The 118,461-nt window shown below is 38.8% G+C and overlaps 2 protein-coding genes across 4 annotated transcripts; both read left to right on the top strand.

The window, feature by feature from the left end:
* The first annotated feature begins 21,238 nt into the window (after window positions 1–21,238).
* On the top strand, window positions 21,239–117,416 carry vstm2a (V-set and transmembrane domain containing 2A). The gene is made up of 5 exons (XM_032551318.1): window positions 21,239–21,888; window positions 22,792–22,958; window positions 87,525–87,575; window positions 91,187–91,523; window positions 113,293–117,416. The coding sequence occupies exons 1-5, from the start codon at window positions 21,810–21,812 to the stop codon at window positions 113,367–113,369; spliced, it is 711 nt and encodes a 236-aa protein (XP_032407209.1). The 5' UTR covers window positions 21,239–21,809; the 3' UTR covers window positions 113,370–117,416.
* On the top strand, window positions 67,465–87,345 carry LOC116711797 (protein RMD9-like, mitochondrial). 3 transcript variants are annotated; one of them, XR_004337334.1, is made up of 6 exons: window positions 67,465–67,476; window positions 69,022–69,235; window positions 69,356–69,496; window positions 69,564–69,710; window positions 70,433–70,436; window positions 87,335–87,345. XR_004337334.1 is itself a non-coding variant. In XM_032551319.1 (3 exons), the coding sequence occupies exons 1-3, from the start codon at window positions 69,219–69,221 to the stop codon at window positions 69,636–69,638; spliced, it is 258 nt and encodes an 85-aa protein (XP_032407210.1). In that variant the 5' UTR covers window positions 69,101–69,218; the 3' UTR covers window positions 69,639–69,655. The 3 variants fall into 3 exon arrangements, 1 of the variants encoding a protein (XP_032407210.1); XR_004337333.1 differs by having other exon boundaries at window positions 69,022–69,496; XM_032551319.1 differs by lacking the exons at window positions 67,465–67,476; window positions 70,433–70,436; window positions 87,335–87,345 and having other exon boundaries at window positions 69,101–69,235; window positions 69,331–69,496; window positions 69,564–69,655.
* Window positions 117,417–118,461: the final 1,045 nt, after the last annotated feature.

The following is a 118,461-nucleotide window of genomic DNA, read 5'->3' as shown; positions in this document are numbered from 1 at the left end:
CGCAGGGAATAATAGGACAACACAGAAAGATGACTGCCAGTGTTTCTCAAGGTCGGGACTCGGTCATCATAATGCACTCATTTCTTACAATGCTGCTCACGCAGAGCCCTGGCTTTAAGGACAACGCTGTCTTACACTGTTAGATTAGATATACTCTTCCTTTATGGCTGTAGACAGACAGTCACAGAGCTTCAGTTTAATAAGAGCTGTTGAATCCTTTTCTTTAGAGGTGTGACTGCAGCTCAGGGTCATTAAGGCCTGATTTCTGCTGATCCCACCAGCAGATGAAGCTCCCCGTAACAAGTAGCCTCATCCAGAAAGTTTTATGAAGTTGTAAATATTTCCCAGCTTATTTCAAAGAATAAATCCAGTACATAATTTAGACAGATTACAACTCTATATAGCTGTTGTAAAACCCTGACATACTGCATGTTAAACTGTTTAATATGACTCATTATGCCAAATTTTTAATAGTTATTGGATAATGACAGACGGAGGACAGGGAAGGCAGAAGGAGAGATAAGTGTTTCATTGTAAAAAGTTTTACAATCTTTTTTTGTATTTCCAAGTTATACTTTAAGTGCTATTTACAATGATTTCTGAAACTTATGAGAAAGGTTTTTCTCTTTTAATTTCTCTTTTATGCAACATATTTTATATTTTGCCTTATTATTGACTGATCTGAATTTCATTTTGGAGTTTTAGCCAGAGATGCACTTGTTATGTATTGAGTATTAATTTTATCATCCAAATTCAACACAGTAACAATATATTGTTTTAATGTAAAATTACATTTAAAAATATTTTTTATTTAAATATGACTTTAATGGTAATAGTCTGAGTTTATGTTGCGTTTTCTGGTCAGACTGACAATTCAACATGCGTTACACCAGCGTCACATTCACAAACACACCCCCACACACACTCACGCCTTAATACATAGATTGGTAGGTGAGGTGAGTCAAACTCATAACCCAGCCTGGTTGTTAAATCATCCCAGGGTTGGAACGATCATATTTGACCCTGTGATGAACTGGGAACCCAAACAGAGCGTACCCCACCTCTCACTTGTTGACTGTTGTGATGTGACCTTGAACAGCATTAAGCAGCCGGGTGATGCATTTCTTATTATTCAGTATGACTGCAGCCATGATCTGTTTGGTGTTCCAAAGTTTAATGATGGGAAGTTATGATGATAAATAAAAGCAGTAGTAAAGTTGAGTCCAGGTAGATCTTCTCATGTCACTCTGTGCTGTGCGAAAAAACAATAATGACATCTATTGCGATAGACAAGTGATCAATATCAATAAAAATACATCAGATAGAATTTTGTTAATGTCAAAAAACTCCTATCCAGAATCACACGGCATTCTGGGGTCTGTAGGCAGAATAAAGGCTCTAGCCAGTTAACCTCTCATAGCCAGCTTAACAAGATGGGTGCCATCTACTCACTCACTCAGTCTTTGGTCAGTTAGTTCGTCAAACTCTTGTATCCGCCCAAGTGTGTAGGAGCGGTTTTATGTTTCGCCACCATTGGCCAAAGCTGCTTAAAAATCATAAAGAAAAATATCAGTTTGGAGTGAAATGAGAAAATGAGTACAACATCTCCAGAGGAAAGTGAGGATAAAAGAGGAAAGGTCAAGTCTCTAGTTTGGCCAAATTTTGGATATTTAAAGCGAAAAAACTAATTAACAATTATCACTAAACTGATATGAGATGCTTATACTGTGATCTGTTTTTCAACCATGTCCCCCACCTCTGTGTCATACTGTGGAAATTATGAAGTCATCTACCTCAAGTAGATCTACTGGAAAACCAGCTAGATTAGCAGTAAGGGAACAACAATGACAGGATGTTTTTGTACAAAGTGGTGTGTGACGACTTACTGGCAGTGGAGATGAATAACAACAAGTGTCTACCACCCAGCCCCCCTCTAATTTCAAGTGCCTACACACTTTACAGGAAGACCAAAGGCAGATGATCAAATCAGTCAACCAGAAGAAGGTAACCGGCCCCAACAGAATACCTGTGAAAGTGCTAAAAGTGTGTTCTGATCAGCTCTAAAAAACTTTTTATCTCTCCATGATACATGCTTTCCTCCTACCATTCCTGAACTCTGACATCATAATTTTTGTACTTCAGAATAATCAGCTACTGACAGTCTTAATGTCTGCCACTCAATAGCACTCATGTTGTTCGCTATGAACTGCTTTGAGAGGCTAGTCTCACAGCACATCAAAGCCCGATTCCCCCCCACCCCCACCCCCATTAGCTTGGACACAGACCAGCTTGTTCACAGCACACCTGGTTCTCACATGTCACTGAATCCAAAAGTTGTGTACCTTGTGTTAATCAGTTAGCATTATTTGAAAGATTTGAGCACACGCACAATGAATTTGGCATTTGGTTGCTTTTAATGAGGACATCTTAAATTTAAAATACAACCAAAAGTGTTTTCTTTCTTGGCCATATGTATAAGTACATTGTTTTTTACAAAATAGAAAGACATAATTGAATTAGTGCAAATGTGAATTGTATCAATCAGATCTCTCTTGTGCAGTCTGGATTTTGCAAAATGTAAAGGTAAAAATGTAAACAGTTTGTATCCAGGATGTGTGGGTTGTGCAGAGATGTTTTCTGTCCTCTTCCTGACCTATAAAAGTCCTGGATGAAGGGAAGGTCAATTCTCATGATCCTCTACAGCCTTGTTGTACTTTGAACCCTTTCTGTCTTGTGGGTGAGGCAAAACACACAGTGATGGGCGGACAATGACAAGAAGAGTAACAACTGTATGAAAGATGTGTCTATTTGTGAGATCCATCACAGGTTCTGAAAAAAGGAAACTGGAAGTCCACAGTAGACTCAGTGTTACTTAAAACGATCAAGGGATGTTTTATGGTCCACTTCAGTACCGGCTTTCTTTGGTTTCCTGATGATTTACTAGTATACTAAACTCAAAGAAACACTGAGTACCTACATTGTTAAAAATGCAGAAAAGAAACAAACCCAACATGGTTTATTTTGTGTATCAAGCTCTTTGTCAAACATGGACTGAAGCAGCTCTAGAAGCACTATGAGTTATATTGATGAATATCTTATCCAAGGTGACCGAACAGTGGACTGAAAAGAATAATCCATAATCTTCACCAAACAAATACTATTTCAATTAAAATAATGACTTTTATGAATTCATTTTCTACATGTGATTTATCTTTACAGGGGTCCTGATGCTATGTCCAGTGGTATGTGGCCTTGAATAAAAGGTATTCCTTGGACATGATTGGCAGCACAAAACAGACAACCACATGAAATATAGGAAGCTCCTTTAATTCAATGCTAATATTTGAAGATTTGAATAAGTTTTAGGGACACCACGTATGCACAGGAAACAGGAAGGGCAAGATTCAAAACGTTGACATTATTTATCTATAGTTATCAAAACAATATGTTGGTATAATGAAAACTGAAAGAAATACACTCAACCACCTCTCCTTCGCAATGAGCATTGTATTATAACTAGAGTTGGTTTTATTTGCTTGGCTAAATGAACAACCTGAAGCAAAAAAAATAACAGAATGAAAATAAGAACAAGGATGGTTGCTGAATACACTGCAGTTAGAACTGGCTTGTGCTAACTAATTAGCAACTGAAAAGTTAATTCTAACATTAAAATTATTATACAATACTGTTTCAAACCATGGAAGATGTTGAGTAAAGTCTGATCCGGTTGTTGCAGATTTGAAGATTCTGAGGAATGCTGAGGTTTCATCTGGACCAGTATGTGGTTTGAACGACAGCTTCTGGGTTCAAAACTGACACATTTCTGACCGGTTCCTCCCTGGGTCTGCTGCCACCCGTACTGTCGGTTCTTCACATCAAGCATTAGCAGATTCAGACACTATTTTCTAAAAAGTGAAAACACTGAACAATTTTCCATTTGACTGCTTTTTGGGACCCTTTCACCATCGGCTTTATCCCACAATCACATTATGAATTCAGTTACTGTATTTCTGGGCTGCATGATATCAGAACATGGGCTATTGTTGATATGACTTGTCAGGCTAGTTTGGATGTATTGTAGAGAATCCATGTATTGAGGAAGGCATTTATATAATTAGTTAAGTATTTTGCATAATTTTAACAATAGTTTGAAATATTATTGGGCCCTAATGAAAGCAACATTTTTGTCTAATGGAATATGGCAGAATAATTGGTCTGCTCTACATAAACAGCAATAAGGAAGGGCATCAATGCCAGCTGGGATACTACTGACTTTTGATCTGAAAAGATTTAAGCTTCCTTTAATGGATCCTGCCTGGAGGGCATCTTTAACATTTCTGCCCAGGTTTTAATGGACAGCCTGCTTAGCCGGTACATCCATTCTTCCATCTGTTTATCTGCTGCTGTGATAGATGGGCTGTGGAGGAGCCCCCCCACCCCACCTCACCTACCCCAAACAGTGAAACTACAATCACTCTCCCCATCACTACTGATAACACAGCTCGCCAAAAACACAAGCTCACAATGGCAGCAGGTCTTCACAGCAAACTGGGTTAATGATGCAGGAGGACTGCCTGTCAGTCTCTGGACTCACAGAGAACACGCTTCTCACCAGTCTGCTGGCCAGAAAACGAGGGCAGAGAGGCGACTCTCAGAACACCATGAGGGGCATTACTGCTTTAATTATTATTTTAGCTTTAGCACTTTAGCCATAATACTCAAAAGAGAAGATATAGTCTCAAAACTTCAATGTATTTTATCAAAATTTTATGTAATAGATTGACTAATAGTGCATGATTGTTAGCTGAAGGAGACAGACACATTGGACACTAGGCAAAAACTGGAGACCTCATCTAGCTGCATGATAGACAGTAGTCATGGACTCCATAATTCTGGATTTTATATAAAAAAGACTTGAAAGAGGAAAATCTGTTAAAAAAAGCCATAAGAAATCTCCCCTCTTGGATTTTAAAAACATGTAGGGGACACGTAGAAGATGGGCCTGGTTAGATAAGACTTCAATATCCTCAAATTAAAACCAACCTGCATGACAGCATGCATATGCCTCATTTGATCATATGAGCATCATAATTTGGGGTGCTAAATACAGGTCAACTCTGTAAAAACACAGGTTAGAAATCTTATGTATCTATACAGTAGTAAACTGTGTGACTGTAATGGGAAAAAATGCTGAAACGTTCAAGTAGTAGAAATAGTGTTGTATCTTGAAACTTATTTTGCTGATTAAAACGTGAACAAATGAATTCACAATTTGTGATACATCAAGGAATATGATGCATAGCATTCATGTCGTATCCTGACTATACAGTATATTTTGCATGTGTAGTTGACTGAAGAGTGACCAGATTTGGTGGTTCTTGGCGCTGGTCAAAATGAGTTTCATGCTGCATTTTATTGTGATTTATTCTAAAGACTGCCTTAAGAAAAGCAAAACTGAAAGTCCAGATCTGATCTGACTGTCTGTCACAGCCAGAACCTGCAGGAGGAGGAGGATGGTTCCTAGTCTCCTGACCCAAAGCGAGTGTGTCTGGTGGACCACAGGCAGTGAATCTCTATCAGCACAGTCGCAGCATTTGCATAATGTAGCATGAGATTGTGAATGTTTACTGCTGGGTCACTCTTACATAACTTTCATAGTAGTTCTACAATTTGCTGCGCATTTATCTGTCATGGCTTTCTCTCTCATTTCCAGTTATTGCAGCTAGACTCATTACCAAACCAAACGACAAACACATCACTTCTGAGCTTGCCTCCATTCTGTGGTCTCTAATATATTTCAGTTTGATATTAGAGTCTAACTGTAGTGTTGTGGCAGCAAGATGGTTTACCTTGTGGCCCCACTGGGGGAAACAGGTCCATATTGTTGAATCAGTAATGCAAAGTTTTTCAGGCTGAGCATGTGTGGGGTGTGTTTTCCAAGCATTTACTGATTCTAAATCAGATTTACAGACACATGTCTGGCTCAATTCGATTCAAAAATACTTTATTCATCCCAAAGGGAAATTGATGTTATTGTAACTCATATCATCCAAGTATCTTTAGGGTGGTTGTGGATGGTGATTCTATGGGCAGAGGAATCTCTGGTAGCAGTCAGTCTTGCAATGAACTGAAGAGGCGTCTGACTGAATACAGAGCTGCTGTACGAGTCTTCTGACTACATTTAGCCTCTAGTTCTGTTATTTCCTTGCTTTGTCCAAATCCTGTGGTAGGACTGCAGGTAGGTCTGGATACTGGTTGTGAAGTTGAACTCAAATGTTCCCTAAAATGTTTGTTCATGATATAACATTAAATTTTCATATAGGATGTTTGGGTGGGTATTTATCGTATTGTTTATCATTTACCATAATAAATTCATCATTATAAGAATTTTGATTCATCATCATGATACATTCCAATTAATGATGTTTAAAAAATAAAAACACTATTCTCACTGTTGAGATTGTTCGTTTTACTGTTTTCTCTGCTGTTTGATCAATGAAAACATAAAAAAAAATACATTTCAAAAGATGATTTAATATAGCTTAATGTGCAATTCCATGATGCAAATCTCACTTCTGCATGTGACTGCACTGCAAAAGCACAAAATCTTACCTAGTATTTTAGTCTAGTTTATAGTGAAGATATCTTAGTTCACTTGAACTTAGACAAAAATAACTTACAAGTAACTTTTCAGCAAGATATAGGAGCTTGTTTTAAGTAATTACTTCCTTAATAATGATGAAATAGTACTAGCTCTACTGGCAGATTATTAAACAATGGAAAAATGTCCTGTTACAAGTGCAATAATATGCCAGTGTGTGTCACAGCAATTATAAGAAGTAATAAATAGTTATTATTGTCACTTGTAATCTTATTCACAAAATTACCACAACATACTGTGAGTCTGTACTGCCCACACCTACTAAGATGTGTTTTTGGATAACCTGAAAAATTCAAAGTGTGGCAGAAAAGCAGAAGCAGCATAGGACCTCTTCACCAAGGAAGGCAACCAGTTTCATCCTGCAAAGATGTTTTGTTTTTCTCTGAAGATATTTCCTTTCTAATTTGGAACATTTTGCAGAATGCCTTGTTCTTATTTACGATATTAGTACACTCGCTGCATGAATTTGTCCCTCAACAGAAACCCTCAGTGCCTTTCTCTCAGTATGCTGCCCAGCCGAAGAGCCCAATCACACAAATGTGACGATCTCTGTGGGCTAGCTTCCAGGAAATCTTCCTGTTTCCCACAACACATTGCTTCAAATTATTTCATTGAACACACACAGAGCTGAAGATTTAGGGCTTACAGCACGAGACCAACAGAAGTACTGCTGGCTTGCTGAAATCACTACGGCGAGGCAGGTAATTACGATTAACTGTGAAATTGTGTCATGATTTTCATGCTGCTATTAATTAGCTCGTCGCTTGCACTGGCTAGGAGAAACATAATACCTGACTGCGTCCCTCTAACTTTGCCGTGAAGATTATTTATCATCATGGGTTGTAATTATACCCGGGGCTCGGCGCTTTCAAATGGATTTACTGCGGAGCTGATAGCATAAATGTTTGATGAGATGTTTTCACTGATGTGTGACTAGCTTTCTGTTATTGCCAGAGAAAGGCTCACAGGTTCCTCTCATCGCCGGCTGTGTTCGCCTCAATCACGGCTGATAAGATCATGGATCCAGGAGGAGGGCTTTACGTCACGTACTGGACCTGCAAGCGCTCCTCATTTGTCAAAGGTCAGCTGTGTGAAGCAGGTTGTGAACGATTACTGCGTACAGCACTGCTTTCCGTCAAAACAGCCCCCAGGGTCATTAATGTGCCGCTGTTGGAAGAAAACAGTGCGTCTCGCCGGGGCCCAGGCTGCGTGTCAAACAAAGTCAATTTATTTCTGAAAGGCAAATGAACAAATACCATCTGTGAGTAATACAACAGTTTGAGTTTTTTTTTTCTCACACAATTTAATGGAAGAAAATTTCAACTAACAAAGGAAAAATTAAACAATGGAAGTCAAGCTGCCAAACTAATTCCAACTTTAGAGTGGATGGAAATGCTGTAAAAGTTGTAACACAGCAGAAGCAGGGAAGTCAAGCGAGAGGTACGTGAACATGTTGAACTCTTTTCACTCATTAGCCTGGTGAAAACCAGCCTGTTGTTCTACGCATCACTTCATCCAGAGGGTCTGGATACTCATCTGTCAAGAAACCATTACTTCCTCGAGGGGTGGACTTTGTTGAAGTTTTAAATTTGACCTAAATGCTAACATTTGGCTGTTACATTTGAAATGCGCCAGTTTGATGCTGTTATGCTTACTGGAAATGCAAACATATGTCGCGATATTACCTGCCACAATGTTTCTCTTCAGGATGAAGTATGTCTCCTTACCACTTACTCACAGCAGCTTTGTGTAGTGGACTTTGACTATGCTATTATTATGGATATTTGTCAGTATTCTACATAATTAGGGGTTATAGATGTGAATCCTCACATAGCAATACGCTGCTGTCATTTTTGGAATTGTTTCTTTTACACCTTGCCTTAAGTTGCTGACATAAGGGATAACTAAGGTTGCATTCACACTAGCTTTGTTTAATCTTCTTTAATGAGAAAGTCTACCTAGATAGTCCGGTTTGCTTGGGGAGGTGTGAATGTGCAATCCAACTATGATGTGGACCAAAAAAGCTAATTCTGGTGTACCAACAAACCTTGGTTTGTGTTTGGTGAAAATGAACTCTGGCGCGGTTGAAATGCATAAGCAGAGCAAAGACTACTCTAAAAGCAGAAGTGTACTACAACACAGGGCATTCTGGGTAAATACAATCAAAACAAACACAACAATCTAGAGCTGGTGGGACAAAGGAAAAATAGAAATCCTACAGCTTCTGAAATCTGATGCCACTCAATTTTTGTTTCCATTTTGTGAAGAAGGAAGGTGCTCTTAGTGTCTTCTTCAGATGTTTTCATGTTGTTTCCTGTACTGGTTCTTGGTGCAGCGCCCCTACAGTTGAGCAGGGGGACAAGGTTGCTCAAAGGGTTTGGTTCATTTGACAGAACGGAAAATGTAACCAGTGATGCAATTTTGGCCTCCAGTCAAATGAAGTCTACCAGGCGATCAGGTTGGTACCATGGTTTCCGGTGGTATATCAGCAGACATGGTAACTCCAGTATGGAGTATGATCAAACACTTCAAGCTAATTATTTAAAACTTCCCACAGAGACGCTGGGAGGAGTGGTGAGCAGTGTAGTGAGTGGTGTAAGACTGGTTGACTGTCTTTGATCTTGTTGAAACCCAAAACCACCATCAGACAGGGACATAATAGTTTTGGGGTTGCAGAACACGTCTAAAGAAATCCATGCATTTTTCATGCTCTGTTCTTCTGTCCTTTTTTTTAAACCTCAAAAAAACACATTTTCACACACAGACCTTAACGATGATGACCCACATGATCACTTAGCAGTGATGGATTTGTAGAACTGCTAGAGGTCCTATAAATCAACGCCTGGGTTTGTCTGGTACTGCTAAGCTTCAACCTTGAAGATACGTTGTTTAAATTGAAATTCTGAGTCACAAAGTTAAGACCAATCACAATTGAAGCTGCTAGAAATCAGTTAGCTCACTGGATGAAGTAGTTGGTCATCAGTTGCTCATGTTGCTGACTTTAAACATGATAAAATTGGTGATGACATAAATTATACAACACTAACGTGAAGCTTGGAGAATTCCAACTTTCTATGAGCGTAATAATATTAGAGATAAAATCACTGGAAATTTACCATAATAACTAATGTGTTCTGAATTTCCATGCCTCATATTATTATCATATTGATTACAAATTAATTCAGTGTGTCAAAGCAAACAAACAAAAAGTTAAAGTTGATTTCTTTTACTATGTCATTCTTTCATCAGATGGTCACACTAATCTTATCTTAGTATCTGGAATTCATAAATTCATGTCTATGCTGCGGATCTTACTTTTTGTTCACTTGTTGTGAAGATTACATAAAAGAGAATGAGGTTGTCTAGGTAATACTATTACTTTTAATACAGAATCAAACTAAAATAAAAAATTAATCAGGGCTGCAAAGTGGGGCAGTTGTATCACTGTTTTCATGGTGAAACATCAAAATCACCACCATATTGTTTTGATGGTGAGGTTTGAATCGTAGCCTGGCTGGTTGTTTTTGGAGTTTGCATGTCTCCCTCTTCATTCCTGGGTTCTTTCTTGGTACTCTGGCTTCCTCTCACATTCCAAAAGCAATAATATTGCTGGATGCTTTCCTGTATGTTGCCTTATGATGGAATTGCAATCGCTCCCAATCTGTATCCCACCCACTGACTGCAGAAACTTACCAACATTGTTTTTGAAATGTATCATTGTTACATACTAAAAGTTACAATGGTCATTATAGTCAAACATGTCAACTGTAATTTTATTAAACTCGTACTGTCTAGATGGTCCAGCCCCTTGTAGATTGCATCATGGGCCTACCCAGTTCTGGTCTGCATGTCCACTAAATCACATCTAGAATGAAATGTGGTTGTGAAACTGGATTTTACTGGAAAATCTGCATATTAGAGTCACACAAAGTTTCTCCTGACAGAAGGTGTTCTCATAGGAACTCTTTCTAAGCGTGACACTAAATTTAGTTAATAGCTGTGAAAAGTTGTCCATGAGGCCTTTCATCTCTCTTGAATTCCACCAACTAATGCAGGTGTCAAATCACACTCTGTCTGTTTTTTGGGTTTTTCTGTCTATGCACACAAAGGTGATGACCCAGCCCAGTCATATGTCATCCCCATCGTGGCTGAGTGCCCTTGCTTAGGCAGTTAACTTTGCCCTCTGTGAGTGTTCCCTCAGAGGGAGGGTGTTAAGAGCCATTTCATTTGCTCTTAACACCTCTCTCAATTGCTTTGATAAATGGCATTCTGTCAGCATCAAAGGTACAAAGACACCAGAGGTTTTTCTAAACCCATCACAGTGATCGTATCAAGTTGTCTCAGGAGAAATGTCACATTTTGTTGAGAGCTCGGTGATGACAGTATGACTTCTCCACAGTCGCAAAATAAAGGAACAAAATAAGCTGGGTTCAGGCTGTGTCAGCCACTGTAAGCTAATCCACAGGTTAGCGGGAGAGGGAAGTGGCAGGGGGTGTGTGTGTGTGTGGCGGTGGGGGGGGAGGGGGAGGGGTCAGTTTCTGTTCATATGTAAGTAGTTTGTTACCATCAGATAATGACCACAAAACCCCCTTAAAAAGGGGAGATAGTGAAGAATGAGAGCATTTTGGTAGAAAGCATCATCATTGTGGCAGTCACGTTAATGAACATTACTGACTGCAAAGGCAATTAATTACAGCTTGCATCATCACCCCGGAAAAAGTGTTTAATTATTTTTTGATGCACTCCGTTGCACTCAGCAAACCTCGTGGAGTGTGCTCAGGCTGACAAAATGGATGCTGGCAGCGAACCGGCCAAAATGTGGTTCCACCAGCTAATGGCTATTGTTCTGGCAGGGCAGATGGTGTTTCCATGACAGTTTAGAGGCAGCAGAGGTGACACTTCTTCAGCTCTATACAGCATCTTTATCACGGAGAACTGATAACAGATATAAACAATGACACTAAGAAAAATAATGCTCTTCCTACTTTGGCCAATCAAATTTTGCACAAATCTGACATTTGTATCTTTATGTATTTTTTGTTTTTATGTGTTTATTTTTGTCTATTGTCCTTTTTGGATGTGCTGTTCTTATTGTTATACTGCATTTTTGTCCCTTCTTCCATGACAAATCTCTTATATGGAAGACAACTTACCTCATCTCATCTCATCTCATCTCATCTTATCTTGTTTTATCTTATAACTTATGCTGAACTGTTATTTTTTTATATTATATGCACATTACAGTTGCAGTCTCAGTTACTCTAACAAACAATTGTGTGAAGTAGAAGGAAACAGAATTATGCTACAGCTTTAAGATCCTCCTCCTGACTCTGATTGGTTGATTCTGTCTGAGTGGTGTATTTCTACAGTTGGTACTGGGAGCACTGGGAGAAGTCAGAGAACCTCAATTTTTTTCAGATTATCTTCCTTATATATTATACTGTCACAATATAATGAGAGTTTTAACAAATGCGTAAAAACCAAATTTTTCATAAAAAGTTACATGCTGCAGCTTTAATCTTGATTGTTTCAACAAGAACCACATGATATTCATAAACCATGTAAAAGCAAATATCCTTGGGCAAATTGGAGCTACATTCATTCAACACAGCCTAATTTACTTGGAAATTGATAAAAAGGAAAATGACAAAGTGTCCCTGGGTTCACTTAGGGATCAACTGAAACTTCATTAAAACAGCCAGAACGTTTGTTGGAAAGTCTTTGGTAAATAAGGCGGGTCATCTGGCCTCTGGGTGTGTAACACCACAAAGTGTGGTCAGGAATCCTCAAATTTTTCTGCAGCTTCATAAACACTTTTTCATTCTGTCATTAGCACAGACATTTGATGGGCTTGTTCTCTCCTTTAATTATTGAGCAGAGAACAGAAGAGTATTAGCAGATATGCATGATTGAAGAAGGCAAGCAGGATCATCTGCTTCATGTGGAGGAGGCCACTGGCTCCGTTGATGGCATGTTTGCTCATAATGCAACAGCAGCCAGACAATTTAATTAAACACGTGGCCTCAAAGCAAGTACAGGTTTCTGTGTGATGGCGCTCAGATCTGACATCGTTTCTTGGATCTCGGTTGTGAGATGTTTTCTTCGTGGTGCGTGTAAATGACTTTCCTGGAAGACTTTTCTAGCAAAGTTAATGAACTGTTATGCAACAAACAGAAAGCTTGCTGTTTTTATTCGTTTTGCGTCTTAATTTGGGATGTAGTGATTTATGAAGCAACTGCTTCCATATATAGAAAGACAAAAAATAAAAAATGCGATCTGGCTGCAACAAACAATGTTTCAGTGTCTGTAGAGAAGGATGCTGCCTTCACTCTACTGGAAGACGAATTTTAAGTGCAAAGGTCAAATCAATACAATCAAGTGATGGATGCAGAAGAAGTTAAAAACACAGAGAAAGACAGAAGAAATATTGGCAGTGGACTAAAAGCCATGAGCATCTTCTGTGTTTCTTTTCTGCTGTGACTCTTTTGTCTGTGGGAACTGCTGGGAATCAAACACCAGTGGGGGTTTGTTCTACATGTATGTGTATTTTTATTAAAGTCGTTTCGTTCTAAGGAAAGAGGTGCAGGTGTGATCTTGTTAAAGGGTCAAATGGAAAATACTCCTCTGCCTCAGTTCTCACCTCACCAGGAAAAAATCTTATTGTAACAATAATTATTAGAAAACCTGGAACACCCACAGACTGCTTACATATCTAATTTTTGTTCAATTTTAGACAATAAAAGCAGGTGTGTTTGTTTTCTTCTTTTTTTTAACATTTTCAGCCAAGTCAAGATGAAATAATGTAACAGCAGCTTAAGAAACTAGTATGAATGCTCAGATTTAATTGTATTTGGTACATACTCAATCTGGGGATGGGTGTGTGAATTACTTAAATTTGAATGAGCTATTGTATTGTATTCAATACATTTACTTAATATGGAATATAGAAACGCATTGGTGTAAACCAGATGCATTGTGTTTAAAGGGGCGATGTTAAGTTTTTCCATTTTATAGCGCCATCACGTTACCTTCAGTTTTTATAAAAATGCTGTATGTGTATGAAGTAGCTTAAAAAATGTTGACTTTGTATATTGATGCCTTGAAATTGTCGTTTCTAACTGATCTCAGGAGAGTTGCAGTTCGTATGATGAGCCCATAGATGTGCAGTTTACTAATCTCGCTGTGGCTGCAAACTCCAAGGAGGAGCTTCATGAAAGTAGCTTTGTGAGAGCAAATGTTTAGGCACCCCTCAAAGAATGCCATGGAAGATTCAAAGATTTGTCAAATATGCATGAAAGAAACAAGGCCACACTGCAGGTATGTTTCTGATGATGGAATAATATTAGAACATGGTGCATAGTTCAAAAAAGTTTATTTTACATGATACTGTCCCTTTAAGAATGTCTTTGGGTAGTTGCTAATAACATCCAAACAAGGCCATTATTTCCCAACACACACTATTTGATCTGCCATTACATTCAAAAACACTAAAACTACCTTTTACATGTTCAGCTTTATTCAAGGTCCAACTGTCCACAAGGGGGCTCCGTCTGGGTTAGGTTCATGTTCATAATTTAAAAGACCAAACAATGTGTCTAAGAGTTGGCCATTTTATCTGGATAAAGAATTTGGTTAAATTAAACAAATTGTTGGTTAGTATTAAATTATCATTTAATGCTCATCTAACGGATAAGATTTAGTCAAGATAATATAAACAGATTTTGTTGCTATATGAGAACACCTGTTGAAAAAGGTGTGCAATCACATGAGACAGTTTGCAAACATGAATTATAATATACATGGTCTGCAGTCCGCTCTGCAGCTGCATGCTGTATTGTCTCACACAGTGCACACCTGTGCAACACACAGGAAGATAAAATGCGATGCAGCCGAACAGCAGGAAGCAGGAGGCAGGAGGAAAGTTCCAGGTCTGGCGCAAACTAATTATGTCATTGTTTGGCCGACTGCACTCCCACTACAGTTTGTTCAGAGAACCATTTGATGGCAAATACTAGCAAATAAGAGTTTAATGGTTCCTCGGGAAAGTATTTTTACACTTTTTCACATTTTCCTACGTTAGAGCCATAATGTATTTTATATGAATTTTATGTCATTGAGAAACACAAAGTTGTGTCTTATTGTAAAGTGAAAGAAAATCCCTTTTTAAATGTTGCCATGTATTCTAATTTGAATTCTAATACTAGAACATGGTTTTATTTAAAGTTTTAAGTCTTCTCCATCTTTTCACAGGTTTGCTTGCAGGATTGTCTTCCTATCTAACCAACTTCTCTGTCCCAACAACATAATTCTGCCACCACCTTGTAGAGTCAGCTTCTTTGCTGTGATAAAAAAAAATAAGCATATTGGCTTATGTCAGGGTGTACAGACATCCTTAGTCTTAAAAAGTCCAGTGTTTTAAATGTATTAAAAGAATGTATGTTGGCCTTAAATACGTTACTCACAGGTCTTAAATTTTGTTGTGGCAGGATCCTTTAATCTTATAGTAGTATTTTTTTCTGTCACACAAAAGTTTCTTTCAAATGTCATTTTATTCATTATTGGCAATTTATTGATAGGTATGGTACAAAACCATGCAAAGTAATCGCATTACCCACAAACAGCAGACTCACCCACATAAAATGAACTGAGGTAAAATGCATAACGTTTGCACAAAGTAGAAAAAAATACAACAAATAAATAATGACATGGGACCATTTGACACTAAAACGTACCATCCACAATTATGTAAGAAAAAAAAAAAAAATTAATATAAAAAAATGGGTTTGGGAAAGCAGCAACTCAGAGACAATAGTAGTAGATTTCTCATAAAAAGTTAAGTTTATAAAATTTGTTTTCTGGAACAGTAAATATTATCTTTTTTAAGTTCATTCACAACATAATATCCCTTATCCAGTGTGAGTGTGAAGGGGGAGTTGGATCTTTCCATATTAATAAGATAGCTCTTCTTGTCAATTAGTGATGAAAGTTAGAGCATTCTCTGTTTGAAACAGTCCAGCTCTGGGTCTGCTCCAGAGATGGCAGAGAAAAGGTTTGGCTCAGACTCACAGAGCAAAACTACAGGTACACAGAACACTGACTTCATGTCCCGCAAAAGTTTGGGCTGGTCAGCCATCTTCATTCTGTCACCCGACTGGTAACCACCTGCTAATATATCTTTGCTAGCTAGCTAGCTTTTGTTGTGTCTATTATGGGAAATTGCACATTTGCTCCTCTATTATAACCTGCTCTAAGAGGTCTGAGGCTCTAAGAGAGCCAAAGCTACAGGTCTTTGAATTTACTCTTGATTCATGGTACAATGTTTTATTTAAAGTTAGTCGTGATCCAGGACTCCTTTTGTTCACATGGAACATGTTTTAAAGCTAATTGTAAATTCTGTTCCAGTTTCAAAACGACTTGCTTGTTCTTTCTTCTTTCAATCCAGACATGGAGCTGGGGGCTCAGTATTGTGTACAGTAATAGCAGAAAGAAAAAGACATCCATATCAAACATACCTATGTTATACTGAATGGATAACATGTGCTGCCTAGGCTGCATTTAAGGAAAGTGGGACATGAAGTGAAGTGGCACACTTAAGCTCTAGTGCATTTATTTCTTGGAGGATAAAAATCGGGTCAACGGGATTTTTTCTGAAGGTTTATTGTGAAGATTATGTGACTCTTAAAACAGATGACTTTGAGAGGAAAATGGCACAGCATTTGTTAGTCTCAGAGCTGCCACTGAAACAGAGAGACTTTCTCTAAAGTCTGTCACATTGGAAATCACTTTCTTCCTGAAGATGATGTTCACACTGAGCTGCAGGAGTGAAGAAAAACTGCTGAAGATCTGCTCTCAGTCTCTTAACACGGGTGGAGCAGTTGTCTTGCAATCCAAAAGTTGTGGGTTTGAATCCAGCATTTTCCTGTCACAAGTCAATGTGCCTGTGAGCAAGGCACTTAATCCCAACAATGCCTACTAATCTCTGCATTGATGTGTGTGTTTGTGAATGTAGAAGTGCTATAAAGCGCTTCGAGAGGCCAAATAAATACAGTCTATTTAAACAAATTTGTTATAAAAGTGTTACTGATTAAACTTTAGCTTTAATAACATAAAGCTACATAATTTTTGAAGTTTAATCAGTAATACTTTTATAACAAATTCATGTCAGATCATGATTTCTTGGTTAATGACAAGCTGTCATAACAAAGGCATTTTGAATGATGTCAACTTTGTATTAAAAGTGTCATGATTTACCAAATGACACTTTATGACAACAGTCATAAATATTCATGAAGATTTAATCATGTTCATGACAGGTGTTATGTCATGTTTATGACGGTGTCATGACAGTCTTATTCACAACCCGTCAAATATAGTGTTACCAATATTTTTTTTTTTTTTTTATTGGTTGGAAATTTCTTTGTATTTTTTGTAAAGTGCCTCAAGATGACATTCATTTTGAATTGATGCTATATAAATTAACTGGATTGAATTGGCTTTAATGATCAAATGTAAGAAAAATGACCCACATCCCCGTCAATCATTAACTCTTTTTCTACCTTTTCCTTTGTGAAACACTCTGAATAAGCCATAGATGCCAAAAATATATTTTTTAAAAAACTTCTGCTCAAAGCAGAGCTTCTTATAAAAGATGTGATACATTTTAGAAGGATCCAGTATGTTGTTCTGACTGACGTTGTCCACTTGACGGAGAAGAAATGTAGTCAAAGCTTTGTTAAGCTTCCAGCTTCCAGCTTGTATTAAATGCAATTTATCTGAGTACTTTCCTGTTCATGGGTCATGTTGATCTCCTAACGATGAGAGAAATCTTTTGGCTTCACAGGTAATCAAATCATTTACAAAATGGCACACTGAGTAATTATGGCACAATTACTCAGTGTGCCATAAAACCCAGGGAGTTACAGATTATCCAGCCTTCTCTTGAACGCATCAGGCTGAAGACCCGAGCTAACTGCTGACCAGAACAGAGGAGGAGGAGTCCTGATTGGGCTCCAGTTCAATTAAGAGCAAATTTTAAGAGTGACAGGATTTGTGTCTGTCGCAACAAAGGGCAGAGTGTTCCCTGTCTGCCCCAGAGACTAATAACATTCCAGCAGGGTCTCTGCTGGCCTAATGACTCAGGACGAGCTGTGCCTGCCCTGTTCTTGTCGGGTCGCTGGTCAATCTCCACCCCACCCCCACCCTGCCTCCATCACAGATTGCTCCTGTCTGATGCTACAAACTAGTTTTATAACCTTTCTGACCGCAGAGGCACAGAAAAATTGGACACACCCTCGCTAATACAGAGCTTCTCTCATTTGAGAAAATTACAGCGCTTTAACTGGAGAGGGATTCAGTCCTCTGCTTTTGTCTGAATTATAAACTAGGAGAAAACAGAACGCAATGTGTTTAGCAGTTAACACATTCTCTGTTCATGTCTTTTTTAAATATGCTGTTGAGTATAAACCCAACTGGTCCTCTCAGCCAGATAATAGAATCATTTTGGAAAACATTGGCCAAACAAACTGACTCAAGGATTGTGATCAAAAATAATCACAATAAATAAGTTTGTTGTGAAATAAATTGAACAGAGGCTACTTTACTTAAAGTGTGGACTGACATCATGACATCTCATGTCCATCACATCATCTTAAAAGGATTGACAAACAGCGCATTAATTCCCTGTCTGTGAATATTTGAACCAAAATATGGTGGAATTTTCCCTTAACTGAAGATTATTATTATTTTTTGGGGGGCAGGGGGTAAAATTACTTCAAAAACTAGATGTCTTTGAAATTTTTCAACTACGGAAGTCACAATTTTTGTTGGTATTTCCTAGAAGTTCTAGAGACTATGACCAAACACAAGAAGTCAAAATGGTTGAGGCAGTTATACATGACACAGCTGCTGAATATCAGTTTGTGATCTACTCTTTATTATATCAGTTAAATCTAAAACCATTAGCAGGAGCTACACTATTAGCTAGAGTTATACTACTTGCTATAGCTAGCACCATTAGCAAGATCTAACGCCAATAGCTAGAGCTACACTATTAGCTAGAGCTAACAACATTAGCAGGAGTTCACCCCATTAGACAGAGCTAATGCCATTAGCAGAAGCTAACACCATTAGTAGAAATTAATGTCCTTAGCTAGACCTACACTATTAGCTAGAGCTAACCCCTTTAACAGAAGGTAACAACATTAGCAGGAGCTAACATCATTAGCAGGAGCTAATGCCATTAAGACTGGATTAGATTTAGATTAGATTAGATAGTATTTTAAGTTGTCTGCATCAACTACAAGTCTCATCTTATTCCATTTGTACTGTTTTACAATCACAGGCTGCATAAAATAATTTCATGAGCCAAATAAGCCATGTGCCTTGGTCTCCATGATGCTGTTTGTTTGTTAATATTTTCTAACAGATCTCTCAGAACTTCACAGATTGTGACTTTTAAGTTTTTATCTGCTTATGACTTTGAAAGTCAGATTTAATTTTGCTTCCACTTTGACAGAAAGTAAACCAGGAAGGTAGAGTATCAGACAAATGTTTTAATTCAGGCTGGTGTTCAAAAGTAAAGCATGTATGAATTGTTATGTTTAAATGTGTCACAATTTTGTACAGCCTCACATCTAGCCATTTATTCCATTCAACTCTTCATCACATTACTGATAATAGCTGCACATATCAATGTTTGCTATCCTGTCATTGCTTTACAATGTTTCAATATTTGAACCATGACTGCAGAATATTTATGGTGAACAAAACCCTCAATTTTTAAAATCTTTTCATTCACTTTAATCACTTCCAATGATTTCTGTTTGCATTAATTCACTCTGTGAATTCCCATTTATATTAATCACTTCATTTTTTTCAGGAATAGTTCATTCTTTTATTGAAGAACTTTTCTAACTTTGACACCACTGTGGGAAGGTTGCATGTTTCTTTATTGATTAAGGAGGATATTAATTTAACATGACTGGATTTAACAGCTTAGACATACAAATACAACAATTACAAAATTTACAAAAAATGGCTGAAACACTGCGATTCTAGTAAGAAATGTCTGGAATTTTATTTAATAATTAGTTTGGTTTGTGTCTTGAAATTCCACCTGGAACTTAACAATAACTGTTGTGCAAAAATAACACAATCAATATTACAATAATAGGTAAATACATACATACAGCACACTACAAATGGATCATTGATGGCAGTTGTTCTTGAGATTCAACCCTTCTGGTTTTACTGCTCATCTGTTATAATTATTGATAAGGTCACTCGGAGGCCAGAAGATGATGTCATTCATGGATCTGGTTCATACCTTCCAAATGAACCTAATAAACCCAGACACATTAATGCCACACTGTGACTTAGAAGACCTCATAACAGAAATATTACTCTCCTCTATCCTGAGCTTCACCTGCGAGTGGATGATTCAAGGCCACCTAAAGAGAGTTGGAATTTAGATATTCTGATGGAGGAAAGAACAGCTGATATTTAATTAATGAAGCACAACTTCATTTCAGTCCAATTCACTTCTGAAACACTTTATTCATCCCAAAGGGAAAATGAATGTTGTCATAACTCAGACCATCCACATGTCTTCCAAGAGTTGTTGTGGATGGTGATGCTGTGGGCTGGAAGGATCTCAAGTAGCAGTCAGTATTGCAACGAATCTGAAGAAGCTTCTAACTGAAGACTTTTGCTGTATGACAGTCTCGGGACTCCAATAAAATGCCGACAGATCCATTTCCAGACAGCAGAGATGATATTTCACAGCAACATGTCCTGGATGACATCATCAGTTGTTGGTAAACATTGCTAATCCACCTCATCTGCTTTTGCTGCTCTTCTGTAAATCTCTGCCTGGCTGTTTGGTCAGAAAGCTGGGCAGACAGATACTGGAGTAGGAGATGGGATCTTTGCTCAGTACAGTGGATGGAAGCAACAGTTTGAACTTCCTCCTTCTCTCTCTTTGGTCCTGCTCTGCATCCATGAAACCTCATTTTCAGCTGCTCTTGGATTTGGGGTCAAAGTTCAGTTTCTACTTCAGCTGTAAAGATGCAAATGAGCTGCTCCCAGTTCTAAAATCAATGCCACAGTTATGCATCACAACAGTTGTTAAAAAGTAAGAGGTAAAATTCCAGAGAGAATAATTGTGGAAATGTACATTAACACAAAAAATTAATAAAAACCAAAAAAATGTAAAAAAAAGTCAGAACTAACATAACAGAACTGCTTTGGCATCAATTTAAAAAGACGTGGTGTGCTAATAAATCGGTTTATCTTGGCAGAATGGTTTATGGTTGGTGTGGTGGATAGGGGGCCCTGATTTGGGGGGCTTCCCAGAGCCCCATTTCTGCCTGGATCGCCTCTACTCAGAATACAAAATAAACCATTCCTAACTGAAACTTTTACTACCTGTAATGGGCGTGGATTCTGTTTTGGGTTTTGAGTGGGGGTCCAGGTGGGAGACATCCCACTTCTCAAGCAGGAGTTCTGACCGGACCCCCCGAACCAGCAGTACCCGTCATGATCCACATGCTGCAGCTCACCTGCTCCCAGTCCCAACTTCACCCGCTCTGAAAAACGGGAGAAATAAACCGCCAACAACAGTTCTGGGTTGGTGGAGGGATTTTCAAAATAAAATTCTCTCATACATCTGTAGTTATTGAAGCCTCTGAAGGCGCAGCAGCTTCTGTCTGTTCATCTGTCCTCCTCCATGAATCCTAACGGTCAGTGTGTGGGAACGGGGCCGCATCCGGAGCACGTTCTCTGAGGTGGGGGAGTGTGTGTGCGCGTGTGTGGATGCCACAGTGATCCTCTAAGACTGACGTCTCTCCGGTAGCGCAGAAGAAGACCGCAGCCGGGCTCCTCCACACACTTGAGCGCAGTCAGGCAGCAGGTAGCCTCAGCCCGCAGAGTGAGGCAGGAATCCGCGGAGCAGGTGGAGGAAGCCGGAGTTTCCCAGCATGTTCACCCTGCGGAAAGCTGCGTTCAGACACGCTCCTCCAGCGACCGTTTGATACCGCTGGAGCGCAGACTGCTACTGCTGCTGCTGCTGTTGCTGCTGGTGGCTTTTCCCCCTCTCTGTCTCTCTTGATCAAACCTCTGATGTGAAGAACCGAACCTCTGCACAGCTGAAATGATGTGGACCTCTCACGATACTGTTGGATTTGTTTTCCTAGCCGGATTCTGTGTTCAGTTCGGATTCTCCTTTGAAGGTAAGACGCTGGTCGTGTCGGGGGTTTTTTCTTCTTCTTTTTTTAACGGGCTGCCTTGTGTTAAAAGTGCGCAGCGCAAAGGGGACTGCGGAAGAAACGACTGTTATTAAGTGGATGCTAATGCGTAATGGGAAGAGGGGATGAGAAATGAAGGTTGCGTCTTTTTAAATTAGTCTTTTTTTCTTCTTTTTTTTCACAACGTAAGCAACTGGTGCTTTTTCTCTCCCGCTATATGAGACACTTATGTTGTGTTTGGGGAGATGCGGAGCGTGTTTCCGCAGTTCGCTCTGCCGCTGCTGGGGAAACACGGAGCTGTTGGTTTTAAAGCTGCCCTGCTGCGTGGAGCTGTCCGCCGTGCTGAAAGCTCCACTCGGTCCCACTTTGAAACAGCTCAAAGCGGCTCAGTCTGCCCACAGCGGTGTTAGGACACACTGGGAACTAAACGGCGCTTCACGTGGACGTTTGTTTGCAGAGAGGGAATCCTGAAAATACCATAATTACATAAAAACGCAACTCATTCAGTTAGAGATTCTGAGTAAAAAAATCACCCAAAATTCAATTCAGTTTAGTTTTCCTCCTTTAATTCACTTTATTTTAGATTATTAAACGTACAGCGTATAAAAAATAAGAAAACAGCTCCACAAAAATATGGATTGGAGTCTGTGCGCAATGAAGAGTCTGAATAATTGAACCATGCTGGCTTTTTCCCATCGAAGTCTCGTCAGTATCTGAGTTGGAGGGAGGGAAGATGGGAGAAGGGGGCGGGGGTGGGGTGTCTACCTCAGTTGGCTCATGAGCCCACTATCAAGTGCTTCTTTGCACCCGCCTGAACCCCCCCTCCCCCTCTCTCCCCCATCATAACCCATTCCTCTCTTTTTTTTTTTTTTTTTTTCTGGTCCGCAGGTCGCTTTACGGATCTGCCCTCTAACATGACGGTTAAAGAGGGCCAAAACATAGAAATGGCGTGCGCCTTCCAGAGCGGAACCGCGTCTGTGTATCTGGAGATCCAGTGGTGGTTCGTGAAGGCTCCGGAGCCCACAGACAGCGAGGAGGAGGTGGACGCCCAAGAGGTACAAAGAAGCCTCTGTTTCTGCTTTGACTATCCCCTCTGCACCCCCCTACGTCCCCTCAAAAACTCCCCCCTCAAACACACATGCACACACACCCCCCCACACACACAAACACACCCCTTCCTCCAGTGGAGAGCAGTGGCTGCTGGGTTAGAAGCACACCCACTCATTAAAGGAAAACGCGCTTCATCCAAAGCGATCTGCGCGCTTTTACGCACAAGCGCCCAGAGATACCGACCTGCACCGCTCCGAGCTGCTAATGCTGTGGCTCTTATGGAGATTGAATGTGATCTGGAACTGGTAGCAGACAGTCTGGAACAGGAAGCAGAACATTATGACCAGCATGCCGCAGGTGAAGCGTTTGTCCTCAGAGTGGATGAGCTTGGCAGCGGGAAAATGCGTAAAGATGAAGATTTCAGTCACTTTAATAAAACAGAGTATGATGACTGATGACTAGGAGACGATAGTTAACAGGTGGTGACAAGGTCATGGTCCAGGCTTCTGTGGCTCAAGGCATTCATGGAGTTCCTCTTGTTGCCGATGGTTGTATCCCCTGACGACTATCAGATGTTTAAGCAGTTTGTGTTGTTGCCTTTTCCTCCAAGTTCCTCTGGTCTCAGTCCGGTTTGTAGAGCTTAAAGGAGTTGCTTCTAATATGTTGGAGGTGGTCATAATTATACGCCTGCTTTATGTTCATATAACAACGGAGGAGGAAGGAGCTGTGTACATTTTGAATGTTTGCTTTGCCGTTGTTGTTGTATGGTTGACTCCTTGTTATCCATTTTTTTCCCCCATTAGCTCAACCATTTAACTAAACAGCAAAATAAATATTCATTTTCACTTTTCATTTTTAACATTATTATTATTATTATTATTATTATTATTATTATTATTATTATTATTATTATTATTATTATTATTATTTTAAAATATATTATTTTATTTCATTGATGCTTTGTCTAGTTCTTAAATAGTGTGATTAGTCTATAAAATGTATGTATTACTTTAATTTAAATGTTTATTTTCCATGCTAACCCACATTATTTTTTTATTCTTGACTCTTTAAAACTGGGCTGTCCATGTTTCTGCCTGAACCAAACTCAAACCTGTTGGCATTAATTCAGTAAGGTCAGTTATGCAGACATATCTCATTTTTTTAGATGTACCAATTGATCAGCCAGAGATTAGAATTGGTCGAGTTTCCCTGGATTGGCTCTGGTCAAACAGTGGAAAATCTTTCAGAAACTACAATATGTTTTCTGTTTCATGTCTTATAGTCATGATGAAAAAAAAGTCTAAATCGGAATGTGCAGGTCAGACTTTAACAATAATTGAAAATCTGTATGGAGCAAAAACAGTTCAAAAATCTGCCACTGCAAGGCAACCAGACCCACCTTACTAAATGATATAATCTGCCAGTGGAACTAGTATTTTTATTTTATTTTATTTATTCATTTGTAAATTTTAAGGAATTTTTTACTTAAAACAAGTTCCTCTTGCTGAAAAGGTACTTGTCAGCCAGTTTTGTCTTATTTCAAGTGAAGATATTTTGAACTAGAAACTAGAACAAAAATCCTTGGTCAGGTTTTGTGGTTTTGCAGTGTGACGACAGAAAACATGTGATCTCAAATTTTAATTTTCTTCCCATTTTATTCCAAATTTGGTCATAAATCACCTCCCCCACGCCACACACCTTCATCAAAACAGTATTAAAAATCCCAACCCAATGCCCCTTGTTTTTTTTCAAGGGGGAAAAAAACAGGAACATTGATTAAACACAAGTTTGTGGGAATAAAAAAATGTCTTGTTCTGCATGTTAACTCCATAACAAATGGAGCCAATGAGGCCTGCTGTTGATAAATGGAGAAAATGGCTGAACTGATACGACCAAAGCATATTCCTCTACGCTGCCTCATTAAACTGCACAACTGGAAATGGTGCGCCGATGTATTGTTGCTGGTTCTGACAGCTCCCATTGCGCCCCCCCCCCCCCCCCCCAACCCCCCATCCAGAATAATGACGGGCTGCTTGGTGGCTGAGAGCGACTGTGTGTGTTTACTGCAGTCAGATGGATGAAATGAATCGCCTGCTTATTGTGAGCCAGGTAGCTGCATGTCAGGATGTGGAGGAGCTGCTGTATTATGCAGACAGCCATCAAAACAGGCCTGGTTTTATTCCCTCCCCGCCCCATTTCCTTGACAAAAGATATGTGTGTGTGTCTATGCATGCGTGCGTGTGTGAGATGTGAGGATGGCTTGGGTATCCATGTGGCTTTTAATTATTGTTCTTTTGTGGCCCGGTTCTCCGAGTGGCATCAGCTGGGCTTTGATCTTAGCTCGGTCCCGCGTGACTCTTGGACGTTGGGATGAAGTGGCCTATTCAGACACGCGTCGCATTGTTAGCCATGTTTCTTATCTGAGGGAGGCTGTTTGAAATGAGAGCGTGACTGGACGCTCCGTGTGAAAGAGGCGCTCCTTCCTGGTAGTTCGGGGGAAAACGTCTACACAAATAAAGGCTGAAAAGTTTGGAGTACTTTGGATCTTTGAAAGCATGACATGAAAAGACTCTGACAGAAGCTTTTCACATGTGAAATAAAACTGAAGTCAAGCAGATCAGTGGGTGAATGTGCTATTTTCAGCTCTGAATGACCACCACTTATCCATACTCAGACTTTTGAAATATTGTTTCTATAACAAAATCTTAAATAATTGCTGCACCCTGTGATATGCACATATATATCAGAGTTATGTTACAGTTTATTCAAACATTGTGTGGTAGAGACCAGAGGGTGAGTTCTCTGCTTTGTAAAGTCGTTCCTGCATTACATATCTGGACAGTTTTATTTCTCCACTTCCTGTTATAGTTGTAAACCTGCATATCAGTTTATTGTTCTAGGATGTATATTCATAAATTCATGCAAATGTTCAAATCTGATGTGAGTTTATTTTATTTTGTGAATTATTTGTATTTAATTGCACTTCATGTCCATTTGACAGACTGTAATCTATTGTTGAGTTATGCACCACTATGAAAATTTGGGCTGATATCGACATCCAATATGAATACTGCTCTTGTGGCCAAGAACCCACATATGCCAATTTTTACCAATATCAAATATACAGATTTCTTCATCTTGAAAAATACAACCACACCACTGACTTGTTCTCTACTTCAGTAAAACTACCCATAATCCTTTGCTGCATCACTATCACTGTCAGGACCTCCATTCAGACTGTGAGTTTGTGTCGTTGTGTTCTCCCTCTCTCTATGGGTAAACTGAGCAGACTGCAGGACAGATCAGGCAAAGTTAGGCCTTGGATTTAAATCCAAACATTTTTTTGCTGTTGTCTTTAGACTATGGCTCCTTTATTTCTGTGTTCTGACAGTCAGTTGTGTATGACAGTTAAAATCTGTGAACTCCTCTCTACGTTCTTCAAAACCAAAAGTGGAGTCCACGCTTTTCTTTTTTTTTTACCATTTGTCCAGTAATGAAGAACAGAAGCAGCTGGTTTGAAACAAAATTTAGCAGCAAGCTATAGCAGTTACTGTGTTTGATGGATCACTTTGCCTTTCACCTAATTATATAAATGCTGTTCCATGATATTCAGATGTAAAAACATCTGTTAGCATTGATCAAATGGGCAAACCAAGCCTGACGTTTTTTATATTTTTATTTAGAAAATGTTATGGGTTAACTGAATATGTAAATAAATAAAACACATATCTATAAAGTTCCAGTATTTGTTTAATGTGCATACAAACTCACAGTAGCTCCTCTCTCTAACCAACTAGCTGATAGCTACCAATCTAATTAGCTCGCTACCATTAGCGTGTGAGGAGCTGATTCTGTGGTGTTTTAGCAAAACACGACAAGCCACACAGAATCAGAGAGTCAACCTTAAAGTGTCCAGATCATTTGAAGTGAAATCCGATGAAGACATTATCTGTAATAGTTCCTTCACTTCCTGTAGACAGACGCGCTTTATCCATTAGCTTGCTGGAAAAGTAAATATGTTATCTCTGTAGTGGAAGCTAACAACATGACCTCACTCTCCTTATCTGTTCATCAAAATAAATTATAGAACCAGATTGTAATAAATGTTGAAAAAGTTGAATTATTCCTTCATTTTGCGATAATGACTAGATATTAAGTAAATATAATATTAAATATAATTATTAAGCAAAGGAAGTGAGGTGGATATCCATCAGACTACATTTTATCATCATATTAAAACAAATGAATTTTTCATGATTTGGCATTATTTCATACCAACGGTTGTGGATTAGAGTGAACTGAATTTGAATAAACTACTGTGTGTCTAAGTGGATTGCAGTTAATACATTTTGTAATTAATTGGAGCTAAATACTCTCTTTATGAGTGTGAATGACCCTCACAGGGTTTTGAACTCATCATATTTTATCTTCCACCTGGATTCTATCTAAATTTGTTTGTTTCTGGTGAGGTTGCAGACATTTGTACTGAATTCACAGAAAACACCTGGGTCAGAAAAAAAGTCTGTCACAAGTTAGCATTTGAGAATAACTGAAAAGGTTCATTGAGTAATAAACAGAATTATAAATCTATTAGTTATCACTAATGGAGTTACAGTCAGTAGTGAAACTACTGGCTTTACTGAAATGAACTGGATTGTACAGCATACATTATATGTTGTTTTGAATGTAACTTAATGAAATTACATTTTGTAATCTTTCCTTTAAGCAGAAAAAAGCAGAATTTTTTTTCATCATAACAGACATCAGTATGGGTTAGTATTTCACAAATTCCAACAATCAGAGCTCTTGAATGTTACAGTGATCAGACATGGTTTGACTAAATCGGACTGTGTGTAAATTAATATGAACTAGAATCCGGCTGTGCTGAACACACAGTACCTCAACTGGAGTTTTTTTAAATTAAAAATTACAAAACCAGCTGTGCAATTCTGGGAGATGATTTTTGTTTAATCACCAAATCAAACTGAAACACAACCAATTTAAACACATTTTAAAGTAACATATAGGAATCAACCTTGATTTTCCCTCCAGAAAACATCCACCAGTTACATGTCCTCTATACAGTATGTCGCCATATGTTTATGGCGCCATATGTCGCCATAAACATATGAAACTTATATCGGATGTGGTTGAAATAATGTGACACAGATCTGACCACATATTGAGTTTTATTTATATTCAATTGTTAGAAACTGTTAGACTGGTGGCCACCAAATGAAACCAATATCAAAACTCTTTATGCCGGGGAAGCGGCTACCGCATTTCCTGATTTTATAGAACAGGACAGTCGAGGTGTTTTGATCAGAAACTAAACCAATGCAGGGCCAGTATCATCAATACCAACACTGATACCTTTTATCTCAGTTTGATATTTCATCAAACTTTCAAACAGTTTTAATCATCTCTGCCAGGAGGAATAAAATGTATCTGTAAATGAAATGCCACCCTCTGCCTGTTGCATGAAAAAAGGCATTTTCAATATGCACATTTAACATGAACAGAAACATTAAACTAGTAACGATTCCTTTAATGATTAAAGCCCGATGGGAAGTCGTGTCTGTCCATTGCACATCTCTAGTTTGCTTCAGAACGTACTGAGAGGTGAGAAGATGAAGAAGTGCAGTTTGTTAGAGTCTCTGGGGAGAACATGTCGAGGCGTTTCTCTACAAAGCCTGTCCCGGACCTGGATTAGAACGATGGAACCCAAAACAAACATCAATATGGAACGGTGCGGCTTGGCTTTCGCTTCCAAAACAAGAGCATAAATGAATTTCCTCCTGAGATTTTCAGAGGCAAACGCACTGCCACTTTCATAATTATACACCATCCCAGACAGAAAGAGTCGCACCTCCATGACACGCTGTTGCTGCTGCCGCTGCAATTTGGCTCCACTTGTGATATTGTTGATTCAAGTCAAAAAGAGAAGCTATGCTATGTGGAGCGGAGGTGGGGTGGGGCGGGTTTAGGGGGGAGCGGAGTGCAGCTAGAGAAAATGAGCGGAGTGCTGGGAAATGCCTGGTCATCACTCTGGGAGGCATTTTAGGCTCTGCTTTCTCCCAGCTTCAGACGGCTGCAATAACATATAATAATGCGCCGTTGTTGAGTGTCATCAACAAAGGCTCAAGTGTTGCTGTCAAAGCGGACGTGGAATATCATTTTTGCACCCATATATTTGAATAGATATGAGGATGTGAGCGTTTAATGAGCAGGGGAAGCGGCTTTTCAAAGGGCTCGTAAAGCACTTGTGTCATTTCAAACAGGAGAAAACCAACACAAAGCCATCTTATTTTAGCTTTGAATACAGAGTGCGTATTTAAAACCAGCCGTCCAACGCTGACACTAATGATGTGGAGTTTGATGTGTGGTATGTCATAAAGACCTCATTTACATCTGTAAAGCGACTCCACTCCATGGTTCTCCGGTGTTGGATGACATTTATTTTTTTACCTTCACATGCTCCAGCTTGTAGCTAGGTGGCACTATAGTGAGGCAGGAAAGACCTTCCTCCCTGAGGGTTTGTTAAGGATGTAAAGAATGAGAGGTTTAATATACAGAACAGTTAAAATCACAAAGGTACAAACAAGATGATTCTAACAATTCAGAATACCTCTGAGTCATGGTTACTGTTTCAGGTTGTTATACAGGATGGAAGCTCACAAGGGTGAGACAATCCAAGTTCTGGATATCAAATAAACTAATAAACTAATGTCTGCTGTGATACTTGGTCTTTATGATAGTGTTTGTCCACTAATGTTCTCTAAAAACCTCTGAGGCCAGAAACAGAACAGCTGGATTTATACTGAAATTTTAGTTTAGCTTCTGCTAATGTGCTAATTCTTGTAATGCGTTTTCCTGACTTTAAAAATCCGCTTAGCGCATTTAGCTTCCTCTAACCTTGTTTTTTCGGAAAAATTGAAATACACTAATTAACTTTACTGTTTTGTAAACTTTCAGTAGAATATAGTTCAACATCTGTGTTGAAGCTTTGGTTATTGACTGTGAAGAATCCTTCAAGTAGTTCATCTGAATTGATGCTACGCTTTAGCATTAGCTTCCACCAAATACCGTGTTGGTGTAGTTCTTTAACGTATGTCTAACTAATGTTTATGATTAGTGCTTTAGAGTTAGCATATCTTTTTAGTTAACGATGCTCACCACTGATAATTAGATGAACTCTGAAAGAAATTGCTGGCAGTATCAGTGTAAAGAGGGAAGCTTACAGACGCATAGCTCATTGTTTTGTTTAGGAAAAACATTGAAAACTGCGCATTATTTTTATTGCATTATTTTATGTTGATCCGTCACATAAAATTCTCCAAAATACATATAAGTTTTTGTTTAATGGGTATTGTTAGGTTTTTAGATAAATGCAAATATAAATATTAAAGATTAGGCAACTTTAAGGACTGTGAGAATCTATGTCTGCTCTCGGAATGTGTGTGTTATGTGTAAGATGATTGAAGCAGCAGGAAGCAAGCCGACAGATGGCCTGGAGATAAGAGCTGACACCTAGCAGGAGAGTAGATCAAAGACTAAGGGTCAAAGTTTTATGACCTAAAGGGACACGAGAACTAAAGTTTACAACCCACAGAGGGACGGGATCTGACCCAGAGAATCTCAGGAACTGGAAATGCAGAATGGCACCATTGTTTAAGTAGTGACTTGTGACTGACTCTGTGTTGTCAGCTGTGTTTTCTGTTTGCAGCTCCTTCTATGCAAATGATTTGTAACTTAAACCACGCCTCAATGTAATAAATATGCAATTGCAAAGGAACACATTAGAAGTGGTCTGGAGACAGAGATAAGAAGATGTCCCTGGGCAGAGTTCTCCGTTCAATTGTAAGAAATTTAACTATCTCCCTGTGTTCTTATTTTTGTTCAGCGAGAATGTCAGGTTATAAATCTGACAGGTATTAATGTGATTGTAATTTGATGTGATGATGCAGAGGATCTATTGCTGATTGTTTTAGTCAACAATTCAACTTATTACACACGGTGAGACATAAGAACAGTGAGGCACACAAGTTTTTGTAACATTTCTGTGCACATAATGTAAAGTGTGACCACTTTATTAAAAAAATACACATATTGTTGAGCTGTTATTGAAGGAGCTACTGATATTATAAATGCAATCAAAGGTATAGATAAATGTAACACATCAATACCTCAGATGTCCTCTCTGCTCTGTTACCTCATGTTTATTCAACAGTACACTTCCTTCACTTTATTCATATAATACCAGTGCACAATAAAGGTCATCTATGGGCGCTTTACACTCAAAGTAAACTGTTTGAGTTCAAATTATAGACTAAGCCATTCCCAGTTATTATACATTTATTACATCTTAACTGTACTCTAGTCTATTTTATAGAAAGAGGATTCAAATCAGTGCTGCGGTTGGTAACATTGTTGCCTAGCAGCATGAAGGTCCTGGGTTCAAATCCCAGCCTGAGGTCTTTCTGCATGGAGGTTGGATGTTCTCCCTGTGCATACATGGGCTCTTTCTGGTTACTCCAACTTCTTCAAAATTCAGACAGCAAAGACATAATATTATCAAGAAATGCTCAGTATATGATGAACAATTCCCCAGCTGCCTGAGCCTAAAGCACCTTAATAAAAAAAGAACATTCAGAAAATCATAATTTCCATATATTTACTCACCAAAAACATTCTAAACCTATAGTCTTTATGTAGTGATGGTTTCAAAAAACACAATAACAAAACCCCACACTGATAACTACAGGCTCTGCCTCCAGCTTTATTTTTCTGAAAATGTAGACACCAAACGTTTCTTCTGTAGATTTACTTGACACATTTGGAACGGCCATGTTTTTAGATGGAATGGAGCTCGGCTGTAAAAGGAAGCATTTTCTCATGCATTCTAAAATGCCAAGTCTCATTTCATTATTCAAACCTCACCGTTTTCCATGATGCTTTATGTGCTCGTGTTTTGAAATGTAGATGTCACATGGGTCTAAACATGGGCAAATAGAGGAGATTTTCTGCAACGTGATCTCCTGTTTGCATCAGCCTAGTGAATGAAAAAGTAACTCACCACTTTGTTTTTCAGTTTCTGTTGTCCTGTGTCCCGAGGTAAGTAAAAATCTGCATAGCGTGGGGTGAAATTAACTGATCTTATTGACTGTGTTGCAGTGGTGCATGTTTGGTATCCACTTGGTACATGACAAGTGCAATACAATATTTAAAAAAATCTGTCATGGGCTTGTTTATTTACTGATCAATCCTAAAGATTCTGCAGTGTTAAATGTGAAACGAGGCGATATGGGAGGTGATCTTCACATGGCATCATCCCTTCCTTCACTATTAAAATGAAATTGCACAGAATGAGTATAACTTGTGTTTATCCCAATTGTTCCTCAACTTTATTTCTATATCTTTATACATCTCTTAGGTTTTTTAACATTACATATACTGTTTAACTAGGTTGTTCACACTATACAATGTTGTATGCTGCTGTGATTTACATTTTCCCTGCTAGAATGAACAAACCTAATCCAGCAGTGCCCAATCCCAGTCCTCAAGGGGACAGTGTCCAGCGTGTTTCAACTGATAACTGATTCAATTAGCTTCTCAGCATGCAATCAAGTTTTGCAGGAACATTCTAATGACCCATTAAATGATACAATTAAGGTGACCCAGGGAAATATCTCAAACATGCAGGATAGTGGGCTTTGAGGACTGACTTTGGACACTACTAGTCTAATCTAATCTAATCCAATCTAAAATAGGTATTTGTTAAGATATTCAACTGCAGATTGGAACTCTGCTCTACTCCTTTTGTGCACTGTCATCAGATATTGGCATAGAACATTTTTTTCAAAATAATACCAAACACACCACCTCTAACCCTGAAGCATTAATCATAAACATTAGTTCCGATAAAACTAAAGCACTACACAACACAGTACTTAGTGGAAGCAACGGTGTCTTCAGTCAGAAGTTTCTTTAAATGCACGCAGTCTATCTACAATAACTATTTGAAGAATCTGAATTAATATGAGTTGAAGCAACATTTAATTTTACATTGGGATCAATGCAGCATTTTTTAATTTGAATTTAACAGACACTAATACTAAAGTGCTACGCCAATATTTAGCAGAAGCTAACACCGTATTACTTAAAATGAGAAGCTTTGTCATCGCCAACCACTAGCATGTCATGGGATATGTCAGTCTTCCAAGCTGTGCTTTCTTTCAAATACTTTTGGATAAGCTCTACAAAAAATTTCTGCAAATAAGTAGATTTTTAGCAAATAATTTCAAGTCATGTTAGACACAAATGTTTGATTCTGTGAACCCAAACATAACTAGTCGAGGGTTCACTCGATTTAATTAGACTTTTAGGTTAGAAACACTAGTTAGATCCTGAAGCACATGTCTGACCTGAAGCCTTATTGTTATTTGTTAAGCTGTTAGAAACAAGTCTAACCAGCTCATTTCCCTTTTGCTTTAAACCCTTTGTGTTCTGATGAGGTGGACTTGAATCCTTTTTATCCATCTCATCAGGATGCTGCTGTGTGCAGTAAGAACAGTTTACTGGGTGAATTCCTGCCTTGCTATCCACCTACAATTCTGTTTGGCGTGGGATTATGTGTGGATTATTCTGGCCACTATCTGCAGAGGTAACCGTCTGTACCTGCTCTGATCCTCCCATGCAAGCCTCTGCAACATTTATAACTAATTTATCAGTCCTGCCTAGCCTCAGAATAAATTCATAACAGTAAAAACAGCTTAGAATCGATTGCATCTCCTCTGTGACTGGGGGAAAAAGAGGAACATCTTTGCATACGTGGGGTTTCAGAGAGGGTACACCTCGACAGTATGAATTTCAAAGGCAGATCAGGCAGAGGTTCAAATCGACAGAGACGACGCCCGAACACATAAGGGTGCAGTTTACAGATTCATGGTGCGTTTCGTTCCTCAAACACATCCAGGAGTGCATGAATGGCTGTGCTGCTCCTGGCCTGAAAGACAGATTTAGCTGACCTGGGGTATAAGACAGGGCTGCAAGAACCAGGAGAGGATTTAAAAAAAAAAAAAGAAAAATAGTTTTTCTCCAGGCCTTGCAGCTGGAGTTGAATACAAACCATTCATTTAGCCTCTTGTCTCTTTACGGCAGCTAGGCTCTCCTCAGGTTCTCCTAGCTGCTGCTGAAGTCACCAGGTCCGACCAGGCCTGGGCCCAGAGCCGGCTCTGACCAGCCGCACCATGCAGGGACACATCTGGAACATCTGTCTTGGTTGTAATGACCAGATCGTCTCCACAGGAAGCGGCTGGTTGGTGTGTGAAGGTGAAGCACTCTGTCAGATTCAGCTGCAGCCACTGGTCAGTTAGCCGTCTTCTCACTTCACTTTATGAACTTCAGTTAGACTTAATTCAACATTGTTTATTAATCCTAAAGGGAAAGGAAGAGGATGTTCAGGGTTGTTCAGAATTTTCCTTCTATTCACTGTCATCATCTCCAGAGGTTCCACAGTAACGGCAAAAGGCAAACTTCTTGAAGCACAAGAATCCCTGACTGAGGTGGAAGATGCATCATATAGATTAATAATTATTATAATAGAAGTATGAAAACATGAAGTACAGCAGAACTGGGAAGAAAAGGACTTAACTTTCTAGGATCCTTGCTTGTGTTCATTTAAAAAATCGAAATAGAAGAAAAGAAAGAAACAAGGAAGGAAAATAGTAAAAAAGTAAATTAAGATTGAAGATAGGATACATGAAAACAAGACAGGTTGGACAACTTTGAATGAAAGGACAAAAGGACACTAGATACGACGGAAAGAAAAAGTTACAAGGAAGTAAGCAAAGAAGGAATGACCCGTGTAAAGAAAGAAGAAAAGACATGAGAAGGAATTAAAAGAACATGGAGAAGGGAAAAATGAGGGAGGAAGGAAAAAACAAATGGAAGGAAGAGCAGAGTTAAGTCAGTACAGAAAATACATTTTGGGGGACACAAAGAAGGATAGGAGGGAAAGGAAATCAAAAGAATGGATAAAGAGAAGGATAGAAAGAAGAAAGGACATGATGGACAGAAGAGTAAAGAGATGACAGTAGAGAGAGATAATAATGAATAAAGTATTTTTACTGATACGTTTGTTTTTTTTTTCCTCAAACTTATGCTGAAACACAAGACAGAAATCGGTAAAGGAACCATGGAATATATAAGTCTGACATTTTTGTTGCAAACGGAAATCTGAAAGGTGTGGCTTGTTTGTAGTAATCAGAGTTTTAGTAGAACTCCCTGCAGTTGCAGCTGCAGGTCTTTTCAGGTATTTCTCCACCGGCTTTGCGGCATCCAGACACTGAAGGAGTTTGTCTGCAAAGTCAGACTCCCAGTGTGCTCCGCTGGATTCCCCACATCAAACTAACCGAGTCGTGTTTATGTTCAGGGTAAAGCGAAAGTCAAGAGTGTTCTAAAACGAGGCTTAGGTCAGGATTCCTGTGGACTGTCAGACTGACAGCTGATGGAGGCTGAGTGGATGGAGTTGGAGGAAGTTATACGTCCAACAGTTTGAGGCTGATAACTGTCTGTAAAAACTGTTAGCTTTGTCTGCTCTCCAGGCTCACACTGGTGCCAACATGCTTTTTAATAAGACATGACTGGTTGTTACTGGATGAGGAAAATATCACTACGCTTTGTGTATAAAACATAAAATGTTCTGGTTTCTCCGATTCTAAACTATTGTGTCTTATTATTCAGTATTGCACTCTAATCTGAGCTTTTATCAAGTTGTTGATAGTAGGAAATGGAATCTTTATCTGCACATACATAAAACAGAAATGTGTGCCTTCATATTCAGACAGATTCAGATTTATGGTCTTGTTTGCACGTGGTTTCATGTTTTTTTTTTTATCTATTGCTTGATCATTGTGTGAGACAACAAGAGCGATCTCAACTGAACCTCCATCTGATGCTTCATGAGTCACACCTAATGATTCGTTTTATGAACACATGAAAAGAATCAGGAATCAGTTTCTCTGCTGCGTGTTGATTTAATTTACCTTAGAGTCTGATCCTTTAGATCCTGATTCTGTTTTATTCTATTTCCAAAGACGCATCTGTGTAAACAATCAAACAACAAATGCCGACTGTGAGAGAATGAAGCTTGCTGCTTGTTCTTTGATACAGGTAATGGTTTTTAATCCAGCAGTAAATAAAGGAATTGCAGGATTATCCCCATTTCCGGATCAAAACAAACATTCATCAGATTTAACTAAGCTCAAAAGATGAACATGCTGCTATTTGATGCACTTAATGACCAATACAAACAAAAAAAATAATATTCTGATTTTTGCTTTTGTCCTGCTTATCACAAAACAAAGCTGATCAAAGAATCAGGGGATTTAATTTCCTGACCCATCAATTGTGAATGAATCTATAGACGGTAAACAAGGAGGAGCGATCAGGTCATGGTTTGGTAGACGGTCATACAGTAACAAACGGTGGGCACTTCTTTCTTTTCACATATGTTAAGTCTGTAGCATTACAATCCTTTATAAAGTGTTTATTCATTTTGATCAAAACACCACTGACAGTTAACTCCTATTCTGGAATGAAAAGGTTTAGTTCAGGTGAAATGAAGGGCTTTGCAGAACACATATAACTTATTCCAGTGAGGAAATAAAGAAGTTAATGCTTGTGAAGGTTTTTGTGGTGTTTCCTTTAGGTTCTGGTTGTGCTTTTTAAAAGCCAAGACATCATTACCATTCTAAAATGATTTTGATAATGAAAAAATCATTTTGGCAAAAAAAAACAACCAAACAAACAAAAAAATATATATTTTCTTCTAGTTGGTCACTGAAAACCCAGAAATTCTTCACATTGCAGAGTGAAACAAATCCAGCAGTTCTGGAAGCTCCTGTTTGCCATCATCTTGCATTGATTTGGTGTGGCGTGCTTTGGACTTAATTTTCTGTTGTGGTACGTCAAGCAAACCGAGGACATGCGACTGCTCCTCTGGATGCAGGTGTTGATCAACCTTCAGCTGTTCAACTCATTACACAGTTTAGTCAAATAACTAGCTTAGCTTTTGTACATCAAAGTTGAAAGAAAACAAAGTACTTGGTCATATATGTTTTTGACTTCACAGTTACATACGTTAGACTAAGTTCATACCATTTTCCATTGTCTTGGAAAATGGAGAATGTTCAGATAACAAACACATGTAAAGCTCATTCCAGTAGACAATTTCTTCTTCCACAGTGTGTGTGAGGAACATGGCTGCCTGTTCAGATGCCAGGAGTGTGACAGGAACAGATCCATCAGTCGGCTCTCCTACACCTGGGAGAAACTGTAGCCTGCTTTTAATCCAAGTTCCGAAGACTACAAACACTAATCGCTTTCTTGTGAAATGCAAAGAGAATGTGCTGTGAAATTATTATTTTTTTAGATATATTCCTATGGCTTTCCTCAAGCTTCATGCTTTTATTTTTCTCTGGGCAGAACAAAAAATTGTGATTTAAATATTTATTTTTTATCAGTTTTTATTTAAGTAGATATTTAAGCTTGGTTAAAATGTCTTTTTGTTCCAGTATAATGGGAAAATAAATGTAACTTCTATACACACTGCGTTATAGATGGTCTGTATCTGGTGGAAGACACAGAAATCAACTTGGTGGTCATAAAGAAATTTTTTCTCAGTTGAGGAGCAATAAAGATTCATAAAGGAATTTTTTTATGGAATCCACACTGGTAGAGCACAAGTAGTGCTAGGTTGTTTTCTTACCTCATAAACTCTGGCTGTGTTGTGTGACAGAAACTGGATGTAAGGGTTTTTTTCAATCACTTATTACATTATGGCACCGTAAAATCTGTTGTGTACAAACATTTCTAAAGTTTCAAGAGCTATCTCCTGAGTTATCTCATGGGTCACCGCTATATCTGCAATCTGTGCCTCTTTCCACCTCTGTTCCTCTAAAGGTGCTCTGATGTTGGGAGGCTGAGCTGCGTCCATTCCTGTACGGTGGAGCACGGAGACAGGGTGTAAGTGAAGGAGCCATGTCTTGTGCAATAAGGACATACTGAGGCTCTGGGGAAATATCCTGATTGGTTTTCTTTGTGCATACAAAACAAGACTCTCATTTAGTCCGTTCTAAGGAACCCGACAGCTCTGGGTATTGGCCAGATTTTTGAACACAGATACAGAAGAGTTAATGCTCCACTAAAGCAAGCAGTCAATTCCTCCTAAGCAACAGCAGAAAAGTAGAGTTAATAGTGGTTAGCTAGATCAGTGACTCGTTTAAAACCATACACAGCTTATGGACCCATAAGGTATTTCCAATTATCTCCCCAGTCTTTTTACCTCCCTGTTGCTTCATTGTGCTGAGTGCTTTTTGACATGACAACTGAAAGGAGATTCTACTCATGAATTAGGCTGTTCTTTGATTCCATTTATACTAGGTTTCCGTTTGTGTGTGTGTATTACAGCTCGGCTACGTGGCACACTCAACGCCTACAACTAGATCCAGTCCTGGAAGGGAAAAAATGCACCTTGGTGGATTTACAGCAACTGTTCACTAACAAACAAGAGCGACATTTAATGTCGGCATAGAGATCTGCGCTCAGTTCAAGTTCCCTAAGTTGGAAAAAGTTTATACCTCTCTGAGAAATCTTTCAGCGCACCACTGATGAGTTAGTGCTTGTACGCTTAGTTGATGCATAGGATTGCATAGCCTACACTGAAATTACAAAAAATCCTGCTCAATGCTAAATGTTGCTTAGTAAAAATGGTGACCTAAATTAAAAAAAGATGAGCTGCAGCAGCGCTGAATGCATCGACCAGGACTTACAAACGAGCAGAAACTCTCCCAGTTTTGTTTGCTTTGCAGTAGGAACCGGTTGGCACGGGATTCTGGTGATAAGAAGGTTTGAGTAAAAATACCACAGTGTAGCAATAACTACTGAGAATCACCTTTAGTTTAAGATTCACCAAAGTTCACAAGTTCTTCCGTGACTTCTGTTTTTATTAGAATATTATACAAACAATGATGAGACACATAAATAACATTTTGAGTGAAAATACCAACTAAATTTAGCAGCACCGAAGTAATTACACATCCTGTTCAAATTGTTTGTTTTTTTCTGCTGTTCTGTTTTTCCTGATGTTAGCTAGCTAATTAGCTGGCTTAGCTTATCCTGTTACAAGACTCAAGCAATTTTATTTTTTTTTTTTAAGCCATTGCAGACGATTATGTATTTTAGCCTGTTTTTGCATTTTACATGGGCAAAATATTAGAGGGAATTCTAGGTTACAACACAGCTAACAGCTAGCGTGCTACTACAGAAAAGCACAGCCGTTTTTGGCTTGTTAGCACAGAAAGTTAAAGCTTTAGCTTTCACCATGATTCAAAATTTCTGTGACTTTTTCCTTTTCTTTTAGCCTTACTTTAGACTGTAAAGTAAGGCTACACCGTATTTTAAACTGTACTACATGCCAGTCCAGTACTGTTGTGGTAAGAACACTATTTTCAACATTTTCAGGGACAATGTATTTTAAAAGCACCAAATGTCCTCCTTCCCTCTTTTTACCCTTTAAATAAATGTGTTTGCACATATAGCCTATTCATGAAAATCTGCAGTGCCAACATCCATCACAGCTGTGCTCACGCTCACTAGACATTCATAGCAGCCAATATATTTACTGACAGCTTCGCCTTAATCCACCGTATTTTTTGGGTTGTGCAATCAGCAGCTGATAATGACCAGCGATGGGACCGAAGAGGACTCACACACGCTACAGAGGGACAGGAAATTAAACCCAGATTAGGGAGGTGGTTTATTCTTGCTGTTTGATAGCGGTGACAGATTATAATACATGGGTAATGATGAAGGTGTTAGGGTTGCCTTTGATGGCAGCACTATAGAAATCAGCTTATATACCCAAACATTCCTCTGCATGATTAAGCTGTGGTTTGTATTTTACTGCTGATATGGCAGTGAGAATAACTTTGAAAATAGATCCACGGTTGGCGCCTAACATTTACATTTCTTTTCAACCTCCACCAGGACCATCTATCTTATTCTTATCATTTTTTTGTGTAATTTAAAAGACAATGATGTTTTTTTTAAAGCAGGTTTTCTATCCTACTCAAGGAAAACAAGGACTACACAATTTCACCTTGTTCTCTTAGATTTGACAATGACTCCGCTTCCATCTGAAGCATCATATTACATTTGCTCTTATCGTACACAGGGGTGGATGATTCAGTGACACAGATACATGGCCACCAACAGTACACTGTCTTTATTGCTTTTGGGGTCGGTGAGGTGGGGGGTGACTCTCATGCCTTTTTCTAACGGCAGCCACAGATAATTCAATCAGTGAAACCTCTGCTGTCACTGATCCTCCTGACCCCTCTGTTCCACTGTCACTAAAAAGGAAACTGAATCCATTTGGCGCTCCTACTGGAGTTGTCACGCAGAGAGAAATACTTTTCAAATTGAATCAGACAGTTCTTTAAGATGTCTGCACTTCAAAATAGGACATTGATGGTGAAAACGCGAGTTGCCCTGTTGTTGGAAATATTGCTAAGTCTCCATTTATTTGTTAACACAGACTGAGAGGGCATGGTTGTCTTTTCCCTAATTGCAACTTAAGTATATTTCTAATTTAATAATCTACTTTTAAAGTATTTTATACCATCAGATGTTATAATCAAAAGCTAACAGGTTTTTTTTAACCATATTCATGTCTATAAAAATTTGATTTGATAGACTTTGAATGCCAACATTTTCTGTTTATAATTTTCCTTGCTGTCTGCGAGGTTATGTGGTTTGATGTATGAATGGATACAAAAATGACAACACAGACAAACTGAACAATATATCTGCCATTCTTCAAATGCTTCAGCTGTGATTACATATTGATTCCTCCCAGGTTCTTTTATGTGTTTTTATGAGTTGAATGCTAGAAGACGTACTTGAGGGATTTTCTGAGAGGTATCCTAAAATTATGTCTATTGTGAGAGAAAAAAAACCTCCTATATCAGGTGAAGCTGTTCCCTTAATGCTTTGATAGGTCAGTAATGTGGTTTGGGTGAGGTTGGCATGTTTTATGATAGCTCTTCAGCTTTGACAGATTGCAGAATTAGATCAGAAAGAACTCAGGATGTTCTGTTATTTCAAGACAGGTTCTCCACACAGGCGGAGAAATACATTACAAATCGGTTTAGAAAGTTTGTTTCTATTACAGTTCAGACAGATTATTAACATGATGGAGGCTGATGTTAAAAAGGTGTTAAATCTTTGAACAAGCACATCTATTCACACGTCACCTGACACTGTGAGAAGATGAAATGTAAAATTCATTTAAGTCAGGTTGGGTTATTCCATTCCATCATGTATATGTGTGGACATCAAATGTCCATATTTTCATTTGCTTCTTTTAATCTTTCACCTTTTAAGCGAACTTTTACATACTTTCCACAGATGTCAACATCAGCTATTTTATTTCTTTAACAAAAGAATTCTTGGTGTTCTGTAGCACACCAATAAACAGTATCTTACTTGTTGCAGTTAACTCCTATAACCCTAACTTGAACAATCTTAGGTTGAAAACAAACATATTGATGTGGGTTCACATACTTTAAAACAATCCTCAATTTTGTCTCTTCATTTTAAAATGAGATGTTGAAAATGATTTGTACTCCCTAATAATCAATGGGAAAGTCTTGTTTGGTAGAGATGTTTGATTATGCATATTTTAGTATCAATCTGATATCAATAAATACGGGGGCCATTATCACCATTCCTGATACAGATCCCAATACAGATACTAATACAGGCACTGATTCCGATACTGATACTTTTGTGGTTTTCCCTTTGAATTATTTGGTTAAAGCCTAGGAAAGAATTTGGCCAAACTTTATAGGTATCTACAAAGTAATTACTAACTACATTATACTAACATGACACACAAAAACAACTGAAAAATAAAATAATTTGTGTGCATTTTTATTTTAAATAAAAAATTAGAATTTGATGGAAAATGTATTTAACATCTTTTCGAGGAAGAGATCGGAAACTACAAAGCAAAAATGAAATATAATTGCAAGAAGGAATCTGGAACTAAAGTATCAATCTGATTCTGATACTGATACTGACTTGGCAGCGATGTTATCAGTATTTGGGATCGATCTGCCCACCTGTATTTTTTGGCATTACAGAGGATCCTTGCCTACTCAGTATTCACATATTTTTCTGCAGATTACTTAAAATTATTTAAGGAAAATTTTCCTGTTCCATGATTTGTTCAGAGTATATATAAATACTTGAAATAAAATGCAGCTTAAACACCTGCAACACTACATTATGCTCTCCTGGCTGATGTTTCACAGCACCCGATCCAGGAGGCTAGTAGTGCCAAGAAAAATTTTCCTCCGAAAAATACCTCAGTATGTATTAATGCATACTGAGGTATTTTTAGAGTTTGAACTATTATAACGGGCAGTTATAAGCATTTCTATTGAACATAATCTAATCTTAGACAACAAAATTTTTGCTTTTTTTGTCGATAAAGCCAAATGCTGTTGATCATAAGAGATTTGTAAAAGCAATAAACATGGTGAAACATCCCTGAATACATCTTATAGGTCTTGTAAATTCAGTTTTACAAAACTAAATATAAACACTTATTCCACATATAAATATTGTGACAAACTGCTTAGGAGATTTTCTTTTAAATTACACAGTTTGAACTTCATTGCAATTTTTGTTCTTAGCTTAAATTGCTATTGATTATTTTAAGCATATCTACACCAGCATAATTCTAAAAAAGTGCATAACTGAAGTTGTGTAGTTCCCAGTAAAAAGAATTGATTTGCAAATAACGCAGCAGCTATCCTGATTTTTGAGAAAAAGCTATGGCCGTATGCTCTTAGGTTTATTCTGGAGATCACTGGTGTCTTATTACAAGAGGAGCAATCGACGAAGATTTGTTTCAGCTTACAGGCCTCATGGCCCATAATAGTCTCCCAGAGGAGTTTAGATCTAGTGTAGTGGACTTTTATTGGCCATTACAATAAATTTCTCTAAAGCCTTAGAGTCTCTTTACTCACCCACCTTCAGTTGAATAAAGATAATTATGTGCCAGCCACAGGAATTAGAATATTTTCTGTATTGATTTATATTTAGTTGAAAATGTTTGTTATAAAGGTTTTGCTCTGTTTGTATTTTGTTGACAAAATACAGACAGAGCAGCTGAAATAGAATGCTTCTATTTTAATGGCAGGAAGAGAGGCATAAAGCAGATATTAGCAGGAGATTCAATATTAAAAGAACGGTATGTAAGAATAAGCTGTTAGTAGAAACATAATAATGTTGAATCTTCATTTCTAAACTGTTTCATAACTCTAGAATGAATCTCTTCATGAAAGAAAATGAAGAAATTATTACATCTTCTCATTGAAACAATTTATTTCTTTACACTTTAATGATCCAATTCAATAAGCAGAATAAGTTGTTTGGCTTTTATAAGGAGCTCCATATTTGTGAGTGTAGCCTTGAAAATTTTTCAAAATATTCTCCTCCAATGTCCCACAATGTAAAGGATATTAATAACCAGATTTTAAAACAGTACATTTATCACCAAAAAGAATTATTACAAAGAAATAATCAACCACACACAAATGTCTTACTTACAGACTCATTCGACAAATGAGCCTGTAAGAAAAACATCATTTATTTCAGTCATTCAGTCCTCTAAGTTATATAGATTAATTCCACATAGACTGACATGTTCAAGCCTTTCTTTCTCTTAATTATGACAATTTCTGCTTACAGCTAATAAAATATTAAAATTACAGCAGGCCAATAAAAAAACAATTTTATTACAGTCATGTAGACTTAATGAGAAGTTTGTTTAAAACATAATTAAAGGTTGTTATTTTCAAAAGCTACTGTAAGTCTGAGAAGCCTCATCAGAACAGAATATTAACTCAATATTACTTTTTGTGCTGGAGGCTTGGCTGCCCAATTGGAATGTATTGACATAGTTGCTCTAAGAAAGCAATTCTACTTTTTAAAACAAGAATAAATAATCAGTTAAATTTATATATACTTCACTGTATGCACAAAACTTTAAATGTAATATTTAGTTTGTCCTTTCTGTCATCTTTGATAGTCGTTAAAGTGACAGGTGACAAGCATATCGTTCAGAGCTTCCATTGTAGGGCAGTGGAGGACTGAATGAGGATTAAATACCACAAGTCAATAGTGAAAACGTGAAGACAGTTTAAATGCATTAAACTGTCGCATTTAGTCGCATCGAAACCTACTGAATCACTAGATAAAACATCCACATTTTATTAGTGATCATGAAAATGTCTGCAGGCAAATGACATTTATGTGACCACATACTGTAGTTCTGCTGGTTGAAGCTGCCAGTTGTATCGATCCACCTGATCAGCTGCCATTTGCATCCGACTGCACATTCATGTAGTTGTCCAGGTGGTGTAGTTTTTGGAAATGATCCCAGTGAAGTGATCTGACTGAGATGGGTAGGTCATTGATACAGCTGGCAGCCTCAATCTAACAAACTCTGAGTTGCATCAGTAATGTTGTTGCTAAGAAAACAGTGTCTCTTTTCCAACTTATGCTGTTTTGAGTTGGCAACATTGACCAGCTAAACATGAACATTTGTGTATGAAAACGAGAAGTTATTAAATATCAAATATCTCCTCTTTGGATACTAGCATTGTGCAGAAACGACATACAGTGGTGTTTGCGGCAAATACCTGAAAATTGTGAATACTTTAGATCTCCTCTAATAAGGCTTATTAGTTGCTTATCTTAATAGTTTAAACACCAAAAATACCTTCATGTTATTTAATACACACAACCGTCTTATTTCTACCACAGGCGTTAGCATCCTGAATTGGCTGCTTTACAAATGTCAGCCAATAGTGTGTAAAGGACAATCGTAACTCTGTACTTAGGTATTTTAGTGTTCTGTGCTGCATTTTCATTTAGGTATTTACGCTATAATATACTTTGTGAAAAAAATCTGCACTGAATTTGAAAAAGTTGCTGTTTCCAAAGTGACCACTAGATGGCACTGTTTTTCGCGCACCATATCTTTTAGGTGATTAGGACAAATTTAAATAACACGTGCCAAACCCCGACCAAAATACTCCACCACTGTCAACTTCGTAAAATGGTTTGATAACTAATTTGTTTAAAAAAAATAAAACAGTCTGGTTACTTGCTAAATATATACATATATATATATTTTTTTTTTTATTATTATTATTTTTTTATTTTATTATTTTATTTTTTATTTTATATATATTTTATTTAAATATATATATTTATTTATTTATTTATTTTTTTACAAAATCTATTATTTACCTGTTTTGGGTTCACTTTCACTTTAAGTTCTGGATTTGTAAGAATACATCACATTGCGTGTTTCATCCAGAAAACAACTTAAATGTATGAATAAAGGTGCCTGTCAATTATGAGGCTTACGCTTGTAAAGCCTGCGGGCCGCAGGATGTGCTGTTTTTTTTTTTTTACCAAAGGAGCCCGGTGACAGCCAAGTGACAAAACGCATGTGAGGACTGTGCAACTGTACAACTTCCTCAGGCGTCATCTTCATCAGTCAGATCTACCTGTCACAAGCATTAAGCTCAACAATAGTTGTGATGCTGCAGTGTGTTGAGGAGCTGTTGAGACAAATTAGTTCAGGTGAATCTGACAAGCGTGTCTCCTGCTGTCCTAGACAGATCCACACAGTGGATCAATGGTTAAAGTCATTCCTATGTAGAACTTCTGCCGATTGTTTCTAAATTTCCAAATCAAAGGACAATTGTACATCTTCACAGCAGTCTGGATAAAATGTATTGCAAAAGTATTCTCAAATTCTGTTTTTAGAGTAGTACAACACAGTGAAAAGATTTCGACCAATCACCTCTGACCGTTGCTATGTCATGTTGGGGCCATTGCTGGCCTTTGCTGAACAATCATGGCTGATGGCCACCTTTAGCCATGGCAGCTTTGTCTGTTGGCTGTAGTCAGTCGACATCTGTGGTTATTTAGACAACACGTCATGTGGAATCAGCACCACAGACAGAAGACTGACTCTCCCTTCAGCACTGATATTTAAATCTGGCAAAAGATGAAGGTGGCAATGGATGATGGTTCCTGCTTACAATCATTATGAGTAGAGGGTGTTTAATGAATCGATACTAGTGGAGATTTGTGCTGTTTGGTTTGACTTTATCACTCCCTTACATTGTGGAAGACGTTTGGCTCAGTCTTCTTAAAAATGCCTTTTCAGTTTCCTGAGACATTTTTTTCTACATGGCTCTTAAGGTCATTTACTCGTTTATTCGCAGATTTGCGGGTTCACAGATTTTTCTGTGGACCGGAAATACAAATTACCGATTTGATAACCTGCTAAATCGTTTATTCTTTCCAAGAGTACTGTATATCTAAAATATTTGAAAAAATGCAGCTGAGGAAGCTGGAAAGTCAATGCTGGAGTTTACAAAGCAGCCAATGCAGGAGCTCCACTTAGCAGTGATTGGGTAAACCACCAAGAGTGGAAATAAGGGTGTTAAAGTGGTTTTCACTGAGTCTATCAATGCACATCAAGATGTAGTAGGTGTTTGAATTATTAAAACAGGCAATTATAAGTGTTTTATAGGGGGTCTTAAGTAGTCACAAATTTTAGCAAGTTTTCACAGCAGAGGTCCCAAACCTCCATAAAGGTATGTCCTATGAACACTGACAACTCTAGTGGCCTTTATTTAGCAGTACTTGGAAAGGAAACAGGGAGGAAAGCGAAGGGGAAGACATGCAGAAAATGGCCCCAGAACAGGAAATAAGCCCGGGACAATTACATCAAGGACAACAGCCTCTGCACACGGCGTGCGCAACCAACTGAGCCACCCAATGCTCCAAGAGCTGCTTTTGAGTGATAACAGAAACCAGATGTAGGAGGAGTGTGCATAGTCTGAAACATTTATATGACGGGGTTGTATTCATAGTTCTTTGAGACATCTCTTATGAGAATCCTCCACCAATCTGCACTCTTTGATATGGGCCTGGTTGAAATGAAACCTTCTTAAGTGAGTGCCGTCCCTGGAGCATTCTCACGTCAGCATTTTGAAGGTTACCAAACCCCTATACACACACTCTGCCCAGCTGTTATTGGGAAAGAGGCAGAGAAGACCCTGAACAGCTCACATTACATCAGATTTCAATGAAATTTACTGTAACGTGTGAGTCACGTTCTACAAATTCAAACCCCGGGCTTGGATTCGAACCCAGGGCCTTCTTACTGAAAGGCAGCAGAACTCTCAGCTGCTTTGGCCTGAAGGGATGGATGTCTCATTAATTCGCTAGATGAAGGACATCTTTACAGGCAGGAATTTAAAAAGGAATAGTCATTAGTGACACTTTTTTTGGTTTTACAGCCTTGTAATAGCTGCTTTAATAAAATTATGTTACAAAATCTGATCCCAGTGTGAAAATATTGGCATCCACTTGAAGAGGACATTGCAGACAGAACAAATGATGAAACTGTCGCATATCATCACCGGTTCATTCTTTGCTCGGCTCTCTTTGTTGTCGCCACTATTTTTCTAAACCACAGGGGATTATTTAAATCTTACTGCTGCCACAATAGTTTAACAGAGCAAAGTAGTTTTTGTCAAAATGAGCAGGCGCAGCCAAAGTCATTTTACCTCAGACACCTGAGAGAAATAAAAGTGCCTGAACACGTTAAAAAAGTGTGATTAAATGAAAATGCTGTCATGGCTGATGTACAGCTGACAGTGATGGGGAGGATTTTAGCAACAGAAAGAGTGATGACGGTGGCAGACGGGGTGACACGAAGAGGTGACACGATGAGGAATGGTAAGTAATGAAGGAAGAAGTATGAAAAATAGTAGAAAGGATTTTTGGTGGATCAAAACACCGCAGGAATCTTTGAGAAAGAAATACCAGCTGGAAATATGAAAGGCTCTGATACGCACATGCTGCAGATATTCAGAACTTGATCATGGAGAATATGTATGCATGCAACAGGAAGAGAGAGAAGTGTGGGGATGGAAATCCACTAGGCCTTTCTATATCCAGGGATAATAGAGCTGTCACAGTGTTTTGACTTAGGGCATTGATTCTGCCTTTAATTGCTTTAGGCCTCCGCTGGCTGCATAGCAGTCCAAGAATATTAAACACAATGTATTGTTGCACTCAAGCAGTTATGACACTGATTACACTCTGATATGTACTCATGTGTTGTCAGTGCCAATAATCCTTTTATCGATTAGAGCTGCCAACAAACAATTAAAGCAATTGTGTGGCAAAACAGCCCAGACAGAACGGCGAGCAGCTTTTCATTCAGCGTGGAAACAACTCTGGCCACATTAAAGGTGTGCTGCTTTCCTGCTCGGATGCTGGCCATACGTTGAGAATCCAACAACATTTTCAGAGTTGGCCCTTTGGGAAAATCACAAACAGTTGACCCAACGACTCTTTTATTTGACCAATATTTTTACTTGTATTTATTTTTGTTTTGTTTTCCTTTTCTCTACGGCCTAGAAAGTGCAAATTTTGGAAAAAGATAACCTGGTAGGAACCAGGTTCTTGTTCTACATTTTTCTTTGTCCAGAAGGTCTGGACACTCGACTACTGAGAAATGATTGCTTGCTTGAGTCGTGGACTTTGAAGTTTTAAACAGTTGGATGTGATTTTACCCAACCGCTAACATTTGGCTGTGACGTACATAATGAACCACCTTGTTAGTGCCTTCCACCAAGGAGGTTATGGGTTTGAATGGTTTGCATGTCCTATATGTGGGTTTTCTCCTTCCTCCTACAGTCCAAAAAACATGATTAGCTGAGTTTCCATTACCATAGAATTGTGCAAGTCGAAATTACACAACTGAATGAAACACAGCAATTAAAAAAAAATGTCAAGTTTTCCAATGAAAAGTTTTTGCGCTAGAATGAGGTAGTTTTTCAGCCGTATCAAAATATCTATATTTCACAAAACTGCAGTAGAAGCACTTTTTTTGCAGTGGATGCACTTTTTTCTTTACATACGAGTCACATGATGTTACTACTGGTGAAAACAGTGATAAAGACAGGAAGTAGTAGGAGGATGATAGTTTGTTTTTGACTCCACCAGATCTCTCATAGCATTGCAGTTTATTAGAAGTTGTGTGTCATTTCAATGTGTTGAATCCATAGCTCTTACGTAAAATCACCAACACAATTTCCCCATAATGCCTCTCTCAAGTAGGCGGGGCTTGTTGCTCCAATGCCTAAATAAAACGCAGAGATTTTTTCCTGATGGCTAGACGAATATATTTCATGTTACTGTTTACATCCACCATATGATGACTTGTCATACTTATCACATGAGCAAGCCTATTCACATGTGATTTTAATTTAATTTCGTATGTAATGAAAACACCTGAATTGCAAAATTGTGTTTTTTCGACATTAGCAGAACAAAGATTTGCATATATTTGTAGTGGAAACACAGCTTCTGTTAGGTATGAGTGTGTGATTGATCACTGTGTGTGTTTTTGTTGTACCCTGTAATGAACTGGCAATGTGTCCAGGGCATACCCGACCTTTAACCTGAAGACCGCTGGAGATGGACAGTGTCCCACTGGTGACCCTGAACAGGGTCCATAAGGATCTCTTTACAGTGGGGGTTGGCAGGAAAACCCTCAACGGGTGGCGCTGTGGGGCACTCCGATTAAATAACCTTGATTTTCTAAATCCACGTACATGTGTTGATTGTCTGCATTGAGATAAAATTAATGGATTTACCTAACTTTTCTGTTTACCAGGTTTGTTGATCAGTTCGACCGGGCTGATGCTTACCATTGTTCTGCAGTTGCGGTGACCCTTGTAAACCATTTTCACTGAAGGTCTCCTAATCAGATTAATAATCTGATTAACCCATATGTGTATTTTCCACATACAATTCAATAAAAAAGTAGTTCTGGTCTGAGTTACACCAGGTTTATGATGGCAGTTTGTCACTACTTAAACACTACTCAGCACAGGTGAATATAAACACAGAGAACAATTTTTTAACAAATGTTCAAAAATGGCAAAAAAAGAGAACACTTCAAAAGCCACAGTTTGCTGTTAGAGTTGTATGAGGAATGAACACAGACTCTTCCTCCTCTACCAGTTGGTGAATTTGTGCAGAATTCATCTGCATCAACACCTAAATATTTAAAATGTAAACAGCAGTAAATGCTCTGCACCTCAAGCTCAGGTACAAAGAGTAACAGAAACAATTTTGACGTCGGAAGACTCTGAAGACATCTGCCGTACAAAGGTATACCCAAAGGTTTTACAGGAATTATTTAACTGTTGACAATGACTCTCTTCCAAGCTTCAGCACCGTCACATCGTTTCCTTTTGTTCTGGGTTTGACACATTTCTTTGCAAAACATTTCCATCTCTGGGACATACTTAACTGTGCTGTAGCTGGACATTCCTGTGACGACTATAGTTGGGTATAACTGAACATTTCTAGTATTCAGCAAAATGAAATAATCCTGGTTAACCTGGCATGTTGATTGCTTTTGGCTTTTAGGCTGCAAGTCTGATCCATAGCGGATGTACCGTCCCTACTAGGGAGGGGTCAGATGCCATCTCAGCATCTCAGACACCACACAGAATTTTAAACATTAATGTAGAAAAAAATTGGTAAAGAATATGATGGTTTTGCTGTAAGAGAGTATAATTTTCTTTGTAGTAAGGGCTGGAAGCAATCATAAATCTGGAAGTTGCTGTTCACAACAGCCGCTTAGATTACAATCTATTGATCTGGGCTGCAAAATACAAAGCAATAAGGAGAACTTCCCCGCTTAATACCAGGTTTAAATGTCTTTGGAATAAATCCTTTGAGGGGAAAATTATATTGATCCCTTATCTGAGTCTGGATAAGATGGAGATCAATGTTTATCCTGCAAGATGTCAAACAGTTTAGTTTAGTAGCATTATAGCAATGTCTCCCTCTCCAAAGCTCCAGGTGCCCAGTAGGGGATAGAACCTACTGGTTTTATTTAATGATTCTTAAAGGTTATTGAATGTTCTCTTTTAATATTCTGGAACAGAGATTGGAGCATGGTGATGCATTCTGGACATTTGCTTAAAGAGTCTTGCAGATCCTCTTATTAATTGTTAACAAAAGCAATAAATGTTTAGAGTCCTTATTTCCTCTTCACATAATGTGGCCACTCTTAATTCTGGACTTTATGATGATGTTTATTTAATCTGCTGTTCCACAGTTTTGCCTGAATCCACAGTTAGACTGCATGAGTGAGTCTTTCTTAAGGCGCACTAATTAATCGGTTAATTAGACGAACCCGCTGCACAGTGGCTCCATTTGATCTTGCTTGTTTGCCCAATGTGCTGTACTGCTTAAACCTTCAATGTGTAGTAGGATAGCAGGCTACGCTAATTGTTGGCTATTTCATATTGACCTTAGCCTGGACATGATACTCATGAGCTATGATTTGATTTGAAACAAGTAATTTTGCTGAATTGTTGAGTCCCTTACAGTATTTTAAGACCTTCCTCAATGTCCACCTATCAAATTGCAAATTCATTGGACTATGAAGTTTAACATTGAACTGTTTTGGGAGTTTACAACAGGTATATAAGAGCCTGAAAATATGGAGATAATGTGACTGGAGGTCAGTTGAAGCAAGATAGAATCCCATGGTGTGAATGATGGAAAGAATCAATGTCTTAAAGTTGGATGTGTTCAGCAACCTGGAGTCAACCATCCAAGGCAATGGATAGAGTAGATGATAAAGAAGAATGAAGGCAAGATAAAGAGGTGGAAGGCTACTTTTAGGACAAGGGTTTTCATGACAGGTTCAGGTACTAGAAGTTTACCTTTAGTCTGATTATCCATTCCAAAGCAGGTAATATCAGTTTCCTGTTGAAGCCTAATGTTTCAAATGTTTTTCTGTTAATTACAGTGAAATTTGAAACTCACAAGATGATGAACTTTTACTTTGAAAAACTTTACCTTGACACCTTGAAAGATTGACAATGCTGGCAAATAACTAATTTTTTGTCTTGTCTGATTATAAAGTGGGCAGCTGCAATAATCAGATAAGGTTCAAAGTGTTCATTTTGAATAAGGAACTTCTTTGGTTGGCAACGGGTTTTCTGGATTGTCATTGCAGATCTTTATAGTGTTTCTGTTGTTGACCATGGAACAATGGAAGAAGGTAGTCTGTTCTGAAGATTCCTGTCAGTTGAAAAACATTTCATCGGTCCTGTTTGACACACACGAGTCTATAGCAAGGAGGATAAAATGTATGAAATAAAATAGAATACAGAGTGTCACACAACTTTAAATGCATTTTTAACTATATGTAATGTAGGGTCAATCAGCAGTACTGTGTAGTCTTCTATCCTGCACATACAATTGTACCTCAGATTGTGTAGCACAGAATGGCAGACGAATGCTCCAACAGTAATAAACATTTGGCTTGCACTGCTGCATCTTGGCATCCTGAGCATCAACCTCATTCCATCACTGATAGCTGCAGTGAGTTATTGCCTTCTCTGTAGCTTTTCCACAAACGGCCAGTATACAATGGAGTTCAAAAGCTGTGCATCCATTACTCCGGGTTGCAAGTAAGCAAACTAGTGAAGACGGTGTGCTACACGCAATGGTCTACAGAGGAACTTCTGGTCCTGCCAACCACATTGATTTTACTTTAGAACAATTTCAACATGCTACAACACACCGCGGTGGCCAAGGTGTTTCTATTTCTGATCTAATTGAAAAAGTGAAATCCATTGAGACTTCACCTCACAGCATTCAGTACCTAAATGATCTGCTAACATCACATACCACAGCACACCTTCAGGAGTCTGGTGGAGTCCATGTCTCGATGGAAGACATAAAACTACTAGCACCAGTTGACTAGACCTTTTAATCAGGTCAGTCACTTTAAAACTGCAGTATGTAACTTTTATTTAAAAATATATATTTATTAAAACTGTCACTATGTTGTGACAGTACGGTAAGAGATATAGATACTTGTGAAAAAAATCAAGTTCCTCTGTCTTCTCCCAGTGCTCACTAGAAAACAACCGATCAGAGCCAGGAGGCGGGTCTTAGCACTGTCAGTCACCCTCTGTGTGGTGCTGCTCATTCCTCCTACACTTCCCCCCTTGCTCTCTTCTATGCTGCTGCTAGCACAGCCTGTCATTAATGCTCAGGCTAGTTAGCATAGCCACCGATAACGGCAGATAAATGGTTTTTCTGCAACAGTAAGTTGCTGCTCTGCCATTTGTATATTCAGCAGTGAGTACGTGAGTTAAATATTTATCCAATCACTTATTTTATGCTACATATTTTTACTTGTTATCATATTTTGTAGTAATAGTTTGTGTGTGTGTATAGAATCGTTTGCCAAAAAAGTCAAAAGTTGTTGATCATAATTTAATTTGTAAAAGGATAAAACCTAAAACGGGGTGAATATTTTTATTGGTACTGTAAGTTTACATTTTTTAATGACTAATCAATTCCTTAATTATAAAACACAAGGAGGGGAAAAAGAGAGACGAAGCTGCCAAAACATCATAAAATAACTGAGTAAATATTGGGGCAATCTTTTAGAGTGCCAGGAATGATGAAGCTGCAGGGCATTTATCTGAAGTCTGGACATTCACAACATCTGCTGCCACAGCACTGCCAAGCACCGTCACAGGGTTACTTTACAAGAGAACTTCAAATGACACTAATCAGATGAAACCGACTGCACAGGGAATAACACAGGCTCAAACAGTCTTGTTGTCTAGATCCAGCTTAGCTGAGGTGTAGACATCCTTCCTGGTTTAGTGGAAGAAATATTTTCCCCTACTGCAAATTTTACAGACATTAACAGACGGAATCCATCACACGATTTAAATTAGAAATGAATAATAAAAAAAAAAGTTATTTCTATCCCAGTTAGTTTGTGTTTGGTTTGTTTTGAATAAAAGGGGGAAGGAAAAACTGATTGAATTTTCTCAGGCGGTTATTGACAAAGACCCACTTTGTCTGAGTAAATGAGGGCAATTGAGTGTGTCAATCAAAGTCAGATTGCTGACATCTCCATGACGAAGGAGACATCTGTCATGTAGAACATACTTGGTTTGATGCTGGTAATGTAGTCAAATTAGAGCCAGTCGTACTGCTGGTTGTGTTAGCTTTAACATGATTCAGCATTTTGATTTGATCTTTTATTGTAATGGTTTACAGAATGGGTCAAACAAACAGTGTGACAGGCTCATTGGGGGAAGATAGTGGTGACAATTTGCTCTCTATTCTTAATTATGAGAGAAACACAAAAGTTACAGGTGTTGTTCCTATTTTATTTCACAAACAAGAAGCAGCACAAAGCTAATAACCAGTTAGTAACCGACCATGTGAAGCTGCATTGCCTGGGCAACACAGCTCCAGGTGTAAGCCTTTGGTTCCATTTCAGACTGGTATTAAGTGGTCTCAGTGCCACCTGTTTGCTTGCCGTTGGGACTGGTTCAGAGGCTGATTTATAAGCAGATGGAATGAAATCCATGGAAAACTTGTCAGTACAGGAAGGTATGACTGATGTTATGTTCCCAGAGCCGTTAAAACAGTGAAAACAGCATTTTTAAGCTCCATGTTTCTCCTTTGTGGAGAAATGTCCAGTACACTGACTTCCTGTGCCTTTTTGTTGAGTTGTTGACTAAAGTCTGCACTATCAAAGCATGATGCTTTAGCATTGGCTGCTTGTTCTCAGTACCATCCCCTTGAGGTAATAGAAACAGTACAAAAAGGTGAATACAGTGGACTGCCACATATTCACAGTTAAGTATTTGTTAAATTACCTGTTAAATAATTTTGCTTTAGCGCTTATCTAAAATATTTGAAAGAAATGCAGTTTGAGAAGTTTAAATATTTTAGATGCAAGGCTTTCTGGCATGGTGTTTGCAAAGCAGCCAACCCAGGAGTGCCATATACTTTCCTCGGTACTGATTGGCTGTTCCCCCTAACTTGGAGAGAAGGAAGACTTTAGATATTGGCTTCTGTGGTACTGCTAAGATGGTTTACAATCTGTGTCTTAATGCATGTTAAGGTATATTTCGTGTTGAAACTAATAAAATAGTTTAGAACTTTTCTGTCTGAGAAGTTTAGAACTTTTCAGACATATTTCAGTTATTCGTGGGTCAACTGTATAATGGAAAAACCATGATATGACAAAATAGCGAAGAAGGGAAATAACCGGCAGTCTTTTAAAATCCGCTTTCCTCCACACCTAAGAAACTTATAAGAGAAAAAAACTTCACTTGATTCAGCCGCTTCTTAGCGATCCCATTGTGTAATGTAGAGTAACTAAAGAGCATATATAATTATGAATAAAAAAAGATATAATTACAGAACTCAGTCTAATGAGAACACAGTCACACCTTCACAATGGACACAGCCATTAGAACATGTCACCAATCAACATTAAGACTATTTATTAACTTTAGAGGCACATTTGCATATTTGTTTTTCAAACACGGTATTTATCTAATTATCTTTCCGTATTTGTTCAACTCTACAGTCGCAGTCCCAACAGCAATAAACAGACACTGGCTGCAGATGGGAACAATAGCATAATTATGTGAGTAATTATGTATGTGCATGAATAGTATAGCTGAATAGCAGATACAAAATTCAAACTTAGAATTAATCATAATTGTCAGGATTGCAACATTCCAATAAAAGAACAGAAATTAGAATCCTTTTAGAGACAAATAAATTTCAGCTTTCTTTGTGTGAAATTTATTACTGATGATGATGATTATTTGCTTTAATACACTGCCTGGCCAAAAAAAAAGTCGCCACCAAAAAATGATCACACTCTCTAATATTTTGTTGGACCGCCTTTAGCTTTGATTACAGCCTGCATTCGCTGTGGCATTGTTTCAATAAGCTTCTGCAGTGTCACAAGATTTATTTCCATCCAGTGTTGCATTAATCTTTCACCAAGATCTTGTATGGATGATGGGAGAGTCTGACCACTGCGCAAAGCCTTCTCCAGCACATCCCAAAGATTCTCAATGGGGTTAAGGTCTGGACTCTGTGGTGGCCAATCCATGTGTGAAAAAGATGTCTCATGCTCCCTGAACCACTCTTTCACAATGTGAGCCCGATGAATCCTGGCATTGTCATCTTGGAATATGCCCGTTCCATTTGGGAAGACAAAATCCATTGATGGAATAACCTGGTCATTCAGTATATTCAGGTAGTCAGCTGACCTCATTCTTTGGGCACACAATGTTGCTGAACCTAGACCTGACCAACTGCAGCAACCCCAGATCATAGCACTGCCCCCACAGGCTTGTATAGTAGGCACTAGGCATGATGGGTGCATCACTTCACCTGCCTCTCTTCTTACCCTGATGCGCCCATCACTCTGAAACAGGGTAAATCTGGACTCATCAGACCACATGACCCTCTTCCATTCCTCCAGAGTCCAATCTTTATGCTCCCGAGCAAACTGAAGCCTTTTTTTCTGGTTAGCCTTACTGATTAGAGGTTTTCTTACGGCTACACAGCTGTTCAATCCCAACCCCTTGAGTTCCCTTCGCATTGTGCGTGTGGAAATGCTTTTGCTTTCACAATTAAACATACTCCTGAGTTCTGCTGTTGTTTTCTTCGATTTGATTTGACCAAACGTTTAAGTAATCGCCGATCACAATCATTCAGGATTTTTTTCCGACCACATTTCTTCCTGGAAGACGATGGTTCCCCACCATCCTTCCAGTTTTTAATGATGCGTTGGACAGTTCTTAACCCAATTCTAGTAGTTTCTGCAATCTCCTTAGATGTTTTCTCTGCTTGATGCATGCCAATGATTTGACCCTTCTTAAACAGACTAACGTCTTTTCCACGACCATAGGATGTGTCTTTTGCCATGGTTGTTTAAGAAATGAGGAGTTACTCATTGCATCAGCTGGGATTAAATAACTTGTTGCCAGCTGAAAGATAATCGCCTATGCAGTACTTATCCAATAGGAGGCTTGTACCTATTTGCTTAGTTAAATCCAGGTGGCGACTTTTTTTTTGGCCACGCAGTGTATAAATTGTGTTTATTAAAAGCAGACTTCAGATTTAGAAATCTATATACCAATAAAGGTAAGCCATGCAAATTCCAAGGAAAGAGGTGTTAGAGAAACCACATTGCCGGGTTTATTTTTGTTCCCAACCTGCAAGGATTCAACCAGAGACATGTTACTTTTCTACAGAAGAGGGGAGCAGAGCCAGACGCGGAGAACCGTCAAACAACTGTCTGGGATCAACACCGCCGTCTCTCAGTCCTCAGCTGCCTTTTATTATCACAAGGAAAAATGAGGGTTGGGTTTCTTCACATAGTCACAAAGGCAGTTTCGTCAGAGATTTCTACCACAGGATGTTCTGGGACATGCTCTTTCAATGGCACAAGGCTGACCAGTTTAAATCAAGCAGTTTGATAACACAAGAAGAGTGAGTAAGCGTTACTAATCTCCAAACAAACATTGATAAAACAAGAAGAGTGTGTAGCGTTCCTAATCTCCAAGCAAACATCCAGAGAACAGTTAATAATGTACCATTAAAGACAATAGGCCAAAGAAAGAACACAAAAGAATAATAATGTCAGAATTTAAATGAACTTAGATAATAATTTTTCCAACACACATGATCATTTACAGAACTATTTTGGGAAATACGGGATAATTGTATTTAATCATTAGCTGCTAACATGATGCCTGGTTAACTGACCATGTACCGGTAATTGTTAAAATAAAACTCAAACATACTGTACGTATGCTGTGATGCTCTAGAAGATATAACACAATCACAACCAGCATTTATAAACAAAATCATTCCCTTAAAGTCTGGTCTTATACCCTGGAATTGTTGACTGACTTATACTGACTTAATCTTTGTAAATGTCCAGTTCCATTTGACATTTACTGTGAATGTCCAGTACATTGCAGCCTTGATTCTACCGTCACGATTTCACAACCATTACAGCTTTGAAATTTGAGATCAAATCCAATCAGAGCTATCAGGTCAGCCAACAGGTCAGCCACACTAAAGACTTCAACGACCAACGGACAAAAGGGACGTGAGTCGGTAACAGTGTGGTTTTGGTGGTTAAAACAGGCACCATTGCAGAATCATTTCAAGACTTTAAGGACAATATCTGGCACCTTTTGGCTTTGAGAAAGATAATAAGAGTTGACAGAGTTTAAAAGCTGCAAACCAACACTCTTCTCAGCAGCAGAACATATGTATCTTGCTATTGTCAAAGGTAATGGTACATCCATTTTGGACCAATCAGAGTTGAATGTTCATTTTTATAAAAAGCTGTTATAGTTGCTTGCAGCAACAATTCTACTCTCCACTCTTGCAGTAGAGTGGACCATGCCTGTTAGGTATTCAAGGATTCACCTATTTGCATAGTTTTCTGTGGAATGTCACTCTAACATATTGGCAGAAATTTAATCGAATTATGGATTTGTTTGTGTTTTTTGTATCTAAAATGCATATTAAAAAAAACCCTGCAGTTTGCAAAGGTAAAACATTTGGTTGCAATGCTATTAGCTGACAGTCAGTCCAGAAGCTCCAGTCATTTTGTTTGGTGCTGATTGGCTGTTCCCCAACAAAAGGAAGGCTGAAGTCATTCTGTGGTAGTGCCAAGACGTTTCCAACCATGTGTACTAATGCATTCATTTGGTGTTTGTATCACTGAGGGGGTCTTTGTTTTTCCTATAATCCCCTGCAAGTACGGGGGGACCACAGAATGTCATAACAGGCGTTTCATGCACTCATAAGTATTTTTTGGCCAGGTGCTTATTTCAGTTTTTACGAACTCTTTGACATGCTAGTGTCAGTTTTAGAGTTTTTTTTTTCCCCAAGAACAAAAATATAATAAAATAACACCATTAAAAGCTTTTTTTCCCTTTCTGATGCTGTTAATTATTTATTATTCATAATCAACATTGACCCTATGATCTTAGAGTGTGTTTAGTTGAACATATCTTCTTATCTACCAGATGTCTTATTGGGTCACCGGCTGATATCTCTGTTCATCTCTAAGGACAAGGGCCACAACTTGAAGGTTTGCTAGTGCTTTACAGTTGTTCAGTAAAATGAAAAAGAACTTTATCACTGAATGTTAAAGATTTGTGCCTCAGTACAGAGATTAGGCTAACGGTCAAGTCTACAACAACCAACCAAATGTGTCAGCTGGTCAGTTTGAATAACTCAACTTAATTTAATTAAAAATTACTTTAATTATCACAAATGAAAACTCATATCCATTCTCCATCAAACAGTCGTTGTGGGTCATGGTGGTGTGGCAAGAAGGATCTCTGATAGTCTTTTAAAGAATGACACTTGCTTCATAATTTCATGACTGTCATACATGACTGTCTTTACACACCATCATCCAGGCAGTAGAGATGACATTTCGGACCCAGTTTCTTGCCAGACAGCCGTTACTGCAACTGCTGCTTCTGTTTTTGCTGCTATTATCAAGCTTCCAGAGTTCTGGCAGCACAATCCAGAACCATGGTTCCAGCATGTGGAAGCCCAGTTTCATCTCCATGGGATAACCACAGATGAGACCAAGCCCTTCCATGTAGTTGCTGCATTGGATTCCGTTTCCACCCGCTGTCTGATGGGTCTGCTGAGGAACCCACCAACCCTAACAAATGCAGCGTGCTCAAGGAGAATCTGCTTCGGCTCTACCAACTGTCATACGTGGAGCAGGCCGATCGCTTGCTCTCTCTGAATGGCTTGGGGGATCGCAAGCCCTCTGAGCTGATGGAGAACATGCTGGCTTTACTTGGCTAAAGATGTTTCCTTCCTTTTTACCCATCTCTTTCTGCGCCAGCTTCCTCCACATGTTCGCACCGTGCTGGCCAGTTCTCCTCTGATCCGGACAGAGGATTATTGCTTCCTGGCTGAAGAAGCGGACCAGATTTTATTGGCTCCCAGGCACTACAGTTTGAATGCACTAGGTGTGACTCAAGGAGAGTCGGAACCCGTTGATCCCGTTGATGCCGTGGCTGCGGTGATAGAGCGATGGAAAGATGACGTTCTCTGCTTCTACCATCGCCGGTTCCGAGGGAAGCTGGTGCTCGCTAGCAGCTGTGTGTGCCGGCAGCTCAGACAAGCTGTTTTTCATCATGGATGAGGTCTCTGGACTGCGTTTCCTGGTGGACTCTGGTGCACAGCGGAGCGTTGTGCCAGTTTCGGCGGCGGATGTTTTGTGCAAAACCACTGCTGGAGGCAGCTAACGGCACCCCGATTCGCACTTTTGGATCGAGGTTGGTGACTGTGTGTTTCAACGGACGACAGTGTCAGTGGGATTTTGTAATAGCTTCTGTGTCTTTACCTATTTTGGGTGCAGAATTTTTGTGTGCTTTTAGGTTATTAGTACATGCTGCTAATAGCTGTTTAATAGATGCTGTGTCTTTTGATACATACCCCTGTAAACCTGGCGGTCCCGGCCATCGACCCCTCACCAACATGCTTGCCACAGGTGATGAGTATCAGCGTCTGTTAGCAGAGTTCCCATCTTTAACGGTTCTCACATTTTCTGCTACCGTGGCAAAGTATGGGGTGGAACATTGTATACCTGCGGTCGGTCCACCGCGAGTGCGCCACCAAGACACCTCTAAGTTAGCGATAGCAAAAGAGGAGTTTGCAAACATGGAGCGTCTTGGCACTGTACGGCGCTCCAAAAGTCCATGGGAATCTCCGTTGAACATGGTTCCCAAAGCAGATGGGGGTTGGCGACCCTGTGGGGATTTTTGGCGCCTTAACAATGCAACCAGTAATGACAGTTACCTAGTTCCTCACATTCAGGACTTTTCTGCCTACCTGGCTGGAGCAACCGTTTTCTCTAAGGTGGACTTGGTGCGAGGTTACCATCAGGTTCCAGTGCATCCCTTGGATGTACCCCAAAACCACAGTTATCGCTCCTTTTGGTCTTTATGAGTTTTTACGGATGCCCTTCGGTCTTAAAGGCGCAGCGGCTTATGGATTTGGTTCTGCAGGATATGCTGTTTTTGTTTGTCTATTTGGATGACATATTGGTGGCTTGTCCCTCTGTGGAAGAACACATGGTGCACCTTTGTCAGCTGTTTGTTAGACTCAGTGAACATGGCCTGATCGTGAACCCAGCTAAATGCCACTTTGGACTGCCTGCTGTTGAGTTCTTGGGACACAAAGTGTCTTCTCAAGGGGCGGTTCCACTACCTGCAAAGGTTGAAGCAGTTTCTGCTTTTCCCCGCCCTCCCTCAGTAAAGCCCCTGCAGGAGTTTTTGGGGATGGTAAACTTTTATAACTGTTTTATAACACGGGGAGCTCACCTCATGCACCCCTTGTATGAAATACTTAGAGGCAAAAAGGGGACCAGCAGATAGAGTGGACTCCCTAAAATGTGCAGGCATTTGATGATGCCTAAAAGGCCTTGGCCTCTGCTGCGCTTTGGGCCATCCATCTCCAGTGGCTCTAACAACTGATGCCCCTGATTATGCAGTTGGGGCAGTTTGTGAGCAATGTGTGGATTGTGCCTAGCAACCCCCCGCTTTATTTATCAGGAAACTCTGGGATGCTGAAAAAAAATATAGCACCTTTGATAGGGAACTGCTTGCCCTTTTTCTGGCAACACGCCAATTCCGCTTCATGTTGGAGGACAGGGACTTTACTGCTTTTCTTGACCACAAGCCTCTCACTTTTGATATGGCAAATATTTCTGAACCGTGGACGACTCAGCAACAACGGTATTTGTCTGCCATTTCAGAGTTCACCACTGACATTCAACATGTGGCTAGCAAGAATAATCTGGTGGCTGACCGGCTGTCCAGAGCAAAGGTTGCTTCTGTGCATTTAGATGTGGACTATCTCGCCATGGCCACAGACCAACTGACCGACCAGGATATTCTGGCCTTTAAAGCGACTGAATCTAGTTTGCATTTAGAGGAGGTCTCCTTTCATGAGTGTGGCTCAACCCTTCTTTGCGATGTCTCGACTGGCAAACCTTGGCCTTTGGTCCCTACTAGTTGGCGTTGGTGGATTTTTGATGCAGTTCATTCCCTTTCACACTGGGGCGTTAAAGCTTCTGCTTGTTAAACTTATTAAACTCCCTACTCATTACCGTTAGGTATTTCAATTGTTTTGTTTGTCGCTGCTGTTTAGTTTATCCTTTGTGTGTGTTTTCCTTTATGTACTTGTGATGTTGTTTCACATGTTATGTGTTTTTGTATTTGTGACATTCTGTGTGTTCAGGGAGGCCTGTGTGACGTATACAATGTACTATATATTTCACAGCCGAATGTATACTTTTATTGTGAAGGGGAGAAGGTGAGGTTAGAAAACACCAACGGTTGTATGTCATTCTACTTTTTGGGTTGGACTGGAAGACATTGAGAATAAAACAAGACTCAAATTATATTTTCGTCTTTTTCTGCTGACTTCCACACCCTCTTGTGTTCAACGGGTGCCGTTTTATGCCCTCTTGTGGCGAATTACTGTAATTGTGATTTCTCAGTTAGCCGTTCCTGTTTAACAGCCACTTTGTTGCATTTGCAGGAACCATAAGTTCACATAAGACAGTTGATGTGTGTTTTTATTGTTTTCTGCAGCTATGTGTAACATATCCAATGTTGTTATTCAAAAATGGAAGTTGCTTGTTTTATATATTTTTCTGTCCACTAAGTGGCACTGTTGTGTCTAAAATGGCCCAGTTCAACAGCCTTTAAAATAAATAAATAAAAATGCTGGGAAAAGTAAATGAGAAATAATTTTCTTACTATTTCTAAGCTCCTGAGACAAGTTATTCACATTACTAACTACTTGTTTGAGTTGGTGATGAAAAATTATTGCTTATTTCTTTATTCTTCTATTGTATAGTTATACAGTAGAATTATTATATAAGGACATCACTGTTAAGCATTGTGATGGAGCCAGAAGACAACTGATGTGTGCTTTTATTGTCTTCTGCAGGATAGCAAATAAGTGCTGAGGAAACAGTAGCCAATGTGTCGGTCTTCTGTCAGACCTGGAGTCCCTGTGGGTCCGTAACCTGTCCATTACAGTGCCACCAAAAGCTGTTCTACACAACCATTCAGAGAAAGAAATGAAAATCAAGTTAAGGCAGTTTTCCTCTACCGTTTGAACTTCTAAAACCATCTCATATTTAAAAGTTAAAGTCAGAAAGTTCTGAAAGTAATCTATGTAACAGACTGGTCATTTTTTTTATCTGACAAACTTCCACATCTGTTTACATATTCAATTTTTTTTCTTTGAAATTTATGAAAATGTTATTTGTTTTTGCCTTTTTTACCTCTAACGTTAGTTTTCTGAACATCCCCAAATTACGATTTATTCAAGCAACTGGGTCACACTTTTGAGTTGTAACCTCGTGGTTTAATGACTTGCGTATATCAAAGGGCTTCCACTATCATCTGATTTTGAAATTGTATCTTTATATATTTTGCATAAATGAGTTGGATGAACATGAAGAATTTTCTCTTCGCAGCTTTGATCACTGTTGCCACAAGGAATGTCAGGCCCTGCAAGTGCTCGACTAATTTATTTTTATGGATTTAAAGTAGATTTATGATGGTTCTGAAGAAGCTAATATTTTCTGAAGATATTTTATGGAAGAGGTGCAGTTTTGGAGACAAATTGCAGCAGTAAGAAGCTAAAGGATTTTAAGTACCTCACTTGCCTCCATTAGCGGCACACAGCCTGTGTAGCTGCCATTAACTGCTGACTCTTGGAGAATGACCAACCCGCTGGGCCAAACTATAATCTCTAGAGAGCCGCATGAGTCCAATGCTGATGAGGAGACAAACGTCCAGAAGGCGTAGTCTCTGAGGAAATCACTACGCTCAGCCCTTAGCATTGTTTTTAAGTCTTGTGAGAAAGCATAAAGTAAAACCTTAAATTTGATTAGTAGAGTGGCATCTGGATATTTTTTATTTTCAAAAATGATTTAAATTGAGTGCATTTATTCATAGGCTAAAAATGTCCATGACTTTTTTTTTCTTTACTTAATGTTTTAATACCCCTAGCAATTCACAAGCATGTCTTAAACAAAAGCTTTATTTATTTATTTATTTGAAGTTCACCAGTGTGTATTTTTGTTAATTAGTAATCTATAACTTATTTTTTGTTACGTAAGGTACAGTATGATGAAGCTTTTATTAAAAAAAGGAAAGACTAGTAAAAATGTGATTGAAGAAAGTAAAAAAGCAGTTATTCTTCAAAATTTTGAAGACCACAAAAAAAAGCGGAATCCCTAAACTTATCAACAATAATTACAATGTTTAAAACATTTAAACATTTTAAATGTTTTTGTTTTTTTTTTGTCTGTGACAAAAAAATGTTTGAACAGCATGGTCAGGGAGCTACCAGCAGAGTGGCACTGTGGTTTAGCCCAGTTTCCTTAGCAGAGAATGGAGGCTCTTTTACGCTAACCGCCAGTTTTGGAGGGATTCTCGTAAAAATACCTTTCTGTTCCAACATAACCAAAGAAAATCATGTCTAAACCCTACTGAGACTTTCACTAAACCTGTGTGTTTGGTCATATAAAACAAGGTTTGACTAGGAGCAATTCTCCAAGTGAGTGTAGCATTATACAAACCATGAATATGTGAAGAAGCACCCCATACCTGCAGTTAGGCATGGTGAAAGATCCGTGATGATGTGGGAAAGCTTTTCTTCCAAAGACCCCTACACTCCTGTAAGAGTGTAATGCATCATGTTTGTTTTGGTTGTATTTACCCAGAATGCCCAACTCTTTAGTCTGCTTCCTGCTGAACCTATTCATTTTGAGCAAGATCTACTTGGAACAGATTGTTGGGTCATTATTTCATGATAGTTTCAGAGAACCACCCAACCATCCTCAGACTGACACACCGTTAAACCAGATGAAAGTTAGAAAATAAGTTTCTGTGGTGTGAACTCATGGTCTCTACAACATGCCAGACCAACTCTGTCTGAGAATATGACAAACACTTTCATGGCTCTGCAGAGGTAAAACACTTTTCCAGATTAAATCACACAGTCCATACAAAAGATAAGAAAAGGTCATTTGAGGTCAGACTTCAGCACATTTTGAACCATGAAGATAGATAGTTTAACAGAGAAATAAACCCATCTATGCTCAGCATCACCTATCTAACACTCACAATGCAGTTTTGACTCCCTCCATAGGCAGCCTAACAGATCTTCTCACCTTGCCTGATGTGTGAGAAGTGATTTTAAAAGGTTCACAGTGTGACTGGGGACTACTGCTGAGTGTTGCACTAGACCCCAAACACAAAGAATATATATATTTGATTCATATATATACAGTATATATATATATATATATATATATATATATATATATATATATATATATATATTTCATATTAAACTGTTCATATGAGATTTATTCTCTTCTGAACAACAAAATGTGACACATCATTCACTGAAACTTCATATTTATACCTCTTGGGGATTTTGTTGTTTTCTGCTCCACCAATACATGAACACAACATTTGTGCCTTTGAAATTGACCTTAATGTATGATTATGTATCAAAATAAATTTGCCACTGTTATATGAATATTGTTTGTGACTTCATTTCTCACCAGGTCTCATAAATATTCAGGCATTTTCTACTTTTAAAATATATCTTGGTTGCTAGTTTCAGCAATTAAGAAATTAGCAAAAAGATATATATATATGCCTTTTGCTTCTACAGAGCCATGAAGTTATGTCACATAAAGATCTATTACAAAAGCAAGGTTATAAGAAGAGCAAGGTCTTGTACTTCACTGTATTCATATTTTCAATGTATAATTGATCTTAGCATATTTTCTTAAAATTATTTTTTAGATCCAAGTTGTAATTAGGTAATACTAATAATGCTGGCGGTAGCAAGAATCGAACAAATGTTTTAAAGTAAAAAAGTACAGATTTGAATGAAAAATTGAGATTTAATCTGTTCAAAACCCATAGCAGATCCCGAAGCATAAATGTAGAGTTTACTACGGGGTGGGAATCGAGTGCTTTTTCATTTTTGGGGCCATAATTCAATTCATAGTAAACCTTTGCGTCAAAACAATTATTCACAAAGACCCCCTGGAGCCCACAAAAGACCCCCAGGTGGTCTTTTGTGGGCTCTAGTGTCCCTTATATGAAAGTAGTCTGACAGGAAAGGGGGAAGGGAAGAGGGAAGACATGCGGCAAATGTCTCCGGGTCTGGGAGTTGAACCCGTGACAGCGGTGTCGAGGACTCAAGGCCTCCAAACATGGGTCGCGCTAACCCCTACGCCACCACGACACACCCTTCATGCAGCACCTTTAATTAAAACACAATAAAGATATATAATTGTTAAAGTAATTAAAAGGTTTTACAAATCTCAAACAACACTTAAGTTGAAATAAAATTTCCAACATAATTAGGCCAACATGTTCACCTAGTTGTGTATCTTTTTAACAGCCTCACACCGTTAACCGGACACCTCGCCTGTCTAAAGTCTTTCAGTGTACACATCAAGAAGTTAAGAAGCTGACTATAATATTATTATGAACCTATTCTGCCTCCTTTATTTGTGTATTGACTATACTGTGGAAAGATCATTGGTACATTGGGATAATCAGAAAAGAGTTTGGTATTTTGTATGTTTTAGTATTTATCGTTATGAAGGAATACAAAAATAGAGTGAAAAGCTCACTGAATTTTCCACATTCTCCAAGAAAAGAGTTGATTTGCAAGTTGGAAAGCTTGAAACCGAGCTGTAATGGGTTTGGAAGAGAGAAGGCCTTTTCCATTAATCTACCCCTTGCAATTTCTTCCTTTCTTCCAAATGAAGTGTGATCCTCCGAGTTGTCGCTAATGAAAAAGTATGTCCACACAAAGTGAGAAATTCCCCAGAGGGGCATCCTGAACCACCAAGAGCAACATATGGGTCGGATAAAGCGGGACAGTGTACCACCGAGTACAGCAGGTGATAATGAACAAAAATAGCCTTTACAAACGGAGCTTTACAAACCAGAGGTGTCATGAGTTGGGGTTCTCCTCAAAATGCCACTTCTCCGCTCTCTGTTCGCCCTTCGCTTTGCGGGCAGCAAGCGCTTTGTGATTCTGCTGGCTGTTGACTTAAATTGGCATTTCACCCAGTGTCTCTCATTTCACTCAGTATTCCTCAGAGGCTGCCTGTGCCTCTCCCCTCTCATTCTCAGCCTTGCCATTTCACCTTTTTGTCTCTCTGGAAATGGATTAGCCTGCTAAGACAAAAATTAAACTGCCAAATCAATTAGAAGCTTTCAAAAGCTGCTCATTCATTTTTCTGCTTGTTCATCTTGCCCCTTTCTATTCTTGTCTAGTTCCATCCTTCGATTATTGGCTGCTATGTGTCAAACTCTGCAAAGGTGGAAATTTAGAAGCGGAAACCCTGGATGCACTGGCAGGGTTACGACAGAGCTCCAGAGTGTTTCCTGTGAAGATGTCTGAATGTCTGTGGTGCCTTTCAGTGCAGTTCTTCAAAAGCATTTTACAGTTACAGGTTTTTGTCCCCACCCAATGAAAAATGAGCAGAGTTTTCACACAAAGCCACTAAAATCTGCTTGTATACACGGAAATATCTCAGAAATGAAATGAACCAACATGTGAATTTGTGCTGATATTAGTAATCTCTTCAGCATACAGTAATAATCTCATCTTTCTTCTTGCTCCTTTTAGCAACATATGAAATGTTTTCAATTATTTTATGTAATACAGTTTGTTTGCTTGTTTGTCTTGCTTTACAGTGACTAATAGAAGTATCTACCAGTTGTACCACTTTTTGTACCTCAAACTACAAAAAGTAGTAATCAAAGTTTCAACATTTAAAATAGCTTAAAGCATGAAAAGGTATGGTGCGAGAAATGATAAAGAACAACATTCCGTTTTGCAATACACAAAAACATAACTTTGATAATAAAAGACTTAATCATTCTGTATGATTGTGACACTCACTGAAACACATTTCATGCTCTTGCTTGGGATTTTCCTGTTGTCTCTCCTTGAGATGAAAATGTTTTTACCTCATCCTCAGTTGATTACAGCAACAAACAGTAACATGTCCTCCACTCAAGTACTCGTTTTAGCTTTCTTTTACAAGAACATCCCATACTGACATTCTGATGCACTTTTGAGTGAAGAATTATTTTTCTAAGAGCAGCAATTTGGCTGAAATGCGAACAGAGCTGAAAGTACTCCAGCACCCAAAGGGCTTCTTGTAATCTGCAGCAGTTATGTATGACCCTGTGCTTGGATACAAAGAGAGATAAATACACATCTGAAGATGACGAGTGACTGCTTATGTGTGGCATGACTCTGAAAAAAGTGAAGAACCAACATTTTATGCTGTCTGACCCATCTATAGCCTGACCCTTCATGTTTTTAATGCTGAATAAAAACATCTAATTGTTCTGTAAAATAATATTTTTGCATTTGACTCAAGTAACCTTGATAAGTTATGATCTGACATCTGTATTATGGTGCATGGACACACCATGCACACCTCTGGTACTTTATCACACTTTTTTCACTTTACATCCACACATTTCAATGTGCTTTATTGGAAAGTGATAGAGTAAAAGTGGGAAAAAAAATTATGCATTTATTCAGTTTGTCCTGTGTTTGTCCATCACTGTGTGGTTTGGTTCATTAATAAAACAGGACAGATCCAGAGTGCAACTAATAACCAGGGCTGACCTTCCCTCCATCCAGGAAGTGTACAGGTCTGGCAACTGCAGCTAACGTCTCTGCAGATCACACACATCCTGGATACAAACGGTTGGGACTTTTACTTTTAGGTTGGCATTACAGAGGATATTTGCAAGAACCAGCTGCCACAGAGATGATTTCTTCCCCCAGGTTGTCTCTCTAATGAGCATTTAGGAATAAATACTGGGATTGTATTGAACAGTTTTGGTCATTACAAAAGAATGTAGAAAAGAAAGCTGAAAAGAGTTGTTTGCAGTTTTTAACAAACCATGTTGTCAGAGTTCCGGTGTGAGAGCGTGTGCATGAGAGTGTGAGTGCGAGTGATGCATCTTCTTTCAGCGAGGATCTTCGTGAGGAGTCTGTGGAGCCATCGCAGGTGAAGCTGATCTGCCTCATCAGCGTGCTGGAATATAGGAGCGGCAGAACCCTTCAGTCTTCGCTAGATGGTTAACGCATACCGGTAGTCACTCTGGCCTCACCTGTTGATCTTGTTTCTAGAACTTTGTTGTGCAACTCGTAGCGACTAGCTCTCTGTGTCCTGTTCGTTTGTTTAAGGAATTTTTTGTCTTCACGTTTCAAGAACTTGCCGAGAATACCTGCCTGCCTGCTCCGCCGTTTCCACCGACCCCATCTCGCTCCTACTACCCGCGATTCCGCCTTGCACTCCCTCGCGCCGGACCCTGGCAACTCATCCCCACGCTCTGAAAGATCCACGCCAAATGTAAGAAAGTTCCTGATTCCTCCTCCACACTCTCTCCGAGCCCATTATAATTCATCTCTCGTTTCAGGCCACCTGGTCGGGCGACCCTCGCCCTCCTGCCGAAGTCCAGAGAACTGAATATAATTTGTCCTGTTGTAAATAAATCACTTGCCTTTTCCATCCAGCGTGTGGTTTCTGCATGTGGGTCCGCAAACTAAATCAAACCATGACACATGTAGTGGAGACCATGTGAAGCAACTTGGTCTGGTCAGATGAGTCAGATATTTTTTTGTTTTGCCTACATATGAGAAACATCAAATGGAGGAAACCTAAAACACAGCAAGAACAGGGAGGCTGGTCAGGGTTAAAGGGAAGACGGTGCTGGAGATGGCCTGGTGATGAAGGCAGATGGATATTTATCTGCAGGTTGTGCCGTTAGTAGCACCCTGCCTGTCTTTGTACTCCTATTCTTTGGTTTCTTCCAGACGTCCAAACACATGCATGTCTCCCTGCTGTGGGCCCGGTCGTTTGTCCTGTTTGTCTCTTTGTTGTCCAAAGTGTAGCCTGGAGATAAGCTCTAACAACCCCTAAACAGGCATAAAAAACTGCCTGATGTTTACAGACACACCCCGTCCAATCTGAGTTTGAGTTATTGTTAAACAAATATAATATAGGATCTAGATCTACAAAGCTGATAGAGACGTAACCGACAACGCATGCTGCCTGAATTGGACTGTGAGGTAATTTATTTATTTTATTTTTTAATTCAAGCTATTTCATGTTGTCTAAACACAACAATTGCAGCTTTACAGGTAATTAACATGGCTCTTGTCATAAGCCAATGGGCTGTGAATGGATTAGTGTTTGCATGTGAATGGGACCCCTGTCAGCAGGGGAAATAATTAGAGGTAACAACTAAGCATGGACCCAAAACATCTTCAAGCAGGTGTCAGTGAGCGTTGTAATTAGGGAACACTCTGCAGGGCGCTCCACTGCATTTTGTGTGCTTCCTGCCCATAGTGGCCTCACTTCTTCTGTTCTCGAAGAGGTCTGGGGGACAGGGGCAGATTGTTCCCAAGGGGCCTCAGCCAGTAGAGTTATTAGATTTGTAATGCATACAACACCCATAACTCATCATTGGGTATGATGAAGTTGTCCAGGCTGTAATGGATTCAGAAGACATCAAACATAACCGTCATAATTGGAGACGTGCCATTGGATGTCAATGCAGCGTCACTTTGAAGAGGTTTACGCGTGCTGCATTTGTTCCAGGAATGTGTTTTCCTCAAGGCTCTATTGTGCTCTATTTTTACAGTATGAATCATCTTGGAAAATAAATTAATAAAAAATAGTGACCTACAAATTACCCCATGTAGGCTGCAAATATGAATTTTATTTGTTAGAATTAAAATAAAAATTTTTTTTTTACACTGGACCAAAGTCCTTGGCGTGTCCTCTGTGTTACTGTGGGTGGTGGGGGTGTCTCCACCATGACTACCAACCGGGCCAGAGTGTTTGATAATAACAGGCTTTATTCAGAGGCCTAATTACTTTAAATCCTGGTAAGCTAGCCTTGTAAGTTCTTCTTACACAGTTCTTCTTACACAGTAAGAAGAACTTACTGTGTAAGAACATAATGTGTTATCATTATACAGTTTAAGAGTGTGTGAAGCCTGGAAAAATAGCAATTTGTTTCACTATTTTTTACAAATTTAATTCAATAATTTACCACGTTTTTGACTAAATGTTAAAATTTCTGAAATAATTTGACAGCATGTCAGAGCCTCACATTGGAGGACACAAGGATCATTGTTTCTCTATGACAGGTTATCCTTGCACTAACCCTTAAAGTCTAGCATTTTCTTGGCCACCTATGTTTTTTTCCTCCTGTGGTAATAATATGAAATATAGAAGAAAATATCAACACCAGCAAGGAGCGTGACAAACAGCAGGAGGAAAATAATTCAGACTACCTTACTCATCTGTGGAATGTATATGTTTGCCTGTAGTTTCAGGTTTTTAAAAAAAAAATCTTCACTGTGTGTTGCCTTCGGAGACAATATGCAGGTCCAGTACTGACTGGTCTGAGCTACAGTACGCATGGAGGGCTTTGATAACAAGTTTCATCATATTGCAGGATGAAATATGAAAAACAAGAAAGATAAAAAAAGAAACAAAACATAGACAACACCAGAAGGTAAATGGCTTTTTTGAATTTGAGTCTCAAGACTTTTACACATATAAGAACAACATCACCAGCTGAAACACAACTACTCCCCAACAACAGAGCTTTCTTTTAATGTAAAACTTCTTTCTTTGATTTGAAATATAAGAAGTTAATTGGTATAAACTCTATAAGGGATCATAAAGCACAGTACTTTACCATTCTTTTTCTTCCGTTGTATTTTGTCTGCATTATGCAGACATTGCATATGTCTGTCACATATGCATAGATTTTATTGTATCAATGCATATGTGACAGATCACACTTCTTACTATTCAGCCATTCCCACCTTGATTTTCATTTTCTTCAGCCTCCCACAGTGTTGGACAAATCCAAACCAAATCCAAAAAAACCCTTACTGCTCAGTTGGAAATGATGTGATTTCAGTCTTGATATTGAGACTGTAGTTTTGTAGAATTTTTCCAAAATTCACAAAAGAAAACAAAATCTAATAGAACTCAATGGGATTTTGGTGGTGAAAAAGCTCATTCCTCATTAGAGCTCTATGTCTAAGACACACTTCAAAGCAGAAACACTTTCTAAAGTTGTAACATTTAGAACAGCCGAGAAACTGTTGACTTCACCTGATTTCCACTAATTTTCCTTTAAAATATATAACCTAAAGAGTGATGTTGCTACTTAATATAGTTACCTACTCTGTGACATATTCATATGTCTACAGATTTTAAACATATGTAGACATTATTGTCTTGTCTTGTATAGCGTTAGAACGTACAATTCTAGCATACATCCAACCTCAAATATACTTGGTTTCATTTTTTTTCTCAATTTGATTCAACTTTTCTTTTACACAAACAGTGACCATTTGTTTGAGACTTACTTCAATGCTTGTCTGACGAGTGACACTATGGGCTTTCCATTTCCTCTCTTGCTCAGAAAATGTGGAAAACACCATAGCAACCAGTGACCAAGCATTTCCTGTCTCTCTGATTATTAAGTTGGTTTCAATTTGCTGATTTGCAGTAGGAGCCTAGATCTGGGATTGATGTTGAGCCACTTGTTGGTATTATCAATAAAAATAGCAAATTACAGTGGCCTTCTCTCTATTCTAAGAGTCCAGTCAGTAAAGGAAACATGTTCTAAAAGAAAGCTGCAGAACCATGTGGTTTAATGAGAGATGAACAGTCAGAAATGTAAATACATCAATACTAACTTATGTGTTTATAGATGCTGCAATTATCTTACATAATGAAATAGGTGCTGATGGGAGAAAATGCAACTTCAGAGTAGAAAATACAAAGAACATCTGCAGAAAAATAATATCTTTAATTCTAAAAACTAAGCAAAAAGACGTTTTCACTTGAACTCTTAAAGCTGAAGTAAGAGTCTAGATCTTATATGACCAAAAATATCATCATAAAAGTATGATTCATAAGCAACTTTTACAATTTCTGAAAACAATGTCTAGTTAGCTGACAGTTAGTTTGTTTTAGATAAACCCAAGGAATGACAGTGGACTCCCGCCATTTTTCAGTGGAAAAATTCAACTTTATCATTTTCTCTTTTTCTTTTTCTTTTTTTTTTGCTATGGGATACCCATAGATTTTATATATCATAGTACATAATTATAATATAGATGATTTTTTCTCTCTTTAATCTTTCTCTCTCTCTATCCCTCTACCGTTATAAACATATGTAGCTTATATATACTGTATATGTTATATACAGTATATACTGTACGTATTAGCATTTCACAAACTTTTTCATAGAGCTTAGCTAAAATATTTGAATGAAAATGCAGCTCAGGAATCTGAATTGCCTGTGCTCAATGCTAGCTAACACTCTACTGGCTGGTTTCTGCAAATTAGCCAATCCAGGAACGCCATTAATATCCCTTGGCACTGATTGGTGTAGCCCCATAAGTGCAGATTAGGAAAACGGGTAATTCTAGCTTCCATGGTAGTTCTAATGTACAAGGTACATTTGGTACAATATTAAAGTAGTGAGTTATAAGTCTTTTTGGAGGGAGTCTCAATTCTTCTGCGAATACCGGGGGTCTACTGTGCTGGAATTTACAAAGGTATTTAGAAACAATCAGGATAATTTGCTTCTAAGATTTTAAGATTCACTTAAAAACAAAGCGTATTTGATAATTCACTGACATGATGAGTAAACGTATCCTCCTGATTATCATTGCTCCATCTATGAATCCTTAAAAAGACGTGAAGCATGACAAAGAGCAAAGCTGCTCCCAAGATATGAAGATGTAAAGGGAGAAGCATCAACAGAAGTGACAGTCCCCCCCATCCACAGTTTGCAAAAGCGTACAGAATTTGGTTACAAGGAGAGCTGATGCAACAGGGATGCAAACATGCTCATGTCCCGGCTTGTCAGATACTCCATCCTGATATCTAATTCAAAAATACCAGATTTCTTTCAGAAGATGGTAGAAATATGACTTCCAACAGCTTGTGTGATTGTTTTTTATTACTAGTCTTTGCTATCAAAATCCAATTTTATACAATCATTCCAGCATCTATTATTTCACATTTATCACAGCAGTTCGTGTTTAATTCCACCACTGTTGATGACAAAAAAAGGTCAACTGAGCTTCACATAATCAAAGGAAAACAGAGTAATTAAAACAAAGCTCTGGGTTTGAACTTGGCTGCTTAAAAAAGAAGAAAATGTTGTAGCACATGTCGACTTTTGAGGAAGGGTCCATTAAAACGTTGAAGGTTATATCCACTCAGAGGAATGAGTCTGTCGTCTTACACAGAATAATTACTTTTTATACTGCTGATGAATCTTGTTTCCATTCCCTTTTTTATCTGTTGTACTCCAACCTGGAGAGCGTTCGATAGATGATGTAAGAATCCCCGGTGGTTTGCGTGTGCACAGTGTGTGTCTAACATCAGGAAAAAATAAATAAATAAAAAATCACTGTTAGATCTGAATTCAGTTGATTCTTTTCCTTCGACAGTTGTCTTTTTATGATGCTCATCGCACCGGACCGCCGCCTCAGCTTTGACTGCGCATATGTTTTGTCTTGTCTTTTTGCCAAAGCTCGCTCCTGACAGATATTTGTTCATTGTTAAATATCATCAATTTGTAATGATTGATGCATCAGAGGTTCCCTCATCTGTCTCCACTTCAGCTCAACAAGGCGCTACATGTTCACCAACAGGAAGCAGAAAGAAATCTCATTCTGCATATTTATCTCTGTCTTCAGTTATGAAACATACTTTAGTGATCTTATGCAAAGTAATAAGAAAATATATAAGGCAGCAAAGGATGTTAGAATTCTTTTTACTGCTGTGAGTGGAGTAGCTATTATTTCAGGTCTCTCTGGTGATATATATATTTATATATATATATATATATACCTGGGATTTAATAAATATGAGTGTATTTCACTCCTATAGTAATTGAGGTTGGATATTTTGTATAAATATGAACTGATGTGTCTATGTCTATTTGTGTCTATGTTTGCTTTTATAAGCAGACTTAAGTTATTTTTATAAGCTAACAATAATCAGTAACAACACAATTCAATATGGCTCCACGTGATGAAAACATAAAGGAATGTACAATGCCATAATAAAGGAAAGTAGACAAACATTACTCATGTTTCAGTTAGTAATATATGTGAAGCAGATAAAGGCAACTCTAAGCATGGGGTTTTAGACGAGATTTAAAGAAATTCAGCGTTTCAGCTTAGAACAAACTTAGAATTCAGAAACATCCTTCCAGGACAGGAACATTTAGTTTTTATTATTACTTAGAAACTGTGGAGTACTGATTACTTTTACAAATTTAGAGCATACTTAGAAAGTCCAGAGAATACTTACTTATACTCATCTACCAACCCTGAATAGGAGTATCTAGTTCACATACTTTAAAAACAAGAGCCGAACCCTTAAAGGACTGAACAGGTGCAAAAACAGTCAAGACTACTATGATTGTAGGGGTATTGGAGGGGTGTGTGTCTTCCTTCAATATAAAAGCTTGGCCAATGTGTTTAGATCAACATTATATTATTTTTCTTCTTTTGCTCTTTCCTTTGGTTTGTTATTTTATTTATATTTCCTTTTAATTTCTATAAAGCACTTTGTATTGCCTTGTTGCTGAAAATGTGCTATATAAATAAAATTACCTTTACCTTTCAGCTGTTTTGCAGTTTTATGGATGTTTGTTTCTGATTTGTGATGCATAGAAGCTGAATGCTGCTTCTCCACGTTTGGTTCTGCAGATCAGGCCCGAACCAGATCCAAATTGTAGATCTTTAATGTATTGTGGTGCCAAGCCGTTCAGACTAACGGCGGTATTTGTTAATTTATATACATGTGATTTACTCTCTCAGTTAAAGAACTTTAGAACTGGGTGATTTGCTCTATCTTCCAGGTTTTATTGAGAACATGAGCAGCAGCATTTTGGATCAGCAGCAGTTGCAGGACTGATTTGTAAAAACAGGCCAACTCTAATTTTAAAGTCCATTACTTTAAACATACAGCAAGACTGTGACAGAGTGGATTTGATACTCCATCAGAGCCAAGGGCACATAAAAGTCCAGCTTCAATCTGCAGGTGACGGCAGGTCAAGAGAACAAGCTGAGGCCTGTTGCTCAGGTAACAGCTGCAGTTAGTAAGATGTATCAGTTCTTTAGTTCAGAATGATGTACTTCCCCACCCTAGAGTGTAAGGACACATTTAGGATGACAGTATTTTCCAGTCTCTGACTGTGGCTGGAGGTGAGAGGGCTTTCAGTAAAATGAAAATGATAAATAACTGCTATTACACCACCAGTTCCCAGGAAACACCCAACAGTTTAGCACTGCTCTTCATATAGGGTCAACTTGAAGCCATGGCTTACGTCATGAGTAAGCCCTGGGCTCTGGCTCTTAGAGTTCAAATCTTAACATGTAACACCAACAGCACCCTCAAACATGAAGCACTCAGACCAGCCAGCATGAAGAGTGCAGCAGAACAGAAGTGTCACCATCCCAAATTTGCCCATAGTTATGAGTGTGTGTGCATGGTTGTTTGTCCTGTTGTTTCTCTGTCTCGACCTGCACACTGCCTGTCAATGTCAAATGATATAGATGTATAGATTTTTGGTACAATACTGTAGAAAATAATCTAGAACCTGCTTAGTGGAGGAGAAATTGGAGAAGACAGTGTGAAGCACGAGGACTCTAAAGGCTGCCATATGCTCAGCCGCAGACTCTGCATGCACCTTCCAAGAAATGGGTACTAGCAAGTTTGATTCACCAGTTGGGCGCCTTGCCTCGTTTCTTCTCCACCAGAACAGCCACTGTACAGCTGCTGGTGCTGCACAGTGACTGGTAGTCACTCTACGTGTCCTTTACAACTGGTTGCAAGACTCTCATCCTTATCAGCTTGATGATGCATACAAAGCAGCTATTGTTATGTTCCTATAGGAACATTGTCTACCTTCAAGTTTTTGCCTGGTTGTAAAAACGGAGCTCTGTGTGGATATGTCCAGCAGACGTCCGATTTGAGCAGGCGCAGACTTCCATAGAGTGAAGTACACCCGGGTATGTGGGAACCTTAACCCCTCCACCACATGAAGGTGGCACTTCAACAACTTCACTTTGGGGTTATGGCCTTCTATAAACAGGTAAAGGAATCATTCCCAGTGAAAACATCACATAAACAAATTGACAAGTTTCCAAAGCAGTTTGGAGAACCAACCCCGGTGTTGCCTCAGTTACAGATGGGTATTCTCCATGTGATATTTGAGTCAGTTACAACTAAAATCAAATCAAATTTATTTGTATAACACATTTCAACAAGGTAATTCAAAGTGCTTGACATCATAAAACCTCAAAATTCAAAACTTGAAACATTACATTTATCCAGGTGCCGTCATTACTCATCAAAATATTGGTTAAGGTTTCATTATGATACAAAAGCAGCTATAAACAAGAGGGTTTATGGTTTAGATATAAAGGAACTCAGTGTTTCAGCTCTTTTCCAGTTTTCCAGAAGTTTGTTCTGGAAAACAAACTTCTACGCTCCAGGTTTGTGGAGCGTAGAAGCTGAATGTTGGGTTCTGGTTCTGGGGATCCCCAAAATCTGACATTTAAAAAAGCAGCACCACATTTTCCCCCCTCAGTTACGGGACTTATTTGATGAATGGATCACAGCTGAAGGGATGTAACTTTTAATACACTTTCTAATGTGATCTTTTAAGCTGCCTTTATATAATGCAGAAAGCTTATCCAAATCTTTCCCCCCACTGTGTCGTATCTAATAACAATTTCATACACCACCACTATTTTAGATTACTGGGTTTAACGTGTCATATCAAGTCCAGAGCCTTAGTTTGAACTCTTCCGATTCTATGTGGTTTCTGAAGCTGATGAATGCTGGATGAACTCACTTTTCATATCTGGTCACTTTAATGTGTTTTCCCTGCTTATGCAGGGCCTCTCACTCAGGAGATCTTATCCAGTCACAGTGGGACCCGCACAGGGTGGCCCCGCTCCATTTTTCACTTTAAACGATGATAATTTTTCTTCATGTGACATTAATTTAGTTTCGGCGACTCAATGAGGCCTCTTTTTTTTTTTTTTTGATGCCCAGTAATTGCAGAGCAAATTTTTTCTTACAAGAAGTCAATTTGAGATTTGCATGAAGTATGGCAGGGCGTCATGGTGGAAGGGTTTTGCAATAAAGAGACAAGCGATTGAAATTGAGATAGTCGCGAGCGACTGCAGCGTTGGCTCAGAAGGCTCTCATGCAATAAAAATGAAACACAAATTGGAAAATAATGGAGGTTTACTCTGATGCTGTCAAAGAAAACTTCTACACTGTCATCATAGGGTCAAAAACTTACTTAAACCTTGTCAGGCTAGGGTAGGGGAAGAGCATCAAATGTGGGTTTCTTTTCTTCCTTTTGACTTTTCTGACAAAAAGTAACACCTTAGTTGCAGGTAAAAGACATATTTTAACTGAAAGTAATAAATGTCAGGATTATTAATTGATATTGGATGTTCATTAACTCACAATTACCTTGATTGCACTTAGGCGATGCAGGGTGACTAATGGGTTCTCTCTCGGAAAACACACTTCTGTAGGTCTAGCTGCTTGTGGATTCAACATGCCAGGCTGAATGAAATATTTTACAATATTTGACAGGTAGAGGTTAGCCCACATGAGCTTTTATTTTTAATATAAGGCCAAGCAAAGGCTAAAACAACGGAAAGAAAAGTCCTTTTTTCCTCCCTGATGTTCTCCATGTGGAACCTGTTCCACCTACTTTCTCTGCTGCACATGATCGATCTCCAAAGGTTACTGTGAGTTGAACTAAAAAAAGTCTATTAGCTCATTTCCATTTAGGTCAGAATATGATTTGCACATTGAGCTTCAGCTACAACCAATTATTAATCCACTGAGCCTGATGTGATGTCTTCCAGCCTTCACAGCTGTAACGGCTTCAGGTCTTCATCTATGCATGCTGTTACTTTTTGAAATCTTTTGGCTTACTTCATATTGTCCAACAGGTTCCTTCGGTGATTTCTTGATGTTATATGTCTGACAGTGGGTTTATTAATTCACAATTTAATATGGGACTAGTAATTAACTGTTTAAAACTGTATTTTTTATTTATTTAGGCTATGTTTAATGTTCAAACATTTAGGTGTGAAAACAAAATAAGTAAAACTGTAAGAGAACAAAATACTTGTTGTGACTGCACTTAAAGCACTTCTGTTTATTGATGACTGTTGTAAAGAGGTGGCTGTCTAAGGAGTGCCCCTCTGTTTTCCGTCATGGGATTGTATCAACATCACAGCTGCTTCAATATGTTTAAATTTAGATGCTCCAAATATGGATTATTAAGAAATGAGAAAGAACACTCAGATAAAGTGATTTAATGCGAGCGCCAGTCCCACTTTGCAGCAATGTCACGCTGAGCTTAAAATAACAAACACAAAGACAAAACCGGTGATATAAATGCAGAGCAAGCTGATGGCAGCAGACAGCAACTCATTATCAGGCGTTAGAAGAATTACAGCAGAGCTTTGAGCTGTCAAAGATAACATTACATCTGAACAGGTCATATGATTTTTTAAAAAATTATTATTTTATTCATTACAATTACAACAGCCAACATATCATAGAGTGTCAGTTGTGCAAACATGTAAAAGACACATATAGCTATGCCCATAAATAGACTGAAAAAAGCCAGAGGGAAATAATTATGATTGCTTCTGTTATTTATGAATTGTGATCAAATTGTCCAACTCTAATCTGACTTCATTCTACTTGTCTTTTAATATTTTCTTTTCTTTTTTTATATAAATAGGGCAATGGTATAGTAATGTGTCTGCTATCTGAATTCTCTTTTCACACGCAGTGATATTGACTACTTAGTAGTCACTGAATGCACATTTCTATCATTTTTCTTGTGGTTTACAGAAAAGTAACAGAGTAGAGCTTCATTTATCCACTGGGGTGGAACAGCTGAGACCCTCTGTAAAATACTACAGGTGCTTAGTTGAATAGTTCAAACACCAAATGTACATCAATGCAATATTACACACAGTGGAAACTGTCTTAGCACTAGCGCAGAAGCTGACATTCATAGTCTTCCTCATCGCCACTCTAGTGGGATCAGCCAATACGCGCTGCTCCTGGATTGGCTGATTTCCATCCACCTGTGTCAAGCATCTTTCAGTAGCAGATAGGTATTTCAGCTTCCCTCACTGCTTTTTCCATCCATCCATCCATCCATCCATCCATCCATCCATCCATCCATCCATCCATCCATCCATCCATCCATCCATCCATCCATCCATCCATCTTCTTCCACCCTTCCATTGGGGTCATGAGGGCTGCTGGTGCCTATCTCCAGCGGCGAGAGGGGCGAGAGGCAGGGTCACCCTGGACAAGTCCCTCACTGTCTTTTCTTTTAGATTATCTCAGAAAAATTATTGAAAAGGTAAATTTTCTACAAATAATTTGGAGTAACATTTCACTGAAAGTTCCACAAACACTGAACCACGATTATGTGGAGGTTCACTGTACTTTAGTTTTCCTCTGCTTAACTGTTAAAGCCAGTAAGTACAATGTCTTGTATGCTACCTTTAAGCTAACTGTAGAACTATTCTATCACTCTCTAACCACTTCTGCTACATTTTCATCAAAAATCTTCTTATTTTATTTATCTATGGTGTCCTCTGTAAATTACACAAAGGTCTTCTGCTCGCCACAGATTTCTGCCTAAATGGGGTTTTTTTTTGGTGTTTGGGTTTCATCTGCGTTTGTATTTTTGATCTTCTTCAACCTTCCCTCCTCTGTAATTAGTCCCAGCTGTTCCTCATCCTCTTGATTACCCCTGTGTAGGTGTGCGTGTTGGTGGGTGGGGGTGTGTGTGTTCTCATCTGTGTCCTTGATCCCCGCTGGATCTCTACCTCTGTGTCTGTTCATACTCTGCGGCTTCATGTCCTCTAGTGTTCCTGGTGCTCCTGATTGTCCTGTAAGTGTTTTGGACTTTTATTTAAACCATCATTTGACTTCCACGCTCTTAAAGCGTTACACCTTACTCACCTTACAAAACATCACATTAATTCTGTTGAGTACAGAATACATAAGGGCACACAGGACTTACCCTTTTGTTGGTATGGCTATGCTGATTTTACCACTGTTCCTCATTTCTCATGTAAAAATCGTAAACTCAAGTGTAACTAGTTGTGAACCAAATGTCAAATGATGCGGTATATGGTTTTCACAGTATTTTACTAATAGAATTCTGACTGGATGTGCATTTGTTTTAAGCCCAGTTGAATTAACACAAAAGGGGGTTAAAGTTTGTTTAAAAACTCTCCAACTTAAACATTTGCTTGAATGTTGCAGTGATTTTACTCTTGTTTTATATTGTAAGCAGTAAATACAAAATCTGACATTAATTCTTTATTAGTCTATATTTCCCTGTTGCATGTTTCTTGCCTGCAGAGGGCAGTAATCCTCATCCTCAGCCTATTTGACACTGTACGCCACTTTGCAGCTGGCAGCTCAGACATTTATGAGGACTTGTAGTGATTTATGGCTTCTTTACTTTGACAATGAAGTAGCAACATTTCCAAATCAGCTACAGTGAAAAGTAGCTACAAATGATTTAAACTGCTGAATCTATGCTGATCCCTGAACATTAGAGATGAGCTGCGATTTCACTAGCCATAAAACTGCTCAAATTCGAATTTCTTAAGTAAATTTGTTTAATGGAAACACAGAAATTTTGAAAAACGTTTTGCGCTAGGATGAAGCAGTTATTCGTACATATCAAAATAGATGTATGTCACAAAACTCCAATGGAAACGCTTCTTCCGCACCACAGGAGTCACATGATCAACAGCTGGATGCTACTACTGGTGGAAGCAATGAAAAAGATGACAGGAAGTAGTAGGAGGATGATAGTTTGTTTTTTTCAGACAATGTGCAGCTGGCTCCAGCAGAGCTCTCACAGCACCACAGCTCATAAAAAGTTGTGTGTCATTCCAATGTGCTGAATCCATAACTTCTCTAAAATCATCAACTATAATTTCCCCAAAACGCCGGATACACAGCTGTTCCCAAGTAGGTGGGGCTTATCGCTCCAACGCCTGCATCTTCACTGATTGACTAATAGGCTATGAGTGCTAGCGCCATGGCTGAAATATGTAACCATTTACATCCATCGCTGCCAAGGGTGTAAATCCCATCTCACTATTGGGGGGGACCATAAACAGTAAAATTTCTTAAGAGCAATTTTGGGGGGGTCGGCGAAGTTACAGTGAAATGTAACCTAAGATACGGTTTAAAAAGATTTTAAACCACATTCAAGCTGCAGGACCAAAAATGACTAGTTATGCATATAAACAAACTATTGAGAAATAAAACTAAAATTCAAATGTTGCTTCTATGCAAGTTTGTTCAGTCTGGCTGATCTAATCTCTGCTACACCTTTACAAAAATTTAAGGTTCTAAATAAAAAAGCATTAATGAGTAACTGATCTTAATAAAATTCCTCATAAACATTGATTTATTGAAATTGCTCCCAATACATGTCATGGGCTATTTAAATTATAACTTGTTAAGTTGCTTTATTTTTAAGCCTTTTTTAGTTTTGCCATGTCCTGGATGACTGAGAACCAACAAGTAGATAGAAAAGAATATCTGGGGGGTATTATAACTTAAACATAACACTTAAAGCACCAGGGTTCATATAGAAAAAATATTCAGATTTTATTTTGTGGTTTTAAAGGCTCTGCGTTGAAAACATAAAGAGAAATAAAGCCATAACTTTCTGTTTTTTCTATCTGTTCTCTCTTCTGTTCTCGGCTCCAAACACAGATTTGTCGGCCACTTGCTCAGCCCCTCCCTCCTGTTTCAAACTCTTCTAATTAGCTAAAAGTTAAAGAGCTAAATATGAATGAGATGTTTGCTACCTTTGACAAAAAAGCTTAGGTCTATGAAAACTGTGTAGCCGTTTTGCTAATAAGGCAGCTTATTGTAATTCAGCCAAAGTAATGAAACAACAACTGCAGTCTGATATTTATTGTTAATGTGTTTCTTCTTATTGAGCAGTGAAAGTAAATCAAAGGTTTACATGTTTTTTTGCTTTAAGTATTTACTGACTGGAGGGCTTTATGTTTGTGCTGCAGAGCCACAGCTAACAGGTAGCTCCTCACTTCAGCGGCTCTGCTGTTGCTCCTCCTACACTTTGGACTGAACCATTGTTCTAATAATGGTAGGGGGGACCTAAAAAATCATTCTTATTTTTTCCTATTGATATTATTTAAATGCAAATGTTTCTTCAATGATTTTTTTTGGGGGGGAGGTGGGGGGGCAATTGTAGACTTTTCCAAGATTGGGGGGATCCTGATCCCCCCGACTCCCCTGTGATTTACACCTATGATCGCTGCCATAATTTTTGATAACTTAACACATATTTACTCGTTTGAAAGCTGCAAGTTTACTCATGTAATTTTAATTTCATTTCTTATTTAATGGAAACACCGCAATTGTGAAATTGTATCTTTTCGACACCAGCAGAATATAGACAAATATTTGTGCAAATTTGTACTAGAAACGCAGCTACTGATGAGCTGGGAATACATTGTCCTCATGTTTCCCTGTGAGGAATTCATAAAATTAAGGAGAAGAGTTTTTATCAAATATTTGATGATGGCTCATTACCGAAAAATCAGAGGAGCTTTAAATTAAAACTCTGGCGAAATGTCACTGATTACTTTTCTACTTTCAACTAGAAGTACAAAACATTGCTGTACTCAAAAGCAATTTCTAAAACCAAACAAAATTATCAAAGCGAATGTGGGAAACCATTACATTCAGCATGTTTCCTTAAGACAGCAGCTAGTGTGTATAGACCAAATTAGAGCATGTGTCCTCCAGTGGAAGTCTATTTCCATCCCCCTCTAGTGACAGATATAGACCACACCAGGCCTGTGTAACCGCTGCTAGAGCGCTTCGCAAAGAGGGCGGTCTGAAATTGATGACCTAATACAGTCTTACCCCAAGACTGAGGACGATTAATCGTGGTTCGCCTAAAGACGTCTCTGTAAAAATCTCCATCTCGTCTTACAGAGAATGCCAGCTCCGTCCATTGAAGTCACATTGTGAGTCCTGCGCGCTCGCCGGGAGAAGAGCTTCGGCTCCTAATTCTCCTCATTAATCACCTGTCTGCCTAACATCCTCCGGAGAAAAGCGCTGCAGTTCTTTCAAAGTAATTACAGCTCTTGAAAGAGCGCAGGGTGCAACAATTGCTCATAGGTAGCCATCTTCTTCCTCCTGTGCCCTTCCATTTTCAGTCTCACTCATGGAAGCAGCGGTTTCTGTGTTCTCTGAAGGAATCGTCTTTAGCAATAACTGCTGAGCGGCTTCTGCTTCGCACTGTTTTTAAAAGGTTTGCTAGTCTCACATCCATTTTCATCTGCTGTGGGATAAATAAATTATAGCCTCTAAAACCAATGCCCAGGCTGTGATGTTGGCTGTGGGGTTATCGCTTGCCACCATGTTACATTTTTGCCAACAGGGCTCAAACTGAGGTAGTCACTGGAGATGTTCCTGATGTTGAGTTTTGTTCTTTTGTAGAACGGTTCTCCAGACAACATAGAGGCCGTACTAGTCCAAAGGTACATGCAGGTTTAAATTTCAAAATATTCTGTTGTGTTTTCTATGATTTACTATCCTCTTATGCAAAGAGAACTTGCCACAGTGAGACGTGTTGCTTCTGACTGATATAAGGGCCAATTTTGTTTCTATATAATAAATTATATTCCACATATAGAGTCATGCCTCTTATCTCTTCAAGACAAAAATGAAATTTTTGCTTCCAGTTAAACAAAGCACCGATCTTCGATTGTCTGGGCTATCCACGACTATCTCTGTCTGTCTTGTCAGTGTGTCTCACTGTGTGATAGCCTGTCCAAGTCTGCCTGATTGGTTTGCAACAATCAGCAACCTTTCTGCCATGGTTTTCACCACCTTAACTCCCAGTCAGATGAAGGCGGCTTCTAATAGTATGCCTTAACACACTAACACATCCACGTTATTGTCAGTAACTGTATTGACTTTGTCACGACAGAAAAAGTAATTAATTACATTATTCTCTACTGAAAATGTTTTTTCCATCACTGCTCCTTAGTGACCTCAGTTTAATTGTTTTTAATTACAACTTATGAGCCTCATACTTCAAGTTCAATTTTCAAAACTGAAGAAGCCTCCTGGGTGAGAGGTGAAGTGTCTTTAAGATAATAGCAGAAGTCCAGCTGCCTTCATTTAAAACCCAAGACATCCTGGATACCTGAGAAACTGCATTGTCTTTTGGCAAATATTTCTCATATCCATTATATGGTGTCTGACCACCAGCAGCAGGCAACATCGGGGAAGTGTCTTGCCCAAGGACACAACAACAGAGGCAGAAAAAGAGGCGAATTCAAATTTATTCCTTGTAGTGCTGAGCAATAACTATTTCCAAAGGGCCTCAAAGGCAGCTGTGACTGTTGTTGAGCAGCCCCATGTGTTTGTGGGTAGTGATGGTTCATCCTGGTCCTGGTTCTGCTGGATGTCTTATTCTGTTAAAACAGAGTCATTTATGTCTACTGTGACCAGGCTCATGTCAAAGGAGGAGTGACAGAACTCATTATTTCATTCAATCAGCAAGGCTTCCTCAGATCAATAACTGATTAACAATATGGTGATAAAACCAGTATGATCTGATTATATAACTCTGCATATAAACTGGATCTTTCTGTCTTGTAGGAAAATATAAATTGAACAGTTTTTTTATATATACATTTGATAAAGAGCTATAAATAAGATTTTTATTTTTCTTCTAGCAACCGAACAATAAAATGTTACTGCCACACTACAAATTTCACAGTTATTTAGTACACTTCAATTATTTTTCTCATAATACATGTCAGTGACCAAGCTCTCGTATTTTACTGGCCATTTCCACTTCCAGTTGTAATTTCTAAGATCAGGCTGATTGTTTCTACAACCTAAGCAGAAACCTTGTATATAAATACTGAATCTAAGCCTTGTTATTTATTCCACATTCTGCATCTCTCTCTCTCTCTGTGTGTTTACTGATGCACAGCCTGCTAACAATGACAATCTATTGGAGAACTGCATGAGACAGCTAGTAGCTACTGAAATCCATAATGTTACCTTCAAAATTGTTCAAAGTTGTTTTTTCTTTTTTTCAAAATTAATGACATGTAGTTGGACTTTCATGCAGAGCTCACACTTAAGACGTGTTTGATCGTGTCTCAGTCAAGGTCATCTAATGAGCCAAATGTCGCATACAGGTTGTAAATTATGAATGAATGAAATAAAATAAAAACACCTGAAAACGTATAAGTTCAGAGTGGTTTATATATTTTTGTTTAAGAATTCTTGCCATATATACGGTGTGTATGTATATATACTGTATATATATATATATATATATATATATATATATATATATATATATATATACAGTACAGACCAAATGTTTGGACACACCTTCTCATTGAATTCAATGAGAAAGTGTGTATATATATGTCTGAGTGTATATATATATATATATATATATATATATATATATATATATATATATATATATATATATATATATATATATATATAGTCTGTGGGGATTAGCAATCTGATTTTGGGTAATCAGCTTGGTGCCGACAGTGTCTGGTCCAGGACAAGCTTCTTCTGTATTTTAAATATTTCACATTAAAAGAATACATTAAGTATAAATGGTATAATTAACAACATAATAGTGCAAGGAAAATAAAATAAATATTTTTGATTTTTTGTGCTGATATTGTCAAACTGTGGTATCTTTTACTCAATCTCTGCACACCATAAACATCTCCTTCCTGTTTCAGACATTTTGTCACATGCTTTCTTGGGTAATGTCACTGTTCCAGAAGACGCTGCCAGCAGCATAAACATACTTTAGTCTTCACACAAAGCAATCTTTTAGTACTTTATCCTAGTTTGAACTATTCCTTTTTTATTTTCAATTTGCAAAAACATATGGGAGCTGGCCTTTAATTTCCCCACAGAAGCACTCAAAGACTAAAAATAAAGCTGAAACAGTGGGAAGAGTGGCATTTACTTTTAAAAGGCAGGGCAGCGGCAAAGCAGTAACTCCGTGTGCGAACTGTGTGCTGATGTCGCTTTGCAACATTTATAAGTCTCGGCAGATAGATGATGCCTTTTCAGAAAGCTGTCATAGGAATCCCTTCAGTGGTTTTAGGCATGCATAAAACCCATCCTCACCCTGTACTCAACCACTGTCGCTTCGCTAATGCTCTCTCCCTCTTTGTGTTCACAGATGGAGATGATACCAGAGCCCGATCCTGATGACGAGGGGACAAAAATAAGTGTGAGTTGAAGAACACGTCATTCACGCCACCCTGCAAACCCCCCACTTTCCCAATGCGTTGCCATTGTAAGCCGAGTTGGCAGAGATCCACTCTGAACCAACACAACAGCAGCTGATTTCCTTGAATAATACACCTTCCACAAGAGAATGGAGCTAATCAGCGAAATCAGTGGCAGCGTGTTATTACTGTCAGAGTGGTTCCCTTCCTGCGCTCACACACACCAGTAACAGTTCCGCCTCTTTCCTCTGCCATGCTGCATGGGCCTTCTGTGCCTAGAGCAGCACACAGCCAACCAGTAGAAGATCGTCACAGATGTGTGTGTTACATCGTGACAGTTTACAGATGCTGCTAATATGGAAATGTCATCATCTCCTCATGTTTTGGAGGTCTTCTTCCTTCCAATTTGATTGTTTCAGCAGCAAACTTTAGTTCTTCTGTGGTGATTACAACCAGTACATAGTCACTGTCCAAGGTCATACATAAATATGTTATTCAGCAGCTGAACATTCCAGCTTTGTGAAATATTGCCTTGCAAAAATTCTCCCACCACCTACACTTGACCACTTTTTGTCATGTTTAAAATTTAAAATCACAGTGTATTGGTGAAACAGAGAACCAGAAAACATCACATAATCGTAACCTTAAAGGAAAACCATACATTTTTTGCATAGAAATCTGAAAATAGGCTATGCCCTCTCAGCAACTTATAGCAGCAATGAAAGTCAATAAAATGTGTCTGGGTCACGCTTCCAAATATTGAGCAATTAAAGTCGGAGCAAGAAGAATGTTGCTCCAAGGACAACTTCCCTCGAATGTTGATCTTCTGGTAAAAGATCTGGTGAAGATCTGGTGAAGATGGCCTTTTACCAGTCATCTTTATTGCTGATAAAAATGGCATAGCCTTACTCCCTACTGGGTTGTTTACAGTGGAGACAATTTCTGGTAATCTTCATCTAGCTGGTGCATTACATGTTACGGCCAAACTTTAGTGGTTGAGTAATATCAAATCTGAGCGTTTAAATCTTCAACAGAGTTCACGCCTCCAGCAATCAATTATTTCTCAACAGCTGAAGGTTCAGAATCTTAGCTTCCTAAACTACATTTTCTTTTTAATATTCAAGATATGGTGGGCAAAACAGTCTCAGGACATGTGGTTTCCAAAGGTGATTCAGAAATCTGCAACATGTCAAGGATAAGATGCTGCGACGTTAATTTGGTGCCACAGCAACGAACCATAAAAAGATAAAGAATAGAAGCACATTTCCATAGTCTTTTATCAGATTGAGCTTCATACATCTCAATCCAGTTCAAAATTTATGGTGGAAAAAAAAAACTGGATGAAAAGGTTCCATACCACAAAACTGATCTGTGTTTTTATTAGTCATGCCTCAAAGAGTTGAAGCTGTCAGAGAAGCCAGAGGAGGTGAACTGCTAATTGGGATGTTTGAGGTTTTTTTCAATAGCAGCAACTCCACGTCTTTTGCCAGGGGGTGTAAATTGCTAAAAGGGGAAAATGTATTATTTACTTGGAGCAAAAGTTTTTTAGTTTGTATTATCAATAAATCATCCAGGTGTCATGGTAAAAAAATTAAATAAAAATCTCATCTGAAGAATAACAACCAGGGTTCTGTTCTAAAAGTTTCTTCTGCTCATTAAACTTGATTGGTTTAGCACCATGAGGTGATTCAACTGAAAATCTGGAACATTTTTCATGCTTCTATTGAAGACAAACATTAAAACCCAGATTGTTTTTCACATACTTGCTTGATTTAAAGCATCACAGCTCTGCCGATTATTTTTAATAGCTTTCATTAATTGAAATAAGGTTTTAATGAGGCAGAAAGGTAAACATACTCTTTGTGGTTCTGTGCATGAGCTGAGCAGATCTTTTGCATTTCACAGTTTTATACAGTGAGTCTGTGTGTAGAACCCAAGGTTGTTCTGTGCAGCCTTAAGGGTGCAGGGCTCTTATTCTCTGAATTCACACGTCTGTCCAGACAGAAATGATAAAAATAGCCCAGGGCTTTGGTAGAAAGAAGGCCTTTTCACAGTCACCATGTGAAGCTTGCGAGGTTCAAACCGTTGTCTTAATGAAGACTGACGGTATGGAGTGTGAACGACTTCTGTTTTAATTCAGCTGTACAGAGCCTCAACAGAGCTTTTTAATGCTGCTACATTTCACTTGAATATGAATCTCTGCGTCTAAGACAATTTGTTTGATGTCTGACAAATCAGACATCAGACACTAGTTTAAGGTGTAGTTATGACACCTTAAAATAGGGAGTTCAAAGTGTGGCCCCCAAAAGTAAAGAAAAAGTTCTGTTTCATACAAGCAATTGTAAATAGTATCTACAATAATTTTAGCCCTGGTTTCTAATATAAGTAGAAAGTTATTGTTTTCATTGGCTTTACAGAGTAACAGTACATATAGTTTTCTGTGATGTTAGGAGTATCTCAGTCTTTTATAATATAGTACAGCTAAAACAGAATAGAAACCCCAAATAAACCTTAAGATCTTGGAATAGAATATGTACCAACCTGTGTCATTATTTATTTAAAAATGTATTCAACAGAAGTAATGTGTATAAAACTAAGTCCACTTTTGGCACTTTCATTAATTAAGAGAGAAAGTAGCAGCCAAATAATCCTTCCCCTGAAAATTATTCTCTTACTTATAATTAGCCAGAGTGGCTACCTCTGTTTGAAGGAGTGATGCTGGCAGTTTGCATAATGCCAAGGAGTAAAGTCATCAGCAATTGCCTTAGAAAGGGTTACAGAGATTATAAGAGCCTTAATGTGAAGGACCATTAAGGCTCCTCCACATTAAGGAGCAATGTGGACCTAGTTGGAATATCTGTTGGAATGTCTCTGGATCGTGGCAGGTTGTCAAGCTAACCTGAGGCTCCTAATACTTGCTGATTGATCAGTGTTTCTCTGTGATTTTGATCCATGACTCGTGTGTTCTCCTGGGCTCCCACAATACAATGATCATGCTGTGTAGGGTCATGATAATCAGAGAAACATTTGTCCATACACTTGCAGAACTCACTAATGTGAAAATGATGCTGTGTGATGTTTGTATTTCTACTTCAAATCCTTGACAACCCATCCATGCAGGGTAAGTGGCCCCAATGTCATAGATTTCTGCTGACAGATTGTCCAGTCCACTGTAGTCTGCAACAAAAATAATATAAGACCATTGCTTGTTATTTTGCGAGAACTCATATTCTCAGGGAACTCCCTCATATGTAATGGGCAACCCATTGCTTCCTAAAACACCCCTGAAGAATGACCAAAAACCTGCAAAGGACACCCATGCATTGGATTGAATTGGCCATTGCACCATAATCTTAGGGCATATTCAGACCAGCTCTGTTTATTCTGGTCTTTTCAAACTCTAGTTCATTTCCAAAGAAAGTCCTGTTTGCTTGGGGAGATGTGAATGCGTAATCGAACTCTGACCTGGACAAAATATCAAACGCTGCTTCACCTACAAACCTAGGAGTTGGTTCGGTTGAAGTGAACTCTGGTGTAGTTTGAATGCATATGAAAACTGGAGTACCTTCTCACTCCAGGTTATGACACCAGTCTCTTTCAATCGCTCTAATAGACGGTGAAGGTCCAGGGCAACGACATCTCACACAAGCTACAGATCTCCAGAGTCAGCAAGAACGACGAAGGACTCTACGAGTGCCGGGTGACCCGAGCTAACTACGGAGAGATTGTGGAGTACAAAGCCCAAGCCTGGCTTAGGGTCAACGCCACAGCCAGGCCTCGACGGCCACTGCCACCTGCCAAGAAGAGCTCCCCACTGCACCTGACAGACAAGAAGCCAAGGAAGTCCACCTCACCTCTGAGCCAAGACAACATGAGTTCAGACCAGAGGGTGGCCTCCACGTCCTCCTCCCACACATCCTCCAACACAGCTAAACGCTACCCCAGCTCAGGTAAGCACTTGGTGAAGACCTCCCTAGTTGGAGTCCTGGTCCAACTCTGCAACCTGATGCATTTCATAGATCACATTATTGTGTTTTAAAGCATCAAACGCTGGAGGTTCATGGAAATGGCTTATAAAGGCTTGTGAGCTTTTGTCTTCAGTTAGGCTTAGAGTACATGTTGTAAATTAGACATTGAATCAATTCTTTATACTGTCTAAATGTATGTCAAACTGTTATGCTGAAAGTCATTCTTGGCTATCCCAGTAGATCAACCTCCTTTCAACCATAGTCAGACATCCATTGGCAATTTTTTGTGGACATTGATTAGACAGAAGGCAACACCATCTTTTCTGTGCCTCTTTCACAAAACATTTCTGTCATAAACCAGCAAAAACAAGCTGACTCTCAGCCACGTTTGGCCGTTCATAAATCTTAAGTGAAGAGGTCTCTGTTTTCCAATATAAAGCCGACTGCACATAAACTCTGTACTGAAGATCTCCCCATATCAAAACAAAGGCACACAAATTGTGGTGCTGCTTCAAATTTAAATATACATCTCACCCTCTTACTCTTGATTTTTTTTAAAGTCATGTTTACGCTTTTAAATCCTGACTGACCGTACAAAATATGTCATCACCGTGTCACTCCCTTCAACTGCAAAGCCTGCTTACCTCTACGTGAGCCAGGTGATGCACAGCACTGACTAAACCGCTTGAGTTAGGAGTCTAATAGAGGGGGACCAACTTCACCACATCCATTACCATGGCAGTCCTTAAGTCCTTCTTAGTGCAATGACACTAAAATAAGTCGGTAACACTTTATTCGACGGGTAGTGAATAAGACTGTCATGACACAATCATAAACATGATGTAACACCTGTCATGAACATGAGTAAGTCTTCATGAATATTTATGACTGTTGTCATAAAGTGTCATTCGGTAAATCATGATACTTTTAATACAAAGTTGACATTATTCAAAATGTCTTTGTTATGACATCTTTTCATTAACCTAGACAAAAATGTCTTTGTTATGACAACTTGACATTAACCAAGAAATCATGATCTGACATAAATTTGTTATAAAAGTATCACTGACTAAACTTTAAAAATTATGTAGCTTTATGTTATTAAAGCTAAAGTTTAATCAGTAATACTTTTATAATAAATTTATGTCAGATCATGATTTCTTGGTTAATGTCAAGTTGTCATAACGAAGACGTTTTGAATAATGTCAACTTTGTATTAAAAGTGTCATGATTTACCGAATGACACTTTATGACAACATTCATAAATATTCTTGAAGACTTACTGATGTTCATGACAGGTGTTATATCATGTTTATGACTGTGTCATGACAGTCTTATTCACAACCTGTCAAATAAAGTGTTATCAATAAGGGTAAGTCTATAAGCCACGAAGACTGCAAAAAATGCCAAAAACACGTTCAAGGTTACTCAACAAAAATTTTATTTATGGTTGGTTTAAATAACTGAAATATAAAATAAATGCCAAGAGAGCATACAGTAGCCTAGTGTACAGTGTCTGACATTTTTAGACAAAATAATTTGTCTTACAGAGTTGTGAGATAGAGAAACATAAGTTGAATATTTTTTTTCAAAATCTATTGTCTTATTTCTTTATTCTGTTACCTGACATCTGTTCTTTGTTAGGTGCTTTCTCTCTGAAACTCCAGTTCTGGAGTTTCTGGTTGCAGTAACCCTTAAAAAACAAATGATAAATATGATCTTATTAGTAGGATAGAGTAGTTTATCTTCTTGTGTTAGTGTGAGTATCAGTGCACAGTCAACTTGGTTATACATGCCCATCTTGGCATGTGTTAGAAGTGAGCCTCTTGTATTAAAGCAGCAGTCAGCATATGGCAGAGTCACCGAACAGCAGTTTATTCAATGACTGAACCCAAATGTCCGCCCAAGGCCACAGCTGAAGACCCACAAACCCATAGAGCAGAAATCCATGTTCATTAAGTTTGTCACTGTTGCTCAGTGGAGTATGGATCTGACATCTGTTTTTGTTCAATGTCTCCAGTGTAGCACCTTTTCTAGCTAATTGTGCTTGTTCAGAGATGTGTACCAAATCCTCATGACGACACAGACGTAACCGAAGAAAAGTCCTGGCTGCATCTAGAGTTGCTTTTTTTACATGTACATTGCTGTGAACAGATATATTCTACTTACTTGTTTTTGTCACATTTTAGTCTTTTGGCTCATTGGACAAATGTCAATATCAATTAAACATAACCTGAGTAAATACAAACTGCATTTTTTAAATAATTATTTCATGTATTAAGGAAAGCTATCCAAACCAGCCAGACCCTAATATTAAAACACACCTGCCCATTAAAGCTGACATCAACTGTTCCACCTTTGGTGGCAACAAGTCAAACATTTGCAATAACTAGTAGTCAGTCTTTTTAACACTTTGGCTAGGTCGCTTTCATCATCTTTTTTATAGCCCCTTACTGAAGAGCTTTTGACCACTGGCCTGCTACATAACCCCAGTGCCTAGAGTTTAACCTCTAACATCTGCTCCTGTGTAGAAAGAGATTGTGGCTCCATCAGTGATGGAGTTGTACAGGTTACTGAAACCAAACCATCACACTGGACCGTTTTCTGAAATCCCTTGCCAGTTTTATGCAGAAAAAGTTACATGTATGCTTCATCAGTCCAAACAATATATTCTCCAAACTATTGGGCATCGTCGAGATGCTTTTTCTTTTTTTGAATCAAATTTAAGATTGCATTTTTTCTCTTTTTGCTGAGCAGTGTTTTCTTTTTTTTGTTTGTTTGTTTTTTTACCAGGAGTTCCATGTGGTTCTGAATTATTTAGTTTTTGTTAAGGTGGCTTTGGAATAATTCTCAGAAGCCATGAACTCCTGGGAAGGTGTGTCACTGTTCCAGGTGTTTCACATTTTTGGATAATGGCTTTCATTGCTTTTCTGGAATTTCCAAATTCTTTAGATTGTAGCTCATGAATGGTCTCTTTATTCTTCCAGTCTGAACTGCGTGACCTGGATAATTCATGGTCTAACAAGAGAGGATTGCTTTTTAACATCGGGCCATGTTGGGTGAAAGAGCTTTCTTTCATTCAGTTAAAAGACTCATCATTACTATTACTCTTCAAAGCTCTAGTTTGTATTTACTACAAGTTATCTTTGTCTTTAACAAAATGCGACAGAGGAAATGTGTGAGGATGGAGATACCTATGCATGGGAGCATAAGTGAAATATCAGATACATAAATTCAACCATCATTCCATAAACATATGGTTCCATCTGAGTTCCATGCCCATTTAAAGTTTTAACTGATCTGGTCACAGAAAGCAACCAATTCCTCCTCCATCCCATCTTCAGTCTCTATGGGATTCAGGTTTGCTCATTGTTCAGCTCTAAAATAATCTGCTCCCTTTCTGTTATTCCATGAATTTCTAGGATCTGTTCCTGTTCTAAATTCATTGCCTACTTCACCTCTCCTCCCTTGATGCTGGTGAAGAGTCTTTACTGTTACTGTCTGAGGCAATAACTGGCCAGGCCAGCTGTGATTAATACATATTTACCCTCAATAATTAGATGAAAATTTCCCCCTGTGCTTTTTAACACAGACTAATTGCATTCATTGCTGCTGTAACCAACCCCATTGCTTTATATCTTCTTTATGCTTGAATATAGAATACCGGAAGGTTAAAAATGATTGAGTTTCAGCTCAGGACTATGTGAAGAACAGTGAATGAGACAGTTCCGACTGATTCACAGTTATTGGGTTTGATGAAAGAACCTGTGAAGTCTTAAGGTCTGCATGCTCTCTACATGCTAAGCTAGCATTATTACATGCACTTTTGCTTTTTCAAATACAAGCAATTCTTCATTTGAATCATTTAAAGAGTTGACATTGGCTGGTTTTAACTTAGTCCTACAATTGTTCTTTGAACATAAATGCATGTTTAACTTTTTGTGGCTTGTAAATTGGGAAACTGCAGAGCCGACATGTTTTGGATGCTAGAGATTTTCTCCTACGTTAGCATTCATGCCTTGAAAGACAAGATCTATTTTTTGAATCATTAGCAGTACGTATTCCCTGCACGCCCGCTCACATTTTACCCTCAGGGGGATTTGAATTCAATCCCCTGTCATTTCTCTGACTATCCACCTGTGTTGTAATTGAGCAGCTCTTTCTCAGCTTTAACTGCCAATCATCTCCCTACGGGTCAGACGGTTCGGACTGATTCAGCCATACTCTGGGGCATGATAGTCGCGCACACCCTGCAGCAAAACACAGGAAGATATTACTTGCCACTGAATAGAAGTAAAAAGTTGAATAATCCCCTGGGCTGCAGAGCCGGAGATTATGAGGCAGCTAAATTATGCTGACATCTGTGTTGCGGTGAGTCCTCGGCGTGGTGTGTCTGACAGAGATAAATGCCTCTCTGTGACTGCTCAAGCAGCCTTAGCAACCTCCTCGGAGTTTCAGAAAGGTGTTGCGGCTGAGGGCCACAGGGTTCTGTTAGTGCCCCACTCGGGTTTGAAGCTGGCCAGCAACAATAGTTAAATGGCCTGAGATGAAATTAAACCGAGGAGAGAGAGAGCAGATATTTTCTTTTTCCGCATTGCTGCATCCGTAAACACCGAGGCGCTTTCCAGATGGGGAGGAACGGGAGCGTGGCCGCCACAGCGTCTCCTGCAGCAGCAGCAGAGCGGCTCGTTCACAGCTAACTCCCCACCAATGTGTCAGCTGTTGTTAGATCACAGTTTGGCCTCCATCGTTCCTGGCAGTGTTGTTCCCTCTAAAGCTCAGAGGTGACCGCAGATGAATGCGGGGAAAAGAGGAACCGAAAACTGTCCCCCAAGCCATATTCGTCTATCCACCTCTGAGGCCAGCCTGGTTCCCCGCTTGGAAGAAAAACAAATTTGGAGTAAGCTTCACCGCATCCAGAATAGCAAAAAAAAAAAAAAAAAAAAAGAGAGAGAGAGAGAAAAAAGAGATACTGACCTTGTTTTAAAAAAACAACTTTTTTATATCAGTTCAACGCACATCTAAGGAAAGTTCACCAGTGTGTCATTTCAGTAGGTGGAGAGCAGCAGCTGAAATGTTCATAGTTACACTGATCAAGGATAGGAACACATGTCTTACAGGGATCCTTCCCAACACATCATCAATGTCCTCTGTGTTCTTGCAGACCTGAAAACATCAATTAGTGAGCAACAGGATGAAAGCTCTCCTCTGACACTTTCAATAATGTTTTGGAATAAAACGGTAGCATTCTCATTTTACAATAAAGCTAAGAAACACACTTTTTTATAAAACAGAAATTCTTTACTATTAACCTAAATTTCACACATTCAGTTCAAAGTTTAGCAATAGTCACGGCTCTGTGTTGTAATTCACTTATACAACAGTCCATATTTCTTTTCCTCTGAGTTTCTGGACTTTGTTCTCTTCTTCAACAGGGTTAGCTTGGTTTTAAATGGCTAAAGCAACGTTCGCTAAAACTTCTGTTGCTTCATCGTTTAACTCAGCAGCAACTTCTGACTTGCCCAAAATATATCCAGTTAACCACATCTGACTCTTGTGAGGATCTTTTCTTACAAAAACGACCAGAAGGGAGCGTTTCAAAACAGACCAAATTTCAGAGACAGTACATGTAAGTGCTTAGAAGAAAATTTGGGAGATGCCGTGAGTTTGTTTTATGGTATTAGTGAGGAATCTTTATCCATTCCCTAACTCAGCCTCTGTCAGACTGGCCCAGGGCAGCTGTGGCTACTACCCAGTAGCTTACCGCCAGCAGTGTGTGAATGTGTGTGTGATGGGTGAATGATTGAAGTTAGTGTGAAACGCTATAGGTTCCTTGACGTACTTGATGAAGCACTATTCAAGTACAGACTATTTACCATTTAATATGTTTTTCATGTACAGTACACCACTTTACATTTTATTTTTTACCAAAAATATTTTTATTGAGATTTTGAAAATATAATCATGTATCAGTCTGATTAAGTTTTCTTTATAGTTATTATATGACAGTATTTTTTTTTCTCATGTCAGAGAAATGAAAAGGAAAATAAAAAGTTAAATTAACCAACACAGGAACAAAAAAACACAGCCTCTCAAAACAGGAATAATTGAGCATTTACAAACACGTTGGATACAGTTGCACACGTTTATCCTGCATGGTGCATTTCAAGAGTCCAACAAGCCCTCTGAAAGGTCTAAGTCAGGGGTCTCAAACTCCAGTCCTCGAGGGCCGCAGTCCTGCAACTTTTAGATGTGCCTCTGCTGCACCACACCTGAACAGAATAATTAGGTCATTAAGGCTCTGGAAAACTGATCTACACAAGGAGGAGGTAATTAAGTCATTTCATTCCAGTGTTTTGTACCTGTGGCACATCAAAAAACTGCAGGACTGCGGCCCTCGAGGCCTGGAGTTTGAGACCCCTGGCTAAGTCCTTAATAAAGTTAATGAAATAACCCCAAATCCTCTCAAAAATATATTGTTTGGATTTCCTAATAATCCAAACAATTATTAGGTCCTTCTAGTGGCAAATTAAACATCTGTTTTAACCACTGGGTGGCGTTAGGTCTCCTGTCATATTTCCACGATAAAGCTATAAATTTGTTTTGCAGATAATAGGCTTATAACCATAAAAGTACATTCTGATTTGGTAAAAATATGCTATGAATAAAAAACTCAGGCTATACAATTTTTAATTTTATTAAATGTCAAGTAACCACTTAGTAGCTGCAACATATAAATAATTATGAAATGGGTGCTTTTCCTTTTATTACTACTGATTATAAAAGATGAGTTGGCACTATGCAGCTCTCTCCTTGATGGCCTGAAAATGTCATTAGTGTCTCATTTGTCCAGAGTGCTTATTTTAATGGCCGCCTTTTAAAAATCCATCCAAATGTGGTTTCTTGTTTTGCCTTTAATCAATATATTAATTCTCCCTCTGTCTGTAGTCATTCTTTCATACAGCTGAACTTTGTGAAGTAAATAGATTAAAGTGTTTCTGGTCAAACAATCTAATATCTGCTGAGGACCTCTGCAGCTCCTTCAGGGTTATCAGTTCCTGCTTGGCTATCGCTAATATACTGACTTCTAACTTCTTGATCTTTAAAAAGTAGTGATCTGTCTCTTTTGTTGTTTTTTGTTTGTTTGTTGTTTTTTTTACTGGTGCCTCATGGTGCAATACTCCTTTTTTTTTTTAAGGAAGGACTGTTGTTAATGCTGCCTTAAAGGGGCTGCTGCTTTCCTCTAGCTTTCATTGGGCGATGGTCAGGTTGACCCTACAGGTCACCAGTCCTTCACTGGGTCAGGAAACATAAATAGTTTGTTGTTGTGGTGATCTTCAGTAATGAAATTTAAATTAATTTCTAGTGGCATATTTTTGACAAAGCTATAACAATGGATCTTTTTTGTGAAGTGCCTGTGTTGCAAATTGGCGCTGTACGTAACGGAATTTACAAGAAAATATAAGAAGCCATAAGTGGTCAAATAGTAGGGCGTAATATGATTTTAACTTGACCTATTGAAACAACACAATGTTTCTTGTTGCAGTGAAGATTTTTTTATCCTGTCAGCTAGTGGTTACAGTAATTCCCTTTAGACTTTCTCTTGGTTTTAGATCAGTCGCTGCTCCATTTGGCATTCACATTTGCATTCAAAGCACACCAGACTTTGCTATTATGGTCCGCATCAGGGTTCAATTACTCATTCACACTTCCGCAAATGAACCGGACTCTATAGACAAACGAATTAGAGTTGGATTAAAGTGGACCAAACAGGGCTGGTGTGAATGCAACCTACATGAACCCCAATGGGATCAAGGTTGGGGACCATTGCTCTAAGTTATCTATGATTTTAAAAAGCAACTAAAGTAGCCTTTTTACATTTGCTTTTGATTAACTGATTGAATGTACTGATGTTTGGTTTTATTTTTCCTCTGTAGGCCTGCAGAACCTATAAAGATCTGTAGGTTCTGCAGAGATGCAAGATCTACGTCTTGAAAGATGCTAGATAAATATGGTTTTACGTACTTTACCATCTTTAGCTCCCTGTTAAGACCTTGTCACAGTGGCTGAGAACACTTGGTTATATTAGCATTAATTTGAAATTGCTTTTCAGAGTGAAAGACATGGGGCTATGAATCATTTGTTAGCACTGTAAGTATAATTAGGTGCTGGCAATGTTAACGTTCGTTTCTATTTTCTCTTATCAAAATCGGGGCTGTTATTTTAGCTAAAAACATTGCTGTCTCATCCTGTGAACTGGATGTATTGTTCCACCCTTTGTTGTTTCTGAAGCTGTTTGTTTAATTGGCTTATAGGCAGAGTCTGTATGCCATGCAGAGACACATATTCTCACAGGCTGAAGCTTAAAAGTTTCAAAAGCAGACGGATTTTCTCTGTCAGGTGCTGGCGTGCAAATACAAATGAACTGAAATTGGACGGAAAGAGGAATGGAGATGAGTGTGATGAAAAGGGGTCATAAGAGGGAACGAAGACACAAAGAATGAATCTGTGGAGAAGATGAAGTGAAGATCAATGGATTATTAAGGGCTGGGCTTTAAAGCTGCAAAAATAATCATGGTTATGTTGTCTGTATCACACGAAGCCGCTGGTGATTATTTTTAGGCCCGCTGTATTCCTCACTCCTCTGACATTACATTTACCCTCAGTCACAGATGAACTACCTGGATGCTCAGTAATAGCATCCACTTTCATATACAGTAAGCACTCAGACACCCTGAGAAACATGGCTGGGGCGCGCACTCAGTCACTTTGAGACCGAATCACTCGACAAGCCAATCAGACAGCAACTTTTATGAAAGACCCGCCAGGCAAGTAAATAAGCAATTCAGTGAAAGTGTCAGCAGAGCAGCCAGCCAGCCGGTGATCAGCAGCAGTAGATGGAGGTGGCATGGAGCCAGTTGGAACTCTCGGTGGAGGTGCTGCCGTGTTTCACCTCCCTGGCTCGCTGAACCCCAGCCGTCTCAGCTGGTCCTGCAATCGATATTAGCATCGGCGTTTCCAAAGCCAAAAAAGCATTTTGGCAGAAAGCTGAGTGGTGCGTTGGGTCGACGAAGACGGCCGTTCAGCTCGCACCAACAACGTGTGAGCGCACGTCTTCGCTGAATCAGGCGGACGCTCTTCCTCATTACGCCTGAGCAGAGTTCCTGCACGGGTGGGAGGAAAACGGCAAAACTCAAAGAGCGCCGGGCGCAGGCGTCTTTTAAACGTTTCAGCGTTCGGCTTCCTGTCAGCCTCTTTGACAATGAGCTGTGAATTCCTTCCACGGCTTCTGAAGAGAGAGTGACCTTGTCAAATAAACTGTGAGAACGAGTGGGAGGAGGAGGCTTTCAGCTGCTGTTATGGATAAATGACAAATGGACTAAAAAGCCTCTCTTCAGACGGAGTTTTTGTTTTTTGACGGCTGTGTTCCTGGACTGCTTTTGCCTTTTTCCCCCCTCCACTTGCTCTCCAATTAAAATGCACAGCAGTGTACCAAAGTACAATAACTCATAAATATTTTTCCTTTGTTCCAAAAATAGTTTTGGAGCTGGAGCTTTACCTTTTGGGCATGGTCACTGGTTTGGTTAGTTTGGAGATGAGAAACAGCTCATGCCAAGGACAAATCCAGAACGGGATTTGTTTTTTAAAGGTTTTGTTTCCTAACATGTCTGGAGGATCAGAGAGAAGACGAGAATCTAAACGCAACCAGCAGATGAACTCAGAGGAGTTTGAGTTAACAATGAAATCTACTCACTGCTGTGTAAGCAATGGGATATTAAACCAAGACAGCAAAACATTCAGACTTTCCCCCAAACAGTGATGTGGAATGCCAGAAGTAATTATACTGAGGGGAGTCCACAGCCCAGAGGACAGACAGAACCGACCAGGAATGGGTGCTCTTTAGTTTTCTTCTTTTGTAAGTGCAATAAAGAACCACCTGCCAACGTGATATAAACCTCGGGTTCTATTTTTACCTGCCTAGGGTTTTGTTCGTTCCCATTTTTAGTGTTTGTTATACTTGCCTGAGTACACATTGTTTTGTTGTCATGTCTATTTATTTATTTCTAGACCATGAGTCTGTTAAATCAATTTGGGAGCGCTTCAAGCTGCACTATGTAACTTTTATAAAAAATATGTATTTAATCTATTTATTAAAACTGTCACCACGTCTTGACGGCTTGTTATGAGACAGATAATCTGTGAAAAGATTGATCTCCTCCACCTTGTCCCTGATGCTGTCTGAAGAAATGCACCACTCCTGACCAAAAATAACCAATCAGAGCCAGGAGGAGGGGCTTAGTTCTGTCAGTCAACCTAGTATACTTGCCGCTAAATGGGTTAATTGTGGAGAAGCAACTCACTGTTCCAGGAAAATCATTTATTTTTGTATTTCCCCCTGACAGAAAAATGTAAGCTGACACACATTTTGTGCCTTTGGTTCCACAATGAAGGATTCATTTATGCTGTCTACAAAAAGTATTCATCCCTTTGGATGCAAATCAGTCATGATCGACAAAATTTGTCCAGAGTGCAGTGACTGTGTGTCAAGTGATTGTATAAAGACAGCGGTGTCTGGAGGGTCCATTCATTGGTTCATCAGTATTCCTGAGTACCTTTATGAAGACAAAATACTCCAACCAATAAGATAAAAGGTAACTGAAAAGTATCAGTCAGGATATAGAGACAAAACTTCTCAAAGGCCCTGAAGTTGGAGTTGAGTTAAATCATCATAAAGACATGGGAGGAATATGGTCCATGTGTAAATCTGACTACATGAGGCCGTCCTCAAAACCTGTACAAGAAGGAGACTAATGAAAGAGGTCACCAGGTTACCATGACTACACTAAAGGAGTTCCAAACTTCAGCAGCTGAGATGGAGAGACTCTGCAGACGACAACTGCCGGTTCTTCACCAGTCAGAACTTTATGGGAGAGAGGCATTGAGAAAATCACTGTTGAAGAAAAGTCAGATCACAGTTTGCCAAAAGGCACGTGAGATGTGAGCTTTCTTTTTCATTCTGAGGATGTTTTGTTTTTTCACAGTCATTCATGACCTTTCTAGTGAACTCTTAAATTTGCCTCAAGAGGAAAAGCAATGACTGAACCTATAGAGAGAAAACACCTTATGTCCGTCACACATCTTCGCTTTTTACTGTGATGTGAGGATGTATGGGAAGCCATTTTAAACATTTTAAAAGATTCAAGGAAAAGACACCACCAATTCGGCGTCGCTCTCTAGACATCCCGGCCGTAAAATTTGGCCAGAGAACCCTTGGCAACTGAGCTCTTATTTTGAAGAGGCTATACCAAAAATGCTTTACAGTCATGCATCTCCATGTGACAGACACTCTGGAAATTGGTGAAGAGAAGAGCGGAGTACATTTTCAGCAGAGAAAGAGAGACGGAGAGAGAGAGGTCTGATGAGGCAGAAATTTGCAGAGTAATTGGCAGCAGGATCAGTTCCTTGGAGCGCGCTAGAAGACTGACAGGAAAAACACACCAGAGGAGACATGGAAAGCAAAATGGAAACAGGGCTTGATACAACCCAGTATTGATTTGTGCACTGGTAGGTAATTCTGTTTTTGCAAGAGTGGACTTGAAAATGATTTTTTTATAGAAATCCTGATATATGGTATCACTAGTAGATTGTTTATGTGGTTTGAGGGAAAACTAAAACTACAGTAGTAATATTTCCTTGTTGTTTTTTTCTGTTAAACATGTAAATATACATAAAAAATGGAATTCATTCTTACATTTATTCAACAAATTTACATGCTGGAAGAAATCAGAATAAATTTTTAATTACTTAGTCCGACCACCTTTAGGAATCAATAACCATCACTGCAACATAATCAACTGATGTACAAAGCTAAATAAAAGTCCACAGGAACACAATATATTTTTTGTCACTAGCAAGTCAAAGAAATAATCATTAAAAATAAATAAAGCAGAATATGCCATATTTATCAATATAAATTAGAACTCATACTTCTCTGGTACGTCACACAGAACTCTTGGAATTTTTATTGCAGTTTTGATTTCTGTACACATTTAAGCTCTGATGCTGATCAAAACAACACACTCTGGTCCATCTGCAAACAGGTCTCAGTTTGGTTGAAGTGAACTCCGCTGTGTTGTGAATGCATATGTGGACCACAGCACAGGGCATTCTGGGTAAACACAACCAACACAAAGATGAGAGTGTAGCACAAGCAGGAGAATTGGCTCCTGGTCTTTTCCCAAAAACAAAACATAGGGCTTTCATATTTAATACCTCAAATTTGATGCCGCCCCATTTTTGTTAGCATTTCGCAAAGAAGAAAATTCCGCTCAGTGTCTTCTTCAGAGGCTTTTGGTGCAGCGCCCCCACAGTAAATGGGGGGTAGCATGTTCAAAGGGTTTGCTTCGTCTGAAGCAGTGAGAAAACAAACCACAGCAGCTGAAAATGTAACAAATGTTGCAAATTTGGTCCCCAATTGAAAAGGAAAAACCCTTAAAGTACCTCAGCTCCTGGTTAGGGTTCTGCTTTTGATCATTCAGTCAACTCCCTGCTCCTGATCATCATCCTCCGCCATCTGTAAGTCAGCTTTATCCATGTCTTATTTGTGTTCAAGAATTCGATCCAGAAAGTAATTGCCTGCGTGGATGCCAAATTGTGTGCAAATGTGTAACAGCTGCATGTTACAAGCTGGAAGGCCAACAAATACCCCCAACTTTTCTACTGAGAACAACAAACAGATTCCTGAATTGCTCTTTGCTGCAGACATCCTGCCATGCTTTTACACAAAGTAGTCCATTCAGGGACAGAAGGTCTGGTCCTTGAGGGCCGGTGTCCTGCAACTCTTAGATGTCTCCCTGATCCAACCTGATCCAACACACTTGAATCCAACAGCTGAATCACTTCATAAGTGCAATCAAGTTCTCCAGAGTCCTGCTAATGACCTTATTATTTGACTCAGGTGTGTTGAAGTAGAGATTCATCTAAAAGTTGCAACAGACCGGCGCTCGAAGCCTGGAGTTGTCCACCCCTGTCTTAAACTATTCTTTGCTTTTCTTAAGCCATTAGTGGTAATGTTCTTTTACTTAATCAGTAAAAAGCTACTGATCCATCTTTTAACATGACTGGCTCTGTTTAATTAAGGTAAACTCATTCAGTAAAACTTTATTCAACACATTTCTTGATCGACAAATCACAAAAGCACAGCAATGCATCACTCTGATCGATACAACTGTGACTGTAAGCCTTTGGGCTTATATCAAATAAGCATGTCATTACCTTTACAGGTCAAAAGTATAAAATAATGTAAATATTGCAACACAAAATATACGAGTACAATTAAAAATTTTAGCTTTCATATTTAATACTAACAAAGAAGAACGAAGTAGGAAAGAAAATCTAATGTTCTCCTGAATTTCTAGGAATACTGGAGCTTGAAGACAAGAACAGCTTCCATTTTGCATATATCATCTGGTTCCTCTGTTGCAGAAACACAGTTGATGGCAGGTGCTTTGGTTCACAAAAGGAGGACATTTCTTTTGGGAAAATATACGGACAGCATAACTGGAAAGACTGAAAAATTGACAGAATGGAGTTGCTTGTGCTTTAGAGAGTCCGCTTATAACTCCAAATTGCTCTGGGACGCGCTTCTCAAAGCGCAGAAATTCTTAAAAGGAGCTGGCCGATGGACAGAAAGTCTATGGAAGTGCAAGGCTCTAAAGTACAACAAACTTTTCTCTGAGAGAGAATGCTGCGTTCTGAAAAGTGTTTGGTAAATGTAATGAGCCAGAGGCATGGAGGTCAAGATGAAAGAATAACAACTAAGACTGCGAAGTCAAAAAGAAAGCTGAAAGAGATTCCATTGGCCATAAGGACCCTGCAAAGCAGAATGAAAGATCTTTTTTCTGCTTCTATAGCTGCTGATAAAGCTTCTGGTGAATTAATCAGGAGAGGGGAGAAAAGTGGTGTACTGTCAGTCATACCAAGACTTTTGATTGCTTGTACATTTTGCATAGTGTTTGATAGTAGACTGTATGGCTTACAAAATGAAAGATTACCGATTGTGTTAATTGTATCTCACTAAGATGTATTTGATTGTGCTACACTGTCTGTGCCAAGAAACTCACACACTCCAATGTTTTGCTGGCCTGTCTTTGGCTTTGATTATGGGATGTATTCACTGTAACATTGTCTCAATAAGCTTTTTGCTTATTCATTTCCTGCCAAAGTAGTATTCATTTTTCTTCAAAGTATGGTACAGTTAGAATGCTCTCCACACTATTATCCACATTCCAAAATGTCTTATTAGGTACAGGGTCCCTGTGTTGTGGGTGACCCATGTGTGAAAATGATGTCTCACATTTTCTGAAGCACTCTGATCCAATTCAAGGATTTCTGGCTTTGTCATTTTGGAATATGGCTGGTCTGCAGGACACACAAAATACACTGATGGAATAACCTGGTCGTTCACGTCCTTCAGGAAGTCTGCTGACCTTTGGGCTTATAGCAGGAGTGGGCAATCCTGGTCCTCGAGGGCCGGTGTCCTGCAACTCTTAGACATCTCCCTGGCCCACCACACTTGAATCCAACAGCTGAATCACCTCCTAAGTGCAGTCAAGTTCTCCAGAGTGATGCTAATGACCTCATTATTTGACTCAGGTGTGTTGAAGTAGAGACGCACCTAAAAGTTGCAGGAGACCTGCCCTCAAGGCCTGGAGTTGCCCACCCCTGGCTTATAGTGTTGCTGAAGCTGAAACTGACCAACTGCGGTGACCCCAGATCATATGTCTGCCCAAACAGGTTTATACAGTAGACACTTCCCAGGATGGGTGCATCACTTCATCTTTTTCTCTTCTTACCTTGATGCTCCCATCACTCTGTAAGAGGGTAAATCTGAACTCAGACCACATGAACTGTCCTCGATTACTCCAGAGTCTGATCTTTACAGCTAATTTCTTGGTAATTAAAGCCTCTTCCTGATGGGCCTCTCTGAAAAGGGATTTTCTTAATTCTTAATGTTTAGTCCCATTATCTTAGTTATCCTCCCATTGGAGGTACTGAAATGCTCTTACTATTAATATTAAGTTTTTTCACGATTAGATCACCCAGGATTCATTGCTGGTCACATTTCTTCTGGGAAGATGATGGTTCCTCACTTTCCCTCCAGGTATATACTGTATACTGTAGGTATATTATGAACCCAATGTGTGAACCCAATTTATTATTATTGGAATCTCCTCAGATGTTTCCTTTGATTAAAGCGTTCAGATAAGTTGACCCTCCTTAAACAGACTAACATCTTCTCCACGGCACAGGATGGGTCTTTCCAATGAGAAGTTGGGGTTAAATAACTTGTTGCCAGTTGAAACATAACCATCCATGAAGTTTTATCCAATGGGAGTCTCTTTCCTATTTACTTTACTATTAGTGAAATGATGGTGGTTGGGTTTTTTATAGACACGCTGGTTGTGGAAGTTCTGCTGAATGTGGATGTTTCCATCATGATTAATGCTTTTTAATATCTGAAAAAATATTTGATTTTTTTTTTTTTTTCAGATATTAAGAGTTCGTCTTTAGACTCTCAGGCTCCGTCTAGATGAACACAGATATTTAGCTGCAGATTATGGTTAGCCATAATCTCCTAACCATGTCCTAACCAGATTATGGTTAGGAGTTTATGGCTAACCATAATCTGCTGTTATTCATAATATGCTGCTAAAATGTCATTTTAGTTAAATTAAAAAGATATATATACAAAAGTTTAATCTTTGATTTAAATTTATGTAATCAAAAATAGTTTAAATAATTTAAACTAAAGCACACACTTTTACATTCTTTGCCATGTTAGCTAACACTTCCACTCTCAGTCAGTCACACGGTGATAAGATGTAAAATTGTGTCTATTTACTTTAAAGTGATAAGACCTCAACTTTCTCCTATATATCCTGAAGAGATAGATAATAGATCTACATGCATTTATGGATCAGAAGAAGCTCTGAGAGGTGGAAGAAAAGCTCCAGTTTTTAACAGTCTGATCGATATCAACTCAGATTAAAGAGATCTGAGACAAAGAACATAGCTCCAAGCAATCAGGCTCTGCCCTTTGAACATAATGAGATATTTGTAGACTTCCAAAGAATAATTATTAACATTTAACAAAGATTTTAATGACACAAAGCAGATCACCCAGGGTTCTGCGGGACACACGAAATACACTGATGAAATAACCTGGTCGTTCACGTCATTCAGGAAGTCTGCTGACTTGATGTTTTGGGTTTATAGTGTAGCTGAAGCTGAAACTGACCAACTGCGGTGACCCCAGATCATATGTCTGCCCCTACAGGTTTATACAGTAGACACTTCCTAGGATGGGTGTATCACTTCATCTTTCTCTCTTCTCACCTTGATGCGCCCATCACTCTGTAAGAGGGTAAATTTGAACTCAGACCACATTGCCACAAGCACTCCGAACATTTAAAAAAGTCATCTGCCGGGTGTGTCCCAACAGTTTGTTTTATTGCCCAATTACATAAAGTCATTGAACTCCATTCTGTCCGTCTCACATTAACATTGCATAAATTTATATTTGTTTAGTCATGTTTTGATGGCTGACTATGCAGAAGAAGGGGCTCACTGAGAGTCATACGTTGAAGAACTGCCAATGACTGCAGGAAACCCAAATACAGATTTAAGTTTTGTACTTTGCTGTCCTCAGATTCCCAGCTAAATGTGATGTTAGGTTATGTTTGGTCTGGACCAGCTGGCTCACCAATGCGGTGCTGCTGCTCCTTGGATCCCCTCAAACCAAATGAGACATGATTTTGAGGAATATGCTATCATATTCTATCTCTGTAGGAACTTCACTCCCTTCTCTCCCCTCACTCCTCTTTTCCCAAATCCAGACAATCCAAAGCTGAAACATAGAAAGAAATGTGTCCCCACGGATGTCCTCTTAAAACGGTTGCCCAGAAATGTTGCAAATGTCTAGATGACTTTCATAAATATTAAATGTCTTCTTTTTTAAGATCCTATCTGGAATGACACAACATGCTTTTTGTTCTTTGTTCTGAATGCACTTTCTATCTCTTCTTTCTTTCCTTTCTAAGACTGTTCTGGCTCCTGTGAGCAGTCTCCTGGTGAGAAAGTTCAGTCAGGACTGTTTGCCTCTTGTTGAGGTAGAAGCAGCAGGTCTATGACCACCCCAAACTGTCAGAACAGATAAACATTATTAAATAACAGTTTCATTCTGGATCTAATGTCACGGTCTTGTTGGAATGTCTCTTCAGTTTGTTCCGTTGCCTCTCTTTGAAGACATTTAGAGCTGTTTATGTCTGTACGAGGGTCAGTTGTCTTTTTTGGTACTGTTGACCATCCCAATCCCCCCGGACATTTTTGCATCTCTTTATAGTCAGCTGATTCATTCTCTAACATGTTAACAGCCGTTTTAATCAAATCAAGTGGAACAGACCCGGGATGGCTGACCCTTGGACCTCTGTGCTGCTGCAGTCATTACACACATTAAGTATTAAATGTTCACTCACTCTCTGTTAATTTCAACTCAGAGAATACATGAGTACCCTTGGTGTTATGCAACAGACTTCTTCTCATCTATTATGTGAAAAAGCTTTTAATGAAAAAATTAGAAGGAGCCAAGACAGATGGCTCACAGGTTTCTAGAAAAATACTTTCAAGGTTTTACAGGTATAATGTAGTTTGCATAGTTCACCATACATGCTTAAAAAACAACATAATAGTTCAAACACTAATTATACCCTACACATCAATGCATACATAATACACACAAGTACTTTTGCAGGGTACATTCAGAATACCTAGGGTAGCCATGAGGACCATGAGGACACTTCCAGAATATTCTGGAAGTAACCTTTTAGGGTTCATTCGAAGTAGTTATTGGAAATAGTTGGGGTACTTCCTGGGTACTTTCAGGTAGTTACAAGTTTTCAACGTACTTATAGGTTACATGCAATGCACTTACAGGGAACAGCTAGAACACTGGCATTGTTGGTGGCATTGTGGTGATATGGGACTACTTTGCTGTCTCAGATTCTCTGCTCAAGCAAGGACAATGATAATATTTTCACTATCCTTCCTTATTTTGAAGTAAGGAAGGAAGTTGTATTGTTTCTAAGTTGACTTGTTCACAGCTAAGATCAAGACTACTAGTTTGGGTAGCTAACAACACACAGTCACATCATGACTTTAACTACTTCTTGAATAATTTATCTGAAAGTATTTCAGTAATAAAAATAAAATAAATTGCCTGGGACAACAGTAGGACTACAACAACTGGCTAACTGCAAGTTAGCATCTGCTTTGTAGTTTCCTTTTGGAGCTAGTACATACAAGTAAGGCCTTCATAGTTTTTAAAGAACTCTGAACTGCATTTGACGTTCTCTGGTTCAAACTCTAAAAGTCAGGGACCTCAACTGTCTGTGAATGGCTGAAACTCACAAATACGTCAGATTTCCTCTACAAATGCTTAAAACTGTTTATTTTAATAGTTCAAACACTAATTTTCCCCTACACATCAATGCATACAAGTAACCATCATAGATATACCACAGAGGCTAACATCCACCAAATAAATGGTTCTCCTTGATTGGCTGCTTTCCAAAGACCAACCAATAGTGTATCAAGTAGCATTGTGACTAGATATCTTGGCTTTATAAGCTGCATTTTCTTTTGAATATTTAAGAAATGATCTAAGAAAAAAAATGCTAATAGGCAACATTTACATGAATAAATTAGAAACAATTACAGATGGAAACACAAATAAAATGCTTTTAAATATTTTAGCATAAGGACCTCCTATGAACGAGACAAATATGAAAGTTGCAGTGTATAGACGGATCATACCTGGACTAAACAATTCGACTCAGATTAAAGATTCTTGAAAATACTGTTTAAAGCGTTTGAGAATTTCACTCTATTTGTAAAAATGAAAAAACTTCTCTGGTGTTTTTTTTACCTCCCTAGAAAGACATCAGTGAAGTACTTGAGAGGTACTTATTGTATCAAAGGAGAAAATCATATGTAACCATGACTACCTGCTTGTGTTGTTTATCCAACATCTTTAGAAGTGACTAGAGTTTAGTGTAAAAATCTGAATGCAGAAAAGAATGACACACAAAGCGGCACCAGTTTGTTTGGTGAAACAGCCAAAATCTTCAATTATTCACCAGTGGTTCCTGTAGAGCTTTTATGTTGAGGATATTCTCACATGAACAGAATGGTTCAGAATATTTGGATTGAGTATTATCTAGCTCCAGGTGTTGTCCTGGGCAATACAATGTAGGATGAAGCTGCAAAATTAAGTCAGAGAGAAGAAAAATCTACATTTTTATTACCATTTATTATACATTTCATCAACTTTTTAACATGAGGAGCAATATTGTCAACTTATAAGCAACTGGGGTGCCAGAGAAAAACATAAAACATAATTTTAAAAATAATTTTTATCTTCTGTGCTTATTTGATTGCCAAATATTGCATGGTGCCATTGCTCACACTTCCTTTCTGTGAATATAGAGAGACCGAAGGGGTCAGTGGGAGGCTGAGGCCTGAAAAAGACAGAATGAAGTTAAGTTAAAGTCCAGGTCAACAACATTTTTTAAAAAGAATACATAAAAGTCAAGTCCACTCATCCAATGAAGTTATAATCAATATTCCTGAATGATCATACATAATTAAATAAACAGAGGATTGATAGGTGGATGAGGTGTTTAAAAGGATGTGGGCTGGAGCCAGTTTTGGTGGTTTTACTCATGTAGATAACAAAACATAGACAATTAGGCCTGCTCATGATGAATTGTTACATGGTTGGTTTAAAACATCTGGCAGAAGGTGTCCCTGAAAGATATGACGCAAAGCACATTTATTTGTAGAGCATATTTCAACAACCAGGCAGCTCAAAATGTTTTACATGATAAAAACATAATGCAACACACAAAACAGTGGCAAAATAAAGCAATGTAATGAGAAGTTGGAATGAATGATGTTCCTGCAGATATTGTTATTGAAGGCAACTCCAAACAAATGTGTTTTTTAGCCTTGAATTTAAACTGTTTTGCAGTGATATGGAAGTTTGTTCCAGATTTGTGGTGCATAGAAGCTGAATGCTGCTTCTCCATGTTTGGTTCTGGTTCTGACGCAGAGCAGACCAGAACCAGAAGACCTGAGAGGTCTGGAAGGTTGATACAACAACAGCAGATCTGTAATGTATTGTGGTGCTAAGCCATTCAGTGATTTATAAACTAACAGTATTTTAAAGTCTATTCTCTCAGTGGAAGGACTTTAGATCTGGGGTGTAGTTCTCCATTTTCCTATTTTTAGTGAGAATACCAGCAGCAGCATTCTGGACCAGCTGATCAGACTCATGAACACACTGTCGTAGTAATCAATGTGACTAAAGATAAACAAATGGATGAGATTCTCTAGATCTCGCAAAGACATAAGTCCTCTAATCCTGGAAATTTTCTTCAAGTGATAGATACTGTAGATGTGGCTCTGAAGGTTCAGATCAGAGCTCATCACTACTCCCAGGTTTCAGGCCTGATCACTGGTTTTTAGCTGTAATAACTGAAGCTTTGTGTTGACTCTAGATTAGGGCTGTTGTAAAAGAATATTTTAGTAACTGAGTACTTTATAGAACATTTTAACGATTATCCGAGGAATCAGATCTCTTTCTCTCTCTCAGCGCCATTCCTACCATTAGCTCCAAAACCGTAACGACGCGATTCCAACGCCAGAAAAGTTGTCGTAGTCCAACCATCGCATCCGCAAAGTTCAACAATCCTTATTTGTCTCCAAAACCCTAACAAAACGCTGTACAATGCAACACCATGCTGCTAGCACTTCACAACAACTCATAGGCGGAAGTAAGAGCGCTGCCCACCACAAATAATGATCTGGGCGGAACACGGTCCGCTACATAATAAAACATAATTTAACAAAGCTTCGAGGCAGATAAATTTTCCTCGAGGAATTTTAATAATCTAGGTACTCGAATCATTCGAGGAATCGTTTTAGCCCTACTCTAGATCACTCCTCTTTAGGTCCAAAGATAATAACTTCAGTTTTGTTTCTGTTCAGCTGGAAAATGTTGTGGAATATCCACAAATTTACCTGTTCTAAGCATCTGTTCAGTGATTGGCTGGGTTCAGAGTTACTTTGTAATGTATAGAAGTGTATCATCTGTGTAGTCATGGCAACTAATCTTATTTCTTGCTATAACCTTAGCTAGCGGGAACATGTAGATATTAAATAGGAAGGTCCCAGGATTAAACCCTGGACTAAACATCACATGTGACATCTGTCCACTCTGATGAACACTACTTATTGACACACAGTTATCTGGGTAAAATCCCAACCATCAGGTATGGGATCAGAGAGTCCTACTTATTTCTTTCATATATTTAAAGGCACACTCATTAAAAACTTCCCGGTCATGTTGGCTGTCACATGTCAAATGTCTCAACAAACAGTTCTAGAATGTATGAAGCAACAGATCCAAGGAGTTTTAAATGAGTCATGTTGTTTAAAGTAACAGCACTTAGCAGGGAAACACACATGAAATGAAGACATGGTTTCTAAGGTTATATTTGCTTCTTTATTAGAGCAACATTTTTAACAATATTTATTACAAAATCCTTATTTATAAGAATACAGGTTGTTTTAGCTTCTGCTTAACCTCACAGTTACTGATTTCCTCTGTCCTCTGTTTGTCTCTTTCCAGGTACAAGAATATTGTCCAGCTCTGGACTTGCTGTCCTGCTTCTGGCGTGTGGCCTGGTGAGGGATGCCTTGTTATAATTTAAAGAACAGTCTTGATTTGCTCCCAGATGTTGGCCCAACTGTGTGCTTCAAAAGCAAACAGAGGATCAAAAAAAAGAAAAAAAGAAAATTGCCTGTTTTACTCCCTTCGCCACCCACTGACCACAACCCTGAACTCCACCATGCGGACAGCACAGTTTGCTCCTCATTTTCTCTCCACTTCTGCTCTTGCACTTAGCACATTATTACTAGCCACTATAAACACCAGTCACAACGGCAGCAGAAGGAGCACCTTTTCTACAGACACCTGGTCGACGCCAGCAGAGACGCCTCCTAACACCCGGACTCTATCTTGTTGGATAACTCTCATGGAAGAATGACTTTCTTAAAGTTTAGCTGTTGACATTTCTGTGTTCATTGCTCAAAAGTAAACGAGAAAATCGAAGAATCTATATTTGTGTAGTATATTTGATCCTAGATATATGTCTGTTTTATTTGAAACACAGAACTAATGTATGTGCTGTATACATAGCTGCTGCTGATATTGGCCATTGATCATTGTGAATAGGCACTCTAGCCTTCTCCAGATGAGATAAATCTAATACAAGTCTGTGTTAAATTAGACGATTGATGTTAACCTTTAAGTTAAAAGGGTCATTCTTTTCATTTCTCTTTCAGCCGTATTATCCATCCAAATTTCAGATGTGCATAATTTTACATCCTGTTGGTGATTCATCATCAGAAGTGCATGTCTGGAGTCTGGAGGTTTTGAAGATGAGGAAAATATCTGACCTACATGAGCCGACATTTGGAGTTTAATGTTCCAATGTTTTGAACCGCAGTTTCTTTTTCTGTGCTAGCTTTGGTGTGAAAATAATGTCCCCTTGTCATTTTAATTTGTAATGCACCATTAGTAGGAATAAAAAAAAAAACAGAAAGTCACTATGAGTTATTGTAAATCCTGATACGTGACAACTGGATGATTGATTCTGACCAGCATTAATCTTCTCTGAAATATTTCAGTAGCTAATCACAAAGGAGGGATTTAATGAACTGTAGATCAGGAATGCGAACGCAGGAACATGGAGGATCTAAACCTTGAACACACCTTTGCTTAAATGCCAGGTATTCCTAATGTTGTATAATGAAATCAAGGTAAATCATGAAACACATAGAACTCTTTTTCTGTGTTAAATGGGACAAATTCTACAGGGTCTTACTGCAAAACAAACAGTCATCATTAGCAAACTGCAAACAATCAAAGAAATGGTATTGGGCAGGAGAAACACCATGATGTATTCCACAGTATAATACTGTGCATTCACACCACCCTGTTTAGCCCGCTTTAATCAAACTCCAGTACATTTGCCTAGAAAGTCAAATCTAGGCACATCTACATTTGTGTGAATTTGCAGGTGTGGATTTGCAAATCCACACCTCCACACCTTTGTTTGTGGAGGTGTGGATGTGTAATCAAACACTCATGCAGACTAAAAAAAGTGAACTCTGGTCCACTGAATAACCTCGGTCTCAGTTCAGTTGAAGTGAAGTCTGGTGCGGTTTGAATGACTATCTGAACACCAGGCAGATCAGAGGCTGCTCCAAAAGCACGAAGTGGACTAAATACAACCAAAACCAACATGCTTGTCTAGCGCTAGCAGGAGAAAAGTTGCTTTTAATGCTCCACTAAGAGGCGTTGCTATTAGCTGGGCTTTCTTTTGTTAGCTGCCTTCGTCTTGTGACCTCGCACCGGCTCCCATTGCTGAATAAACTATAAATCAGTAGACAGCGGTGTGCATCATTAGTTCAGTAAACAGAGCGCTGCTATTTGATGTCGAGATTTTTCTTCTGCGTTTTCAGGTCACTTTGGGGTCGTCAACCATTCACACAGAAGACCAATTGCCTCATTCAGTATGAGGAACGTTCATGCAAAAGAATAATAAAAATCTGATTTCAGCAAAAAATTGGAATTGAGCTGCTGTGTGAACATAGTCTTAGTTATGGTGGTTCCTGCATGTAACCTAATCGTACATCAATCTTTGGTAGGGAAAATGGGAGGACAAAAGATGGATGAATGTGGAAAACTTCATCTTCTACACCACTGAGCAGGCACTGTCATAAGGTTGTGTTAAGTTTTTAGATTTGCTGTATTTGAACATTTCTCACAGATATGTAAGCAAGGCTGTGATGAAATAACAGCCAGTTAGACATAGAATTATACACAATAACCTTCAAGAGAAGAGTATTGGTTTTGTTGAAATTGCTTTTCTTTGATCTCACACTGCTATATTTTTTACAGCTTTACATAAAACTCATGTTTCCCGGGATATTTTGAATGTGCACCAAGGATTTATGAATGAAATGCTTTGACAATCTGACACGAAAGCTGGAAGAGCAGCGGCTGGAAGAGCAGCGGCTGGCTTTCGCAGCGATTTCAAGATCTTTAACATGATCCGGAAACTAAAATGAATCTGTTATTGTTGACTTTTGAGCGCCATCCAGCAGAAACTTGGATTCTAATTCAAACAGAAACAGCCATGAATGACAGAGCAGCAGATATGTGAAAGTTATCCTCCATGAGTACCGTGTTGCCATAACGCCGCAGTTATCCTAACAATGAGATCAGCAGTTTTTAAAAATACATGCTGATCAATAGCACATCTTTTTTCGCTTATTCAAAACCCCAAACTATGAGGTGGCCAAATAAAATAAGCATGAATATGTATTTGTGGTATGGCATAAGCTAAGAACTCATAGGCAACAAAACAACTCAACGTGCAATAATCCCTCTGCTGTGTGTTCTCAAAATGCAAAACCTCACTTTAAACTCGTGTTTCATTTTACAGACAAAGCCGAATCCCCTCTCTTGTATAGTTTATCACATTGCCAAAGAACAGTTTAAGGGGGACTTGTTGATTCAGCAGCGAGGTCCACAGGCTGATGGAGCACAGCGTGCTTTCTAAGACCCCGAGACGTTCCAGCAAGACACGGCGCACCGTGCAGCACCACACTGCGCGGCACCGCGCAGCTCCGCGCAGGGCGGGAAGGGTCAGCCCGCTCTAATCCCTCTAATTCCAAACCTCCGCAGGGCGCGTTTGGACAACTAATCTGCCATCACTGTCTCATTTTCGCCATTCTGCCGTGACTGGGGGACTGATTGTTTTTAAATGAGACCTGTTATATAATATAGTTCAAAAAGTTTATTTTGCAAGAAGAAAAAAAATAAATAATAATAGGAGGGCAATTTATTTTCCAGAGATGAGAATGGGATCGTGATGCTGATTCCACTGAAAGTTTGTCTGAATGCTTTTGGAGAATGTACGCAGTCCGAGTGGGCGGTTTGTCCAAACCGCCGTGTAAAAAAACTAACAAAAACCGTTACAGATCTGTATAACTTGTAAATGAATTAAGAAGCATGTTAACGTTTTATTTTCTGTTGGGGTTTTTTCAGAGCCATTTGAAAAGGCAGAGGCCAGTGATGTGCTGTATTTGTAACAATAGTACCATGTATTCATATTCATGTGTTAAGAAGTCCGAAGTGGATTTTCCATCTCTTGAAAATGAACTTCCATAAAATGTGTTTTTGAAGAAAAAGAAGATTCTATATCCATGTATATATATATAAATAGGTATATGAAAAACATCTCCATGGTTCTATCCTAATCTAGGGGGGTTAGCTTGATGGTCCCCCCCACTTAACATTGAATAATAAAGAAGGAGAGACTGGAGCTTTGACTGAAATTGTATCATTACTGGAAAGGTGGATTAGCTTCTCAGTCTCTACCAGCTCACGCTCCGGCTGCGGGTCCTTCTTCCAGGGATGTTCTCTCAGACACATCACTCAACGATCCTTCTGAAGCCACGCTCTTCATCCACTCTAAATGTGTTTGTTTCTTCTAATAATGTATCTCCATCTTTGATGCAGTCCTGTCTGTCTGTTAAGCTGTCAGAACTCTAAAAAACTCTGGTTCTCTTTTTCTTTGGTATTGTGTGAGGCTTCTGTAATGAAACATTGCAACCGTTTGTATTATAATGACAGTATCAGAATAATATTTAAATAAATCATTTTCACAGATGAAATTCAAACACTGAGGGATCCCGTCTGTTTGCACACTCGGCGATGCAGTAAATAGGCTGGAGGAGGCTGCTGACAGTGCTGAAACAACAAGTCCCGCTTTCCGACTCGGTCAACAGATCGATAGACGGAGGATGGAAACCCTGAGCGCAGGGAGAGAAAGATCAACTCAAACAGTGTTTCAAAGTACACACAAAATCAGTTAGGCACACAGATGTAGTATTCAAAAAAAAGTGATTATATGGTTCATGTGACTGACTGCAATCATCACCATAGTTACTAAGCTGATAACAGCTGCCAATGTGAGCACGCAGCTTGTTATATCTCTGTATGATGAGAAACCCCCTTGGGACTGAGCACAGACTGAGACTGCTAGCATGAGTCAGCCCACAACTGGTGGAAGTGACCCACCAGATCCAGATGATCAGGGTTGAGTTGGCACCGTGTTCACTCCTGTTTGATTGGAGGGAGCTAGCTGGATGAGGGAGGGCCTCAAGATGATGACGTGGAAGGGAACATATCTTGCTTGGAGGACTGTATCCGGGTGGCACCCTAGAGGAGGTAAGACATAACTCCAACATGAGACCATCCGTTCCCCAGAATCCTAATCCCTGATGACCTGAAGTCTTACTCTGAGGCTTCCCACACCATGATGCCAGAAGAAATGCTGATCTGTCTCTCCACAAAATGGTGTAAAATCAGTGATGAGCTAATTTCTACATACAAACTATCACAAAAGCAAAGCAGCTTTTAACTACTGCTGTCACTTAGCTGTAGCTACACCAGGGCAGCCATATTGAATCTAGAGGTCAGAAACTTTTACAACCACTAGTAAACCATGTGCTTCAACCAATCATAGAGAGTCACTGTGTAAGAAAGGTAGTAGTATTAAACTATTGTTTCCAAATGTGTACTGGTTGGTTGAGACTTAGAAAAATAATCTTTACTGAGAAAGGTTATCACAAAAGATAAAAAGAAAGACATTGGGTGTACTGTAGTGAAGAGACTTGTACCCTTGTCTTAAAGGCACACAAAGCCTTTAAGACAAGGGTACCA

Source organism: Xiphophorus hellerii, chromosome 21, assembly GCF_003331165.1.
Source record: "Xiphophorus hellerii strain 12219 chromosome 21, Xiphophorus_hellerii-4.1, whole genome shotgun sequence".
Classification (NCBI taxonomy): domain Eukaryota; kingdom Metazoa; phylum Chordata; class Actinopteri; order Cyprinodontiformes; family Poeciliidae; genus Xiphophorus; species Xiphophorus hellerii.
The sequence above is the reverse complement of the archived record's forward strand: the minus strand, read 5'-3'. Positions and strand labels throughout refer to the sequence as shown.

Coding starts and splice junctions, on each gene's coding strand:
- vstm2a (XM_032551318.1), top strand. CDS start 21,810: ATGATGTGGACCTCTCACGATACTGTTGGATTTGTTTTCCTAGCCGGA. Junction 22,959..87,524: donor AGGAGGTGGACGCCCAAGAG/GTACAAAGAAGC, acceptor TTGTGTTCACAG/ATGGAGATGATACCAGAGCC. Junction 87,576..91,186: donor ACGAGGGGACAAAAATAAGT/GTGAGTTGAAGA, acceptor TCGCTCTAATAG/ACGGTGAAGGTCCAGGGCAA.
- LOC116711797 (XM_032551319.1), top strand. Junction 69,497..69,563: donor CTGAAAGATCCACGCCAAAT/GTAAGAAAGTTC, acceptor CTCTCGTTTCAG/GCCACCTGGTCGGGCGACCC.